Source organism: Pieris napi, chromosome 6 (assembly GCF_905475465.1).
Source record: "Pieris napi chromosome 6, ilPieNapi1.2, whole genome shotgun sequence".
Lineage (NCBI taxonomy): Eukaryota > Metazoa > Arthropoda > Insecta > Lepidoptera > Pieridae > Pieris > Pieris napi.
In genome coordinates, this window is record NC_062239.1 from 9,553,291 (window position 1) to 9,693,544 (window position 140,254).

The 140,254-nt window shown below is 34.3% G+C and overlaps 4 protein-coding genes and 1 long non-coding RNA gene across 5 annotated transcripts; 3 read left to right on the top strand and 2 right to left on the bottom strand.

Moving 5' to 3' along the window:
- Nucleotides 1-8,549: 8,549 nt before the first annotated feature.
- Nucleotides 8,550-76,182, top strand: LOC125050678 (hemicentin-2-like). The gene is made up of 6 exons (XM_047650669.1): nucleotides 8,550-8,717; nucleotides 54,292-54,376; nucleotides 73,178-73,576; nucleotides 74,176-74,475; nucleotides 74,744-74,954; nucleotides 75,661-76,182. The coding sequence occupies exons 2-6, from the start codon at nucleotides 54,319-54,321 to the stop codon at nucleotides 75,692-75,694; spliced, it is 1,002 nt and encodes a 333-aa protein (XP_047506625.1). The 5' UTR covers nucleotides 8,550-8,717; nucleotides 54,292-54,318; the 3' UTR covers nucleotides 75,695-76,182.
- A 5,432-nt stretch (nucleotides 76,183-81,614) lies between these two features.
- LOC125050208 lies at nucleotides 81,615-82,744 on the top strand. Its single transcript, XR_007117110.1, has 2 exons — nucleotides 81,615-82,232; nucleotides 82,422-82,744. It is a non-coding gene; the product is annotated as an uncharacterized LOC125050208 (long non-coding RNA).
- Nucleotides 82,745-82,884: 140 nt separating this feature from the next.
- LOC125050207 (ceramide glucosyltransferase) lies at nucleotides 82,885-85,949 on the top strand. Its single transcript, XM_047649897.1, has one exon. The coding sequence runs from the start codon at nucleotides 83,168-83,170 to the stop codon at nucleotides 84,359-84,361; it is 1,194 nt and encodes a 397-aa protein (XP_047505853.1). The 5' UTR covers nucleotides 82,885-83,167; the 3' UTR covers nucleotides 84,362-85,949.
- A 19,215-nt stretch (nucleotides 85,950-105,164) lies between these two features.
- LOC125050489 (PHAF1 protein CG7083) lies at nucleotides 105,165-122,467 on the bottom strand. The gene is made up of 8 exons (XM_047650378.1): nucleotides 122,239-122,467; nucleotides 112,838-112,920; nucleotides 112,200-112,327; nucleotides 110,465-110,624; nucleotides 109,331-109,902; nucleotides 107,924-108,113; nucleotides 107,104-107,199; nucleotides 105,165-106,010 (listed from the first exon to the last, which is right to left on the bottom strand). Exons 1-7 carry the CDS (start codon nucleotides 122,300-122,302, stop codon nucleotides 107,113-107,115), a joined length of 1,284 nt encoding a protein of 427 aa, XP_047506334.1. The 5' UTR covers nucleotides 122,303-122,467; the 3' UTR covers nucleotides 105,165-106,010; nucleotides 107,104-107,112.
- Nucleotides 122,468-124,542: 2,075 nt separating this feature from the next.
- Nucleotides 124,543-134,532, bottom strand: LOC125050334 (G patch domain-containing protein 1 homolog). Its single transcript, XM_047650090.1, has 10 exons — nucleotides 134,202-134,532; nucleotides 133,910-134,100; nucleotides 133,618-133,756; nucleotides 133,012-133,193; nucleotides 131,969-132,190; nucleotides 131,091-131,240; nucleotides 129,983-130,130; nucleotides 126,252-126,651; nucleotides 125,591-125,797; nucleotides 124,543-125,330 (listed from the first exon to the last, which is right to left on the bottom strand). The coding sequence occupies exons 1-10, from the start codon at nucleotides 134,266-134,268 to the stop codon at nucleotides 124,556-124,558; spliced, it is 2,481 nt and encodes an 826-aa protein (XP_047506046.1). The 5' UTR covers nucleotides 134,269-134,532; the 3' UTR covers nucleotides 124,543-124,555.
- Nucleotides 134,533-140,254: the final 5,722 nt, after the last annotated feature.

The following is a 140,254-nucleotide window of genomic DNA, read 5'->3' on the forward strand; positions in this document are numbered from 1 at the left end:
TATCGGACTGGGGTCATCTAAATCGAGTCCAATGTGACCCCAAGAAGACACAAGTTTTCTGCTAAAAAACCCCCTTTATCGCTACACTTCTCTTCGAAGACACTTGAACTTCGAAGACCTCCTTAAGCTAGCATCGGAATCTTGGACGTTGATATATCGAACGTTCAGTTTCGCGGTCATTTGGAGGGACAGGCTAAATTTGCCTCCATGAGCTTGGTGTGCTATTCTCACCTCTGGGCAGGAGCTCGCTAGTACCAGCTCCTTCCACTTCACCGTATTCAACGAGGAGGGGTTCGAATCGTCGACGACCAATCTCTTTCCGAGCGGCTTGATCCCATGGCGTTGCGTAGAGATGTGGGGTCTCTCTGCATCTTCTACCGTATTTACCATGGGGTGTTCAGAGAGTTGTTCGGATTAATACATGCAGCTGAACTGCTTGCCTGCTTTCATCAACAGACGTCGAGGCAGAATAAGAATTTCCATTTCCGTTTGCCCCCTATTCTTTTAAATGTGTCGTATAAAAATTAACCTTCTTATAAAAATCTGTGATAGAATTATTTTGTCTTCTTCTGATAAAATTAGTTATATTAATGTATTGATAACGTTTAAAGTCGTCTAATCAAACAACAGGCTTCCACTACTTTTAACCAATGCAAATTCTAAAACAAAACAATTACAACACATTTCTCGCCTTAAATGCAAAAGATTTCTTATTTTCAGTAGATAAGCAATGAGCATTTAGCTGTAACTGTATAACGGGCGAATGCCGGCGACGGGGATACAATAAAGATGAGATTGTTGAGTGGAATTATTTTATTTGTTGAACTGACTGAACGCTGACCGCCACGCGCCGCACTGACTTTGTACTGGCATTGTGATTGTCATTCTCGTAGTTTGATGGTTTTATTATAGATGTAATACTAAATCGAACCTCGCATCTGATCAAGTATTAATGGTATAACGAACATGAGAGACATGAGAGAGCAGCGTTGGCCTAGTGGCTTGAGCGTGTGACTCTCATACCTGAGGCCGTAGATTCGATCCCCGGCTGTGCACCAATGGACTTGCTTTCTATGTGCGCATTTAACATTTGCTCGAACGGTGAAGGAAAACATCGTGAGGAAACCGACATGATTAGACGCAAAAAGTCGATGGCGTGTGTCAGGCACTGGAGGCTGATCACCTACTTGCCTATTATATCGAAAAATGATCATGAAACAGATTCAGAAATCTGAGGCCAAGATCTAAAGAGGTTGTAGCGTCACTGATTTATTTATTTATAACGAATATAAGAGTGGATGTGTCAAGCTAAGTCTTGAACTAAAGTTCAAACCGAAAGGTTATGTCTCTGAATACAGGATACTATTATATAGCTGGGCGCCTTATATAATGATTAAGTTAAGAACTATGTGGACTTGGTTGGTATATAAAATACATTCTAATATATAAGGAAAACATCGTGAGAAAACCATCATGCCTTGGGCCAGTTGTTGAGACCAATGTATGTAACTCCACTGTCTTTTTAATGAATGTTTGTTCGGTTATCGTTAATTAATAATTATTTCATAATATTTAATAGCTCGCGTTGTTTTACAACAATTATTAGGATTCAATTTCAACGTGGCTAAAATTTAGCGTGTCAACGTAAACGTAATTTACGTATCAGATTTTATCTATTTAGAATTTTTATTAAATACATGCATTCTACTATTATTGTTAATAATATATGTGTACCTATTATACAGTAATCTTAAAAACAATCCGTATCTCAATAGTAAAATATGCTCAGAATATTCTCAACAAGTTGAACTAAAAAAAACCTGCTGTGGCGGTGTAAGTTTTGAAATTTCCAACTTCCGGCAGAAGCTACTCCAATTGTTTTTTTAAACTACCCCGGAAACTTCTGGTACTGACATCGCCGCTTATTTTGTTAAATAAAATTCCTAGCAATATCAAGGGAGGTGATAGTTTATAATATTCACGAAATAATTAAGATAAAAGGCGTGTTTGCTTAAATTTGTCTCCCGTTTAAAATAATAAAGAATGCAAGAATTAAATATAGAAGTTCCATTGTGTTATTTTGCAGTCGTAGGGTCGATGCCCGGGTGTGCACCAATAGACTTTCTATGAGCGCGATATCGAAATAGACACGGAAATCTAAGGCCCAGATTTGAAAGGTATTGCGCGTCTTGATTTTTATGGTAATCTTTTATGATTAATTATTATATGACTGCAAGTATGGCATGTTATATTTAAAGCATAAACAAAGGTTATATTAAATTATATCTCTTGAGAAAGCTGTAATTCCATATAATTTATGCATAAAAAGATTTCCGAAATAACCTCGGAGACTAAATTTAATTAAACGTCGCCTTATTTCCATACTTGAAACATAAACTACAGGCGAAAATAAAACGGCAAGTCGCGGCTGAATTTTATGAAGACGTAAAATATCGTAAAAGTCTGGGGCGGGGTGGAGGGCGGGAGGGCGGATGGGACCGGACGTCGGCGTATCTCAGAGTGGAGCTTTCTAATCACTCTTATTTATAATTCCCCTTCGCCGAATTTAACTTGAGTGACGAAACCCACGAGTCAACGTACGAGCCGTTAATCCGATGGCGTTTACGTTCTTCGAAGGAAAACAGATTAAATTAACTTTATAAATTTAATATAAGCTTTCGAGTGTAAGCTGATTTAATTGCTTGATGTTCTTTAGAGGTTAAATTCAAATTTAGAATGCGATGATTAAATTATACCATATCCCCCTAATTTATTACACATTAATTAGTCTAATTGCATTTGAAATTACAAATGTCCTTATTTGTTTTCATAACGTCGTGAACAATCATTATTCAGTCATTGGTGCACTGTGATCCAAACTCACGGTATCAGGGATGAGGTTCGCATGCTTAAACCACTAGGCTATCACTGCGCAAGACATAATAGTGCTTTAATTGAAAGAGTGCAATTAGACTAATTAAGTTTTTCATTAACTACCTGTCTACTATATTCCGACATCGAATCATTTTATATTTCGGCCATACAATGCGGAGAATCGATGAGTACTTGGAGAAACTGATCGTAGTTGGTAGACTGGTAGTGTTACGAAGAAGGCAAAAGATCACGCGGGCTTTCACCAACCAGATGGACCAATAAAAAGTCTCATTGTTCTCACAACTGTACTCGTACCAGGTTATAAGAGAGGTGCGAGGAGAAACGGTAGAAGCAGATCGCTCCAGTTGTACCCATGTTGACTACGATTCTACCGACCGAAGAGCTAAATTATAATAAATATAGTTTAAAAAAACTAAAAAACACGCTTTTAAAGCACATCAAACTAAAAAGTGAAAAATAATTCTTAATTTAGGCTAAAAATGGTAATGAACAAAAAATACTGGTATTATTGTGAAAAAGCGTGGGTTGCTCGATAGACGAAAAATATGGCATAGAGCGCGCCTTTATAAGTGTACAAAGTTTGAATTAAATCTGTCCGTTTAATGTGGGTCAAAATCGAGTCCGAAGGAGTCGGTTACATACATACATACATACAGGTGAAGCTAATATAAAGCGTGTAAAAACAATAAAAATTAATTAATAACACAAATCGTATTAGAAATTTACCCTAACAATGAATTTCAAAGTTAACTTAATATACAATTGATTAGTAACATATTATCAAATTATAAATATAATTTGATAAAAGTAATGAGTATGTAACATATAACGTCTTCTTTTTATAGATAATAACTTACGTAATAGCTAATTAAGCGCGGACCGAAACGGGTACCTCCATGCGATAGACGCGAGGTCAAGCAGTAAATCAGGGCAATGCCATGTCCGCGGACATCGAGCGCCCGAGAGCTAATTGGTGGCAGCTGCAGTGGCGCATATAACAACCATTACTTAACCAAATGACGCTGTTTGCCGTGCGACCAGCGTGGGTCAGCATGGACCAAAGGTCTTTGCGAAACCTCAATTGTATGTTAGTAAATCGAACAATGCCACAACGTTACAGCGTTGACACTTTAATTAAACGACCGCATTATTTTTACAGTGAAAACCTTACTGGGGATTTTTTTACAATAAACAATTTTTATAGAGGTGGGTGCTATACAACTAATACGGAAGTTTTAAACTTTAAAGGATATTTAAGTTATATTACCGTTATTTTGCAAAAAAAATAAACTTAAGACATGGGTAGACCTCGTAGAGTAAGAGATGGTTGCAAAATCAGGCTACAAACGGGCAGAGGTTCATCTCATTAAGCGATATCGCCCATGGACACTGTCAATGCCAGAGGGCCCGCGAGGGCGTTGCCGTCCTTATAAGAATTGGTACGCTCTTTTCTTGAAGGAACCTAAGTTGGTTCGGAATACTTCAGTGGGCAGCTGGTGACATAGTGGTGCTGCCAGCAAAAACGCTTAGTTGTGGAACGACGGACGTCGAGGTGATACGGGTGAAATATAAACTTATGAATAACATATAAAAATAGTTAATTGCAGCTTGTAGTAGATTTTCTATTCCCTTTATAAAGCTAATCTAACCAAATGAATTCATTGTTGACTGTTAATAAAACATAATAATTAATGTTGAATATTTAATGATTCGTTACTATAAGCCTATTGGAATGATTGGTGTAATATAATTAAAAGGAGCACTGAACAGACCATTTGCCAACATGCTACTAATTAGCACGTTTTGTTTAATCATTTGTGTTAATTATATTCATTAGCCGATATTGTTTTACCTACATATACGTTTGATATATCTTTATTTTTGATAATTATAAAACGATTCCATTTACGCGACGTTTTCAATAAAATAATATAACTTAAGTAAGTCCTGGTGAAGGCGCGGAGTAAATCCCACATTAACATAAGGCCTTCGCCGACTAAAAGGAAACTCCTTGTATAAATGGAATCCACAAATCCTTACAATATCTGATAGCGTAAAAGAAATGCGCCAAATTAAATTCCGAAGTGTGGCTATTTGTTGGGCCGTGGGACCTCCCGTTACGATCATTATTAAGTTCCCATTGGAAAGATTTAGAACAGACCAGCGATTCTGTAACTCACTTTTCGAACTCACACAGCGGTTTTTGCATAAAGTCATAAAATGACTGCTTCACGACTGATTTGAGAGCGACCGCCGATGCGAAAACCGCTGTGTAAGTTCGAAAAGTGAGTTACAGAATCGCAGGGCAGTTGTATAAGTGAGTTTGGTAATTCTAGCCTTGAAGTCATATATTCAAACCTTTGTGCATTACTCTACGAGCACAATTAACATTTGCTAGCACGGTAAATGATTGCATCGTGAGGAAAACATATCTTAAAAGTTAAAATATATTATTAAAAGGAGTCCCTTTAGGCGAGGTTCCGAAGATACTGGCAGCGTTCCTCCTTTAAATAGCTAGACTAATTCTTTGTCCGAGGTAGCTGCCAGCTCTTCGGTCTCCTGTGATGTCGACTAACCTTTTTGCTATTTCCTTAAAAAGCCTTATAGCGATAGGACCCCACGGACCAAGGGTCTCTTAAAACTTAATTAAGTGTAGGCAGATAATGGTAACGATAACATGTAGTAAACTTATGTATGACCCAGTGATTTTTCATATTTACGAAAAAAACTCGCTGCATGTAATTATATATAAGGCAGTTTTTGCCGCGCACTACTACTATTTGTAACCAGCTACTAAAGTATTTCCGAACCAATTCCACTTAGGGTTCTTCAGGAAAAGAGCGTACCAATTCTTAAAAGGCCGGCAACGCACTCACTGTATCACTTAACATCAGGTGAGCCTCCTGCCCGTTTGCCCGCAGTCCTATAAAAAATCTGATTTTTTTAAAATAAAAGAAGACAGCATTAAGATGGGACCCAACAATCACCGTTCTTCCTAATACTTGGACAAGTATGTTTACGAATCTAGCAACAAAGGCGCTTGTACACAGCTTGTAGCTACAAGTAATGTTGTTCGGGTGTCTGCTATCGTATATAATTAACTACCCTACAATGTTTTCGTATTCAATTATTTCGTACTGATTCTTACCCTTTTTAAGGTTATGCTTCTATTGGCGCGTTAAGGAAAAATGATGAGAGTAAATTTTTACAATGCGTACGCACATCGTCACAAAAAATCCGACACCCGCACAGCGTCACAAAAAACCGACCTCCTGAAGTTAGCATTTTCAGCACATTTTTTTTAAAGGTATATATGTAACATATATACCTTTACCGTCTACTTTCTTTAATTCAATAATTGTATATATCTTTATAATTTAATAAATATTATATTGCGAGACGACTTTTTTTACGCCACGGTGCGCAAGTGACCTGTATCTCTGGTAAGGGGCGTGCGGGGGAGCTCTAAAAGCATACTGGCTGTAATAGCGGGAAGGCTGGATTGGTCTTACGAACTTAATTTATATAAATTGAATATTTAAAGCCAACCTAGTAATATAATATTTAGCACAATATTGTAATTAACTCAATAATAACCATATGGACTTACGATTTTCTGCTTAAATTAAATTATGATCGCCCATTTTCGAAACGAGATGGCGCTTTAAGAAGAAAACTATGTGGAAACATTTAATAAATTACGTTGTGGCATTTTTTCAACTACTCTTTCGTATAATAAAACTTTTCTTACTTAAACATAAACTAGATTGCCTCAAACCCTCTATTTTTATCAAGTGAAGTATTGTCCCAGGGAAGTATAGCATGCTTATTTCCCAGATGTCTGCAACATGACTACTTTAAACATATTATATTCCGCGAACGAGTTAACTTAGCGTAGTAATGTACCGCTCAGTAAATCGTTTGGTATTCCTTTATCCATCGCTTTCCTCGCAAATAGAGCTTAAGAAGAAAATCTCCATCTCATTATACATATATTCGAATATAGCAAATATTTCGAACGGGACTCTACCATGAGTTATCAAGACTATAAAGTTTAGAAACTTTTCACTTAATATACCTTTATTTGCACTAATATGTACCTATATACAGCATATGTTTAGTAGGTACATTTATGGTACAAATTATAGTTAGCATAGTCAGTAATAGCGTGTAAATTATCTGGGATAATGTGGTAAAATTTTGAGTTAGGTATTAAATTATAATTTCACATAATTAAAGATAACATTATGAATTATGATACAACTGCGTCATCACACAGAATAATGATTTCAACAGGCTCTAGAATAGATCTTTAAATGTTTTTGGTACAGGATTTGGTAGAATGTCCTTATTGCCATACAAATATATTTTTCTTAATAATTCAAGATTAATTTTTAGCAAAACCAATTTCTCACGATTACTTCTTACGACAGTAAACTTTGTAACTTAAACAATGAAAAAAATATTTTAGCAATTTTCAAAAATGTAAGGGATTACTAGTTCTATAAAAATCATAAGTTTTCAAATTAAACATTTGCAAGAGATTATAATTTTATCTTTCACAAATCTAAACGTTTATATGGAAAATTATCTGTATACAACGTAATTTCGTGGGCTTTTTACGTGTTTTCTAACTCCAAGATTCGTCAAACATATTATATACTCTTCGGGCGCTTGTTTCTTGTTTTAGCGACGCGTAAGGTTGTAAGACGTACAAAATCGTTTTTAGACGCACCCAAAATCTAGTCACCTGCTAATATCCATACCAAAGGGTAATGTCAGTTGTACTTATCTTTATCTGCTACAACTGCACCATTTCATCACTACAATTTATAATAGATAAACCATTTCCACCAAACCATAATGTGGATATAGAATTGGCAGTTTAAAGTTAATAGCACCAGCGAATATTAAACATTTTAAAAGTAATTGTTCTCTTGCTTGTATAAAAGGTCTTACGCATTATGAATAGACTAATATATTATCTAAATAAATTGTCCCAAACAAATTCAACATAATGAAGCGAATTTCGTTAAAATGGGTTAAAAATAGATGATGAATGCTTTTTGTCAAGAGGTTATCTGACACACAATGAAAAGAATATTCTTGGTGAGCGTAGCAAAATTGAATTTCAATGTCACAATACTGTGGATGTAAAATGGTGAGCTGCGATCGTTTGCGAATCCTGTGCGCGCGCATCCCCCCGCCCGCCTCTTGCATCCCCTTAAGGCGCGCGGGGCGGGGTTGCCGCGTTGTTGATCATCCAGCGGTTTAAACGCTATATAATATAACGTACCCTCGCTTATATAGCGCCGGATTTTCAGATTTAACATACGTAATTTTACTAGCTATTTATAGTGAAATGGTTTGTTAAGACCTACAACTTACAAATTGTAGCCCTTACATGAGTTTTTAAACCTACACCAATGTCATAATTTTACAATAGATAGTTTTATTGGTGTTACCACAATTTCATATAAGCGCTTTTTATAATCGTGATTAAAAAATCATAACGGAGGGGATAATTCTTTTATTTTAAAATTACTAGAGCATGATAATTTAAGAGGTTCAGACGCTTTTTTCAGCGCTTAGCGGCGAATGTGTGAGGGAGTAGGTTGCGTCGCTGCGCGCGCCGGACCGCGTCAGTCCTGGGGGCCGGTCGCTGCGGCTGTACGTGTTTCTGGTGTTCCCGCGCTCGGCAGTGCAGTGCTTGTGACAACGCGCCAAAACGCGCGCCCACTTGAATGTTCTGTTTGTGTACCCTCGGCTTGTTTTGTGATTATCCTGCTATGGGCGCCGCCTGAGGATTTTCTCTCCTTTATGTAAGTTTTCACGTTGTTTCTATCATGTTTTGCTTCAGTGTCGATCGTGATAAGTTTAGGCCTACTACAAGGCTTACAAACACAAATTTCGCGATATAGTAATGTGATATACGTAGCGTAATTAATTTAGGTTTAATTACGCCAACGCCTGAAATTTCATAATGTAATTGGCTCGCTAATGATGCTACAACAAGTGAACATTAATAATGTTACGCGGATCATTTATTATCTGAAACATTTAATTATTTCGCTATTTAATGTGCAATTATACAGAATTGTGATATTATGACTTCATTAAGGTGATAGAGACAGTAATACAAGGCATTACATTGCTTTGCGATTTTGGCACTTAGAAGAAGTTTTGGGTAACCTATAATTGAAGGAAGTAATGATAACATAATTACGGAATAGAATATCTATCAGAATTTATACTGATTTAGATCAATACAATTACACAATTTTTCAATTAACTAAAAGCCTCTACACTAATGAACAAACTTGTATATTATTCCTTAAAACAGAATCACAATCAATGTTATATTAAGTACATAATTTTATATTACCTACATAAAACTGAGATCTTTTTAAAGAATAGCGGCGTTAGTTCTATTCGTTGAAGTACCTATTAAAGACGTTATCAGGCGATATTATATAAAAAGCTTTACCCTCGGTATGCGATGCTTATCTTCATTGCAATAGGATAGAAGGCTAGATCGTCTGGCGTACATATACCTAGTAAGAGACAGTGTTTGTTAAAAATCGGTTAACAAATTTGCATATAGATAATGTTGATGTGAAATATTATTTTCATAACCAATTCGATAAGCTTTTAAAATTTATTTAACGACTCTAAGCTATATTTACGGTAATTCTGTTTTAGTATTAAATAGAGAATGTTATTTAATTACGTTTAGCAAAGCTGTGAGTATGTTTGATGGATATTCAAATTAAATATTAATCGTCATCATAAACAATGTCGGATTTGAAAAAAATCCAAAATCCACTTTTTATCATACCTATTTGGATATTACATTGACTAAATATTACGGCTACATAAAAAAAAATTCGATGTGTTTTAAATTTCAAATTAATCAAGGAATAGTGACGGGTTTGATAGGTACGCTCATAGAAGCATGTGATTTTTCTAGAAAACTGTGTAATTTAATGTTATTATTTTGTTTCAAAACAAACCCTTTTGTTCGCTTGCATGCCAATTTTCATAATTACAGAATATGAATTAAAAAAGTTATGACAAAAAAACGAACGTGATTATATTATTTTGGAATGGATGTCCTGTAAAGTTTACGTTTATTTGTCCTGTAAAGTTTACGTTTAAGTTTATTTGTCAGATCCGTCACTATTCTACGACTATGACGATTTTATCCTATGAATCAAATTACCAACCGCCATTAGTAAAACATAGTTTGCAAAAAAAAATTGACCTAACCGAAAACACTGTATCCTGTTTCTTGATACAACTAAGATATACCTTTACGGACATTTACATATAAGTGTATCGATCTACATAATGTATTGAAATTTAAAAGATATCTTTGGAGACTGTTTAGTCTCTTGGTTTCCATTTTTGTTAATTTTGTCGTGTGTTTGTTATTTTGAATGCGTTATAGTTAAATTTATATTGCTATTATAATTGGATAGTTGGTAGGATATTTGTACGAACCAAGGCTGTACATTTTTCTCGCTCAGGCTTATAATACTAAGAGTATTATAAGCGCGGCGATTTCCTAAATCATTGGAGTTACGCCCCGAGAGTATAGCCAGACGTAGGCACTCTCTTCGACTGTTACATTGCATTCATTCGTCACATAGCAATTCATATTTAGTTATTTCTCTTATATTCCATTGTTGTACGCGAGTGATTAATAGGTATAGAGTAAAACTAAAATCCTCTATTATTTAATGCACCCGACAGGAACCGTACAATATTAATAAATAAACATACACTTCAATGACGTCATATCAACTGCAAAAAGAATTTTCATTACAATTAAATTAAAACAAATCTTAGACAAGTATCCGCCATAGTTAAGTTTAAGTGTGATTACGCGAAGTGCGCAGTAAAACGTAAAAGTTTACTGTTTAAAGCCAGCCCTAGAGCTTGAATAAAACATTCAATTCGCGGGATATCTACTCTACTTGATTAGCTTGCCTTAATCGCTCACTCACATTACAACAACTAACACACTCCGAGATGAAAACTCCGTTCGGATAGTATCAAAGACCCTCAACCATTCAATCTAGTGTGTTATAAGTAATCATTTTTTTTTTATTCATCGTTGACTAATAGAAGGTCTGCCAAGGATAGAGAGACGTGGAAACAATTGGGGGAGGCCTATGTGGACAGACAACCTGACCAAAGTGGTTGCTAATAAATTATTAGTTTCGCTATGTAAATTAGATTTCAGCATACTACTGTTAAATAAGAATAGCATGTAAAGTAAAAAAATCATTTAACCATATATGTAACATAATGTACACTTATGACTCGTCAGTAAAGAAATAAATACATATTAATGCTTCTAATACATTTACTGCTTTTCTCAAATCAAGGGCGTAGAACGGAAGAGAAAAACTGGCAATAAACTCTCCGCCACTCTTTTTAATCGCCTTTTTTTTACACAACGTTTGTAAGGAGCTGCAACCATTACACCATGTTCCACATGACATATCAAGTAATTAATAATATTAACATAAATTAAAAAAAAACAAAGACTTGTCCCCCCCTATCAGCAGGAGGCATGGTGACATAGGAGCACGCACATACATTATCGTGGGAACAAACACATAGTCGAAATAACCAACATCACCGCATATACGAATTCAAGTACGACCAGTCACCACAAGCAGCACCCGTTCACGAGCATGACGCATGGCCAGCCATCGGCATGTAAGTTAAAAAGGTCAGCGAATAAAGGGCTTTTATTATTATTATAGTAGTGAATCTCTTCTTCGTTTGGTTCCTCTCCATTACTGGGGGTTGGCCATCAGTCTCTCAATAGTAAATATAAGAGAATGCAACTGAGCTACTAAATTTTATACTAGATTTTGGTCGATGGCTTTCCTCCTACTCCGATCGCTTACTCACCGCTGAGTGTCGCGATGCCTCCGACCTTGATGCCCTGTTTCCATCTCTGACGATCTCCAACTAGGTGAATATTGTCGCGAGACCTTAGTGCCCAGGTTTGTTGATACCTGGTTGGTCCATAGTGTTGGGACGCATTCCCTTGGTCTCTTTCCCTCAATTTTTCCGTGTATTATAAGTTAATAATATTGTCGTTAGGTATTCGGGCAATGTGGTGGATGGTTTGTAATACATTTCAATGAACGGTTATTTCGACTTAGTTGATAAGTGGAGTTTTATAACATGGCTAGTACTATACACCAGCGACCTACCCTGTTATATACCAATACTTTGGGATTGATGTTCTCCAGTTCAAACAATTTGTATGACAATACTTGGCGATTAAAAAGAGTGGCGGAAAGTTTCTTGCCAGTTCTTCTTACCCGCTCTACGCCCTTGACTTGCGAACTGGTAGTTAATGTAAATTTACAATTAATCTAACTTCTTTCTGACAATTCATAAGTGTAATGTTTACCTACCTGAATAAAGATATTATGAGTTTGAATTATTTCACGTAAGTCTTTTCATTTTCCTGCTTAATACATAGCCTATAATACTCACAAGTTTCGTGGCTATTGGTAAAAGAATTTTCAAAATAAGGTACAGTAGATTCTACAACTACTATCCCCCTAGTATCCCCTACAATCTCAAAAGCTTTTACCTCTTAGATTACCTAAAAGATACAAATAATAGTATAGAAAACCAATAATTGGATAACAATACTATTATTTCGTGTCCTATTTTAAAAAAGCTCGCCTAAGCTCCTATAAGCCATTTGTATTGGATATAAGAAAAATAATTATTAAACAAAATCGTTCTTTTATCGGCGAAGAAAAATAAAACCGAATACCTTAGATAATAATAGGCTTTTATTGCGCTATTTCATTGCGTAATAAATTTTTATAAGCCTTCTCTGTTTTACAATTATTGATAATGACAATATTTATATAATAGATATTTATATAATAAATAGATAATGACGACAAATTAATAAATATTTAGCGACCATGCGAAATGGAATTATTAATGAAGCATAAAATATACATTGGTTGTTATTATGGTCAGAATAAATTAATGGTCAATGTATACCTTTTGTTAAGATTTCTATATCGTGATCATTATTTTTTTCTAAACAGACAAACTTACGTTCAGCCATTTGTGCCTGACACTCGCAGTCGACTTTTAGGGTTTAAAGCCGATTTCCTCTCAATGTTTTGGTTCGTCGGACGAGGGAGTTTTAAATGCGAAAGTCCATTGGTGCACAGACAGTAATCGAACTTACGATTTCAGGAATGAGAGTCGCACGCAGAAACCACAAGGTCAACACTGCTCAGTTTGTTTATATTAAGTTTACGTTGGTGGTACACTTGTTAATAAACACGCATTTTGTACTTTTGACTTACTAATTCTATATGCTACAGTACTTTACATACTAGACCAGGGTCGATAATTCTTGAAACAAAAAAAATAATAGTAGGATGAAAACCATTGGAAAAGAAGGAGAATATTATAAAAATTAAAGGAATAAATTACGGGCGATCTGAGGTCGGAAAGGGGTGAGTTTTTAAAGGTAAAAGCGGTTTATTTCGATTTCCGGCAAAACTAAAAGTCCTATGGAAAAAAGTCAAATGGCAAAGCTAAAAACCGTTAGCCTAGCCAGTATTCGAGATACAGGAGCAATATCTTAATATATATAAATTACGTGTCACGTTGTTTGTCCGCTATGGACTCCTAAACTACCGAACCGATATCAATCAAATTTGCACACCGTGTGTAGTTTGATCCAACTTAAAAGATAGGATAGCTTACATTTCAATTTATACCCGCAATATTATTTTATTGCAAAATATTTGTTTATTATTTGATAGTCACAATTCTAACAGATGGCGCTGTGTTGAAAGTACCAACGTTTTACATAAGCTACAATTTAATGACATAACCACCAAAAAAGCATGGTGGTCCCCATGACTGGTGTTCTCCTACCGTTTCCGGTCGCTTGCTAGTATATTTATAAAAATACACGTGCAGTCTGAGTTAGTTTAAGAGAATTGTGACAAATTTACTGCATTTTTCAAGAGAAGATTTACTGTGTGAATGCTTTTAACCTTTTGAAATATATTTTTTTAATTGAAAGTGATCCTGAAGAGGTCACAGGGCTCTGTTAATGAGCGCTGCAAATTACATAACGTAGCGCGATCCACTCAACACTAAGCTACGCCGTTACACACAGCCTTCGTAGCGTACTACGTAATCGCTAAAAGCTACGACACTCTATGTCAACGTTTCATTCGTTCGTAAAAAATATGTTCTTAAATCAACATGAAAACTTTTTTTTTTAAATCAGTTTTAAATCGCGCAGCCCGGACATACAACGACCACTATTTAAGCCTTGACTTGTTTATGCTATTACGGTATATGTTCAATACTCCTTGTATTTTAACTAGATAATGAGTTATAATAAAACTTTCAATGTATTAAATACTTTTTTTCTATTATTAGAGTAGTTTTTTCTACAAACGTAGAATAAGGCGAAAGATAAAAATTCTTAAAAAGATTTTTATCTTGTTACGCCAAAGAAGTATAACTTCTAACGCGTGTTCATAAGTACACACATAATATATAAATTTTTGTTTTAGTTTTTCGTTTCATAAATATTTGCACCTTTTTGTACATATTATGTATTCCATGTTTGGCTATATGTTTAGTGTAATTGTTTTTTGTTGTATATAATATATGTTAGCTGTAGGATAACGAAATAAATAAATAAATCCATTTCTACAATAGTTAACTCGCGGGATTCTAGACAATTTGACGGGATTGTAATATTTCAGAATGCTTTGAATCTATGCCTACAGCGTATTTAATATTGAGACATAGACAATTTATTTACGTTATAACTCTGTATGACTAAGATTTATTTTCAATAGAAATGTCTTCAAAGAGTGTAAAAGAGAATTTGTTGAGTGAAAATTCCTTGTATAGTTTATAAACCGTCAGGTTTTGAGTAAGGCAATATCATGGGATTCAAACGAAAGGAAATTGCTTTTGCTGTCAAAGGAGTGCCTTGAGACGAAGCAGGGAAACTTTAACTACAGACCGCACCCATGTATTATGATTCTATAAATAAAATTTATTTTATACCATAAACTACAAATTTTCTATAAAAATGTTAAGCGGTAATTTAGTTCGGTGGCGGTTTTTTGTATGGTGAATGGAGATGTTGAAATAAAACTCTTTGTTTGAAGCTTACAACTGACTTTAATGGTTTAAAATATGATCTTATAACTAACACAAAGTTAGGAGTATAGAGGTTGCGACGCTCACAAAAACAAACTTGGCTTATCTAAGGGTTCATAAATCTAAATGACACTTATGTTATTGGACATTATCGGAGACGAGAATGTTAAAATATAATTTATAAATGTGGTAAAAATAAAGGGATCATCATTGGCTTCCATGTTTGTTTGTTTACATTTGGTTTACGCTTGTTACGTAGCCCTATACCATGGAATCTGCATTTCGCAATATATAAAGAATAACACGACCCTAACTTTACATGGTGTCAGCGGAATTTCGTATGTCGCAACTTACAAGAGTCACACGAGCCTCACGTTGCATAGTGTCAGCAATTGGTGCCTCTTCGAACCTTATTGTTTCTATATTTAACGTGCATTCAATTTCCTTACTTCGGGTTGTTTAGCCGTAATTTTAGTTATAATTTAAATTGTAATTTTATTTTAAAATAAATTAGTTTAAAACATTTGGTTTTTTTTAAACCTTCGACTGTAGCCTTCGTAATTCGCTTCTAATTATTACCTAAAATATTTATATGTAACTTACCAAAGGTTACATCATTCGGTTCAAGTGCGGTTTTTTACGCTTGACGTCATATCGCCGACATTCGTTAGATAACGTTAATCTTTCGTTCTCGTATAGAAGTAAAACATAGTAAAGTAACATTTAGCAACGATACATATTTCACATAAATCTATACCTGATTTCAAAGCAGTGCAGTGTTGGCCTAGTCGCAGTGTGCGACTCTCATCCCTAAGGTCGTAGGGTCGATTTCCCCTGTGCGCCAAAAACTTTCAGTGTTCAACACTCGCCCGTATGGTGAAGGCGAGCGAGGAAACCGGCATGCCTTAGACCTCAAAACTCGATGATGTGTCAGACACAGAAGACTGATCTACGTGCCTATTCGTAACAACAAATCTTCGTGATCATTTGTCAGACACATAAATCTGAAGTCCAGACCTAATTTGCACAAAATCAAAGTTTATTATTTATTTCAGTATTTAAATATTACTTTTAAGTAAAGCAAAATGATAAGCTATTCAAATCCGAATGAATAAATAGAACTGATCGTTATGATAAGTAAAGTCCGTAGTCGGCACTCGAGACTTGGCCCGTGCCAGGTTATATTATGATATCACCTACTTTGCTACTCTACCACGTTGCCTAAAGTTATCATACTTTTTGGCTCGAGTTCTGCAAGACATCACGTTATTATTCCCTCTGGAACCGTTTATAATACTTGTAATATTATATTGGATTGTTTGAGATATCGCTTGTAAGAATAGCTGGTGTGCGTGTCCATAAATATCAAAATCGTGTCACAGAATAAAACAATAAAAAACCTGTGTGAAAAGAGTGAGCCTTTACTAATCGCCCAAGCTTATTTTTGGCTCAAATTATTTAGTGGTTTCTAATGATTTATGATCGAAATATCTCATGAATTGTGTATGTTATTATAATACTTACCTTTAGTGAACTTCTCAACGGGGATCCAGCAAATGAAATTGTATAATAAATAACAAAATGTTATTCTTTTCATATAAATCATAATAATTAATCAATATTTTTAATTTAGTTAAAATATGCTTGACCCGAAGAAATTTTTGTTTCACAGAAAATGTCCTTTAAATTTAGGTAATATAGCGATTCAGTCAAGGATACTGGTTTCTTGAAGTCCTATTATATTATATACATAATCTTCTGGAAATGTGTAAGAAGTTAAACTATTTACCTTTAGCCGCAAGTTGCTTATAACGCCTCACTTATACTCTAATCCCCTTAATCAGAAGAACCTGGTACACAGATGAACTGCTACACTGAAATAGGCAGCTTAGTACAACAATAAAGTGTTTTAGATAAAAGTCACTCAACTGAGAAAGCAACTAAACTAAAATCGAAAAGCATTTCTCATTTAATCTGCGTTGTAGTAGTTAGAGTAGTTAGAGTTATTGGTTTAAAAAACTAGACGTTAATTACTTAATAATGTTCACTTTGGAGTAAGAAACTCTTGGGGCCTAGTGTACGAGTGCAAAGCCATTAATCAAAAATTTTATTTGGCGCCTGGTAGATTAGGTTAATATTAGGATCGTCATGCTCGCTTAAATGTCATTGCTTGTGGCGGCGTCCATGCGTCGGGTTGTCTCTCTCCCTAAAATATGGCGAGGGGGCCGATGGCTGGCCATGCGTCATACTCGTGAACGGGTGCTACTTGTGGTGACTGGTCGTACTTGAATTCGTGTATGCGGTGATGTTAATTATTTCGACTATGTGTTTGCGTGTTGTTCCCACGAGAATGTTAGTGCGTGCTCCTATTTCACCATGCCTCCTGCTGATAGGGGACAAGTCTTTGTTTTTATTTATGTTATTATTATTAATTACTTAAAATGTCATGTGGAACATGGTGTAATGGTTGCAGCTCCTTACAAACGTTGTGTAAAAAAAAAAAAAAACATGGCGATTAAAAAGAGTGGCGGAGAGTTTATTGCCAGTTCTTCTCTTCCGTTCTACGCCCTTGATTTGAGAACTGGCAGTAAATGTAAAATTAGAAGCATTAATATTTATTTCTTTAATGACGAATCACAAGTGTACATTGTGTTACCTACGTGAATAAATGATTTTTGAATTTGAATTTGATTGTACCGGTGCCCACAGAACTGGTGCTTTTCTCTATATATATCTATCGAAATACAGCTTGGAAACGCCAGCATTAAAGATACCTCGGGGACCACACTTGTAAAATTTATTTTCGTCTTTTAATTAAGATTCTATTGTAAGCTACTAATTATTATAATGTAGTTATAGTGTCATTATTAATAAATCTATTAATTTTCTGGAAAACGTTGACTATTTACTCTTGCTCTTCACGCCATCCTCATTCTAGATGTGTTTACTCTCATAATATTTACTATACACGCTCGTCTCTCGTGTTCCTTCCTTTTTCACCAAGTTCCTGGATCTTCTGAGTGACACACAGTTTGCCACAACTTCAGAAAGACAAGATCATCAACAGATCAGAATTTCATATTGATAAATTAGAGATGGTGTACTTCGCAAAACGTTTATTGAAAGACAGCTGCTCAGTGCTCAGTGTTGCCAACTTAGTCTACAAAATATCTAACACCTTCCCCCTTAAATGCTAAGCTCTCTTACATAGCTAATTAATTAGTTAATAAACTCTGTGTTCTAAAGATTTTTAAGATATATATCGAATACCTTGGTAAATTCTCAAGTAGGTACGCGTGGGTTCGTATCCCATCCTCGTCGCCACTGATAAATTAAAGATGGTGTACTTCGCAAAACGTTTATTGAAAGACAGCTGCTCAGTGTTGCCAACTTAGTCTACAAAATATCTAACACATATAACACAATGTTAAACAAACGAACATTGAAAAATATTAAATAAACTTATTCACTATAATTAATTAAACAAACTTAGACGTCAAATTTGATAATTGTTAAAACAAAAGTACAACTGTAACATTAATTTAACTGACTGACACTCACTTACCTGGAACATCTTTATTAAACAAGCAAATAAAGGTTAACACATTGGAAGAAAATAACATAAAACCTCATTTTATACGCATTTATCCAAAACACTTGTTTGTCACGAATGTTTGCACCTGTGAGTTGTAAGCACTTTCCCTATGACGTGAACGGGTCTACGGAGAACGGTCACGTCCGGCTGAAGGCAATTCACCTCCGCATATTAGTTTATCGCTTCCCTCGGAAGGGCTAATCCCATTGAACCCTTGCTAAAACGACCCCATCCCTGCCCCAAACGACGCCCGCTGCACCGCTGTCCCAACACGACCGATTCACACTCAATATTGGATTAAAAAGGCACTTCACACTTTTTATTTTCACTTACTCTTAAAATGACGTGATGAATGACTTGGGTAGCGCTTACTTATCTACGTAAAGTTGTTTCTTTGAATATCTTGACTAAATTCTTATCAACGCGTAATTTTTTTTAAGAAACTTTGTATTTCACTAGTGAGTGAATTGTTAAATTGTTTTTATTAAAAATAATAATAATTTGAACGTAGTAAAACTACTCAGAAATTCTCATGAATGGTATAACTAGTATTTTTACTTTTTATAAAGAAATTCAATCTAGTAAAAACTGAATTGAGAAACGATTCGTCTTACGTAATAATATCAGAGAAAAGAAAACGGTTCAGAGCACAAGACGTGTTCCGTAATGGCGGCAATTCCGCGCGGAACTTTTGTAGCTGTTCCGCGCAATAAAGGCAAATACACGGCGAATAACTCGACTCGGAGAAATGCTTGTTACATTACCACTGAATGGATGACTACCTGCTGATTGTAAAGTAAAACAGAACACTATTGCATTTTGTTTAAAAAGGAGGTTGTTCAATTTAAGAGTTGGGTTTTTGAAACCGAATATAGTTTGCATAAACCAGTCAGCAAATGCGGGCCATTAGATACAATAACTAGATCAAAACGCGAAGCAAGCCATCACTAGCATTGCGAGTCGGCTAGAGCTGCATGACGTTATCATTCCGAATGCGCGATTGGATCGTGTCCAAGAATAATATCAACCGAAGAATTGCTAAGAATTTCATTTCGAATTCAAATGTAAGTACAATAGAAAATAACAATTTCCCTAGATCGGCATCCGGCAGCTTAGTTATGGCGGGTCGCGTGCGTGCGCGTAGTGCTCCCGGGAGGCCGCCTGGGCTACTGTTCTCTACTTTATGAACCGATTTAGCACGGTGCGAGTTATGGGTCCATATTGGACCCTATCACAGTATTTTATTCAGAAATTCTACCAACGACTTTTCCATAACCATTCATTTTCATCTATTGGCTTTGGGAGCGTTCAAGTATTACGTAACGCAATTTTTGGAGATTATTGACCCCCCTCCATGTAACTCGCCGTAACGTTATTCAGTACCCAAGTACAGTACTGTACCCAAGTATAGTAAAACGTTTCGTGACCACCTAGTGACTCTTTAGTTAATATTATGTGGTGTAAGTCGAAAAAAATATTAACAATAACGCGTAATTTAATCCCCGCCCCGCATCGTAACGTTTTACAAAAGGACCCCCCCTCCCAAAATACGTTACGTAAAACTTGAACGCTCCCTTTGCACCCCATAAAAAGGCATCCAAGCTTATATTTACGTAATGTGTTTTCCTAAGTTTCTCTGTAAATCGGAGATATATCTGAACAAGTATTATTTGTAGTTAACTTACCCTCGATTCTTTAAGGGTAAGCCATTAAAGGACGTCTCTGTAGTATTTGCTGAAATCTTAGACTATCTGTCTTTAAGAGCTCGTTAAGTTATCCGATTGTCATTCAAATAAAACTCGAGTCATGTTTCTGATTGATTCTAGTTCAGCGAGTACACGCTGGCAGGAAGCGATGGTCCCTAATCTATTAGCCAAGTTGAATTATGGCAAGAATGCTATTACCATAAGCTTGAACCGGTCCTGAATAATTCATTCCAAATTATGTCATTGACAACTCAAATTTGTTCACTAAAATTATAGTTGTGGTTTTGTTCCGACGTAAATTTCGGAACAATTTTCGACGTGATTCGTAGGCCGTGTTCATTATTCCATTTAATAATTATCTATTAATTTATAGTTAGCGTCGGTCGTTTATATTTGAGCTCGTTGTTTGAGAAGTGATCTCGCTTTGGATTTAGCGTTTACGTTGAGCTTTGTGAGCCAAGCTTGTGCTAACAATGAATTATTTGTAGGCTCTTTACACCAGCCACTTTCGTTCACTTCTTAATATTTATAAAGAACACAGTTGGCAAGTTCACAGCAAGAGAAAATCCAGTGGCGCTACAACCCTTTAGTAATGTTGGCCTGAGAATTCATTTGTTTGTTTAATCTGAAGGCTAGTCCGGACAGCCTTTTTTTATGTTACAGGAGGCAGACGGGTAGGAGGCTCACCTGATGTTAAGTGATACCGCCGCCCATGGACACTCGCACTGCCAGAAGGCTCGCAAGTGCGCTGCCGGCTTTTTAAGAATTGGTACGCACTTTTCTTGAAGGACCCTAAGTCGAATAGGTTCGGAAATACTTCAGTGGGCAGCTGGTTCCACATAGTGGTGGTGCGTGGCAGAAATTGCCTTAAGAATAGCTCAGTTGTGGAACAACGGACGTCAAGGTGATACGCCTTCGTTCTGTACTTGAAATATGTAGATTTTTGGGTCTGGGCGCCGGTTTCCTCACGATGTTTACCTTCACTAGGCTAACACTATTCATTAGAAGAACTAGACATACAAATAATATAGTAAGAATAGAGTTAGTATCTTTCAGTAAAACGCCATTTTGTTGATAACAGTCCCCGGTAGACGTAACTGGAATTTAACGAGCATTTGTTTCGTGTTTATCTTGATCCTATCGTTTCCCGCTTTTTCAATATTTCGTAATTGTTACAGAAATGTTTGTTGCCCCATAACTTTAATGCTTTTTAATATTTTATTGCTTTGATGTCGATAAGGATTTTATTTTACCATAAAATTAAAGTTGGTAAAGTTGATAGCTCTGTGCGAGTCTAGGTCAAAGCGAAAGTTTTATAATTATTTCATACTTTTAAAAACTGTAACATTTCTTAACATTTCGCTTTGATGAATTTCTCGTTCCATTAGCTTTGGTGTTTTAGAAGAATTTTGATAGCCTCATCCCAGTTATCTATATATATAATAATAAAACCCGTTTTCCGTTGTCACGACATAACATGAAAACGGCTTGACCGATTTGTCTGATTTTTTGTTTGTTGTGTTTGTAAGTGTCTGGAGAAGGTTCTTATAAAAGAAAAAAAGATAAAAATTGCGCGGAAAATTAGAAAATTTAAGAATACTTAACCACCATACGATTCGAACTTTTTGATGTTACCTTATGGCGTTTGACATAACATTGACAGAATCCGTGCTGCAAATATCGTCAAAGAGGATGTAAGAAAAATGAATATCGTTTAAAATCAATGCTTCGATCGGAGTTATTATATTGATAATATAATAATATGCGAGCCAGAAAAACAAACAAAGAATGTTGTATAACATAAAGCATTAGAATAATAAACACTTTGTTTCTGAAATATTTTTTTAATTAATTATACCAATTTGAAATCAATATTCATAGTTAAGACAGAACAACGTCTGTCGGGTCCGCTAGTGAGTTTATAAAATCGATTGGATATGAATAAACATCTTGGCTACGACTAATAAAATGAAGTGTCAAAGTCAAATCATTTATTTCAATTAGACCATCTAAAATGGCACTTTTGAACGTCAAAAAAAATACAAAGAAGATTCTAGTTGCCCCTTCCAAAAGGTAGTTTCGTGTGGAGAAGAATGGGCAAGAAACTCCACACTTACTCATTTAAAATAGGTTTACAATATTTGTTACATTTGTTAAATAATTATATGTGAAGACAATGTACTCTTAGAATAAACTACTATACTAAAAAAGTTAGTATACATGTTCCTCACATATTTACAAATATCGAAACCGTAGAATATTAACATTACATAGTAATAAAAATATTAAAAAAACACAACAAAACAGTGTGTGACATAAAATAAAATAGTTACATTATAAATAAAAAATAACAAAAATATGTTAAAGCAAAAAATCAGCAACCAATTTGATTTTGTCCAGGCTCTATGATTGTCCTATGGAGCAGGACCAGCATGTTTCCAAGCATTGCAAGCAAGTGAACTGTTTAATAGTGGAAAAATGTGCTAAAGACGTTACAGTAAAGGCTTGAAAGTACTAAACAATTGAAACAAGTATGCGGATTGTGTAACAAACTCTTAGTTCAGCCAACAATGTAGTCTACAATGAGTTGAACATTTTAATTTCCCGGAGCCAGTGACTGTGTGACAATCTCGGTACTAGTCTCGAATACCGGTTCTAGAATCGGGAAACATTTTAATGTATGAAAATTGTTACCACATAAAATTAAACGGGTTTTGTAATAAACAGTACGTAGTAGTACTGTAGTAGTACTGAGAGTACCTTTAAGTAAAAGTTCTTTTCCATTCCTCGAGTTACACTGTTGAGAAAAAATGCAAATAAATGAACCATGCAACTTATCTAATATATATAAAATTCTCGTGTCGCGGTGTTTGTAGTTAAACTCCTCCGAAACGGCTCGACCGATTCTCCTAAAATTTTGTGTGCATATTGGGTATGTCTGAGAATCGGACAACATCTATTTTTAATCCCCCTTAATGTTAAGGGTAGTCCACCTCTAAATTTTTATTTTAATTTTAGATAAATTTTTAGTTTTTTTGTTTGTTATGATACAGCATTACAAAATACATACAACCCCTAATTTTCACCCCTCTAAGATCAACACCTATTTTTTATTATAAATGATATACATGGCAAAATGACGTTTGCCAGGTCAGCTAGTATTATAAGTTTCATATCTGAGATGTTTTCAAAATGTTCTAACAAATCCTGTAAACGATAAAACTATGCTGTACCGAAAGCTCGTACCGGTTTACCGGTTATTTGCAACATTAACATGAAGTGCACATTTGTCTTCGTGACACTTGACGGCTGATAGCAACGTTTCACTTACATCCTGCAACTTAATGCACGGAGCTTTAGGGATCAAGCGCTTTTCTTAAAACTAGACTAAACTGAAATCGCTTTTTAGACGTTTTTAAAAAGACTTATGTACTAAACCGTTTAATATAGAATAGTTTTAACTACTCGAGTATAAAAAAATAATAAATCAGTGGTGCTACAACCTCTTTAGGTCATTTTTAAATCTAATATACCTATTAGATTTAAAAATTAGTAGGTGATCAGCCTCCAGACACGCCGTCGACTTTTTGAGTCGTGTCGGTTTCCTCACGATTTTTTCCTTCACCGTTAGAGCAAATGTTAAATGCGCACATAGAAAGAAAATTGGTGCACAGCCGGGGTTCGAACCTACGATCTCAGGTATGAGAGTCGCACGCTGAAGCCACTAGGCCAACACTGCTCCATCAACTACGATCAGTTTGTCCAATATTTTTGTAATATATATATATATATATATATAACAGTTGCGCGTGTTTTGTTCGTCCGATTTGGTTTCTATAAAATTGTAATTAGGTTATTCACGCACATCACAACCCTTTAAGGCACTTTCTGTCGCATAAACTCTTTGTGGAACCAGTTGCCAGTAGAGGTTTTACCGAACTATTACATCTTAGGGGCCTTCAATAAAAGAACGTAGCCTTACCTCCAGCTATCTAATAAAAAAAATGCGCTCATATAATACATAAATCCTTAAGTGTAAGTTTCATCGCACGGACATATTAATTGGTGTATTATTAAATTAAGGAAATTACACTACGGGAATAGTAATTCTAAGCAAAACAAACATAACTTTCAATACAAATGTAATTACTATACACGTTTTAAACAGTGTGTCGCTTAAGAGTTTAATTTGTTGTACAAGTTTTGTCTTAATAATGTGCAAGTTAATAGAAAGTTAGTGGGTGAATATTAGAATTCCTTAAGCTTGGTCCCAGAGCGACAGAGGACAAAGAAGCCAGGAGTATTGACTCGGGAATTCTGTTTGTTATCTATACTTGATATTTTCTACAGACAATGTAACTAATAATAGACCATTGTTGGCCGAGCGGTTAAAAGTGCGACTCTCATCCCTGAAGTCGTGGGTTCAAATCCGGCTGGCTTCTACGGTCATTTAATTTTATATGATCCAACTATATAAAGCGCAAATTCTGCCCCACATGGAGTACTGCTCTCACCTCTGGGCGGGGGCTCTCCAGTACCAGCTCCTTCCACTTGACCGTATACAACGCAGAGCGGTTCGAATCGTCGACGACCAATCCCTCTTGTTGCGTAGAGATGTGGGGTCACTCTGCATCTTCTACCGCATTTACCATGGAGAGTGTTCTGAGGAGTTGTTCGGATTAATACCTGCAGCTGAATTTCATCATCGGACGTCGAGACAGAATACGAAATTCCACCCGTATCACCTCGACGTCCGCCGTTCCACAACTGAGCGTTTTTCAAGGCAGCACAACCACTATGTGGAACCAGCTGCCTACTGAAGTATTTCCGAACCAATTCGACTTAGGGTCCTTCAAGAAAAGAGCGTACTTATTCTTAAAAGGCCGGCAACGCACTCGCGAGCCCTCTGGCATTGAGAGTGTCCATGGGCGGCGGTATCACTTAACATCAGGTGAGCCTCCTGCCCGTTTGCCCCCCGTTCTATAAAAAAAAAAAATATATGAGCTAATAATGTGCCCTTTTGGCGAGGTATACCCGTCTTAGATTCCAAGAAATACGTCTGTCAATCAAAATATATCAATCTGAAACCAATACCAATAAATAATACTCTGGACGTATCTTAGAGATAATTCACTTTTTATACTCCATATAAAAGGCTTGCTAAATTAATTGAAAGCCTACAAGTTACAACAAAAATACAAAATTAATATTTTGTACCTTCTGTATACCTACACAAAACCAACTACTTTTAAAGGTACCAGTAAGCGAGTGAGGCGCAAACTAGCTTATGTGGTCTCTGGCAGAATGACCAGCGCTGTGGAACATTCTGCTCCTCAGCATAATGCTGAGCCAGGGCCAATTACAGCCACAGCACACAGGCATTACATTCTTGAGACGAACCGAATGGGAAAAGGAAAAAAAATATATATATATCTCATAATATCTTTTTATTTAACTTTTTCTCTTTGATTATTGTTATTTTGTGTCTTTATGTGTATGTGTTTTTGTTTGTAATAAATGATATGTCTAAGCCGGCATTGTATCAGTAACAAGTGCAATAAAATATAAGAATCCGGAGAATGTGAAGCCGCCAGCAAATAGACTGAAAGTTTACAAGCCGCTCACGATAAACTCAGATTGTCACTATTACGTAACCTAACACCTCAACGCATTCCGTTTCGTATTATTGTATAGAAACACAACTCAATATAATGACTAGTAACGGGAAAATAAACATAAATTATAGATGTTCATAGATGGAGTCAAAAGAGTTCGTTCTGGTAACCCAGAGATCTCAAACGCTGCAGTAAACGCCAACCAATTAGCGAACATCGACAGCGTAATTCATGTATTCATGTTCACGTAATCAATGTTACGTTTTATACTATTAAGGATACTACTCAGTCAAATCTATCGTTTTTCGTTGTCAGGACATAACATGAAAACGGCTTAACCGATTTGTCTGATTTTTTTTTTGTTGTGTTTGTAATTGTCAGGAGAAGGTTCTTATAAAAGAAAAAAAGAAGAAAATTGCGCGGAAAATTAGAAAATTTAAGAATACTTAACCACCATATAATTTGAACTTTTTGATGTAACCGTGGCGTGTGACATAACATTGACAGAATGCGTGCTGCAAATATCGTCAAAGAGGATGTAAGAAAAATGAATATCGTTTAAAATAAATGCTTCGATCGGAGTTATTATATTGATAATATAATAATATGCGAGCCAGAAAAACAAACAAAGAATGTTGTATATAACATAATGCATTAGAATAATAAACACTTTGTTCCTGAAATATTTTTTAATTAATTATACCAATTTGAAATCAATATTCATAGTTAAGACAGGACAACGTCTGTCGGGTCCGCTAGTATAAAATAAATATGTTTTAAGACTATACAACATGACCGGCAACCAAGTCCCACACTATAAAACACCTTAACAGTAGAAATAAAAATAAAATATCGAGTCGGCGATGTATTTTTATTTATTCACTGACTAAATATAGGGTCTTGCTTTTTTATTTATTACCTTTATACATAATGGATTCTGACTCTGAAGTTGCAACAGTGAAAGTTCAAAAGTCCTATTTGAAGACACAGATTAAAAATATCAGTTTTAAGTCAGTACAACCGATTTATCTCGACAGATTTCAATGTTACATATTACGAATCTCAAAAAAGTAACAAATAACATTTAAAAAAAAATATGTTTATTATGGAACATAAGATACATATGTATCACTTATTCCACGTCATTAAATTGGAATTTGTAGGCATCCCTACTCATCGGCAAAGAAGACAGAGAGTGTAGGCCGAGAGAAAAAGCCGGCGTAAAAAACTCTCGGTACTCTTTTAAAACAGCAAATCATCAAACAACACTTATTTAAAACAAATATCGCAAATTAATTAGAAGTAGCCTGTCTAGCACTAGTCCCAGGCCCTTTTATCAACTAGATAATCGTTGACTTTATAGTAAGCCTTTTTACACAGCTTTTCTTTAATACATTTCTTAAATTTATAGAATGGAGCATTCTGAGTTTCATTCGCGATGTTCATAATTGTTTTGGGTTATTATGTACAAAAGTGAACTTGCTTTCACGATTAGACATTCGTAAACCTAAAATTTCCTGTTTTAGGTTAACGAATATATATAATAATAACCAAACTATTGATTTAGTTCAAAGCGATCCGGCTTCCAATCAGTAATCAACTCATATGTTTACATATCAACTATGATGTCTGTCTGTATATGTCATAGCTTAGGAAATTGTGAATATATAAGCGCATTATCGTATATGAGACGGCCAAGGGACGCGAGTTGCTCGGAAAGGATTTACGACCGGCTTATACCAGACTAAGTAATTACCAGGCTGTGCCCATTCCATATGAATGTTAACGCAACTGCTTACAGACTGTGTAGTATTATTCTTTATAACTCTAATATATTGAGACTGAGGATAGGTTAAATTTTTATAACTTGGAATCTCTGAGCGTTCGATGAACATCGACTTACTATTTGAAGTAATTAACGGAATTGTGTATTGCCCAGAAATTTTAGAACGTTTATCCATACAAGTTCCTCGGGTCGGGAGTCGTTTATACAATCGAAGATGTTTTCACATCCCACGTTGGTAGAAACTCTCCAATTAGTAGGTTATGTCGCTACCATAATTATATTGCACAGAGTTTTGATATTTTTCATGGTTCTCTGGCCTCAGCTAAGAGTAGAATTAGGATAATTAGATAATTTCTTTTCTTGGTTCAAATATTTTAATTAAATAGTTTCTCTCTAATTAGTGTCTCTAATTAGTAGTTACTTTAATTCTTTTTATAGTTCGTATTTTTAATTTTATCGTTGTTTGTATTAACACTGTTTATTGTGTACAATGAGTTACCTATATGATTAAATTGATTTTGTATCTACTTGATTTCGCTGGTCGTGTCCACATGTTATAGGGACGGCACCGCTTTCTATATTTTTGTATGTACGTCAATTTATATCATGTGTTTGACCTAATTTTGCGGTCAATATAAAATATTCTTATTTAATATATGAAGGTGTGGTTCAGCAGTGTAAGCGTGCAAACAAAACATGAAATTTTCTTTGTGGGTAATTAACACTTGCTTCTAATGTAAAGGAAAAAAATCAGAACAGAATTGTATCAGGTATCGAAGCACTAAAGAATAATTAATGAAACACACGTAGAGTCTGCACAATTTGGTTTAAATGGTTCCGGGATTTCACACACTCGTAGTAGGGAGATTTGTAAAGCTTATAATAAGCACACAGCGATATGTAGGATGTACCTGGGCACATCGAGGCATACAATGTTTATTCTGCTAATTGCTCATTTCGCTATGTTTGCGTTGTTGATTAGCTCAGCTTTTCAAGGATATAATTGCTTTTATTGTTTTCATTCAAATACCGTCAAGTATAGAACATTAAATTAAGAGAACATGCAGCCCATTCCCAGGTTTCTACAAAGCAATTGTTCACCTTAGCTTTTATAATTTTTGTATTGTTCTAATTTAGTTTGTCTTTGACTGGCAAGAATACAAAGAGCGGTTAATCTGTCACCCGAACGAACTAGCTCGCCAACTCACCATTGAACAGTATGAGAAACGACTTAAACGTCACCATATTCTAGAAGATGAGTAGATGCTTACAATGGGAAGTCACTCCACATGACAGCACCACAACAGATTCGCTCATAGCCTAAGGACTGTATGCAAATACCCGCAGAAAAAAAAAGTTTGTCCTTCAGTGGAATTATTGCTTTTTTTAGGGGGCTAACGAGATCGATTCCACAGTTTGCTACATTCTCTAGTAAACAATTTATTAAATTCTAAGCTGCATTTACTGTACATTTAAAAGTAATGATTATTTTTCAATGAAATACGCCCGATGATAATGAAATGTAAGCAAATATGTGGAATCGGCCGTGAGGCACGTCGCGCCACTTGCCGCGACCCTCGACGCCACTCGTGGCAACTTGTGGCGCGACTGCAGTCCTGGCTGCCACTCTGCACTCCACTCAGTAGCATAGATCATCCTTTACCAAGCATTTGAGACGTTATTTTATGTCGTGTCCTATCGTGTTCACGTTAATATTATAACTGAACTTAAACCAATTCATATGTGTGCAAAGCATGTGTTTAAATTGCTTTGCTTCGTCTCATTAGTTTTGTCTCAAGTAATTTTATGTCTTATGTAGTTTTGCACTTCTTACGCTTACCTTATCTTACTTTTTTCTTACAATGGTTGCCTGGAAGAGATACCTGATAAGGCCGCCAGTTGTCCTCCTTATAATATATTATATTATCCTTACTGCAACGAAGTGTAAATGAATAAATAACTATAATATCTATCTTAAAATAAACATGGACAAGATCGTACAAGAAAACATAAATAAAATGTTAATAACGACGGCAATATCTTAGAGCGAAATCAGTTATATTACAAGTTACTGCAGTCACGCTTCGAATAAGAAAAAATAATATTAAAGCATAGAATGCTACGATTGCTACGACCCACTACGTGCTACAAGGTGCTACGTGCTACAAACGGATACGAGCCTCGTAAAGCATATGATTTTAATATCAGAAATAGTGTTTCGGTGTTATTTATTTTCATAACAAAAGCCAAGCGATAATAACATTCAAAGCAAAGCTATTATGTAGTAAAGAATTCAGTTGCTCGAGTTATAGCCTCGCTAATCGGTATTTAATCACGCTACACGGAGCAGTAAAACTACTATTTTAATGTACATCGTCAAAAGTAAATGTATGCTGTCTAGCTTTCCGGCTGGAATTTTCGTATCTTGGCAAAACTATTAAGAGCGCGTGCCAATATTCAAATTTCTAAGTGCTCTAGCGCAGTGTAGCGCAGCGCGGTGAGTGATGAGGCGATCTCGACGTAGCATTTCATATATTTACCTAATGACTTGCAGATATAGCGATGCTGGATTAATGTGTGTGGATCGCTGTCTGACTGTCGGGAGCATGATAATGGCTCAACTATTGTATCTCATAAGTGTTCATAAAAATTCCTTTCCTTCGAGCTAACGATGTATGAAACATTTTCTAGTTCAAGTATTTCTTGTAGTTGTACATTTATCTTATTTATTATATACGTATTTTCTTTTTTTTTATAATAATTTTGTATTTGCTGCCATATAACATTTGAAACAAACATTACGATTACAAATAAGAAGGTATTGGGAGACTGGTTTCCAAGATAGGTAAGAACCTGTGATATGGATAACCAGGCTTCCATTCCACAGCAAAGTCATACTGAGTCATAACAAAAAAAAGTACTATAGACGAGAAAATTTAAAGTTTCTAAAAAAGAAAAAAAAACTAATCAAAACAGTCAACTAGATTCCTACACAAATAAAGTTGTATGGGTGTGTGTGTGTTTGTCTGTGTGAGTGTTGGTGGGTGTGTGTGATATTTGGGAGGGTGTGTGAGGGTTGGTATCAGGCACACGCACTGTATATCGTTTCTAATGATATAAAGCGGATATGAGCTTGCGAAAATCGTTTCTTTGCTCGTAAGCCTGCTCCAATACCTATAGTGACGAAGTAGAGGACATCGCCACAATAATCAAAAAGATTGCTGGAGCCTACGAACAAAGGCTCCACCATCACATGAATGTTGAGGCTACTCACTTCTTGACACCACGGGCTTAGTGAGAAGATTGAAAAGGAAAAAAACCATTTGAATTAGTGAATTAACGTTAGTGACCGCCTTAAGTTCTAAACAGTAGTGAAAAAACAGAACACGAGGACAGAGTGTGTTCCCCGTAATAGAGAGTGTAAGTAGTGTTATTAGACACCTTCTTATGTTTAATATCCTTATTAATATTCATATTCCATGATGTCTCAGTGAAGACGTATTAAAAAAATGTAAGGTGACATTAAACTATAATGAGTTGTATTTACGTCATATAAATAATGTGTATCATTTTTAACATAATAATTCTTATCTATACTAATAGTGTAAAGAGGAAAGATTTTTTTTCAAATTGGCTCAAATGGTACTGGACCGATTTTTTAAATTCTTTTACCATTTTAATGCTACTTTATCACTGATTAATAACCTACTAACTCTACAATAATGTTACCCAAGCTGCAAAAAAATGCCTATAAAATATCTTTCATAGCATGCGCCATCGTTATCAACTATTGATGATAGAACAAACATTTTTTCCTTAATATTAAAGGACATAGATATCAATATCTACAAAAAATGTTTAAAAATAAATGTCCACTCGTGCGAAGCCGGGACGGGCCGCTAGTATCTCATAAAGCATTCTCTTTTGCAGAATAAAAATATCTTATACTATACAAGAAACCTGGGGGAACTCCCGAGAGCGTTGTAGTTGTCATTATTAGTTACTATACTGTCGGCAGCATCAACTTGTGAACTTGAGATTTATTATTTAAGAAAGTTTTTCAACTTAGGAATTTCTTGATATATCCTATTAGTGACAGTGAAAAGACATCGGGAACACTTTTCTATTTGAGTGAATGAGTGAGTGTGTGAATGGGTGTGTAATGTGTATGCGCATGTATTTGAGAGTGTAGCTGAAAGTTTAACATGATAAAATGATAAAAATTTAACATGTTTAAAAGAAATTAGTTTTACAAATTAAGAATGAGTGAATGAGTGAGTGTGTGAATGGGTGTGTATGCGGCATGTATTTGAGAGTGTAGCTGAAAGTTGTTATGATCGTGCACTGTGTTTGTGTTAGTTTTTGAAACCTCAAACTAATACCTAGATACGTAGTAAGTAAGGCCTTTGTAGATTTGAAATCCAATTTGGCTATTGTTATTTCTAGCTATTTAGCTTTTAATATTTATTTTACTTATTTAAGACGTTAGTTTTGTATTTGCATAAGTCTACATTGTTATATATAATTTTATTTTTCTAAATTTAGTTATGCACTTTACCCTTCGTATTATATATATATATACCCTAAGTTAAAATACTTAGGGTCGCCTGGAAGAGATCGCTTGTTAGAGATAAAGCCGCCCGTTGCTTTCTTAATAGTTTTATTCAATTGCAGTATTAAAACAGAAATAAATATTTATTATTCTCGCGAATATAAATTCACAACACAAGAGTAATAAAGGCAAAACAGATAATATCTTATTGAGTGTATGAATACGTGTTTGAATATGTGATACATTATTATTTTAAGGAAAAAGGTATTAGATTATTAAAGCTTTTTCACTATAGCATCGTGTCTTAACCCAGTTTTAACACTTCAGAGGATTATTCATAAAATTAACATAAAAGCACAGATAGTGTCAAACCTTATAAAAATATTTTACGCAACGTTTTGTATGAGTTACAGAACAAATAATATCTATAAAAATAATTCCCGTGAAAGAATAATGTCCATTAATGTCTGAAGTTGTAATTTATCACGAGCCCGTTTGAGCACATTAAGAAAAGCCATCGAACGGGAAATCTCAAAATATCGGTATAAATATTCTGAACACGCTGCTTCACACCAGTTTCATACAGTTACGCCCTCTGAGACGTGTCAATTCATGTTAATGTACATAATTTAAATACCACAACATTTTCATATGACACGTTTATTTCCTATGTTGACGTTTAACAGTTATTAATAAAAATCTAAACCAATCTCTGTTTTAATTTTATTTATTTATTTAAAAAATATATGTGACGGTTTTACAAATTAACTACTTAACTTATTAACTACTTGACTTAATTACTTATTTTAAAATAAACAAACAAAAATAGAAAATATAAACAAGATATGATAATTGGTTTATTAAAGTACTTATTCGTTTTTTTTTATAAATGTTCTCTGCACAAAGACATCATTTAACATTACGATCTAGCCTAACTAAAGACTAATAAGTTATTTAAAACGAACCTAATTTAAAGGATATTTAACATAAGAAAGTGTCTAATAACACTACTTACAGTATAATCAAGGGAAGACACTCCCTTCTTGTTTTCTTAATTTTCTTTACTTACCATTGTTTAGAATTTAAGACTAATTAACTAATTGGACTGGTTTTGTATTTTTCAACCTTCCCACTAGGCCCGTTGTGTCGAATTTGAATAGCCATATTAAACTAAATATATCGGTGCAATATTTAAAACAGCATAATTAAATTTTTTTTTATGAATAATTTACAGTAAAAGCTCTTGAAATTCCATAAAATGTCCAAATCTATAATCCCATCCTTTTTCTCTTTCTAGTCATTTGTATATATGCACTAATCTTAGATTAATTTGTCATAATTGAATAATAGTGTTTGTAATAAAAAGTAATTCCTTCGTATGGGTTAATAACTTAAATTAGTAGTAATAAGACAATTATAATGAAACGCATTTCAATCTGGGATATTAAAAGCCTGAAGAACAGAAATCACATACATAAATGCTCGGTGTTCAGCCATCCGTTTTACTTCGCTCCAAGCCTTTCCAAGTCTTCCAGAAGGAAAGAGTGCACCTTTCAGACCGGAAACTTGTATTCACATACTTGTTCGGTCCCATAAAAAAGAAACAAAAATTAATATATTAAAAATGTAGTAGAGATTATAGATGCGTGAAATGTGCACATTAATAGTTGAAGGGTTTTACTGTAAGCGAAATTGCATTAATAAAATGGCGTGCCGTGTGACGATAACGAAACGACACGACGGCGTTACCGTGACGTGAGGGTTAAGGCCGGTTCACTGATTACTTAATTTTTAATGGAAAGCATAATGAACGCGTCTTAATAAATAATACAAAAATAAATCAGACGCTACAACCTTTTTAGATGGGCCATTTGTTTCAAGATCATTTGTCTAAAAGGTGAGTAGGTGATCAGCCTCGTATGCCTGACACACGCCGTCGACTGTTAAGTATAATATAGTTAATGTATAGAAATTCATACCATAAGAAATAGTAGGGATCAAACCTACGACCTCAGGGATGAGAGTCGCACACTGAAGCCACTACTACTCTAAATAATATAATCACTTAAAACTATACTGTTACCATATCAAATAAATAAGGAAATATAACATTTAGATTGAAAAATACTTATCGGAATATATAGTACTAGAGTACGAATTAAAATAAATTTTATGTTTCATTATTTATTTTTTTTTCATATTTTTATTATTCTTCTTTTTAACTTCGCTAAAATTTTTTTCGAAAAATTCGAAAAATTCGCTCCGCTAAGAAAATTGAAATATTTCGAAATTCGAGTTTTTAACAGATGTTGACGTTTAGAGGTTCTAGGAAGCCTCCCCGAATGTTTCCGCGGTGAAGTCCGTATGGATAAATTTTCATAAAAGTATAACAGCAATAAAAAAATGAAGGAACGTTGGAATTTAATAAATAAATAGCCATAAACCATCTAGGAAAAATTTCGCATCGAATGGTGGTTTAAGCGTGAAAGAGCCTCAAACGAACACCATTTTCTTTTTATATACCTATATAAAGATTTAATTCGCCGGCATGCTCTCGCTCGCACACCACGGGCCTAGTCAGAAGATTGAAAAAGACAAAACCATTCCAATTAGTGAATTAGTTTGAGTGCACGTTATGTTATTGGACACTTTCTTATGTTAAATATAGTTTTTAGTCAATTGGTTTAGTTTTAAATTACTTATTAGTCTTAAATAAGGCTATGTGGTGATTTTAAATGATGTCTACAGAGATAATGTATAAAATAAAACATAAACACATATTGTATTTAATCAATTATATTTTTACGCAACCAGCTTAAGCTTTTAATTAGCACAACTATCTTGAAAACGAAGCTATTGGATTTATAAGCGTTAAGTTTATTTTTACACGCTTTATATTAGCTTCACCTGTATGTATGTACTCCTTCGGACTCGATTTTGACCCAATTTTAACGGACAGATTTAATTCAAACTTTGCGCACCTGTCAAAGATCGATGACAATGCAATAATCCGAAAAAATAATAATTAAAATTTAACTAAAAAATAAATAATAGTGCCATATTTTTCGCACCCAACCCACGCTTTTTCACAATAATACCAGTATTTTTTGTTCATTACCATTTTCAGCCTAAATTAGGAATTATTTTTCACTTTTTAGTTTGATGTGCTTTAAAAGCGTGTGTTCTAGTTTTTTTAAACTATTATTTATTTCATAGAAAACATTGCAATGAAAATTTTAATTAACGTTAAATATATCAGGGCTGAGTCGAGGGTCATGATGAGCAACCCTCAGAGGCTGTTCAACGTCACTTATTTATAGGCGCTTTCATTAAATGGGTATACGTTTTAGCTTGGAAGAATACCATTTCTATTATTCAAACAAATTTCAAATCATTATAGGTAAAATTTTAACTTGTCATGATATCTTAAAACTATGTTTTTACCTTTAAAAACCAAACAACGGGTAGTGTCGCTTGCCTCTGATTGGCTGAGAGATTAATGATAATGGCCGAGAACGGACGTTTCTTTATTTAAAAATGTCTTCTGGTCTCCTAGATACTAATGCCCTGGCATTTATGCAATGTACATAACCAACGTACATAAGAGGGTCATTGGAGTCAAAGTTTATATCCAAAAGTAAAGAGTATATTTCTGTAATCTAATTACTTGTACACACTAAATTTTCTTAGAAGCGCGGAGTTGAACCGTTCTCGATTTATCCGTACAACAAAGTTGTCTTAGTCACCGGTATTGAACGACTCAGCTAACTTTTGATTTGCTTTTCCCTAGATAACATTTTCCAAGTAAGTGTAGTTTAACATCAAATATCTTTATATTTTCCTGAACATTTTACATAATGCGTATCGTTATAAGGACTATTAAAAATTAATTTGTTTGTTTTGACCCGCGGGCCGCTATTTACAGAACAAAACAAACAATTTTCATCGTTTAAAATAATTTCAGAGGGAAAAATGTGAGGCAAATAAGCGGCTGTTCAGTAATAGCAGCTCGTAACGCGCAAACAATCACGCGGCCCCATACACAACACACACCACAGTACATAGCACGGAGAGCACTTCTTTGCGCCACTTCGAACCCAATTCTAACAATCCCGACCCATATATTTTATATACGTTGTTTAATTGAGGACATTATTTATGATGCGATCGTAACAGATATTGTTGAAATAATAACATCGATATATTCCCGCGGCCCCGGTCTCAGCCGGCGCTGACATGTTTAGTCGTCCCCGGGGACGGGGGACAGTCCCGCTGTAGAGTGTTTCTCCCTTCCCCTCAGCTATGACATGTATATGAGTAACGGCGCTCTCCCTCGGGGCATCGGTATTCCGTTTATGCGTACAGGTAATTGGTGACGCAAGTACCTGAATTTGTGTATTATGGTAACGTTTTAACGAAAACTTTCCTCGATATTGAGGAAACATATTGATATCGCTTATTTTACTCATTATTTGTACATTCTCTGAAAACCTACATATGTAAGTTTATTTGTTTTTATTTATTCACAAAAATACATACACTATCCTTACAGTACCTACTAAACCATTACGATAATGTCGTAATTTAAAATTAATAATTAAATATATAATATTAAATACATAAGATACATAATATCGCTACTGTGAACATATAATGTTTATCAACCCCCACAAGCCTTTAGTAGTAGTCACATAACCTAACATCAACTTCCAACTCCTCTTAAATAGTATATAACTCCTCCTCTTAAGGTCTTCGCTAAGTCTAATATTTTGAATTCTGAAATAAAATAAAATATGTTTATTATGGAATATAAGATACAGGCATCACTTATTCCAGGTCATTAAATTTGTATCGGTAGACATCCCTACTCATCGGCAAAGAAGACAGAGGGTGTAGGCCGAGCGAAAATCCGGCGTAAAAAACTCTCGGTACTCCATTAAAATATCAAATCATTATACAAAATGACTATGGCAAACATAGAAAGAACCAGAAGTAGAGCGATGTACGTCCGCTCTTTCTCTCAGTGTTCGATGAGCATCTTAGAAAACATAACGCCACAAAGAAAACAAATCTATGTTGTTTATTCTTAAAAAGTTTTCTGAGAAATAGCTTTAACAAATACCAAGATATCTTAAAGCTGTAAGCTCGTTAAAATAAGTCATTAATAACCGCGAGTTGCGTGACTCGTGAATTCAATTATAGTGACGCGATACCACACTGCCTATGTTTATAAAGGAAATGTTAGAGACATTATAAACTAAATAAATACAACTTATCTCATCAGCCTTGCGATTCTGTAACTCACTTTTCGAACTCACACACTGCTAAGGAGGGAGCTTGTTGTTTATCGTTTATCAGAATGCTAAATCGTAAAATGACTGCTTCACGACTGATTTGGGCGTGACCGCCGCTACGAAAACCGCTGTGTGAGTTACAGAATCGCAAGGCCGGTATCGCTCTAAAAAATGGGTAACTCTTCTTATGTATCTAATATATTATATACTTGCTGCCTACGTTTCAACTTAATATGATTTTTTCCTTTTCATTAGCTACATACCAACATATGGAAAATTTTGCTACGATACCCCATAGAGACGGTTCGCTTTTCCATATTAAAAACCTAAGTACTGAATAAACAAATTTATTTTCGCAATTTCTCTTTCCATGAAAACGTTTCTCAGAGTTCAAGGAATAAATAATAAAAAAGGAATTTAATTACTCAAATTGGTCCAGCCGCGTTTGAGTTTTGCGCTTAGCAATATATTTTGCGATTCATTTTTATTTGTATAGATAATCAGTATTCCCAACCTCCCCCGGGTTATGAGGAAATTATGTATAGTATGAATATTTGCAACATAATAAAATACAAAAAATCAACTCCGGGAGTCGCGTAAATATTTATTCAATTTACAGGTAAAACACTGCATTAGTATAGCAAAATAAATAATTAGTGTACATTCATAATACCTTTGCTTAGTTTCCTACGCTAGTTTTAAAAACAACTAAAATTGTGTTACAAGTTAAACACTATATTAAATAGATTTCACCTAAAACTATTTATATAATAAAATTAACTGATTTAATATCAGTTACCAGTTATCAGTACCTAGAACTTATAACTAGGTAGTAACTCGAAGAAACTAAACGAATTCATAATACACTATTTTACCTACAGCATTTTTAAAGTAGCTAGACAGTATACAAGAAACACTGCATTCGAATGGAATTGTTCAAATCACTGCATATTATTTTCCTGATAAAATATTAAGAAAGCCAAGTCATGCAAGGAGTGATATAACGAGGTCGCGTGTGAGTACGCTTTGTTATTAATTGAGTATTTTTGTTGGGGTGAGTGCGTCCTATCGGTATTAATCATTTATTGAAATAATTATACCGAATGTTACGTGTCGTTTCAATATTAATTATGGTAATCATTTTTAAACAAGCCATTTATTTAATAACATTGAACCCAATATTGACAAAATTAAGACTGTAATCGGTATAAAAATAGCACGGCACATTAGTCAATTTTGCTTTGACGACCATCATTAATTTGCGGCAAGCTTGCGGTGTGATTAGCGCTGCTCTATGAACCGTATCATACTCAAAAATAAAATATGTTTCTTATGGAACATAAGATACAGGTATCACTTATTCCACGTCATCCAGTACATTTGAATCTGTAGGCATCCCTACTCATCGGCAAAGAAGACAGAGGGTGTAGGCCGGCGTAAAAAACTCTCGGTACTCTTTTAAAATAGAAAATCATCAAACAACACTTATTTTAAAACAAATATCGCAAATTTATTAGAAGTAACCTGTGTAGCTCTAGTCCCAGGCCCTTTTATCAACTAGATAAGCGTTAACTTTATAGTAAGCCTTTTTGCACAGCTTTTTATTAATACATTTCTTTAATTTATTAAAAGGCAGAGATAAAAGAGCCTCTGGACTACATCTAGTTAGTCTAGTCATTGCGCTATTTTTACGAAGGGTCAACCGAGACCACAGATACTTGCTACGGTCCTGACATACTTGACATACCGACTTTTATGACATTCACCATGTATGCTCATAGATTATGGGGACTTTTACCTTGTCCCTTCTCTAGTACCTCTGGGATTTGGTGGGATGCCTTGTATAGCCTACTTGTTACCCGCTTCTCATTAGTCTGTTCTACATGTCCAAACCACCTAAGCATTCCCTTTTGTATCCTTGTCATTACGTCCTCTTTTAAACCACACTGCTTACGTATCTCTCTATTACTTATATAAAAATATTCCTGTTATAGAAAAGGATGAGACTATCCTAACGATGATTAGCATCGGTGGGCGCACGAATTTTTAACAATATGCCAGAAACTGTGCTCTGAGGCGCATGAACTGTTTCATGATTTCGTCAAGTATTCGTATATGCCAATACGACAATTTCCGTTTTAGACAGCTCTCACGCTTAACTTTCGAAACAGTTTGTATAGTGTATGCAATATGCATGTACAATATTGCATAGGCTCCTGTTTATTTCTAAATACGCTTCAATCTTTATCATTTTATTGTAGGTTTATTACCAATAGTTAACATTCATACAAAAAAATGTACACACATTTCCGGTCTTTATAAAAGCCCTTAAAAATTTTATTGAACATATTTCCAATTGTAAATACTAAAAAGTTATTAAAAATATCCGTAACGATACTTCAGGGTACCAATTATTACGTTTCGAGTGTAATGCAGCATGCAAACTAATTTAATATTTGTTTATAGTTCAGAAATATTGCGTGTTTATTAACGAACGTTTCAACGGACAGTTATAGCCGTCATCAGAGGCGTCTAATAAAATGTAAAGTTAACTAATAATTATAATATTACATATTTGCCTGATTAGCTAACCAAATGAAAGTAATACCAACTAAAAAGTTAGTCTAGTAATTACATATAATTTTTAGTCTTCGATTAATTATAGATAATTTAGTGGACAGTTCTGAAACTCACGGCTGTTATGTAAACTTTAGAGTATTAATTTTCTTAATATATAATCTACTATATAAAAATAAATCGGGTTTTCCTTCCTGACGCTATAACTCTAGAACGCACGCACCGATTACCACGGTTTTGCATTTGTTGGAAAGGTCTCGGGCTCCGTGAGGTTTATAGCAATAAAATTCAGGAAAAATTTCAACAGAAAAGCGGGAAAATCTCTCAAAAAAAAATTTCTTCATCTTTTAATCACCAAACGAAATGTTACATAAAACGAAGCCATCTGGTGGCGAAACGGAGTTCGCCGGGTTTGCTAGTAAGTAATATAAACTTGAAGTCATAAATGCATGCCTTATGCAAAAAAAATTATCGTATCGGCCTGTGGTTTATTTGGTCGTGATAAATTTTCAATTTAAACTAATAGTTCTTGAAATTAGCGCGTTAGTATTAATTAGAATACTTGGAAGTAATGAAAAACGTAATGTGCCCGGCTATATTTATAGTTTTGGTATATCCAGTCAATAAATAATCATTAAATCAATTAGTTGAATTATTCACCTACGTTTTCGCATGCATACTATCAAATTACAATATTTTGAATTATGACAATGACAGTAATTGACACTGTATAATGGATATTTATGATATTATGAATAATTTGTGGTACATTCGCTGCACACAATATCTACGTCGATTTCATGAAATTAAAAATAATAGTGTTGTGTTTCAAAACTTTTTAGTTGAGTATTATATTTAGCATGTTTATGTTATAAAGTATTTTTTTGGAATACGCTAATTTATTAATTCTAATTAGTAAATTCATAAGTTACTAATAATAAATGTAGACAGCGAAACTTCGGCATAATTTTCAAAAGCCGTCATAAGCTTAGCACGGTAATAAATTTGTTAATAATATACTAAGTGTAGTCTTAATGTTATTTACCGAAGAATACGGACTTAAGAAGGCGTAAAAGAAATATATATCACATATATTTACGTCTAAAATAAAGCGCCATTTGAAATCGTTATTATAATTGCATTTTCCTTGTATGTATTCCGTTAAATGTTTATATTTTCATGTGTTCTTATCTTTTATTAGTTTATATCTGTTTACGTAAGCTGTGCTTTCTACTCTTTAATAACATTTTATCTTACTTGATTGAGACTTTTATATTGCTGGCTGTCTGTTATTTTGGTGAATAAATAAAATAACTCTGTTTAAAATAACGTTTTTTTGAAGTGAAACTTCTTTATCGGGGTTGGAAAAAAATTTTGTGTAACATTTTTTCGTTACGCGTCACATTTTTCCGTTACGCGCCGAAAAATTTACACACATTTGTCACATTTTTCGGTTACGCGGCATCTTTTTCTTGTCCCTACCACGGTTGATCCGAAGAGATTCGAAGCCATTAGTAAAAAAAATATATAATAACGATAACAATGATAGTAATACTAATAATTCTATTACAATTAATGAAATTCTGTAATAATCTTAGTACTACATAGTAGTACAGTAATAAGTTGTCGATGATGTCTATAATAATAAAAGCCTTTTGTTAAACTTTATCTAATTTAACTTTATTTAACCAATTTCTGTAAAGTTGCATATAGTAGATCATTTTTCGAAAAATAAGGTCATAAAGAAGTTTCACTTTTTACGTGTGTACACCTAGTACACGCACACATTTTTTTTATAGAACAGGGGGCAAACGGGCAGGAGGCTCACCAGATGTTAAGTGATACCGCCGCCCATGGACACTCAATGCCAGAGGGCTCGCGATTGCGTTGCCGGACTTTCAAGAATTGGTACGCTCTTTTCTTGAAGGACCCTAAGTCGAATTGGTTCGGAAATACTTCAGTGGGCAGCTGGTTCCACAAAGTGGGGGTGCGCGGCAAAATCTGCCTTGAAAAACGCTCATGTGTGTATAACGTTTGTAACAATGATAGTTTTAAAAAAAATAATCGGAGAACGTGGAAAACGCGGATCATTCGATGGTATAAATCGTGTAGCTTTTGTAATCGTTAAAGAGTTATTCTGTGGAAGTTGATGAATCGTCAGCAGCTCCATTGTCGTGTGGATTGTTTCCGATACCTTTGTTAACTTCGCTAAATGCCTCCGATCAACAAAAATCCCGCTCATTCCCATTGTGTCGGCGATCGCCCAGACGTTTCCACTCGACACCCTCTATTGTTACGTTATTCTATTCAATAGTAATTTTCATCTACCTGTAATACGGTAACTTAGTCAATTAATTAATTCATAGTAGGTATATTGATTATATACTTACCAATTTCCTTTTAAAAGGTTGTACTTTCGCAAAAACCTGTCATAATATATGAGTAGCAGATAGCTCAGCGACCGTAGGTCCGTAATTTTAAGTGATACAAAATTTTGTTTAGTGTTCAGTGCTAAACATATTCTCGCTCGTTGTAGCCTACAGAACCAAGAACGCCGAAGAAGTACGCCGAGAATTCACGCTTGGTATGTACTTAATAAAACTGTTGCATGGTAAGGACGGTAATTCGACAGTACTACAGTGTCTTAGCTTCAATGTGCCTGATGGGTATGTCAGAAGACGACATCGCCCGTCGTTACTTCATGTGCCCACAGCTAGGACTAACCTTCTGAAAAGGGCACATGTGATGAAGTTACATATAACTTGAGTTATCGAATTACATAGGTTAACGAACTTTTTACACTGTCCGTTAAGTGAACTGGCCAAAGATCTATTATTTGTTACTGCCTATAGAAGAATGTTATTTTTTATAATGTAATTTTGTTTTTACGAATTAATTTCTAAAGTTGGTTTTTTGCTTCGTTTGTAAATTTTAATCACTTGCTGTCACTCTCGTCAATTTAGGGTCCCCTGTTAGGACAGGAGTGTTTTACAATAAAATACATATTAAAGTGTTGTCTGCTTAATAGATACATTAAGAAGTGTTATTTCAACATTTCATCTTAGTAAAGAAAATACGCTAATTTTACATAGTAAGTCTCAATAAATGAATCACTTTAACAGTATTGCCTCTCATGTAATAAATTAAATTTTGTGTAGTGGAAGGAAATGATTAGATCTTCAATCAATTCCTTTGCTAAAAATATTCCACAAACAGAATACTTTCAAAGTATACAATAAAAGGATATTGGTGTCAGCGATGACCCGTGAGGCCGGAAGACAGCCGCACACCGACCATCGTTTCCTCGGGAGCGATCGATTGGGCCGCCCCTTTAAACGATTCAAACCTTTTACCTTCCCTGTTCTTTTATAAATATTATATTTTTGATGGAAAAATACTGTAATCTGTATTTAGGTTGGATCACTCGCTTGGTGTCTTCTGAATTGTTCTGTCGAGCCCACGAAGTAACGAAACAATATTTTCGTGAGAATTTCAATAACTCGAAAGCTTTTTTTGATTGCAGGATTTTCGTGAAATTACGTAGATAGAATGGCTGGACATATTTGGATTATTTTGATCTTAAAATGTGGAAGTTCAAGGAATATTTAAACAATTTTTACAAAAAAAAAACAATCATATAATATATTGTTTTGCTGTCATATACGAGTATATTATAGATAAAAGATTTATTTGTAATAGTTGTTTGGTCCATTCGGTGGCGAGACCCTTGGTCCGTGGGGTCCTAGTGCTATAAGGCTTTTTAAGGAAATTGCAAATACGTTAGTTGACATCACAGGAGACCGAAGAGCTGGCGAACGCTGCCAGTATCTTCTTTGCCTAAAGAAGGTTTTAATAAGGTTATTAAGTATTACTTGTGTATCCAGAATTGACTATGATGATAATTATGATTAATATTTGTAATTCCTAAGCCGATATTGATGGTTTAGTTTTACAATTAGATGTTTGTTAGACATGTGTACAGGACAACATCCGTCGGGTCCGCTAGTATAGTACCAGTATATACTTAAGTAGTATACTTTAATATTTTAATTACATAATAAGATGTTAATACAGTGTTTAGTGAATAATGTAAGTGAAGTGCTCAGACCTATTGCAACGACACGTTGACGTACACCTCAGTCATGAATTATGCAATTAGAGCGGCTCTTTATAATTAATTTACTAAAAATGCAGCTATTATCGCATGACGGTAAAACTGTATATTGTATTGTTACGTACGCCGTAGATCGTTTCATGGATTTATTTTTAAATAAATCAATGAGGAACTTTTTCATTGGGTCACATTATGCAAATTACAATTTTCTAATATGTGTTTGACCCTCTCCTGAAATGGTCAGAAACCACTTTTGAGCTTGCTGAAAACGTCTCTAACTGGCGGAAAAATCGAGAAACATTTTAATCAATCTATCTTCGTAACAGTATCAACATTTTTGGAGTTTACTCCTTAAGAAACGATTTTGAGGCCCGGTACGGAAATTTTATGAGGAGTAAAATCAAGTGTAACACGAAAAGTTGAGGCGTTATGTAGAAAGAGACAAATGGATTGAACGTGTAAAAGAATGAGATTATAAAAACATATATTCTTACCACCTTTAGTATGAAAATATGGTCGACAGCCACAGAACAATATCGCCATTTTACCGTTCGTAAGGAATAAACTCCAATCGTGCGTCGTAGCTGCCACACACACACTTTTTCTTTATTAATAAAAAAGAATGTATCGTTAGCTGATGCAAGCTATGTAATACATATCTAATAATTGTGAAATATATACTAATTTGTTTTCTATTACTATTAGGTGATCGCTCACACTGGCTTTAAGCACAGTTTTTCCCCATTTATTATATCATGCACCTATAAACGAAGGCTTACTGTTATTATAATTTAAACAACTATTCATGTAGACCTTTATTATTTTATTTGAAACGTGTAGATACCTATATAAAGTATTTCCCTTTTACATGATTGTTTGAAGTAACAATCATTGTTTTGCTTAGGGCTTTATCGGGATAGGCAACCTAAGTATTTTGTTATTTTTAAGTAAAAGAAAATTGTCCGATATAAAGGCTATTTTTATTTTGTTGTGATGTATGGAATTCGGCGGTGATGGTGTTTGAGAATCACAATTTTGCAAATGTTAAAATGAATTTAAATTTTATGAAAATGTCTCGACTCGACATTTAACACCTCAGTCAACCCGTGATGCTATAAACATCGGCTTCATACTTTTAAATTCAAGTTGTAAATTGTGATTATTAAACCGGCTTAAAACCTTCAAACCCGTGTTTTCTTTTAACATATATATAAGTTAAACTCAAATGTGTTGCAAAAATATTTATTTTTAAGAAACAACATAGAGTTTGCAATTTTTTTACTTTTACCCTATTTCTTTTATAATTAATTAAAAATGTACTCATAACAAACACTTCATATTCAAATTACAAATGACACATACATAGACAAACAAAACTAGTGTCTTTTCCACAGACTAACAAGCAAAACTAAATGAACATTAACAAAAACAAAATAAATAATCTAAATTAAGAAATATAATTATTTCTTTACATATATATTATATATGTTTATTACACGGAGACTTAAATACACAACAATATTTCCGCGATTCCACCCAACTGACTGCAACTTATCCCCCCCCCCCCTCTCCTCTTGTCAGCAAAAGTAAGCAAAGCTCTCAAAAATAATAGTACATTAACGTATTAATTTTTGTAGGGATCCTCGAAAATGCATTTCGTTTTCAAGCATAGACAATGTGTGGATAATAATGTGTAGAAAAGTGAATAATTACTGTTGACATAATCACCAAATAAGAAAATCAAAGACCCCCATGGCCCATACCCCCTACAGTACTTACTTAATAATTGTCAAATATACACCTTAAGTGTATTTAATACATAGAAGTCCTTCTAAGATTAATAGTAGTTAAACTAAGATAATAATGACCATTCAATTGACGCAGGCTGCTATCAATGCAACACGGGCATCTTAAGTGGATCGTTTAATTGCTAATGATACTGTATCAGGCGCCGCCAGTTCACACGCACTGCTCATAATATGGAAATATAGTGAGCAATCGTAGCAATTTCAATAAGCTTATACATCAAAATTATTAATATGACCCAAAAACAGGAATTCTATAGGTAACTTAAAATCGTATGGAAAAGAATACCAATGTCTACTGACATTGGTGACATTGTTACATATATTCGGCGTTGCTGTGGCTAAGATTTTTGTTATATTACATAGTAGTAAACTATACAAGAGAAACGGCAAGAAAACACCAATCCACCATGCTTTTCTAGCGGTAGTATTTTAATAAAAAAATAATAATAAAAGGACGCTTATTGTAACGTAACTATAAAAGATAGAGACATGCTATTGCGACATTTTTTATAGATAATGATGTGTCCTGAAAAATCGTTGTACATCATTTTGTTCTATCATTAATAGTTTTCGCAGCGCACGCGATTGAAGGAAGTTTTTTTGTTTATTTTTTTACACCTTTGGTTAGATTATTCAAGTTTTAGAAAGCATCCCTAATTTTTTTGAAAATGAAACATAGTCTATGTCACTCGGAAATAGTGTAGCTTGCCAACGGTGAAAGAATTTTTGAAATCGGTCCAGTAGTTTCGGAGCCTATTCATTTCAAACAAACAAAAAATCAACCTTTCCTCTTTATAATATTAGTATAGATTTAGATTGCACAAGATTCTGAAAGAGTTCTTACTACATACTTTAATTCTAGACTTAATATCCTATAACCCCTAGATGGGGGAGGGGGCCTCCACAGTGATTCAGTATCGCGTTCGGCATTAAGCCCCGTATTTCACCTAACTCCAAGTCTTTCCGGCTCTCTTTGCCTCATCTGCAACTGCCAGGTTTGCCTGGGACGGCCACGCTTCCGGTTTCCTTGTGGGTTCAAATCAAGCGCCTGCTTGGGAATATGATTGGGAACCCTTCAGAGTACCTATACTTTAATTCTAGGCTCATTTTAGAAACATTCCTACCGATGGGTTGTCAATATATTAGAAATCGTTACGTACGTCACTGTAATATTGTATATTTTCGTCTGTTTTATTATATATTACCGGGGGGCAAGGTGGCAGGAGGCTCACTTGTTAAGTGACCGCCGCCCATAGACACATTGCAAGGGCTCAGTGCAAGTGCGTTGCCGGCTTTTTAAGAAAATTTGGTAGTTATAGCGCGCAGAGTTGCACATTTCAGTTTTTAAGTGATATACGATTTAATTTTTTTTATACAACAATTAAACCATACAAGGGAACGACCTTATAAAAATATTCCAACTCGGATTTGATAGCATAACTGATTTTACTGAGCCCATACATCATGATGAGTGATGGTTGATCTGACACACTTTACATAATTATAACTTTCTAAAAACTCAGATTAAAATATAAACACTCTTTATTGTAATTAATTTCAGCAACGATACGATGGAACTTTCCTCGCCTCGAAATGAGATGATAATAATTACTGTACTTAATAATATTACATGTCGTAAGTTTATAACAAACTTAAATTGGGTGCGGCGCTCGCAATATACATCAAGCGTAGGGCGGGCGGCCCCACGTTAGCGTCAGCACTAACCTGCACCCGGCACCGTACGCCTGATATACACTCACACGTGCTACACTGTACATTATATTGTACACAGCGACGCGATGGACCGTGTAATTGCTGCTCATGTAATTCGCATTGTTATTGCACCCGTCGCCATGTCACCAATGTCACAACTGACATTGTATTAATAGCTATTTTATAGTTGACAGTTAAATACGCGATCCGGAACGATCGAAATAATCGATACGCGAAACAAAGACCTTTATGCAAATCCGATCAATTAAATATTAACAGTGCAGTCAATGTGTAATTAACAAGATAAGTTCACTGACAAAGAACAATAATAACAATACGCGAAACATTTTTCGACACAAATGTACGGAAAAACCTGGCTTTTTGTATGTAATTCTATTAATTGTTACATTATCCAATTTCGTAGCGTTCGTAGCAGTCGTAGCGCAGGTGACGTCACTGGCGTTGCGCTCCACTGTCGTTTCGGGCTTCACTGCATTCGTTTAATTTTGAATTGTTTCTTTATTTTTGCAAAACTAAAATACTTTTGTGTTTTATATTTAATTTGTCAACCTAAAGAATTTCGGGTATTCAGTATTTTATTTCTATGTTTCGTGAAAAGGCCTATCGATTTGTCTACGTATGTTCTTTTCAATTGAGTGGGTTATAAATTCACGATTTATGGAAACCAGAACTTTTATATACAGTAACATTTTGAAATTTTAGGAACAAAAAAAAGCCACTGTCCACATCGTATCAACTTAACTTACATCGTGTTACATATATTGTACGTAAATATATAAAATATGATTAAAAAATGTTTTTGCTTGAACCAACTATTTCGAACCATGAATAAAAAAATGTGTGCGTGTACTGTACACACGTACACACGTAAGAAGTGAAACTTCTTTATGACCTTATTTTTCGAAAAATAATCTACTATATGCAACTTTACAGAAATTGGTTAAATAAAGTTAAATTAGATTAAGTTTAACAAAAGGCTTTTATTATCATAGACATGAATACAAATACAATTATTTCATTTTAAGTTATTACTGTACCTACTACTATGTAGTACTAAGATTATTACAGAATTTCATTAATTGTAATAGAATTATTAGTTTTACTATCATTGTTATCGTTATTACATATTTTTGTTACTAATGGCTTCGAATCTCCTCGGATCAACCGTGGTACGGACAAGAAAAAGATGGCGCGTAACCGAAAAATGTGACAAATGTGTGTAAATTTTTTTCCAACGCCGATAAAGAAGTTTGACTTCAAAAAGCAACATGGCGCGTAACCTGCTACAAAATTTCTCCCATACGTCGATAAAGAAGTTTCACTTCAAAAGATGGCGCGTAACTGAAAAATGTGACGCGTAACGAAAAAATGTTACACTAAATTTTTTTCCAACCCGGATAAAGAAGTTTCACTTCAAAAATTACTATCCTAAACATTAGGGTTAAAACGTGTTAAGCGAATAATCTAGTAGTGTGTAGTGTAGTGTCACAAATAGCGGCAGTTTGTGGAGCTAATTAGAGAGGGCCGGCGGCGACTATGCAGCCAAATGGAAAAACTGCCTTCTTTCAGCAGACTCGTTCGGGCTAATTTCCTTTGAGTTTTTGTCGCTCTTTTTGCCGAATTTGCATTGAGTATTAAGAAAAAAAGCACATACAAATACTAATAAAAGTTTGCGTAGCATCTACTTCATTGATAAAACAGTAATTTCAGTACTCTTTTTACTTGTTGAGGATTCATTATTAAGGACAAAAGCCATATCAAACAAGTTTTTTCTCAATTTGCAGTTCACCTTACGGAATATGAAACATAATAATACACAAAATTTATATTATATCTACTTTAATATAATGTAACCTACTTCCATAAAAATTAGAGATATAAATATCCTCTTATCATTGTGATGATGCCTTATTGTGATTCTGTAAGTATATGAAGCATATTTACTAAAAAATAGTATGATGTGTCTACTTCACTTATAAAGTATATTATTAAAACTGAATCTGTTTTTGTGAAGTTGAAGCAATCAATTCATCTTTAACACTCACTCACTTCGATCTGCGACTCTTGTTGTTTTGACCTCCTAAACAAGAAACGTCCAGCTCCCTGTCTGTGCCAATTTCCGCCATTTGCTGGTTTTAGCTGCAGCAGGTTTTTCCTTACTCTATCGAACCAGCGATACCTGGCCTAGTGGTTAGAGTTTACTAGAGACGTGCTACATGGATCGATCTCAAGTTGCCAAACGTCTTTTTGGATTCTATTCTGAAAATACATGTGCTGCTAAAAATCTATTATTGAAGAATAAATATGGAAATCGCTAGTCCTCTGATGTCAGATTAACTGCGAACTAAAGTGGGCGGACAAGGATAGGTCTATTTGTGTCGCGAGCTATTTTGGTAATTTTAATTGTTACCAACGCTTTCGGAGGAAGCTAAAACTCCTTCAAAACAAATTGTTATTGTACTTACGTAAAAGGAATAAAGACGTCATTACAATTTAGGCGACATTCAAATAAGTACATTTTGCGGAACGTCACTAGTGTCTACGAACACATCGGTTTAGAGGGGAACAACAAAGAAAGATAGTTTCTACTTTGTCGACCTCAAAAGAATGTCATATATATACTTAATGAAGTAATCTTTAATGTATATCATATTTTGTGAAAAAAATGTGGCATCGTTTGTCATTGGCACTTAACTATAGCCAACTATGTATCGTGTCAAATATATTATATTTGTTTTGTAAAAAACAAAAATTGTTTTAGTTTTAAATTGTTGAATGCGGATTTGAAGTGCATTTTTGTTCGAGATGACTTCATAAAGTGAACAATCCGATATTTTGTAAACTTATTGACATTTCGGAAACCTGACTTAGCTATCTTTCAAAATTAGTAAATTTTGAAGTTATACTTCTGTAGGCGCGTTATGGAAAATTGATGAGAGTGAAATTTTACGATGCGCGCGCACCGTGACACAAAATTAACTGAATGAAGTTGCCCACGGAAGATGCTACGGCATTGGACATACTTTAAAAACAACATCCCAATAATAATAGAATTTATGTTACACCTAATGTAAGAGAATAAAAATAAATATTTATTTATTTAATTTTTCAAATGTAAACTGAACTTTATTGACTATAATGACTCCTTTTCCAGTCTTTGATTATTTAATTGTAATAAATTATTTGCATGCAATCAAAACTATTTTTAATAATACCAAAGAAGTATAACTTCTTAGGCGCGTACATAAGTACACGCTCCCTTTTTTTTTATTAAGAATCTTGTAAATACTGTATATTTGTGTGTTACAATTAAATATTATTGCCATTTGTTTAGTTATACTTGTAAATCATGTCTGTAAAAATGTTTGGCATGATTTTTTTTTGTTTAAATGTCTAAACCTCTTTTGTTTTTAAATTACGTTTGTATATTTTGTTTTATACCTAAATTCCCTTTTTGGTTAATCTGTATTGTAATAATTTGTGCTATAAATTAGCTGTAGTACCATGAAATAAGTAACTTTTACTCTAATGCAATTCTATTCATAACCACAATTTTATGTCTATTTTTATACAATTGAAAGGAATAACTTTATGTAGACAATTTAAGCCACCGCATAAATGATGAATAAATTATTTCAATTGAAGCAAAACACTAATCTACAAAGTGGTCGTTAACTGCTTGTTAAGTTAACTGAAATATAGTTACAGTGCGGTATTCGAGTAATAATATAGTAACAGGCCTGCGATGGATCAGTCTAATATGATTAAGGCCGTAACAGTTAATTGTCTTGTTGTTGTATATACTATATCTATACACTAATATTAAGAAGCTAGACAGTTTTTGTTGCTTGAACGTTTATTTTAATATATATAATATTAGAAAGAGGGAAAACTTGATTGTTTGTATTGAATAGGCTCCAAATTAAAAGGCTGGCAATAAATGTAAGATTAGAAGCATTTCATATAAGAATATTTCTTTATTGACGTTCATAAGTGCACATTGATTGTGTTACCTATATGTATAAATGATTTTGAATTTTTTTTTAAATCCAAAACTACTGGACGGATTTTAATAATTCTCTCACCATCAGAACCCTGCATTCTACATGGTGAAGAGGCTGTAGAATGTTTTTAAAAAAGAAGGAATCCGTATGAAATCTTCGATAATGTAACCGAAACTGTAAGAAATATCTTTAAAAAATCCTATATAAATAAATCAGTGGCGCTAAAACCTTTTTAAATCTGGGCCTCAGATTTGTGTATCTGTTTCATGCTCATTTGTGAATTTAATAGACAAGTAGGCGATCAGTCTCCTGTGCCTGACACACGCAGTCGATCTTTTGGGTGTAAGGCAAGCGGGTTTCCTCACAATGTTTTCCTTCACCGTTCGGGCGAATGTTAAACGTCGTGCACATAGACAGAATGTCCATTGGTGCACAGCCGGGGATCGAATCTACGACTTCAGGGATGAGATTCGCACGTTGAAGCCACTAAGCCAACACTACTCACAATTAAAATCCCTATATCGCTGCGTAAACTATTGAATATAGAGTACCGTGATGTACTACAGTTTTATAAAAAACATCAATAACTGCTTCAAAGTAGATACCATATGTTGCCCAAATACCATATGTTTTTACATATTTAATCATATTCCGCGAAGCCGGGACTGAGCGCTACTATAATATATTTATATTATCTTATTGCTTCTTAATGCTTTTTTATTTAATAGACCATTAATCAACGACGGCTACAGCCACGTGGTAAATTAACGTCTGTGAAGGATCACAGTTAATATGTTTTAAGCGTCAAATACTTTTAATTATACACAATATTACGGCCACGAATGGCTGAAAGTTTGTATAAGAGATACCTGGAAGAACCAATTATATAAGTTATTATTATTATTATTAAAGCTTTATTTAATCCATACATACAACAATTGTTAGTTTATATTCCTTAATATTATATTAGTATTAGTTAAGTTAGTAAGTTTTAACAAGATTTATTTTTAATTTTTTATATCTAGTTTCTGTATGGCCCCTTTTAGGGTAAAAGCCTCCTCCATATTTTTCCATTTTTCTTTGTTTTGCGCAACATTCATCCAGTTTTCCCCCGCTAGTTCTACAATGTCATCTGTCCATCTTTTCCTTTGTCGTCCTATACATCTCTTTCCAGCAGGTCCAGTCCATTTCGTTATTTCTAGTGTCCATCTTTTATCCCGCGCTCTAGCAATATGACCTGCCCATTTCCATTATTATTATTATTATATAAGTTACTTCGATACTAAAATAAAACTCCAAGCGAGGCGAGCTAATAAATGAAGTCAAATAGCCTCGTTCTTTATATAGCTAAATTATGATAGGTAATTTATTATTAACCCTAACGGCCGTTATCTGGTCATTAAAGTGATTTGTGCGTTAATAAAATAAATAGTTTCCAAAAAGGCGTCTCTATCGCCGTAATAACGAGTTAATTGTGACGTCACGTGTCAAGAAGCAATGATGGAACGCGTTATGGCCCCACAAATATTATTGACACGATAAGTTAGCCCAATAAGTAGACCATACGATAGCCCACAAACTTTCCTCGGCAGCTAATTTCCATTCATGATTACCGGTTGCGGCCAGTCCACTTTACATATCGTCGGTGTGTTCTTTATTCGGAACTCCAAGTGAAATGTTAATTCTGATTTGAATATTACGTATATACATACCGATAAAATCTTGAAACGAATTTTATGCAATTATTTCTGTATATTTCGCGAGTATTTGTTAATATTTTATTTCGTACAAACGATGGAAATATTGGAATTTGGACCGTATACAATATTTATTTCAGAAAAAATACATTTATATCAAATCGGATTATTCAATACGATATAAAATCGTTTTTACCTACTAAAGTATTCAGGGATTCTGTTAATAGCTTTATGAACTACACATGGTTCAAACATTATTCCAAATACATAATATTTAAATGGGGAATAGGAAGTTAAGTAGGAAAGATTTTTTCAATTGTGATGTATATATTTTTGTTAGTAATAAATGCTATGTCTATATATATGTGTGTTTTAACATGTTAATAGTCTTATTTCCAACAAACAAATATACAGTATTTACAATGTTCCTAACCTACAGTAGTAATAATAAATAATAGTTTTAAAAAAGGTTTGGTGACTGGTCAATGTAGGTGGTACCATTGCTGGCAGCATTTCCTATCTGTATTACGATACTTATTCGTTGAGCGACGAAAGCACCTGCTCTGGGGTTACCGGTACTATCTACCGGGCGCCAACTTAAATCTTCAATTAGCGCCTGTGCACTTGAACCCCACGGCCCAAGAGTCTACTCCAAAGGGAACAAAATCAAAGTTTTATGTGTTATCTTTTCTAAATATTTGTTTGTCTTACAGCGTGACGCGGCGACAGTGGGCCGCGGCATGTGGCGGCGACACGCGCTCACCGCCGCCCTCGTGCTCGCCGCGCATCTTATCAAAGGTGAGATAACCCATTTTCTAACAACTTTAACAGAATCTCGTCGTTATTTTTGAAGTGAAACTTCTTTAGACGCAGATGAGCTACGAAACGAGGGTAAATTTTTTACGGATGAAACGTAATAATAATAATATTCGCGTCACGAAGATGTACAGCGTTTTTGTGGAAGAAAAGGGAGAGAGCGATTGAGAAAGAGTGAGAAGGGAGAATTACCTTATAGAAATTCTATTTTCAAAAATTAAAATTTCGTAAAGAGAATTTTTGAAATATTAGTATTTTATATTTTATGCAAAATAATTTATTGAAATCTCAAATGACGAATTGTACATTTAAATGTCACGTGTTTTTATTATCGAAGAAATAAATTTAAAAAAATATATAATTAGTAATTTTCGACACTTAATATTTTAATGACAATTGAATTCATTAAATTCCTAACATATCTTCTTTATTCCTCTCTCTAAGTCTCGGTAACCTAAAGTTTTAGATTTGTATACTATAATAAATTAGTTTGCCAAAGAAGTTTCACTTTTGACATGTGTACTTTGTACGTACGCACTTTTTTATATTAAATATTTAAAAATAAAAATTAATTTACATACCTACATAAATTTGGTTAATAGTATTAGTTGCTCCGAAAGTAAATCTATATTGCGTAAAAGCCCTATCATAACTACCATCTTCAGTAACACTGACATTTGATTAATGATCAAAAGCAAAATACAAACCACACGATAGATCTGTAGTAGATATCACAAAATACGGGACACCGGGTCTCGAAGTTTTTTGTTCTTATCGTTTCCCATCTCAACGGAGCCCAGGACGGCTCTCAGATTTAATTCGCTTAGGAGCAGAAAACCGAGTTTAAATTCTTTTATCAATACGTAGACTCGGCCAAGCGTTGCTGTGGCTAAGATTTTTGTTATATTACATAGTAGTAAACTATTCAAGAGAAAAGGCAGGAGAACACCAATCCACCATGCTTTTTTGGTGGTTATGCCATTAAATTGTAGCTTATGTGAAACGTTGGTAATTATTTTGATAATGATCAATACCTAGGTACGAATAAAGAGCCTATCTAGCAGTGGTATTTTAATAAAAAGAAATTAATAAAAGGACGCTTATTGTGACGTAACTATAAAAGATAGAGACATGCTGTCGCGACAATTTTTATAGATAGTGATGTATCCTAAAAAATTGTAGTACATCATTTTGTTCTATCATTAATAGTTTTTGCAGCGCACACGATTGAAGGAAGTTTTTGTTTATTTTTTTACACCTTGGGTTAGATTATTCAAGTTTTAGTAAGCATCCCTATGAAAATGAAACATAGCCTGTGTCACTCGGGAAAATGTAGCTTGCCAACGGTGAAAGAATTTTTGAAATCGGTCCAGTAGTTTCGGAGCCTATTCATTTCAAACAAACAAAAAATCAAACCTTTCCTCTTTATAATATTAGTATATATTATTAGTATACAAGTATAGATGTAGGGCGGGTCTGACGACTGGTGAGCCGCATCTGAACGAACGAACGACTGAACGAATTAACCGCGAAACCATTCGTAGCTCATCTCGACTCATATAGACTTGGGAAGGCAGCAATGTTTTGTTCGTGTGCTAAAGCCAAGTCGAGATTTTGCCCCCAGTTGCTTACAAACTTTGTACGCGTTGTTTTATGTTTTAATTAAAATCTGGAATATTCATGAACGCTTCGATTTGTTTTCAAGTTACGGGGTAAAGTTTAGTAAGGGCATTTGTATAATGTACGTGAATTGTACTTTAATGAAGTAAGTTATACGTGAGGGTCGACATGGAGCGATGGACAGATGTCTGACAAGGTCGACATCACCTAGTATGACAGGCTCTTGGATTCATCAATCACGCGGGTATATAATACCGTCTGAATTTTATGATTACGTTTGCCTTTTATACTTCATTCGTGGAAACTCAATAGAGTTATAAGGAACAAATTATATGAAGTATGACTACTATCAGGAGCAATGTTGGCCTAGTGGCTTCAGCGTGCGACTCATACCTGAGGTCGTAGGTTCTATCCCCGTGCACCAATGGACTTTCTTTCGATGTCCGCATTTAACATTTGCTCGAACGGTAAAGGAAAACATCGTGAGGAAACCGACATGTCTTAGACCCAAAAAGTTGACGTGTGTCAGGCACTGGAGGCTGATCACCTACTTGTCTATTAGATTTATAAATAATTATGAAACAGAATCATAAATCTGAGGCCAAGACCTAAAAAGTGGTTGTAGCGCCACTGATTATTATTATGACTACTATCATTTTCCTTTGTTAGTCAAGAACTTTTTGTTAGAACTAACGTTAAAGAAATACTTCGCTTAGCTAAGGATTATTACATTACGGTACAGTAAAAAACTATACATAATTGACTAACTTCTAGGCTCTCGGTTCACATCTAAAGTGCTGTATCACAATTATCATTCCATATTTAAACTAGCTGACCCGGCAAACGTTGTTTTGCCATGTATATTATTTCTAGGGATTTTTTTTAGGTTAAATAAAAATAACTATCTACTATAATAAAAAGTAGGGGTTGATCGTAGAGGGGTGAAAGTTAGGGGTTGTATGTATTTTTTAATGCTGTATCATAAAAAAATAAAAACAGAAAAAAATATCTAAAAAAAAAAAATTAGGGGACTACCCCTAACATTTAGGGGGATGAAAAATAGATGTTGGCCGATTCTCATAGATTCCGGATAAGCACAAAAAATTTCATCAAAATCGGTCAAGCCGTTTCGGAGGAGTATGGCAACGAAAACTGTGACACGAGAATTTTATATATTAGATATAGAAGGCATTCGAATAAAACGAAACCTTATAACGTAGATTTCCATTGATGGCAATGTTAATGTGGGCGGGACTTACATCCGGTGAATAATGTGTCAGCTGTTGTTAATAGTTATAAGCACAGGTGAGGCGACAGTGTCCGCTCACTGAATACATTACTGAACAATACCCACTCCCCGGATAATTGAATTGCAATTAGTTACAGATTGTCTGTCTTGTCAGTCCCTTTGGTATTGTCGTTAATATGCTTCGTAACTTATGTTATGATGTAGCTGAATCTATAGACTATCACGTAGATATAGACTATATGACTGGCTATTATTAATCAGGCAGAAACTGATGTTAGCCTAGTACCTAAGCATGCTATGCTCGACCAAGAAGTCAGATATTGGACCCAGTAATTGTCAACGACAAAGAATATTTCTTTTGATATTAATTTTTTAGTATTGTAAGGAAATTGCTAGTGATAGACGAATCGACGCTTGGGAATGTATTTGTACCATTGAAAGTTTAACTATTTTTATTAATCGATATCGTTATTTTTGATCAATACTTTTATAACACTTGAGGGGTATATTAAAGTTACAACCTAGATAATTACTTCATACAAATTTATCTAATATACATAAAATTCTCGTGTCACAATGTTCGTTCCCATACTCCTCTGAAACGACTCGACCGATTCTTATGAAATTTTTATGCATATACAGTAAGTCTGAAAATCGGCTATATCTTTCAAACCCCTATTGACTTGAACTCTGAGTTTTATATATAGAGAAAAAATTCACTGAAAAACCTAAAAAAATTCATTCCGGAAAACCGAACAGTCTCTGGGGTTGCAAAATGTTGGTATATACTAAAAAAAGTACGCTAAGTAAAATCACATTAAGGAAAAAAGTTCGCGGGGGCAGCTTGTATTAATATCGATTTATTTTAAACATTTAAAATTCTTAGCAAGTTTTTGTGCTTACTTACTTTGTGCTAATTGTTACGACTCTATTTAGATTATTTATGGCTTGTATGAAGAGGCTTCCATTACAGTATATCTTTCTATTGTTAGAACCCCTTCGCAAGCCCTCGTTTGCAGATTGTTTGAGCGCGGCATCATTTCTTGTAATTACCTACACAGTACGGACACCACTCGATTGCGGTGTGATAGGAATGTATGAGATGGGAGGGGGAGGCCAGAGAGGCTGGAGGGGGAGGACAAAGGACGAGCTGTAGACCTGAGCCGACCCTTCTGTCTGTGACGCGCCCTTCAGGGACTCAATATACACTTTACGTATGCATTGAATAAACACGAGATATTAAAAGAAAATACTACCGGAGTACTATACGTTTAATTATCATGGTTTTATTATTGAAGGTGAATTTAAATAACTTGAGGCTGCATTGAATCACGTAGGCTATTTAATAATAACAATAATCCCACTGAATTATTATTAGGTATAATAATATTCCAGTGGTGCTACAACCCTAAATGTGTCTGGTCCTTAGATTGCATTTCTTTCTTTGATAATTTTTGTTTTATAGACAAACTAGCCGTTTCGCGCCCGCTTTGCTGGACGAATTAAAATACATTTTATGTTTCATTATTATTATTTTTTTTCATATTTTTATTATTCTTCTTTTTAACTTCCCGCTAAGAAAATTGAAATATTTCGAAAATCGAGTTTTTAACAGATGTTGACGTTTAGAGGTTCTAGGAAGCCTCCCCGAATGTTTCCGCGGTGAAGTCCGTATGGATAAATTTTCATTAAAGTAAAACAGCAATAAAAAAATGAAGGAACGTTGGAATTTAATAAATAAATATATAAACCATCCCATCTAGGAACAACCATAAACCATCTAGGAATCGCATCGAATGGTGGTAGTTTCATGTCGATACGATCAGTGGTTTAGGCGTGATTGAGCCTCAAACGAAGACCATTTTCATTATATATATATATATAGATTTGGCATTGAGAGTGTCCAGGCATCACTTAACATAAGATGAGCTTCTTGCTAATATGCCCCCTGTTTTATAAAAATGTGATCAACATTCTTCTACTGTGTCTGATCGATTTTTGGATCTAACACATGCCGGTCACCTTACGATACTTTCCTACAAGCTAGTATTAGGTAAACAGAAAGTCTATTGGTACACATCCGAGGATCAAACCTACGACCTCAGGGATGAGAGACGCACGCTGAAGCCACTATGCCAACATACGACGTGTTGTATAATATAAAGTGTTTTAATCTGGTAACTCAGCAGTCTCTTATAAACATACACGGTTAACAGCCGCTTTTAAACATTTCAGTGCACTCCTGAATAATTCAGGACATAAGCAGCGTTGTAATTGCACTTTGACTGCCCCTGGCGTTCGCACACACGATATATTGGCGCTGTATCGTGTAGTGTGCGGTAACACGCGGACCATTGCCGCAATGCATATATGCGTCGAAATAACTCAAACTCAAAATAACTTTATTCATGTAGGTAAACAAGTACATTTATGAACGTCAGAAAAGAAGTTAAATTAATTCAAAATTTACATTTACTACCAGTTCGCAAGTCAAGGGCGTAGAGCGGGCAAGAAGGACTAGCAAGAAACTTTCCGCCACTCTTTTTAATCGCTAAGTTTTGAGTCATACAAATTGTTTGAACTAGAAAAATAATGGACAAAAAATCAGTGGCTTTAGTTTTTATTTGTATATCTGCTATTTCTTTTATTTATATTATCACGCCTATTTCCTGAAGGGCAAAATCCACGATATCCGCTTGCTACGACATACCTGTTCATCTCGCTTCATCCACTTTCATGCCATTCACCATTCTTTCATTTGTTTTTCCCAATACTCTCTTAACTGATGTAAAAGACATTTAAATACTTCGTATCTTAACTAATAAATTTGTATCGCTACGAAGTTTTCTATAGATGCAGTATAATATGTTTGCAATAGTAGTTCCTGTGTATCAATTTTCCGGACATTTTTATATTTAATGAGTGTTTAAGAATCAATTGATTTCAAACTTGCAAAAGATTTTATTATAAAATTCGATCCCTTCCTATTTAATTATTCCGTGATAATTGTATTTACATTTAATTAATTGCTATTTGCTCCCTTTTCCCATTGAGACACGGTTGATTGCAGGTAGTTATGTTGATTTAGAGGTACTTCTTACTGCCACTAAACTACAGCAGACACGCTATAGGTGTCTTACTTTAGTGCGACGTAATGCTCTAATGTAAATTTCTTTTGATATCCCGTTATATGTTTAATTATAGTACTGTTATATACTGTTTATCTCTTAATGATATGGTACAGCATAAAGTAGCCAGTCTAAGATCAGCCTACGGAAGTGTAAAGCCAGGCTAGGTACTTAAAGCATATATTCAGGTTTTATAATGTGTGATACTAGTGTATAAATTATAATATCATTTAAAAGAATATACTTCTTGATAAGACACAGTTCCATTCACAATTATTGATTTTAAATGCAACTATTCACTATGTTGCTACTATTGTTGTACTCAAAATTATATAAATAAAAATTAATCGCAAAATTTGTTGCAAAGCTCAAAACTTAAAGACGCTTGGACCAATTTTGAGTATTTTTATGTATTCCTTGAACTCTGAGGGTTTTTTTATAGACAGAAAAATTGGAAAAAATATTTAAATATTTTATTTGATATAGTCCTTAGTACTAAGGTTTTTTAGTAGTCATAGCGTAGCGGTCTTATTAAGTGTTTATATTAACTTAAGGGTTTAGTTCATAATAAAAAAAATTGATTATAACTTACGTTTAAACGACCGATAGTGTTTTTTATGTAATACCTGTCGTATACTTCAAGTTCCTTTTAAAATATAATCCAAATAGATCAGAAAGCCATGTCCTACCCAGAAGGCAAGTCATTAAAAAACCATAAAATCTAAATATAATCACTATACCGTATCATTAACTAACAATTAAGATCGTGCCTTCCCCACTGGATAAACAATGAGACGGAGGCTTGCAGGAGGGCCGTCCTCAATACTCGACGTCTGTTTCATTATTACTTGTCACTGTGTGCGCACAGACAGACATACAACGATACTGAACTACGGGGAGCTACTTTGTATTATTGTGTTGAGGGGAGACTGGTGCAATCTTGTAGTTATTGTCTGTATAATTGGTATCCATTGTAATTGTTTATAAGGGAGTTCGTATGCACAATATTTATATACGGACGAGACGTGATAATATTTAGTCTAAATTCGAGCCTTAGACTAAACATTTAATTAAAACTGCTATGCCGGAAGGACTTGCCATTAAAAATTAATAAGGGTGAGAATGAGGGTTATATCTTTAAATCATATCGTCAAAAGAAATTAAAATGAAGAATTTTAACAACAATTTAAAAATAAAAATTGAGATAGTCCCTAATCACATACTCCCAGACCTATCGAACATACATGAACTAAGAATAATTTCATTAGAATTTGTCTATACGTTTCAGAGGAAATTGTTTATCAAAACTGTGACGTGAAAATGTTGCGTATCTTTATATATATAATTCTTCTGTGAGTGTGTATGTCACTGAACTTCTCTCAAACGACTGGACCGATTTTGATGATATTTTTAGTGTGTGTTCAAGGGGATCTGGGAATGGTTTAGATTCACAAATCAGCCCGGCAGGTGGCGCTGCAGTCGGTACTTTCATACTTTAATATCCTAATAGCTTGAAATATCATGCAGGACAACGTCTGTGGGGTCCACTAGTATCTATATAATTTTCATTGACTAGCCAACGGTGAATATTGCCATCTAGATTTCAAGAGTGCTAAAAATATGCTAGCTGATTACTGCTTTTCTATTAAGATCTGCTAAAAAGATCAAAAGATTTACTTGCCTTCATGGTGATGAAAAATAATTTGAAAAACATCTTGGACCCAGAATCCACTGATCACCTATTTGTTAAGAACATCAATAAGACAGATGTAGAAATGTGCTTGCTCCATTGTGGAAAATTTAATTCATACAAGTTGAGTTAAGTCTTCTGTAGCACAAATCAATAAGGACGTATTTCATTGTTTGCTTGTGGTTCTCCCCTATTTGGCGCTCGGCGACATCTGGTGAACGCCCGCGAACTTCAGCAACACAAATATTCATAAAACAAACAAACAAGTGGATCCCTTATGTAAATATGGCGCGAGTGTGCGAGTTAGTCGTATGAGATACGTAATTGAATCACACTTGTATTTGAACAGTGATCACTACAGCTATACACTGTAAACTTGGTTTAAGGTAACCTAAATGTTGTGAAAAAAGCAATACTCTATACGTAATGTATAGTACGAAGGTTTTTTTATTTTAAAAAAGTATTTAACTTTCTTTAATAAAACTAGTGGCGGTACCACATCTAGTTCTTGGCCATGGATTTCTAAAACAAAAGGATAAATATAATACAGTCAAACCTGGGTAAGTGAAAATACTCTATAAGTGATAGTAATAGCCGGAACCCGTCATTTTAAGCTCCCAAATCCTCTATTAGCGAGAAACAGAAACCTCTGTAAGAGAGAGTCGCTTCTCCCTCATGGACCTCCGTAAGTGAGACTGCTACTTATCTATACCTCTATAAGCGACAGTTGAGCTTTATTTATTTATATTATTTAGGAGATACTATAGCTACAAAAACAGAAACCCAAACAAAATTGATGGATTTTTTTAAGTGTACATATTTTTTTTTTTTTGGACAATTCACACCAATTGACCTAGTCCCATGCTAAGCTGGTGAAGCTTGTGTTATGGGTATTGGCAACGGATATACATACATATTATAGATAGATAGACATATAAATACATATTTAAACACCCAAGACCTAAACACAACACCAAATGCTCATCACATCAATGTTTGTCTCAGCCGGGGATCGAACCCGGGACCCATGGATTCGCAGTCCGGGGTACTAACCACTAGACCAATGAGTCGTCGTATAAGTTCTAAATAAAATATACATGTACATCATATATGTCGTGCACATTATGCACATAATTTTATCATATGACATATTTACTACATTCGTACTTGCTGTGACTTGTTATTGCTGCGTACCTCTATAAGACAGAATCGTACCATGTACCATTAGCATTAGCGAGAAACTCGGGTTAGTGAGAAACCTCTATAAGCGAGACAGAGATTGTGCTCCCTTGAACTCTCGCTTATCCAGGTTTGACTGTATTTATAATTAAATTGACGCTATGAATTGAAATGCTATGCTTGTAATGCTGAAGAGAGTGCCTGCGTCTGGTTATACCCTCGGGGCGTAACTCCGACGATTCAGGTAAACACCGCGCTTATAAAACTAAGAAAGCCAGCAAAAGTGAGCAAATTTACAGTACTTCATATATTTACAGCTCGTACATGTTTCGTTATATTTTTTTATCTTAAAGCTTTTTAAGTAGATGTTAATCATGACGGTTTCCTGTCCATTTTCTTCGCCGTATGAGCGAGTTAAATGCGAAAATATAAGGAAAATTCCATTGGTGCAATGACTTCAGGGACAAAAGTCGCATGCTCAAGCACCTAGGCCAACACTACTCTACATTTAAATTTCATGAAGGCTACCGAAATGCGTTCTCAATTCTGAAGATTACCAAAATGTTACCCTACACCATTAGACTAGTTATGGCTTCAAATTTGTTTATTATCTCATCATTTATTTTTTCAGTCATACGATCGTCTGAAACAGTAATTCCAAATTTAAAGAACGCCTAAAGTAATTCATTAATCGATTTGAATGGCTTATGTGTAATGATCGAACATTATTTAACAGTTTATTTTACGTTTAGTAATTTAAAATGGTAATCATTACGATGCAACAACAATTTGAATTATTTTTTATACCAAGACAAATATCTTTTTCCGTCATATACAACACTAATCAAGCTTCAACTTATTAAAAATATTACAGTCCGAGACTCTATCCTATAATCCCTTCCAGCTACTTAGTATTAAATGCTCACACAGAACTTTATCATTTAGTTTGATTTTGTTCGGAGTTGTATAGTTCAATTATTGTTGGTTCCAGTTACCTACCGTAGTTTTCTGTCAGTGTTTGCTGTCATTCAGTGCTGCAAAAACTTCGACCATTAACACTTATTTGTTGCAATTCTTAATCACCATAAATATTCAACGAGTTCAGACGCGGAACCAATTTTTTTTTTTTAATATAAAAAGAGCGCTCTATTCAAAGAATAACGTAAGCTTTTAATTAAGGAAATATCGAGTTAAAATGAAGACTGTGTCACGTCATATTCAATCTCTCAACCCGAGAGCGAAGACCTTTGACGTGTGGAACTCTCCGCGTCGGATGTCATTCGAAAAAACTCTTTCCAATTTCAACAAACGCGAGTGGCGCCATTTCGTACATTTGGCGAGTGACTTGAAAAGAGCTCTTGAATTACAAGGATGTTGCCTTTTACGTCCCAAAGAAAGGGAGACGCGGCGGGGTAAGGGGGGATGAACAGGTCACACATCGCGGGACGAAGGTATGGAAGCGAGAGAAAATAAAACGTGGGAATTCGAGCGCCGTGCTGCTTGTAAAACTCTAAACATAATTTGTACGTGGTACATTTTTGCTTCATACTTTATACTTTTTACGCTGAACGCTGCATAAATATAATACATAAAGCTCTTACACAACATTATATGTGCTTTTATGGACACTTCAAAGCTCTTTTATTAAAATGTTATTAATTTATACGAATTTATAATGAGATCGAGGTTTAAAATGTTAAATAATTTTGTGAATAAAAAGTGTTTCGAAGTTGGATTCGCTAGTTCATTATTATTCACAAATAAGCGTAAGTTTATAAATAATTGTGAACATTGAAGAGGTGAATGCGATGTGAGACAACGCTACTTGATGTTAATTCGAATAATTCCCGGCGACTACACGGTCCTCTGCATTGTTTATTCACAAATAACACACATTGGTATAATGCTGTGTTAACACGTTCATAACATCGCTTCACTTTGTGTACTTTATATGTAGTCTAATTTCATATTAATTATTAATGAAGTTGCTTATAAAGTTCGCTTATAGTCCTAGCCTACCCTAGGAGTTGTAGGAGCTTAGGCCATTATTTTAATATATACCTCTAATAATAATGATCATTTGTAAATATAATAGGCAAGTAGGTGATCAGCCTCCTGTGCCTGACGCACGCCGTCGACTTTTCGTGTCTAAGGCATGCCCGTTTCCTCACGATGGTATCCTTCACCGTTCGAGCAAATGTTAAATGCGCACATAGAAATAAAGCCCATTGGTGCACAGCCTAGGATCGAACCTACGACCTCAGGGATGAGAGTCGCACGCCACTAGGCCAACACTGCTCTTATTTATTTGTCATTTAATTAATAACATATTTATATTATAAAGATTGACGAAAAATGTTTTTACCTATCTCTTTTATAGAACAGGGAGCAAACAGGCAGGCTAACCTGATGCTAAGTGCTACCGCCGCCCATGGACACTCAATGCCAGAGGGCTCTCGAGTGCGTTGCCGGCCTTTTAATAATTGGTACCTCTTCTCTTGAAGGACTATAATTTTAATTTGTTCGAAAATACTTCAGTTTGCTGGTCCATATAGTGTTGGTACGCGCCAAAACTGCCTTTAAAAAAGTCGAGGAAATACGATATACGATAAAATAATAAGCTGCAGGTATTTATTCGAAAAACTCCTCTGAACACTCTCAACGGTATATGCGGGAGAAGATGCAGAGATCTACTAAACTATTATAGTTTAACAACCTAGAGGCTAAACTGTTTTCTTTCTTCAATTCTCATACTACTAATGATATTCATGGCCTTCAAACAACTCCAACTTCAAAAACTACTAACTTAAATTACAGGCCAATTGCTGTTTAAAAAATCGAAATAGCGTATATTAGTTTTTCACTGAGCCGCTTTCAGAGTAACAAAAGAGTCAATCTGATTATACTGTTTTATGGTAAATGGCCTATTTAGTGCCGGTGTGATGTTCTCATTACAGCCGTAGGCCACAGTTTCCTTTACTTTATGTTGCAACTTTAAGGAAGTTTGTGCACAAGTAATAAACATTAAACACAGGCTCTAATGGACGGCGTAACCGAAATTGATGTGCTGTTTGGCGTGGGTTTATGAGTCGCGTCTCGATCGCGAGCCAAATTGCTTTCTCTACATTCTTCGTATTTCTGCATCCCAGCCATATGTTTGGTACAGTCGTAGCATTCGTTTTTATTTATTACATTTTACCACATACAACAGTTAGAGAATTATTAACTTAGTAGGCGGATAGCCTTATCCCGGCTGTGCACCAATGTATTTTAACGCAATAACTTTTAACGAGTTCATAATATACTACTCTTACACACACACACACACACTCTCTAATCTTACACACCGTTGTGATCGTAGAACAATGTCGGAATTGAAAAAAATCCAAAATCCAGTTTTTATCATATTTAGACAATACATTGAATAAATATTACGGCAACATTAAAAAATCATGTGTTTATATTTTCAAATTAATCAGTCTATAAAGTGACGGTTTTTTAATAGAAACATGTGATTTTTCTAGAAAACTGTAAATGTTATGATTTTTATTTTGTTTTAAAACCAAACCCTTTTATTTGCTTCTATGCCAATTTTTATAAGATGAGAATATTAATTAAAATAGTTATAACAAAAACTAACATGATTATATTATTTTGAAATGGCTGTCCTGTAAAGTTTACTATTTGTCGGATCCGTCACTATTCTTCGACTATTACGACACTATTTATAAAAGTATGTAGTTTTGGTCTTTTGTAACGCATCGGATTTTTATGATTCAATACATTTTCTTTAAAAGACTTGAAAGGATATTTATAGTCACAACATAGTCGCCTACTACTTGTAGGCTTAGATCCTTACTACAATGCCACCCTGTTTCCATGTGAACAAAGTTGCACAGGCAATAGTTATAAATAAAAGTTACTGAAACAAATGAAAAACAAAAAGTATTTTGAATAGAGCTTTTGACCGTCCGAGCAGACGAAACACAACGTCCCAAAATTTTCAGTTTTATTATAAACCTTTGTCTAGTCAAAGAAATTTTCGTAAAGGTAAGGTCTTGTGAGTTTAGGGTTGGTACCATATAAATTCAAGTTTTATTTAAATAATTACACATTAAAGTCCTTAGTACAATAATATGTCTTCTTATTTATAAGGGAATTTCATATATTAGGTATTTGATTTTACAAATCAAGTCAAGCTAAATCTTTGAGACCTTTAATTGCCCACATCTTTCAGCAGACTAGCTTCAATATAAAAAAAATACTGACGAATTGTAAGCTTAGTTTTTTAAAGTTAAAATGAACACTTTAGTTTTATTATTATGACCACGAAGCTCTCAGGTATGCCACACTGGATTAATTTAATTTCCTCCAATAACAATCGCGTTTTAATTCCATAAAACTGTATTTTCATTTAAACAGTCATTATTTTATAAAGTGTAAAAAGATTTCTGAAGCAAAACATTGCAATATAAACTTCATTAGTGAACATTCCACAGATTCCAAGAGAGCGAAATTAAAGCTAATAGATCATATTACTTCAATAAGAACATTGTCATAAAAGTACCTATAGCATTTCTAATAGTAACATAACATTTTTAAGTAGTATTTTATTGCATACGAAATTCCTATAAGCTGTTTTATTTATCCTTCGAAAATTCAATCAATTAAAAGCTCGGTCATCTGTTTTCTTCACCTTTATAGTAGGTCGCTCGCAGCCTTAATAACGACGTAAATTTTAGGGTCTACGAGCTAGTTTCATGACTATATATGTACCATACAAATCTAATAACGTACATAAAAAGAAAAATCCATTGGGGCAAAGTGAATCACGTCAAATATTGAGAAGATTTAAATTTAACCCTTAGTGAATTTGAAATCGTTTCTGCTTCATTAGCTTCCTCCAAATTTACTTTGCGAACGTAACCATACCATCACACGTTGATATTCTTTACTCTTTTGCAACTGCATAAAGATAATTAAAAGTTTTTGATAATTTTTCGGTTTAAGTAATATCCATTTAATATCTTTATGTAGTTATTTTTCTGGTAACTTTTCCCGCCATATCTGATATTTATTTATACATTTGTTTTATTATTAAAATAATATTTAGGTATAACCTTCAAATTTAGGTTCATAAATATACACAAAGGCTTTTGTATAGGCGCAACTAAGTCTCAGGGTTTTGCTGTCTGCGGTTTGCCGTTTGACCTTCACGATAATCGCATCTTTTCGTGTTAAGTCATCGTACTAACTTTATTTTACTCATTATTTGTACAAGTAAACCTACTTAAGGATCATTTGGCACCCAAAATAATATGCTAATGTTATTAAATATTAGTTAAATATAAAGATTTTAACGTAAAACTATTTTTTACCTCTCATTTAATCTCATAAAATTATATTGTTTTCTGTGACGTAAACTCTACGCGGAACATTATGTACAGCTACTAAACACAATCTAGGAAGTTTATTATAAGTTACTACCATACAGATGTTATTAAAAACTGTCTGTTGTCAATTTTTAATAATTAGTAAACAAGTATAATGCCATTAAAACTCTGTAGTCACTAGTTGTAAGTAAGAGCTACGCCGTAGCGGAAATCGTGGCTGCTACAGCGCATAGAGCTATGTAGTTCGGAATCCACGACGGAAAAATTTAACGGGAAATTATATTTTCACCTCTGATGGCGCATATTCGCTTAAACTTTTAACTATTTTATATTTTGCTGAAGTTATTAAATATTTTCTTATTTGCATTCTTCCGCAGCGGTTTGCTTCGAGTGCACATTACCTAATACTCGTAGTTGCACTCCAGATTCTATGGGTCACAAATACGTAGTATAAAATTCAAAATCAAAAGACCAACCTGTTAATAATTTCTTCACGAAACATCAATAGTATGTTTTTAACGCATTGTTTTAAAATCAAAAGGCTTCTTACAATTTTGTACCTCCGGAAAAGGTGAAATTTTTTTGGAGATTGATTAATGCTTAATTACAAATATAACAAGTCTGGATAACAAGGTATAGAATTCTGGTGTTAATTTTTGGATATTGATTAATGCGTAATTACAAATATAACAAGTCTGGATAACTAGGTTTGGAATTCTGGGTTATTTATACAGGTTATTTGGTTTGGTTTTATAGCCAATGTTCCTTTTTAATTTAATTTCTAACAATCTAATTTCTGAAATAAGATTCGTATTCATATTTACCGGCCTAAATGTCACCTTGAAAAATAAATAGTGGAACACGCGTCGCGCATAATCCATTCTTTAAAAAATTAAATTGTCAACATGTTAAACCAAGCATAAATAATTTATTTCATTACAAACATTGATCGACCTGCAACTGATTGTATTTGAATTTTGTAATTAAGTGCACTACTTCTGGTAAATTTACAGTATGGCTCGATGGAACGGAAGGCCGCGCCCTACCCGCCCTTCTTGGGCAGCTAACTTTAATAAAACTGATCAGAATGTCTCCGATGAGTCCCGGGAATCGTACACCCGTATACCCAGAGAGCGACGCACTGCAGAGCGTTGCATAAGCGGCCACTATAACTAAAAATTGACACAAATTCTATAGAACCATGAATGCGAACACTTTTTAAATCTGCATTTATTTACCGAGTATTTAGAGTGATTCGGGGCCGCGCTGCTTAATATTAATTGCGACTCGGCTTTCGCGTAGATGAGAAAAGTTTAAATTTACTTTTGAGATCTGTATATACGTTTAATAAAATTTAATTAGGCTACTTTTTTAGTAATCCTGTATAGCTGAAAGGAATACTGAATAATTAGAGAATGGTGTGTTCATTTATGCATCCTATATAAATGTACCAAGTTTAAACGTTTGGCTTAGTCAAAGGTAAATAAAGTATTTGCAAGTGTTTAACGAACATTTCTTAACATCTATAGAATGATTAATTTAATTACACATCGATAAGCACTATAACGACGCACTAAACGATTATGATAATTGGAAATAATAAACAAAATATCAACTTTATCGTATTCTTTTGATTGATTTATTATTAATTAGCACTTTAAGCAATTGTCCCATCGTATACAGGGGAGACGGTTTTAACGTATATTAAATTAATTTTAGATTATTTTTCTATATATAAGAGAAATCATCTCAAATGCTCTTGTTTTGCTTCGAAGCGTGTGTTCTAATTAAAAGCACACCACACTATAGAACCCGCTCACTATACTCCCGACTAGTCTTTTTGTCAAAAGTAGGTCGGCCGCGGCGAGCCAAGGCGAGCAACGCCGGGGTCAAGCCCATGTGTAGGTGAACTGGCTTTATACAAATTCTTTTAGAATTCCTATTGTCTCTATCAAATTTGAAGAACACGATTTAGTTAAAGATAGATTACGCATACTTCTATACATTTTGTTTTGCAAACTAGTGGAGAACCCATGGAGATACGACCTCCAAGTATTAAAAAAAGCATACCGCTCACTCGGGCAAGAGAAACCCCGGTAGACCGAGGCTGCGTTGGTACTTGGTGGGATGGTGTTGTCAAGGACCTCGAAACAATAGGGGTTCGCAATTGGACGCGGGAAGCACTAGATAGATTGCGTTGGCGAAGTCTTATTGAGGAGGCTAAAGCCCGCAAGGGGCTGTATGACCATTGATGATGATGATACCGCTCATTTGAAGTCTGGCAACGCACCCACTGAGATAGATGTCCAAGGGTTGCGGTAGTTGCCTTTTATGGCTATGATATATAAAAACAATTGTGGTCAAAAAGTCTACACCGAGACAATTTATATACGCGACAAATCCTGTCGTGTGTCAACGCGTATAAGAGATTCTGTTGACCAATCACAACCGAACGGAGCGCACAATGGTTTGGTCATTTCACACTCTCACATCTCAGTTTTGTTCTGAAAATATAGAACGAGGAGTGATAGTGATTGTGTTGTTATGTATAAAACACTGTTGGTTTTGAAATATATAATATAATTCGACGACTCATTAGTCTAGTGGTTAGTACCCCTGACTGCGAATCCATGGGTCCTGGGTTCGATCCCCGGCTGAGACGAACATCGATGTGATGAACATTTGGTGTTGTGCTTAGGTCTTGGGTGTTTAAATATGTATTTATATGTCTATCTATCTATAATATGTATGTATATCCGTTGCCTAGTACCCATAACACAAGCTTCACCAGCTTAGCATGGGACTAGGTCAATTGGTGTGAATTGTCTTTAAAAAAAAATTGATTAGTATCCATCATGTTTGGTTATTAATTTGCGATTGTGGGTCAAAAGTCAAAATCAAAATTCATATAGGTAACACAATGTACAGTTACGAACGTCAAAAAAATATATATGAAATGCTTCTAATTGTACATTCACTGCCAGTTATCAAATCAAGGACGTAGAACGGAAGAGAAGAACTGGCCATAAACTCTCCGACACTCTTTATAATAAGGTAAAGGTAAGTTCACAGTTATACATGTATGTTTTTGTTTTAACTGGATCATAATGTTGAGCAGGCATAAAAATGCAAAGATTTATTTAAATTCGGGTCGTTTGAAGTCCTGTATAATCTAGCAGTTTTAGAAAATAATTATTTTTAAAGACGCATATAAAAGTGAACATATCGTCATAGTTGTAGAATAGTGACGGATCTGACAAATAGTAAACTTTACAGGGCAGCCATTTCAAAATAATATAATCATGTTAGTTTTTGTCACAACTATTTTAATTCATATTCTGTTATTATGAAAATTGGCATACAAGCAAACAAAAGGGTTCGTTTTGAAAAAATATAAAAATAGTAACATTTAATTACACAGTTTTCTAGAAAAATCACATGTTTCTATCAAATCTGTCACTTTAGCGAATGATTAATTTGAAATATAAAACACTTGGATTTTTTTTAATGTAGCGGTAATATGTAGTCAATGTAGTATCCAAATATGATAAAAAGTGGATTTTGTTTTTTTTTTCTCAAATTCGACATTGTTCATGACGATATCTGTATAGTTTATAATTAGCTTAAACGGTTAAATCTGATCACTTTATTAACTTAAAATAAATAATGACTAAGTTATGCTAAGCATTTGTAACATAGCACAGGCAACGGACTAGTAAGAGTAGGGTACTGCATAATAAAGGTTGCATTTCGTAGCAAGACTCACCGCAAACCGCAAAACCTCACCGAGATTTATTGAAACTGTCTATTGGCCTTCCCTTCTCTTCTCCTTGAACAATTCTCTCGAATAAAGACGCTGAATGAAACTGAAATTATTTCTTATATTAATCGAAACATAAAAGTAAATTTTAAAAGGGTCTTGGAGACTATCGAACTTGTATTTATTATCTTAATAATAAAAGCATAAAAATTTGTCTAAAAAACATTAATAATTTTTGGGTGGACACCCCTTATCACTTAAGGGTTTGAAAGATGGATAGTAGCCGCTTCTCAGACTTATTGAATATGCATAAAAAAATTCATAGGAATCGGTCGATCCGTTTCGTAAGAGTATGGGAACGAACATTGACCAAATTTTATAAATTTGTTTTAGTTTTCTATTTATCCACTATTAATTATTATTATTATGTAGGTCAAGAAAATTGTAAATACTCTATACTTGTGTCTACATATAAGGCAATTTAACTGTAACTTGTTTCATATCATATGTGTTATAACTCGGTTTAATAATGACGGTTACACACAATTAACGACATCTATAACATTAGCATTAACAACTAATATTAATGTAATTCACATACAGAGAGGTGATATTATAGTCAAAAGACAAGGAAGCAATAACGTAGATGAGAACACAGTTCAATCATAAAATTACATGTTAAATAAAATATCCTTACACATATAACTAGGTGTATGATGTACATGAATTGAATATTATTGATATGTATTTCTGATCAATTGCAGTTCTGTCGTGCGGCGAGGCGCGTGGCCCAGGTGGCGCGGGAGGGGCGGGCAGCGCAGGCCGCGCTAGGCGCTATGTGGGGCTGTACACAGGCCCGTACTTTGACCCGGCGGCGCCGAACAATGTGACAGCACAGCTGGGCACGCATGCCTACCTGCCCTGCAAGGTGCGCCAGCTTAGCAACAAATCAGTCTCGTGGATCCGCCGCCGTGACGCACACATCCTCACCGTCGACCGATTCACCTTCATCGCCGATGAGCGCTTCCAGGCCTTCCTCGTCGAGGCCACAGACACATGGACGCTGCAAGTCAAGTACGTGCAGCCGCGCGACGCTGGCCTCTACGAGTGCCAGGTCGGGACCGAGCCAAAGATGAGCCACTTCGTGCAGCTCAACGTTGTGGGTAAGACTCTAATTAATAAGACCTCTAAAAGTAATTTTCTACACGAAACCTTTTAAAATCGGCGCTACGCTCAATTTACATACATCTTTAAAAAGTCTCTTTACGAACACTCAATAAACTCCATCTTGTTTTATATCACCTTGACGGTGTATTCCGTCAGATCAAAACGTAAAATGAGTTTGATATTCAGATTTTCTAGATGAAATGAGCTCATATGAATATTCATAAAAATTTAATATGCTCGAAAATAACTTGGGATGAAATAATTTCTTTTAATACATAATAAAAGCAGTTCGTTCGCATTCGATAAATATATCATATCTTATTCTAATGATATCTAGCACAAACTCATCCGTTTGCCAATTGGCAACAGCACCTACGAATTTCTTTATTCGCCATTATCGCGCGCCTCCAATAAATTCCCATATTTTGTGAATATATCGTCCCATATCTTTGTGTCATTAATATTTTTAGTCATAGCAATCTTATTTAAACCCGAAATAAACAATCTTGGTCTATAGTCTATAAATACTACTATATATAGCTCTCGTAAACGCAAGATATAGTATCTAATATGACTATGTCGTGGTACATTCCAGTGCCTAAGATTGAAATCGCAGGCGAGAGCGAGATCTACGTGAAGGCGGGCAGCACGGTCAGCCTCAAGTGCGTAATCACGCAGGCGCTGGAGGAGCCCGCCTATATATTCTGGTACCACAACGATCAGCGAGTGCTGAACTACCGGCGCGGTCTTCGCGATATCCGGGTAGAGCGGTTGGGACCCGACACCACCGTAGGTCACCTCGTCCTTCACCATCCAGTGCGCGAAGACTCCGGCAACTACTCCTGCGCACCATCCAACCTTGACTCAGCATCCGTCGTACTCCATGTGCTTAGTGGTAAGTAGATCAAGTTGAATTGTATTTGATAGCATTCAATTTGATAAAAATAAAATAAAATATGTTTATTATGGAACATAAGATACATGTATCACTTATTCCACGTCATTAAATTTGAATTTGTCGGCATCCCTACTCATCGGCAAAGAAGACAGAGGGTGTAGGCCGAGAGATAAAGCCGGCGTAAAAAAACTCTCGGTACTCTTTTAAAACAGCAAATCATCAAACAACACATCGCATCGATCACACGCTACTGTTCTGGTTTCAGGTGAGCAACCAGCCGCTATGCAGCACGGCAATGCAGCGCGGCCCGCTGCACCCAATGCCGCACTATTGACTTTAGGTGCACTCACCGCATTGTGGGGTATGTTACTGGGTCCACGAGTTCCATCAAGGGATGATCCAGGCCGGGGTGTAGCAGTATTGCTAGCTCCATTCATTCCGCTTTTCCGTCTGCTCGCCTTCGTGATGTCTACATTGTGAGTATCTTCTTTTATTTTTTACGTTTAAAAAACCTTTTATCCCAACTTTACTTGTCATGAAACAATGTGAGGACAAATTAATTTATGGCCGAAGTCTAATATATGATTAATAATAAATCCTATATCGCTCACGGGCTACACAAATCTTAAAATTATAAATTACGCGTCACGTTATTTGTCCGCTATATACTCCTAAACTACTTAACCGATGTCAATCAAATTTGCACACCGTGTGCAGTTAAATCTAACTTAAAAGATAGGATAGCTTACATATATATATATTATTCTACTCTTAAGAGTTTAAGAGGAGTTCAGTGACATACATTAAATAATTTTTTTTGTATGCGTTTGGGTGGAGCCCTGGATAGTTTAGATTCACAAATCAGCCCGGCAGATGGCGCTGCAGACGGTACTTTCATACTTTGTTTAATATCCTAATCGCTTGAAATATCATGCAGAACAACGTCTGTCGGGTCCGCTAGTTCTATATATTTTGTTGTTTTTTGTATGTATTAAATAAGTTAAAGAAGAGAAGGAGTGTCTGTGTACGCTTAATAGCAGAGTCTGTACCACAAAATGCTTCTTAAAAGCAATAAATTATTTTAATTCAGTCTCCACTAACACAAACTTCGTGACTAAAGAAGCGTTTAAAGCCTATATATAATAGCTTAAAAGTAAACAAACCATCTTACAATTATTCCAGGATCCTGTGCCACGACGAGGATGATCCCCAATAGCGGATGGCGCATTGTCCGGCCGAAGACATAGAATGTTCTCGGCCAATTCGATACTGTCTCTGAATATGAGGAACGTCAGAACGAACACCGACATGTGATGTGTAAATAGTAATTTAATTAAATTTCGAATAATATAATGATCGTCACAGATACGGTACCTACTGAATATAATGTGTTTTATATATTTAAAAATAATGTCTGAACTAATTAGTGTGACCGTCGCGAGCCGGTATATCGATAGTCCACTCGAGCCGTGGCTTGTGAACGTCGCTTTTGTAAACTTGTAAATATTATTGATACATTATATATAATATAAATATTTAATTATTGTTTAAAACAAAAGGCGCGCCATGCAGTCTTGACACTTGATTTACTTACTGTCGACGTCTGACGTCATAATTAAATAGTATAATCACCCATTTCGTTTTATTAATTTTATATGAGTAGAGCTGAAGAGTATGTTTTATAGTCACTTTTCTTGGTTTTGCAGCTCATTTTAGCGATAATACCTACTCTGCTGCAAATTATTAGTCCCAAGTATTCATCCGAACTCCAACATTTTTAGTAGCATTTTATATTAATATAAGTGCTGTTTGTATATAACTATTCAAATGAAAATGTGTTTTGTAAGAAACGATGTAACTATGACGCGTCGCTGGAAATCAATTGGTCGACAGACTTGATCAGAAATGAGACTTAAGCTACGGTTTCCTAGAAAAGCGGTGCGTCTTTACGCTGGCCAAGTTGTGGTTTCCTAAAAAGTAGTGCGACCGTATTGAATGATGAATCGTAGTCACTCAATACTCACTCGAGCGTTAGGTCGTGCACTGGTAAAAAATGGACGATTTGGACAATGGAAAATGGAGTATTTTTGAATGATGAAGTTGCTTCACAAATTTTGCTTCATCTGAGCTTGTCTGTACTCTTTGGATTTGATATAGTACAAAGCTTCATTATTTTTAACAAAATCAATTAATTTTTTTTGTTTATCATTTTCGCTCGTCCAACTCATTGTATTAATTAAATAATGCGCACCGCTACACGCAAAAACGTTGAACTACTGTTTATCACTATGACGGCCGTCATGCAAATGACAGCACCGCCATTTGAAGTTACGGTGACACTCAACGTTCTCTAGAAAACCTACTATGTTATTTATAGACAACGTATGGGTGACGTCACGCAATGTTACATTACGGCCGTTAGATAACGGTACCGCTTTTCTAGGAAACCTTTAGCACTAAGTCTCGTTTCTGGATCTCACGCTTGGAATAAAGCGTCGATTAATTTTCTACGTGTCGGCTAAGCCGATATGAATGACTTAAATTAGAGTGAGCAAGACGTCGTGTGGCGTGTACGTTGTGTAAATATATGGACATTGTATAGGAATGTGGCCCTGCCAGACGCATTTTGTATATTACTTTAAGTATATCTGGTTTTATCGCAGTTTTCAACGTGTTGACCTAGTCCTAAGTGAAACAGAATTCATTTTACTTTACAAAATTCAAGAATCATCAACGACCTCAAAGGACTTTTACTAAAAAGGGAAAAAAACTCCAGAGAATTCTACTTTCATCTATCAAATTGTCACGTTATGTTGCGTTTCTGATTTTTAATATAATTGTGTGCAATACACCATATTTGATTTTCCGCAATATTCCCGGGATACAACGAAGGAAAAGTTTAAATGAGGGCGCTCTTTTGAGGTCATTGAATGAGTTCTCGATATGATCGGGAGAAAGTTATCCCTCGGCGCGTGTAGTTTGAAACTATGAATTCATAAGCGGGCATGTGCGAAACTAATTGTAAATGATTTCTTAACTTACAAGCCCTCAGTCTCCCAAAACAATGTTAATTCTAGAAGTAGGTATATTGCAAGTCTGTCTAAAATGTCTTTTTTATCTTTCTCGTGGGACAAAACAAGTAGGAAAATATATAAATACTGACGTTGGTCAAAGACTCATTCCGCCCATCATATATACATAAACCCATATCTAAAATATTAGATACGTTTTATTTCGTTTGTTTATTTTTTTTTTAATTGTTAACAGTTATTTAAAAAAATAAAGCGTGTATTTAAAAACATACCTTAAGTCATAAATTATGCCTTCGCTTTAATGTTTTGGACGATTTTTTCTCATTTGAAACTGATTTACATTTTAAAATACAGACCACAGTCTAGTGAAACGACATTTTAAAAAAAAATATAGCTATAAATAGCACACATAACTATTCGTAGTTCGTACTTCGATCAACTTATTCAGAAAAAGTTCCCGCCATAAGTATTGTCATCCGTGTCTATGACTATTAATATCAAAAAAGTTATTCTCGTTACCAGGCCATAAAATTATAAAAAAAAAAAGTTATATGTCCACAGACAAAATATTTTAAACAACACGCGTTGGGAAAATTTCCATTATGTCATTGTACATTATAGTTATTTGGTTACAATAATTTTCCACCTATTTATCTCTTGGCACTGGGAGAAAATGGGCGGAAGTTGAATTGTGTAAGTTTGATTCGTTGACACTGTTACTGCCTCACTGTAAATATTATAATATTAATCCGTAAGTACTATAAATAAAGATCGTTGAAATTATGTATGAGTTTTAATACGTCGACTACCAAAAGTAAATTGACAATGCAAAGGGAGCGTTCAAGTATTACGTCACGCAATTTTTGGAGATTATTGACCCCCCCCCCTCATGTAACGCGCCTTAACGTTTTTCTGTACCCAAGTATAGTAAAACATTTCGTGACCACCTAGTGACTCTTTATACCTAAACGTTACCATTATGAATAACGTCGAAAATAATATTAACAATAACGCGTAATTCAATCCGCCCCGTATCGTAACGTTTTACAAAAGGATCCCCCCAATTCATTACGTAATACTTGAACGCACCCAAACCTACAAAACGTAATTAAATATTTCTATAGTTATTCACGTTTTTCTGATGTTGCCCAATTTGAAAAAATTAAACAACTTAATACAATATTTTGAATTATGACATTTAAAAAAAGTAAGGTTCTTTATAGATTCTAAATCCCACCCATGATTATTTATAATAATTATATAATTCAATTATTTTAAAAATAAAAATTATTAATGGAGGTAAGTTTTATACGGAAATTCCCTTCGATTTAATTTTATTTAATAAGATGTAAAAGGCTTCAACCATAATTCCTTGCTCCACATGGCATGCAATCAATTATGATTTAATTGATCAAAATAAAAAACAAACTTTTAGCTACAAACACGTTTATTTTATCAAGAATTCGTATTGGTGAAACCAACAGTTTCAGCTTCTTGTAAGGAACTCGAGCGTGAATTCATATATAAAAAGTAATTTTAGCACCATCTAGTGGAATATTAAAATACTAAGTGTTCATGGTGAACAGACAATGGACAATTTCCGCTAAATGTGACGTGACAATTCATGAGTTAACTGTGAATGTCATTCCCATACAAATTATGACTATTACTTGGTCTCAAGCATAGAGAAGTTATATATAGGTACTGGGAAGTCTCAAGCCCCAGCTATGACCAATCACATTATGTCAACGGCGGATCCAGGGGGGGGTCATGGGGGTCATGACCCCCCCCTGAGCAGGACTTAGCTGGACCACTAATTGAACATAATGATTTTATATATAAATTTGTCACCATACAGATTATATGTAACTACATACCTTCAATATTTAATTAATTTAATATAATATAATAACTTTGTATGATGGCAAACGTTTGGGAACGAACGCATCGAAAAATGAATTTTCCGCGCCACACTTGCGCGCGCTTGTCGACTATGAAATGTCTAGCTAGACCTTACCTCAATCGGAATCGGAACGACTAAACTTCAACATATCATAACATAGTATTATTTTAAATTGTGACATCAATATGTATCCTAATATAGGAAAATTGGATTCACTACCCTGTCAGCGAAGCGACAGCAGAAAGGTCTTTCTCTACGTTGCGCAGAATTAAATCGTGGCTAAGATCTTCAATGGTTGAAGATCGCCTAACCGGACTGGCACTTCTCCACGTTCATAAAAACGTACCCGTTGACGTAAATAACGTAATAACGCGTTTCGGGAAAACACGTTAAAGAAAAGTTGATTTAGTTATTAAAATATATGTATTTTGTCTGTTTCTATTTTGTTTGACGGAATCCCTTGTCGTACCATCTCTTCACTTTTGCGGAGTTTAGCGTAATACCCCTCGACATACCTCTAGCTGTTATGACAAAACATTCACCACGGTTATGTGATATAAATAGGCTGCCTCATTCCGTACGTGATAGTCAGGCGGAGCTAAGCGTCAGGCCGAGCTAAGCTCGCCAAAACAGCCCGAGCTGAGCTGTAAAGGCCCTAAAGGACAACAGCGAGATTCCACTTTAAAAAAAAAACGTGATAGTGTTTCTCTGGATGTCTTCAAGAGAAGATGGTAATATGTACGTGTATACAGAGTGGTCCAACTAGTGACGTCAATAATTTTTTTTTAGATTCCTCACACCTAGGGGCATACGAAAATACCCCATGTATGTTCCGCGATTTTTTGTAGTTTTCGAGTTATACATTTTTTTGTGTTTTTTTAATGTTTTCTGCCAGCGAGGTTTCAAAACTTCATATCTTTTTTTGTTATAGGTATTTTGCAGTTTTTTTTCTGTTAAATGATTGCCTTACATGATGTTCAAGTAAAAAAATCCCAGCTTCTTAAAATTAGTTAAAGCTACTCAAAAAAGGTTTTAAAGTTAGAAGTTAAGTTTTTAGCTGGATTCGGCCAAACATTCGACTTCAATTAAAAAAAAAAAAAAAAAGTTTCCATAGCTTCTGGCTAAGGTTAAAAAATCCACAGGGTTCTAAGCTACCAAAATCATAGAAAAAAAATGGTACTTAATTGGTCTTTTTTTGTTGTAATCGGTGGATTTTTTTTTGGTGGATAGGCTAAAAATGGTTTTTTTTTTCTACTTTTATTATTCTTATGGTAAATTAAACTTTATAATGTGATTTTAATACCCGTAAAAAAAAGTAGCTTTCCTTCGGGTAAACCAGCTCTTTGAAAAATCCCCAAGCCCTGCGGAGTTTCTAAACTTAGCCAGAACCTATGGAAACTTCTTTTTGTATTTTTAAATTGAAGTCGAATGTTTGGACAAATCCAGCTAAAAACTAAACTTCTAACTTTAAAACCTTTTTTGAGTAGCTTTAACTAATTGTAGGAAGCTGAGATTTTTTTTATTTAACCAACATTTAAGACAATCATTTCACAGAAAAAAAACTGCAAAATACCTACAATAAAAAAAAGATAGGAATTTTTGAAACCTCGCTGGCAGAAAACTTTCAAAAAACACAAAAAAAAATTATAACTCGAAAACTACAAAAAATCGCGGAACATACTTGGGGTATTTTCTTGTACTTATAATTTAATCAAAATTAAATTATAAGTTCTTGACTTGACCACGACTATGTGACCCCCTCCTGGCGCCAAAGCTGGATCCGCCCTTGCATTATGTATGGAAATAATAATTGTTGAAATTAAAACAAAAAGCATACTCTGGACTTGCATAAACCAGTGGTTTAAGTTAACTTCAAACCAAATAATAATATTTGACATTAGTTATTGTGATGGAATAAAGACTGAAAAATGAAAATATGAAAAAAATTCAAAAAGACAAGCCCTAAAATTTTACATATATATTATTTATAATTATTTTGAGTATTATTGGGAGTACATTATTCTTAACACTGCCTTGCAAAATATTATGTATGTACTATTATTTCTACACCGAGCTAATGGTTTACCATTTGTTATCTGTTTATGGTGATCCAGAGTGTGTGCTCGAAACGCTAATGTTTATACTCTTTGGCGCAGTAGTCAACGGTCAGAGATTACAGAGGTTTGAAATTTGACATATCGTGGGCAGTGTGACCGTTTTTAGTATATTCAGTACCAAATTGGTATAATTTGGGCTCCGTGTAACTAATTTAGTATTTTTTTGGTATCCTTTTATATTCTGGTATTTTTTGGTACATTTAAACTTTCAACATTTTAAAACACATTTTGATATATTTTTGGGCTGAGCGGGAAACACTCACTTTCATTCGTTCGTATTTCGTTCACATGTTTTTGTCTTTGTCTGATGTTTACCGCAAATGTATCATTTTGTCTCTTTCAAACGGTTAATGCTAACAAATTCGCGAATCGTGCTTTGGCTACGTATTACTATCTACGTTACATGCTGTATTTTTATACATGTGGTCCCTTTTGGGACCATGGATGTTTTAGTTCTTTATTTATTTCTCTCTGTGTGCATGTGTAGTGAAGATAATGAAGCGCAAATACGATCAGAAATATAGATCAGAGTGGGAACAAAATTCTGAATTTTCGTCATGGTTGACCAAAGATAAAAATAATGAGAACGCCTTGTGTAAAACGTGTGGAGCAACATTTTTAAGCAGAATCGCTACAATTAAAAGTCATGCATATTCTGAAAAACATCGATAGAAACTTATACGTTATAGTGGACAATCCAAGGTAAGAAAGCTATGCCCCCATTAACATATTTATAAGATTATTGTGTCCCTTATTTTTTTATGGCACATTAATTAATTGTCCTACTTCTTCAGGATGTCCGATGAATCTTGGATAGTACATGTACAGTTGTACACACATGTATAATTGATTTAAATTCATCAAATTAATCAAATCCTGTTTTATTTTCAGAACGATGATAAATTACTTCAAATGAAAGAACCCATATCTGAAGAAGTAAGAAAAGCAGAGCTTATATTTTATGCAGCGTTGGCAGAATATAACATACCATCTCTGGCCATGGATCATCTCAGCGATTTATTCAGAAAAATGTTTTATGATTCGAAAATCGCAAAGGGCTTTTCCTGCAAACGCACTAAATCTGCTCAGTTAGCTCAGTACAGCGAATACTGACTTAGTATTTGTAATAAAACTTATTGTAAATATTTATTATTATTTGAATATGTCTGTACAATGAAGGAGTGTAATTGGTTAAATTAAAAAGTATCTGATAATAAGTGTTTTAATAAAAAAAATCATCTTTTTCTTTTAGTATATTTTTAGTATAATTCAGCATGTGTTTTGGTATTATTTAGTACTGGCACCTTGTAGTTTTGGTAGATTGCCATTTTTTAAAACGGTCACACTGATCGTGGGTTATCGGGCGGGGAATGTCGGTTTCAGTCGTTTTGAGAATTGCGGTAGAATAAACATTCGTTATTGTTCTTCGTATTTTCCGGCCGTATTGAATAAAAATGTTAGCGCAAAAAAATGCCAAGTGAATACTACTTTCTAGACTACTGTAATATTGATATGGATTTTTTTATTTGCTGATAGACAGTGTATTCAGTGCTATGATACAATCCTAGCGCAGCTCCAACCCTCGAAACTAGTCGATATTATGTGGCCGGGACGCGAAAAAGACATACTTTTAAATTATGATTCCGATGGTGTATACAGTGTATGGTTTTGCGATTTTCTTTATGGTCGCGTGGGTGTGTTTGTGGCTAATTCATATAATGGCCTTTTCCTATTCAAAGTGGAAATTGCATCGGACTGTAGACCGGTCTCCGCCGGAGCAACCACTTCCCGGTGTTTCGATTTTAAAACCACTTACCGGAGTAGATCCAAACCTGTTCTCTAACTTAGAGACGTTTTTCACACTGGACTACCCAACGTATGAAATTCTATTTTGTGTCGAAAACGAGCAGGATCCTGCTTTGATGCTTGTGAACAGTCTTATTCACAAATACCCTCGAGTGGATGCAAGGTATTTCATCGGCGGAACGCGAGTCGGCGTTAACCCTAAGATCAACAATATGCATCCAGCGTATATGGCGGCTAAGCATCCCCTTATATTAGTGAGTGATTCTGGAATTCGAATGAGAGAAGACAGTCTATTGGACATGGTGCAACACATGAAGGAGGACGTGGCGATAGTTCATCAGATGCCATTCACGTGGGATGCGGACGGCTTCGCTGCCGTCTACGAGAAAGTATATTTTGGCACGGCGCAGGCGCGGATGTACTTGGGAGCAGATTTCCTCGGCATCAACTGTCACGTCGGAATGTCGTCTCTTGTACGGCGCTGTGCGCTGGAAGAGGCAGGGGGTCTGGCCGCATTTGGCGAGTATCTGGCTGAGGATTTCTTCATGGCGAAAGCGGTGTTATCACGTGGGTGGCGGTTGCGCGTAGCATCGTTACCGGCGCTTCAAAACTCGGGCTCCAAGTCGATAGGCGGAATGCAGGCGCGGCTTAAGCGGTGGGCGCGTCTCCGGATAGCCATGGTGCCAACTACGGCGCTGCTGGAACCTCTGAGTGAGTGTCTACCGCTAGGCGCGGGTGCCGCTTGGGCCGCTGGACAGCTCTTCGGTGCGGAGCCCTTACCTTTCTTTCTTGTGCACATGCTTGTGTGGTTTCTATCAGACTGGCTCATGCTCCGCTCAGTTCAAAATGGGTCACCTCCATTTACAAAAGTTGAGTTTCTCTTGGCCTGGGTGTGGAGTGAGTGTTGTGCACCATTGGTGTTGGCAACGGCAGTGCTTAACCCAGAGATTGCTTGGCGGGCTCGCAACTACCGGCTGGACTGGGGTGGCCGAGCACATGAGCTCAAACCCAAACTCAAGTTCTGAGCATGATCACTTCAATGAAAGCTTTAATTTGGTTTAAAAAGAAGCAACCTTCAGTGCTACTGTTGATGTGAGTTTATAATGAGTATATTAGTATTAAGTTTTTATTTTAATTGCTATTTATAGTTTGAAATGTATGATGAATACTTGTTATTCTTGTTTTAAAGAGTTTTGTATGTTTATAGATTAAACAAAATATTTCAGCTGCTGTTTCCTACTTTGTGGTTCATTGTTGTGATCTGCCATAAACTTAAGAGCCAGCTTATTTAAATTGATGGATAGGTCATTGTCTACACAAATGCATATTGGCACACTACTCATTGTGATATCAAAAAAATGTATGTATCGATGACACATTCCAATAGATTGCATGTGCTAAGGTCAGTCAAAACAAGATCAACAAATTACAGCTACAACATTCAACACTCAACACTTATTAGTTTATTGTATATTATATTGTAACACAAAAAGTATGTTGTGATATTGTGAATTCTTGTTAAAAGAGGTCTACTTTATTATTTAAATTTTGATAACTATTTAAATTCAAGGTTTGGGCTCTATTTTTATTTTTTACACTTGCCTTAAACATTGCATTCTAAATTAATTAAAAATATACAGGGTTGTACTAAACATTTTTAAATTACATTTTGCTTATTTATTTTATGTACCTTTGGACTGAATGTTCAAACTTCAACCACTTTGGCCTGAAGGGGACCAAAAAAAGAAAATAATTATTTTTCAAATGTAGAATAAAAAGCAGATTCCGTATAAGTTTTGGACAAATTAATTTAATTGAGAATTAAAGACTGGTTAGCCGGCATCCAGAGGTACTTCAGCCTTTTGTTGAGGGTTTATCATTAGAGTGCCATGAATACTTGTATTACATAAATTCTAGTTATTCTGCCTTTGAATACTAATTGAATGACCTAAATTGCAACATGCCTAGGGCTGCCAAGTGCTTCAATTATAAATACATATTCACCCCTTAATACTAAAGAATTTCACATTGAATGGGTTGATATGTTGCTTGAAAGTGACATATTTTCATTCATTTCATTTGACACCTTGTCTCATTATTATTTGTTCTTGAATTAAAAAAAAAAAACTGAGCCATATAGTTTACATTAGAAAAAATATACCCAGTGATAAAAGTTCCCATTAACTTTGTGTGTTTCCTACATTGTTTCGTTGTATGGTGGGTCCCTGAAATATAAGAACTATTTTTATTTTATAACTTTTGTAAAGTACTATTTACGTCAATGTACTTAGAATTGTTGAGTTAATGGCTCATTAAATTGTGATTTATAGCATAAAAAATTCGCATTCCACATGCGTCGTTATAGGTAATGCTTGCACTCCACTCCACTATGGCGTGTTTATGCGCTTAAATAAAAGCTTGTGCAGGTTTTTTGATATTTAAAACATCACAAAGAAATATTTGATAATAAAATTATTCCTGTATATTTCACAAGTTGCAAAACACAAAACCTATGTTTTAAGTCGAGTCCAAGCATAATAACTATTGATTTAATTGTGCAATTGTATGCTTCTAATAAGTATTTTGATGTTTAAGCCTGTCACTTTTAACCCATAAAAACTATTTACTTATGAATGGATTTAATAGGAATGTCATACTTCTGGCCCGGTTGGAAAATTTTACAAACCTCCTGGGTGTACTCATTCTGGACCAATAGCTATCAATACCTAAACCCTATCTTGATGTTATGCAAGTAGCCTCTGCCTATAAGTCTTTTTATCAATGATAAACAAGGGTCGTACTCAATATTGATTGTCGTTGCCAACTTGATTTATAGAACACCACACTCTTATATGTCCTCGCACTGTACTCAACAGGATATTGAAATTTTGCATGGAATATATTAAGTCTTGTACAGATACCGGCAAACTTCTTGAGCATTAAACAATTTAGTGGTGTAGTGTTTGCGCATCGTACACATAAACGTCAACTGATTTACCATTCACGCGATCGACACGTCACTCTCCCGCCGCTCCCCTCCCAGTGATACCTTAAAATCGCTTCTGCGCAAGCAAGGACATTTGTTCAAGATGTTTGCCGGTATCTATAAGATATGTTTTCGTTGGTTTGGTATACATGAACCTTGCAAAAATCAGCAACTTTTTATCCTAATTTAACGAAGACAATATGACGTTAGCATCTTATCATGATATCATTGATTGTTACTAAATTATTTAAAGCTGAACTGATATTGAATGAAAGATAACATACTATTATTTATCACTTGTACGAATCGTGAGGAAACCGGCACGCCGTAGACCCAAAAAGTCGACGGTGTGTCAATCACGAAACAGATACAGAAATCTGAGGCCCAGACCTAAATAGCTTGCACAACTGGTTTTTTTGGTTCGATTTTTAAAAACTTCTAGTAGTAACTTATAAATTTACCTTAGACGTTACATAGATACCACAGAGGCTATTTGCTAATGAGTGATGAAACGTACCTATTTTAAAAGGTTTGTTATCCATTCAATATAACCCTGACGATATCATGATTGTTTAATGGATTATTGTGACAGGCGAGAAGCATTGTTTGTATGGAATAATGTGCTCAAAACTTTTTGTTGTAAATGTACCTAGTTATGAGTACCTGAAGGTTTTGTAGAAAAAGAAACCTTGTTAGTTTGACCTAAGGTCCTATTTCAATGGCAGCGTCGATTGATGCATCTCGCATAATATGAAAGTGAACTAAAGGTATATTTACAAAAAGCGAACGTCTAGAATTTAAAACCAATAACAGCGTTTGTCAATTGTTACGATAATTTGTTATAAAAAATTGTAAAGCGTAACAGACGGTAACTATCTATAAGTTTTCGTTTTTTACAGCTTTTACTGTACTTTAAAAATAATACTGGATGCAAATAATACTTTAATCGTAACAAGGAAACTAATATTGCCCTAAGAAGCAAACCACAAAGCATATACATATATAATAAATATTACATGTTTAAGGGCTGTATCAAACAAGTTTTATCGGTAAATTTCCCGCTTGACCTTGTAGGCTAGACTAGTTACGAACGTTGAACTCTCTCTGTTAAATTTAAATATAAATTAATCAGCAACAAAATCGGAGCCTGCTAATAAAATAATAGTAAAATTTGGCGTGTCGCTATAACTCTTATAAACAAACAAATAAAGGAAATCGATTTTCCCCTTGAAAAGCCTACATTTTATATTCCGTGATAATGATTCATACGAGGTTAGATGAATTATCTGATTATTTGACTTAATAACTCAAAGTTCACCATAGTTAACGTAACAATTCATGTCACGTTATTTGTAATGTACCCTACAATTGTTGTTTACGCATGGTCTATTAAATTTTCATTCATAAAAATCACATATCACATTGTTTTTACGGTTTGAGAAAAACTAACACAATTATACTTTGTTACGAGGACCATATTTTCTTTTATAACCTTGTAATATTGTTAAGAAGTTTTACAATTACCAGGTAATTTATAAATCGATAAGAATGTCAATACGATAGTACTCGAGATACGCAAGTGCGTGAGTACTAAATTTATCGTATCGCGATATATATATACGTCAATATCGGCGCATGATAGAACATATTTTCGAACTTGATTTTTTTTTTTTGTAATATCACCATTTAACCTTAATAAGGTCGCGGTAACAAATGAATCTTTTAAATCAGCTATGGTCAGTAGTAAGATTCGGGAATGGAGAAGTAAAAGAAAGTTAATGCTAAAATATTTTAAGATAATTGTCGTACGGTTTTGATCTAACATTACCGTCAAAATTTGTATCGAGATAAAGCAATTACGATAAGCGTTATCGTTTACGAGGAATTGATTTGATATAATTCGAGAGAATTAAATTCTGATAAGAGCACCTTCTTGTAAACACGTCAACGAAATCTTTTATCCTCTATTGATATCATCACCGGAAAAAACGTTCCGTAAAAGTCACTTCGCCTTAAAAACTGGACTAAGTTTGAGTCATTATCATCCATGTTTTAAATAATAAGGCATTTGTTTGAGAAACTAAAATCGATATAGCAAATACCAGAATGGTGAATGTCAGCATTTCAAAAGTTTTGAGCACATCTTAATTTCCATACATTTTATCTCTGTTCAAAGAACATAGCTAGTTTTCTAACATTATAGCAATAATTTTTAATTAATGTACAAGTTATACAGCGGTCCCAATTTTTAGCGATCAAACATGTATGACACCAATGTAAATTCATATTTTTAAATATAATTATTTTTTTGTAACTTTAGTTATCTTTAAAAATAATGAATTAATTTTTTTTGTATGTAATTACTGTCCGACATCTATGAATAACAACATATTTACGACCTGATGTATATAATATGTAAGTACCACTTTGGGACTAGGCCTATCCATACACTATGTAGCATAATATTTATTTCTGTGATTATTTCGAGCATAAGTTGCGAATGTACAAGTACACAATGCTGCCATGGATGTTATTTCGATGCGCAAATTTTTATTTAATTTTTACGAGGATAATTTTTATTTTTAAAGTACAACATTGGTTGTGATTTAAAGCCGCTCGGTTGCTACAAATGTTATAATTTTCGACTGTATGACCTTGATTATACAATGCCGTTTTTTGTTATTTTCGCTTATTGTAAGGAATCAAACTGCTGAAACGAGGTGTGATCTAAGCTTTATTTACAGCCAATAGTAAGTTCTAGTTTTCTTTATTTCCCAAGTCTTTAGTCTGAAATCAACTCGTAAAGTAAATCTAGACGCTTCACGCTTCACTGCTCTAGACGCTTACGTAAAAATTTAAAAATATTTCATTCATAGTGAATGTAAAACTCTTCTTTATTTCAGTATCAAAAATTGCCATTACTATTCGTACTTCTAAGTATAAAATCAACAAATCTACTTAAGTGCTAAGAAATATAGATCGATCAATGCAAGATCTGCGACGTTAAGTCTGTGATGATAAAATTCTTTTCTAGTTTATTAATATAATATAACATTGTACATTACATAAGTTAGCCAATCATAAATAATTTTAGATAATTTGGCGAACAAGATTAGATTGCACTTCGTTGGTGAAGACTGCTGAATGATTTTCTATTTACTGTTTTATTGGATTATTTGGTTATGTCAAGCGTATTTCCAGAAATCAAAAATTGTAAGACCCAGGCATAGGATATGATTATTCGAGAACCTAACGTGCAATTTATTATATTATAAATTAAAAAAGAAAGCAATCTCAAAACTATGGAAAAAGTACGCATTGCATATTTGGCAATATTTTTGTTACCTGTGCCCGGACTTAATTTTTAAGTCAGTGTAACAAAAAGTGATTCTACCTTACAGATGTAAGAGGCATTGTAAAAGGATAATACCGAAGGAAAAATTTGAAACGAATAAACCACTTAAATTATGTATGTTTTTTATTACAAAACCTGTTTAATAAGGAAACAACAGTCGAGTCGCCACGCCACATACTGCGAATGAACATTGCATTAAGAAAATATTATTTTACTGTTACAAGCATTAAAATATTGAGTGTCAATATTTAGTATTGAAAAAAAAATATATCGTAAAAACTCCAATTACTTTAATCTAACATTAGAATTGAAAATTTAATAATATTTACCGGAGGTTTAATAGGTACCGGAGGTACATTTAATTACGGTGGAATTTTCACAAAAAAACATCCAGCTGCTTCCACCTTTTTTCTTAATATAATCATTATATTTTAGTAGTATAAAAACCCACCCACAAAAGAAATTTAAACTGATTATGATATGACGCACCATAAGCCTTCAACTTCATTCATTGTCAAGGTGACACGAGTGATATAGCTAACTGATATTTTAAATTTCATCCTGCTTCAGAAATATTATCTATGACAAACTGAGTCATACTTTTATCAATTTGATTCATATAACATGTATTTAGACGTGATTCATTCCCTATCATGAGCTGTTCCTATATATGTTCATTCATATCTGTTAGTTTTGCCATAAAATATAAATGCATTATATTACATGCACAAAGGTTTGCGGAGCGTTCAAGTATTACGTAACGCAATTTTTATGTATCTCGCCGTAACGTTTTTCAGTACCCTAGTACAGTACTGTACTCAAGTATAGTAAAACGTTTCGTGACCATCTTGTGTCTCTTTAGTTACTATTATGTGGTGTAAGTGGAAAATAATATTAACAATAACGCGTAATTCAATCCCCGCCCCGCATCGTAACGTTTTACAAAAGGACCCTCCCCCCTTCCAAAACGCGTTACGTAATACTTGAACGCTCCCTTGGCTAATCAAAAGTTTTCAAGACTGTCACGTTTTTCCGATATTTTAGGAACATGCTGAATCTTTACATTAAAAAGAAGAATATATGGAATATTGGCAACAGATTCCCAAATACCATGCCTTACGTAAGGATAAATTAAACCCCATTAGAGCCACACATGAATGATAGGTTATTGCAAGTTTACATATGCAACTTATCTGTTTGGTCGATCTAAAAGTAATTGCTGTTGAAATCGCCGATTTAAAAGCTTTTAACCAAAATGAAAAACTTATTAATGAGCGTTCGATGACGATTTTTTTATATCCTTTACGCGCGCGCATCGTATAAATTTACTCTCATAATTTTTCCCTAACGCGCTAAAAGAAGGATAACGTCAAAAACTGTATTAAGTTTTGACACAAATATATGTAGGTGATACGAAGTTCACCAGTTCATCTAGTAACTTAATAAATAGCTTACGCTGTCAGAGGAAATTGCAATGCATTGTTAATATGGTAGAATATAACGAACATCCTTATGGACCGACATTGACCGTTTATGACATTAAGTCGTATGCGTGACGAAACAGAGCAAATAAAAATGACACGCAAGTTAGGTGTTCACTAAAATGTAGGGCAATTGGAGACTTCGTTTAGTATGCATTAACTATTATGTCAATAAATTATTCTACCAGTATTTGCCTGCGACTCAGCACAAACTTAAAAGAAAATGGTAGGAGCTTACTTGAGTTTCCTTATAATCGCTAAAGATTTCTTTTGTTTTTGTTTAATATAATGTCAGTTTACAGATAAGGATAGGTTATTACTGAGGATGAGATTTTTTTTTATAGAACACGGGGAAACGGGCAGGCTTTTCGATGATAAGTAATACCACCGCCCATGGACACTCAATGCCAGAGGGCTCGTGCGTGTGTTGCCGGCATTTTAAAAATTGGTACGCTCTTTTCTTGAAGGACCTTAAGTCGAATTGGTTCGGAAATACTTCAGTGGTCAGCTGTTTCCTCATAGGGGTGGTGCCTAAAACGCTCAGTTGTGGAACGACGGATGTCGATCTAGACGTCTGATGATGAAACTCAGCTGCAGGCGTTAATCCGAACAACTCTGAACTCTCTCCATGGTAATTGCAGTAGAAGATGCTGGGTAACCCCACATCTCTACACAATCAAGCCGCTATCACAACTACAGGATCAAGCCGCTCGTATAGGTATTGGTCGTCGACGATTCGAACCGATTTTTGTTGAATACGATGAAGTGGAAAGAGCTGGTACTGGGGAGCTCCCCCCCAAAAGTGAGAACAGTAGGTACTGTTTCACTAATCACCTGCAGTGTTGGCTTAGTGGCTTCAGCGTGCCACTCTCCTCCCAGGTATTGGGTTTGAACCCCGGCTGTGCACAAATGGACTTTCTGTATGCCTACTTTGATTTCTTGTTTTTTATCTTATAAACAATTCTTATTCCTACGATTAACGCTCTTAATAGTGTACATTAATTTAAGAGAAAAACCGTTACGAATAAGTCCATATCAGCGCTCTCCGTGAAAACAACATTGAACGCTTTGAAAACCCAACCAAGCCACATAGATAGTGGCAGCCAATATAGAACGTTTATCACACAATACATAAAGTGCAATAGAATTACAGTCGTAGATAAAATTTCAAGTGGTAATTACTGTTAAAACAACATAATCATGTATCAAGATTGGTTGCGGTAATCTATATATATAAAAATGAAACCCGTTTTCCGTTGTCACGACATAACATGAAAACGGCTTGACCGATTTGTCTGATTCTTTTTTTATAATATTCCTTGAAGTACGAGGATGGTTCTTACGGAGAGAAAATTTAAAAAATTGAGTGAAAAAGTCTAAAAACAACACTTTTCTATATTCCCATACATAATATTCGTAATAATACTTAAAAGTCAATTTGAACTTTAATACCATATCATAAAGTTCAAGTGTTAGTGGAGGGGTTCCGGGAAGGTAAATTTTTATTTTTTGACATAATGTATTTGTTGTATCATCAACTTTCTTTTTTTTATCTTACTAGCTAGACCGGTGTAAGTATTAAAAAAAACAAAGAATCGACTGTTAGGCGGTACGATGTTCGCCAGGCCAGCTAGTAATATATATACATATATATATGCTCAATACAGCGCTAGAATACCATTACTGCGTCCCACTGAACTAACTCTGAAAACGCTAAAATAATCGATTAGCCTTCAGTCAAGGTTGTTTAAAACTTTTATGATTATCTACCAACAAAGCTTATCTACAGTCTAGGAAAGTAATAGACGTAATTGCTATTAACATAAAGCTAACTTCTGTTTCTAACTGACTTACTAAGTCGCTGAAACTCGGAAATTAATCTCTATATATAAAATTCTCGTGTCACAATTTTCGTTGCCATACTCCTCCGAAACGGCTCGACCGATTCTTATGACATTTTTCATGCAAATTCAGTAAGTCTGAGAATCGGCTACTATCTATCTTTCTACCCTAAGATAAGGGGTGTCCACCCCAAAAAATGTTTTACAATTTTATTGTATTTATGATACAGCATACAAAAATACAAACAACCCCTAATTATCACCTATGATCAACCTCTATTTTTTATTATACTAAAATTTTTATTGAACTTAAAAATGTTTCCTAGAAATAATATACATGGCAAAACGTTTGCCGGGTCAGCTTTACTAGCTGCTACTAGCTTTATATAAAATTGCCTGTCGTTATATTTAATATGTGTGTCGTCGTTCTAATCGTAAAATATATATTTCTTAATGAAACAGATAAAAAGATGTATTCAGTTTAATTCAAGTCCGTTTTAAATTCAAAATTGTTTTCCTCCCACCTAGAACTATATATGTACAATGTGTGGGCCCCTTTTTAAGTAAATACAAATTACTTGTGCTAGGGGTCCCACCTCTTCCTTAACTTATACGGTAATACGTGTGTGAATGTGATATTAAAATGATGTTTTATTTATTTATTACAGAAATACATACATTATCCTTACAGACTATGCCAATACGATAATGTCGAGAAACAATGAATAAAATACAATAAAGTAGGTACATATATAATATTAAACACATAATACATATACACAATATCGCTACTGTGAATTGACTCTGCGAACATATAAATATGTCGATAGTGTCGGAGACAGCATTCAGTAGGCGCAACGTCTTTGATAACGGGGATCTATGCAACAGACTGGTTATTGCCCTTGGTATCGCAAATAACCTCGGCCTTCGCCGTCACACATATCCCATAGGTACGAAGAGACCCAGTTCTTGGAGTACACTTGGGTTGCACACTACTCCCCTCAAGACTTTCAGTACGTAGTAGGCCAACTGTAAGTCCCGTCTGGTTTCGAATTTATTGTACCCCACCATCCCTAAGACAAATAATGTTGGGTACATTAAAGGATAGTAGGGATAGACGCCATACAGTCTGCTATATAGGTATCGTGTAAATTTGTTCTGTATGCGCTCCAACATAAGGCAGTATTTAGCGTCTTATAATGTATATTGTTATATAATACAGTCATTAGATCCTCCACTTTTATATCACTTAGGTTCTGCAGCCATTGGTACAATTATATTTAAACTATTCACAATTTGATTACTTATGAGCTAACATTGTACTTTATTCTCGCAACTGACCGATATTAAGAAATAGATAAGTCGATATAGAATTCAGTTGATTATTGTGTCTAGACACCGGCCTAAAATCCAACCTTCTTAAGAAGGTCAATTATTTCTTTTAGTTTCCTAAATATAATTAAGTTTATACTTTGTGTCATTATACCTAATTATTAGAAATACTCCGACAAAGCAACTCCGAGCTCATTATACGAGCTTGGGAATTAAGCATTGTAAAGTTTGAGTGGAAAGTCTAGTTATAAATTGTTATTAATGTATTAAACATTTAATTAATTTTATGAAGTTTTTTCCTTGATTTATATCCTCGTAACCATGAATAGTTTAATTGTCTTCCTGTTGATATGCTCATTTCTTCGTAACAATGAAATATATCATTTTAAATTGAATCACATTTTTTTTATAACAATTCCTTAAATGTGTATACTCGTGTAACAATGTTACGTATTCCTTTGGGACTGGTGCCATATATTTTTGTACACTTTCAGCTTGGTTAAGTTAGACTGGTGGAATGCAGCAGCATATAATTGGGAGTGAGTTGACCTCCACTAACCCCTACACTTTCGGGAGCAAGGATTTCCTGAATTTAAAAAAGCTAGTCTAGGCAGTGCTGTCTCTTCATCTCAGTATTCTCATGGCTGTTAATTCTGTGCTGGGTGATTTAATTGAACTGTTAGTACAACAATACAAATACATCTTTAGTTACATCGGAGTTTGTGGCTTGCAGTGCTTTTAAATGTTATATACATTAGGATTTAGGTATATTATGATTTACGTATTATTCCTATCGGAGTTGCTTATTACTTGGTAGGTACACCAAGTAATGGTACCTTTGGAGTACCTTTTTATATTATACTAGCGGACCCGAAAGACGTTGTCTTGCATGATATTTCAAGGGATATTAAACATTATTATTTAAAGTTTGAAAGTACCGACTGCAGCGCCAAACGCATACAAAAAAATCATTTAAATCGGTCCGTTTAAGAGGAGTTCAGTGACATACACACGTATAGGAACATCATATATATATATATATATATGAACTACTGCACACGGTGTGCAAAGTTGATTGAAATCGGTTAAGTAGTTTAGGAGTCCATAGCGGACAAACAACTTGACGCGTAACTTATATTAAGACAATATAGTACAGACCAGAAAATAATAATTATCTAGTGCAAGGTCAAAGGATGTCGTAACCATAGCCGCGTCCTTGCCTAGATAAACCTAATGATGATAAGATAAGGTAAATTTTTTTACAAAAAAATTAAATATGAAACTTGATAATGTAAATCACATACCTGAGATATGCACTCCTAAAATGGTTTCCAAAAGACAATTTACACAAGTCTGCAAAAAAAATGAGAGCTGTTTTGTTTTTTTTGTGAAATTCTTATGATTTTGGGTGTGCTGTATCCGAAAATGACATCATTCATTTTGTCTTAGAAGGTCACGTTTTCTGATAATGTGAGTTATGTTAAACAATTTATTATCTTAAACTAAAAGATAAAAGACTATTTTTTTTTAATTTATAGTTGCGTAACAAAACTTATTTATTATCTAAAATACATTCATTAGTAAGCAATAAACACATATTTTTTACCAGTGTGACTCGGTACATTTTCGCTTGGAAGCATCTGGAATGTGTCTCTGAAGCGTCCATAGTCTGCCATCATTGAGACGCTCCATCTTCTCTGGTATCTTTATTCCATCTCCTTAATATCTCTTAACCTAAAGCTTGAAATGCTTTAACATTTTTTTAACGATTTGTTTGTAGTTAGAGTCTTTGTTATTGCCTAAAAATTCCTCTATGAAGGCATTTAAAGGCAATCCACTCTTTCCTTTAAAGATCCGTCATGGTTGTGATAAATTGAAGATCAGCCATAAGGCGTCTAATATCTGGTTCAACAAAAACACCTTCCTTCAACTTTGCCTCCGAGAGGGCTGGAAACTTTGATATTAAGTATTTGAAGCAACTTCCATCTCTTGGAAGTGACTTTACAAATTGCTTCATCAATCCCAGCTTTATGTGAAACGGTGGTAGAAGAACTTTATGAGGAGGCACCAAAGTTTCATGCATGACGTTCTTTTCGCCAACTTTAAGCTCCCTCTCACTTTTTGGTCCAGTGATTAGTTCGGTCTCTTCTCCCATAGACACAAAGAGCAAAGGAATTTGGTAAAGCAAGATTGTTGTCGAAGCAAAATGCCCAAGATTTTGAAATCACCACACACTTGCCAACCGTGGTTTTTATATTTTAACTAGCAGACCGGCCAAGCATTGCTGTGGCTAAGGTTTTTGTTATATTACATAGTAGTAAACTATTAAAGGGTAACGGTAGGAGAACACCAGTCATGGGGACCACCATGCTTTTATGGTGGTAATGCCATTAAATTGTACCTTATGTGAAACGTTGGTACTTTCAACACAGCGCCATCTGTTAGAATTGTGACTATCAAATAATTAACAAATAATTTGCAATAAATATTGCGGGTATAAATTGAGATGTAAGCTATCCTATCTTTTAAGTTAGTTCAAACCACACACGGTGTGCAAATTTGATTGTAATCGGTTCAGTAGTTTAGGAGTCCATAGCGGACAAACAACGTGACACGTAATTTATATATATTAAGATTTGCAAACAACCGATTCCAAGTTCTTGTAGGTTTCCTTAAGTTGTATAGAATGACCGACAGTAATGGAAGCATAGAAACCGCCATTGTGAAGTAGAACTGCTTTAAGACTTCTTATTGAAGAATCTATGAAAATACGACACTGCTGGCCTGGATGCTGTGTGACTTTAAGTTAGCCCAAAAACACCTTTTTATAATTACATATATATAACCTGAAGTTCTGGATTTTATTATTTTCAGAACACCTAAATACATTAGATGTGTGTAATCATTCCAATTTATGTGACGCTAGAATATACTAAAAATAGTGTAAGATTCTTTAGTATAGATAAGAAAAAATACATTTACGTTTAAATAAAACTAAGCCAATCGGTTAATTTACATTAATTCCAACTTAAAATACCGATATGAATAAGTAAGCCTGTTTGAGTATAAAGTACATACACATTTACATTTTTTAACACGGAGAAAATGTAACATATTATTTTCTTATTACAGTGTATCCTCCGTCACTGGTTCCCGATATGGCCTATAACTCGGAGGTTCTGGGTTTGGTTTCCGGAAGACTTCTCCCGATGAAGCTTCTTCGGGAAATCTTATCGTCTATTTTACTTAAGAAATAATTAACAGACATGTATCTGGCCCAGTTTTACTGATATTCAAACGAGTTAGTTTTTGAAGTTATACTTCTTTAGGCGCGTTATGAAAAATTGATGAAAGTGAAATTTTACGATGCGCGCGCACCGTGACACAAAATTAACAGAATGAAGTTGCCCACGGAAGATGCTACGGCATTGGGCAAAAAACAACATTCGAATAATAATAGAATTTATGTTACAATTAATGTAAGAGAATAATAATAAATATTTATTCATTTAATTTTTCAAATGTAAACTGAACTTTATTGACTATAATGACTCCTTTTCCAGTCTTTGATTATTTAATTGTAATTAATTATTTTCAAATATGGAGTACGAACGAGCCTGCAGATCAATCATAAAAGCTAACTCTCGCAGCCACTGAACATCCTTTAAAGGCCGATTTACATTATCATTAGTGTTTAGGAGAGTGCTTTAGGATAGTACTTTAGTTGAACATGTAAACGCTACTTGCTTTAGTAAACGCTACGCTAAAGAACTTGCCTTTCAAGTTGTACTAAAGCACTCTCCTAAACACTAAGATAATGTAAATCGGCCTTTAAGCGTTGCCGGCCTTTGACAGAGTACCTACCAGAGTGAAATAAAGTATTAAAATATAATATAATAATCAATGACGTGCCTAACCTAAAGGTTTGTTAGTCCTAATTAAATAAATCGGTTGTGTTGAAGGTCTAAAGACATTGAATCAATGTTCTATTGTAATTCGTAACCAAAAACGCAAGCCTATTTGAATTCTATATGTGACTCGGAAGTTACCAACCATTTAAAGCTACCTACTACAATTATTAAACATACCTATTATGATGAATCATGGACATGTTCGTTCAACACGTCTAGATTGGCTAAGTACTTGTTGCAGATACAAAATTAGAGACAATATAGTAAGTTCATTATTTAGTATTTACAATTACATTCGTGGAATAATCTATTTATTTATGAAGTAATGCACTGTGATTTAAATATATACTTGGAAAAGATATGTTGATATCAGAAGGTTTTCTGTCAATTTTGTAAAATACTTAATTGTTTTATGGGCTGTAAATAAATAAATAAATCTAAACCACCTGAAAATTTACATACTAAACATACATTTCTTACCAGCAAACCTGATATTTCATGCTTTTAATTATTTTTTTTAAACATTCAGTGCCTATTTTTGAAATCTTTAAGCACTAATATTTGAATAAGTATAAAGGATTATCTGTACTTTTCACACGAACATTTTCCTTTTAAGATATCTTAAGCCTAGGTACTTCTACTAAAAATAGCTGTTATGAGTCAGTATGCAAAAACAAAATTTTATATGAAGAAATTTATTGCAACTCCTGAAATTTTCAATGTTCATATCAACATGCGTGTTAAAAATAATCAAATAATAGCTTCTACGTGTACTAAACCTAGGTCTAAGGTTAATTATAGTAAATTTAGTTATGCCGCCCGTTTAATTGCTAACGCGAAATAGGTCCCGCTTTGTTAAAAATGCTTTAAGCGGCTAATTTTAAATGTCATGACCGAAAATGGGATGGCAATTACAACTTACGGTCAATCGATTTACAAAGCGATTGCTTTATAATTCAGTGTAAAGTTTTGACCCTATATACAATTCTACAAGTCTCAATATTTATATTTGCCGCGATTTTTATAACAGAAAATTTTCTTTCTAATTATTTTAACTGCTTCAAAGAAAAAAAATTTACTCGGCTTCTACACGCCTCCTGGTTTCTATATCTAATATAAAAAATTCTCGTGTCGCGGTGTTTTGTGTTTAAACTCCTCCGAAACGGCTCGACCGATTCTCATAAAATTTTGTGTGCATATTGGGTATGTCTGAGAATCGGACAACATCTATTTTTCATCCCCCTAAATGTTAAGGGTAGTCCACCCCTAAATATTTATTTTTTATTTTTAGATATTTTTTGTTTTTATTTTTTATGATACAGCATTAAAAAATACATACAACCCCTAACTTTCACCCCTCTACGATCAATTCCTATTTTTTTATTATAAATGATATACATGGCCAAACGACGTTTGCGCCCGGTCAGCTAGTATTAATATAATCGGTCCAATCCCGCTTAAGAAAAATTGGATGTAGGTGAAATAATCTCAGTTTAGCTAAAATAAAATTATAATTTGGAAAATAAAAAAAGGGGTTTTGTATTTACCACAAGAATGTACTTTACAATCTCCAAACAGGCTTTAAACAGATAAGATAAAATAAAGGCTTGAGTAGGGCGTGTTTTTAAATTGACTGTACAAATACCATTTTATCGCGGTGGCATTGAATTCTAAGTTTATTGTACGATACATATTAAGAGATAATGAACACGAAAAACGGCAATGCTATTAAAATAATATAATTTGGTTTTTCCCGTTGTATCCAATTAGCTATCAGAATTTTATTATAAATTAGCATGTCTATCTTAGTTATAGAGAGAAATAAAAGACCAGAATAAATTTTCTTAAAATTTTGCATTAATGTATTCAGATGATTTTCAGAAATACGTTGGCTCAACATAACTTAATTTGACCACAATAGATACATAAACAATCAGTAGAAAAGCATGCTTTAAATCCTAGTTATTAGTTAAATACATAATTTCAACAAAAATAATTGGCAAATCTTAACAATAGTGATACAACAATTTTAATCACAAACATAAATAGTTTAATTATTTCATTCTAATACATATACTATATACTTGATGCAATTCCATGCCATTTACGACACCTTTTATTGACATATAACGAAATAAAAAGAACATGTCTAATTGTTATCGGGCGTATTGTTTTATCATTAGGCGTAACTTTTAACACTGAGCTGTGTAGCTGATAGATTTTACTTGCCATATTTCTAGTCAGATTTTGTTCTAGTCATCAATCTGTAGTTGAAGGAAGGTGCTTGGTGCTTCGTAGGAGCCTCTAACCTGACTGTCACGAAGGCCCCAGTGGCTAAGACCGAGAAGTTAACGTAAAATTGTAAATACCGTTAGATTGTAATCTATCTCGCGAGATTGTAAACTGTCGAAATATTGTGAACCTCAACGGACTGCTTACAATTTAACGTATTATTATTCGGTAGATTGTAATCTATCGTAGTGAAACCGTCAAATTACAATCCTAAAATTGTCAAATTGTTAACTGTCCGAAGGATGTCCCTGATCGGTTGGCTTTATAGTAGACCGTTCTATGTCCATAGAGTTAGGAATGAAACACAGGTATCAGTCAAATAAACTGAATGCACTTGGTGACATATATATCCTTAGCGGAATAACTTTGTTAGCGCGATTCAGGGTGACGTCATAGAAGTAATTGTAGGCTACAAATCGATCCGAACTTTCTAAAATAATTTAAACAGAAAAGTATCAAACTGATAAAATAAAAAATACATGATCTAAATTTTAAACATCGTTTAAGTTCCGCTGAAAATTTTAGTAGTCTTACATGAGACTGGAATATTTTATTTCAAAGGACACATGTCTCAGTTATTACTGTCTCGTGACGCATGTCCCACGCGGTCTTTAAAAAGTTATTTAAAGCATATACTTATAACTCTGATACCATTGTTGTACGTTATTGTTTTCTAGTAAAGCATAATTTATCACGGCATGTTATACCAAAGTTTATTACTATGTTATTTACATAAGCCGTGATAAGACATGTTGTCATTTCTTGCTTTTTTTTTAATTATTTTTCCCGCCATCCGTAAACGAATAATAATCCAGTGGCGCTAGAAATTTATCCCACCTGTGTCTATATTTTTGAAGTTATACTTCTTTAGGCGCGTTATGAAAAATTAATGAGAGTGAAATTTTACGATGCGCGCGCACCGTGACACAAAATTAACAGAATGAAGTTGCCCACGGAAGATGCTACGGCATTGGACATAATTTAAAAACAACATTCGAATAATAATAGAATTTATGTTACACTTAATGTAAGAGAATAATAATAAATATTTATTTATTTAATTTTTCAAATGTAAACTGAACTTTATTGACTATAATGACTCCTTTTCCAGTCTTTGATTATTTAATTGTAATTAATTATTTGCATGCAAGCAAAAACTATTTTAAATAATCCCAAAGAAGTATAACTTCTTACGCGCGTACATAAGTACATGCACCCTTTTTTTAATAAACAAGGAGTTTAACTTTTTTTTAATCTTTATTTTTTATACATTGATTGATTAGTGATAAGACATCTGTGGTAGATGTAAAATATAATTATATTTTTGGTTTCTCCATATTTACTTTTAAATTAGAGATTGGTGCAAGTATTAAACCAAGCGAACTTCATGTTGAATTTGCATCAAGTAATAGAATAAGTAATGTTGTAATCCCTAACATTGGGCCATTTCCTATAATAAGTATAAATACATACTGACCATAAGATAAATCATGACTTCATATAAAAATTTACAATTGGCTGTAAAAAAAATTGAAACTATTAAATTGAGGGCGTCATTTCGTCATAAAGTTTTTGTATTACTAAAGCATAATATAACACGGCTACTTATAAACACTAGAGTTACATTATACGATTATGCCAGCCCTAAGAAAAAACCAGAGAGACAGTGAACTGCCTCTGATTGGTCAATGAGATGAACATCCATAGAGTAACGTCACAATGACAGAAATGTTCGCAATTGAAGTTGAGAAGGCTGACATAATGAATATACAAATAACCTTATGAATTAAGTGACAACGCTGTGGCATTTATAAGCCACAGCAAAATAAGCTAATGAAGACAATAATTATTATTAATCTTGCCAGTGTCTGTACGGTTCGTATTGAACATTCTTTAGAAATATTAAATTATACATATTTAGCCCTGTTACGTTAAAAAAATCTTACTTTTAAGTCATAGAGTTTGACAATGTACTGTTCATGTTAAAAAACATTTAACACACGCGTATAGCACTTTGTCAAACTCATCGCTCGCATATGTCAAAAATATCGGTCAAAACTCTTAAAAAATATTCGACCTCCTTTGAGCCGCTCTACCATATGTATAACATAGCCCGTATCATAGAAATGATTATGTCATTACATGTGTCAGGCCATTTCAAGTAATGGTTGACCTATTCTACCGTCCGGCCACTAGATGTACACAGGGCTAAACAAATTGAATTATTAAAGCAAAAATAGTGAGGTATCTTTTGGTAAATGAGTATTACTAAATAAACAGAGGTGACTCAAAAACCGTACCACACTAACAAGGGTGGCATACGCTACCTTATATTAAATCCTTTTTTTAATGTATTATTTGTCAATTTTTTCTTTTTTTTTATGGCACCACAGCCACTTACAATTAACAATCACACACATTGTGCATTAATAAATAATGTAGCGTTGAAATCCTTAAATACATGGGATCGAATGATATTTTGGAAACATATTTTTCAAATAATTTAATGAAAATATTATTGTCCTTTTGAAATAATTAACGCAACTTTATTGCTAACGAAATGGTTAATGGTTATTGCCTTAAATGAAAATGATTTTCACAACCGTTACATAGATTTTTTGAAGTGTATTTGAGCAATCTAATCAAAGGAGAAATAATCATAATATTATCTATTAATAACTTTATCAATGTATCTATTAACTTACCGGTTATATTATTTGATAACAGATTGTAGTTTCAAAGAGACGTCACGGGCCTTCCCTTGATTTTGAAATAATAATTTAATTTTCTAATATATTTGGTTTACGTCTATTGTTTATGCAACTTTAACCTTTTTGTATCACGTACAAACATTTTAGGAAACATATGATTTCAATAACATCCAAAGCTCCATTCTCGCTACAAATTTTTGCTTCATGCTGTCACAATTTAAGTTTATTAACTAATAGACCCGAAGTAGCAAACTACTTTTTTTGTTACCTTTTTCATAAAAGCCTATTTGACAGTATCAAATAAAGTGTTATTCAAAGTAATCTGTATATAAAATGTCTTTAAACGCATGCAGTAAAACCACTTGTTAATAATAATTAATTTATCAGAAATGCCGTAAATCTTGACGTTTAAGACGTTACAAGCAAAGTATCTACATCACAGGGACCGGTGCGACGCCATCTTGGCTAGCGTTTTGACGAGATGAAATTATGAATGTTTCAATTTGATTTTTTTTAAAGCCCAACGGTTTTTAAATGAAATAAATAAAAGTAACTGTTTTTCAAAATCTAGTATAACTTGAATCTTTGCAAATTTGTAAACAATTTCACCACAGATCCTGAGAATTTTTTACTGCTCAAATAAGGGATTAAATTGCATAGAGAGCTCCGTTCTTTAGAATATTTGATAATTAGTCAATAGATATAATTTTAATTTATTAAGAGAATATATTTAAACCAAATAAAGGTGTCAAAACTTTTCTCATATCTCGATTACCTAGTCATTTGCAGATTACTAGGAGTGCAGCATTAAGTTTTTTCATGATCGACATATCAATGTAATCACAACATGGACATTAATATGAAATTGATAAGATAATTTCTGATGATCTCTCGATATCTTACGATAATCGACTAACAGACCGAGAGCAAAAAATTGATTTGAAACTGAATAAAATTAACGTATAAAAATATTCGTTACGAGTCTGGAGATGCTATAATTACTTGAACAGCGCCCTTAGGCCGCGTGTCGACGAGACGGTTTCTACCCGGCACTTCGTCGGGCCGGTGCCAGTTAATAAAGCTCCATACAAGTCTGTACATGAAACCGGCGCTAGCGACGGTCCTACTTGGAGCCCGACTCGAGTGATTGTTGCTTAGTTTTTTGTTTTTATTTTTTTTGTACATGTACCACGCACAATTTTTTTTGACCCCACAACGTCATATAATTCGATGGAGCCGGCTGCATGCACAAAAAACATGACGCATGCGGCGTTACCTCTAGGGCTTGAAGTGCAAAATTGACATAATTGTATTTATGCGTACAAATAATGTAACTTAATCAATTCAATTGTGATTTCCATTTACCTCCTTCTCTATATCCAAAATATGTATCAAACAAATAAAATTAAAATTTTCTTTTGAAAAAAGCAACCATTCCATCAGTATTTTTTTATGACGTTGTCACGTTCAACTATCGCCAGTAAACCGACTTTACAGACAACCGTTTTTTCATTGAACTCGCCATAATAAACGTTTGTACTTAATAAAAAACGACAGTAGAAACGATAGTAGAAACCGTGCTCGTCGACACATGCCCTTACTCTATAGTAAGGTTTGTATGCAAGTGATGAAGTTCTGTCAATATCCGTAGCGCTGATGAACGTTGGGATCGGGTACAAAAACTGTAGCTAAGTATAGAGTATTGGAAGTGACAGTTATGAAACCCGACTTCATAAAAATCACGTAAAGCGAGAATACTGCAATTTGCAGTATATGGAAAAAATATTCTGTCATTAAAAAACTTTTCCGGTTTTTTTTGACTGACCAAATAATTATGCGATTCCGAACATGCAAATTATGCTGTTGATTATTTGTTTTGACTTTTGTTTCAAATCATATCTTATTGAAAAATAAAGCACTCATCTACTGGAGTGATAAAAATACCAATGTGACGAATATCCATTGATAACAGAATAATTTGAAATTGTATACTATATTTGTGACAATATAGACTATAGACTAATTTTTTTTACTATTGGAATGAATGAAAGGCGATAACTGCCCCACAGATTGTACCTATTAAAAAAATGAGTAATATTTTCATATGCAAAGCTCTTTGAATAATTATGAAACCTACAACTTACTTAAATAAATTCATAGATAAAAATGTTATGGGCACCATAATCAATGATTTTATAATTTTCGAAAAATAAATATAAATGTCTAAATTAAAACTTAATTAAAAATCATTTCCATCTATGACTTTACCTTACAATTAGACCTAAAACATAGTGCATATTACAAAATATTTTTAGCACATTTTTTTTCACAACTCACACCCTAAGTTTTTTTTTTAGAAAAAATACGTCATTTTTTATACATAATTATATCCTTCGATATATACAACAGTCTATTATTATACTTTGGGAATTTGTCAAATTTAAAAACACAATTGACTAAAAATAATGAAACGTCAGATTTGCCGCTCGAACACACGTCACTTGTCAAAAAACAACTGTCAATTTCTGCTAACATTTAAATAAAACATACTATCTTGAGATCGGTCACTCACTTTTTTTTAGTATTTTTCACAGTTTTATCACATTTTTTTTTAAATACTGTTTCCTCTTAGGTTGGTAGTGGATATGTATTATTTCGCCAGAGGTTTGGTTTTATTTTTGATGTGGCAACACCTATAGGCGTCGGCTGTAGACTGTCAAACTGGCATTCAGGTTTTTAATTTTTTACCCTTTTTTTTGTGGCACCTGTAGAAAAATATTTAACTTATTCATTATCATACAATGAAATGGTTTAGGAAATAAGTGTGTAAGTCTAGTATTTTTATATATGACAAACTTAAAAAAATAAGAATTTTATGAACTATATTTTTATACAAATGGGAACACTACAAGATATTGTAATAGAGTCTAGCTAATGAATGAAGATAATTGAATTATTTGAAAACTTTCGGATGGCAACACAGAATGTCATTGAATTTCTTAGGTTAGTATGATGTATTGTCTTGATACTTCATGCAATTACTCATTTTTATTTATATCATATATTTTTTCCGAATAGTTAACAGGTATAATAGCCTAAACTTTATTTTATTTGATACAATATTTCGTTTCTTTCGCAGGATTTGATTATTCCGAATAAAGTTGTGTTTTATAATAAATATAGTTTTAGTTTTCCATGCAATGCTAGTCATTTTAAGTATCAATAGTAAAAGACTAAATACGCATAGTATTTAATTTCATAGAAATACAGTTACTATCAATGTAAAAAATAATGCAATAAAATCAAGTATCAAGTAAGTTTAATCCACAAAATATATCAAACTTTTAGGGATACCATACTAAGTTTTTTTTAATTTGCCGCGCTTTTTCTTTATCTTCTTTCATTAGCCAGACTCTATATACGTATGCTAAGTTTAATACTGTATAATGTGTTGTGTAGAGTGCATAAATAAAATAAAAACTCTTTATAAAACTATAGGTTTTTTACCCTTCCACCTGGAGTCATTATAGGCCTGCATTTTTAGATACGTTGTCCTCCCTACATATTTGCACACACATATTCCCACACTCGAAATACTGAGAAGGATTTAACCGATTAACTGACCCAGGGAAATATAATATAGTGTTAACTCTTATAACGAATTTCAAGGGACTGAGCGTTATTCGTTATAGGGAGAGAGAAATCAATGGGTATTGGGTTATATCGAATAAATTCAACTCATTAAACGTTATAGAGAGTTTTTATTACGATTGACGTTATAAAGAGTGTGTACAGTATTAACAAACCACTGAGGCAGACTATATAATCTAGGTGTATCAAGATGTGAATAATACAGACCTGTGTGTGTCACGCGATAGAGTCAACGGCGTATTGCGGGGTGGCTCCCTCCGGCTGGTATAGGGTTATTGACGCTATGTAGTTATTGGACATCACCTGACAATATATGGTTTATTAAGAACCAGATCGCAGAACAAAAAAACTATGGATCCATGAATGACGTTTTTTTATGAATTTCAATATAATAAATAAATAAACATTGAATGAAATAATTGCACCACAATACTCGATTTTGCCAAAAGATTTCTGTAATTTTTGGTCTAAGGTATTTTCCTTCACCATACGAGCGAGTATTAATAACGTTCATAGAAAATCTAATTGTGTACAGCCGTGATTCGAACACACGACCTCAGGGAGAGGGCCGCAGTCTTACTAGGCCAACACTGGTTATTCAGATATATCTAATGATCATATAGGTGTATCTCAGAAATTATTAATATACAGAACCTATTTAAAAAATAAAATAGGCCTACCTCAAAAAGTATAAATTTAAAGAACTTATTTAGGGGCCTCATAGCCTAGCGGTCTTATTAAGTGGCAGCTAGGTGAGGGGTACGGGGTTCGATTCCCGGTTCGAGGGCAAGTTTTAATTTAATTTAAATTTGTTCTCGGCCTTTGGGAGGGTTGTGTGGTACCCGGGCGAGTGCCTAAAACCGTACATGGAGGACATGGTCGAATTTCTAAGGCAAAAAGCACGAATTATAAAAATCTTATACTTGACGCTGGCTAATGCACAAACCGTGACGGAGCCATAAAAAAAAAGAACTTATTAAAAAATAATTAATTTACACAAATTAATTAAAAAATAAAATAGCCGTACCTCAAAAATGATATCCTGATAACCATAGCAGAAGGTGGAGCCGAACGGGTTAGTTGTGTTCGTTGAGGACGCACGATTGAGAACAACGGGCCGTTCGCACACGCGCAAAGCACGAGACACGCTTTCCCACTTGCTGTACGCCGTTATACAGACGCCGCCGCGGGACTCCACTAGTGCATTGGATTCGGACCTGGAACATTATTATGTGGGATTATTTTTTTATACTGGACTGTCTGGACGACTCATTGGTCTAGTGATTAGTACCCCTGACTACGAATCCATGGGGCCCGGGTTGGATCCCCGGCTGAGACGAACATCGATGTGATGAGCATTGTGTGTTGTGCTTAGGTCTTGGGTGTTTAAATATGTATTTATATGTCTATCTATCTATAATATGTATGTATATCCGTTGCCTAGTACCCATAACACAAGCTTCACCAGCTTAGCATGGGACTAGGTCAATTGGTGTAAATTGTCTTGAAAAAAAAAAAAGCACACTGTTAATGAACATTACCTTAGTTGTAGTATTGTAGAAAATTAGGTCAAAATAATATTTCTTATGAGCCATAATTATTGTATAGGCTAGATTGTAATTCATGTAAAGTCGCACTCTTTTTTTGTGAACTTTATTGTAAAAAAAAGTATAGGGGGGGCGAGCTAAAAGGACAGTCATGGTCGCCCATGGACACTCATTTTAGTGTGTGCGTTGCCGGCTTTTGAGGAGTATACTATTTTTTTAATTGGAGGTCGTATCTCCCAGGGAAAACCCCCACCGGGAATCAATTCTACAGTTCGCTAGTTCGATCATCCGCGTCAGGATGAAACTGTGAATTAACATGGTTGAACTTTTTCTACTTTGGTTGAAGTTATGCGTGGATGAATCAGTACACAGTGTTTATATATACACTAGTTTTAGTTCGCAAGCGTGTATTTTGAAAACCATTTTGGCGATCCCTTTATTGTTACAGCTTAATAATTTTGTTCCTTACTTTATTTCAATTAATTTACATAAAACTATTATAATCGCGCAAAAACCAGTGTTTCCCAACGTGGGGTTCACGCCCCACAGGGTGGCAATTAGATTGTTGAGGGGATTCGAAAATTTATTAAAATTATTTAGAATTTGAGTTTCAGTTTTTCATTATGTTTTCTAGCAATTTTCTAGTCATTTTTCCTAAAACCTATCATCTTCTTAAGTGTACAAGTATATTTTTACTATTGAAATTAAGTATGTTACATAGGCACGGCACAAAAATGGTTGTGAGACACTGACCTAATGTATTAAAAACAGTATAAAAATCGGTAATTTTTGAGTTTATCGTATTCAAACATGAGTACCCAACAGACTTCACTACTATCATCTTAATATAAACATGACTGCATATTGCTAGGTATTCTCATACATACTTGTCAGGATGCACGTGCAGCGTAAACTCGCAGCGATGGTACATATTAAAGTTGTAGTGGCCCGGATAGTTCGTATGCAGCACGAATTTCTTCACCGAGTGCGTACGCGCATCGAACAGCACATCCAGCCCAAGCGTAAAGTAGTTGAAGAAATAGTCCGTGTGCGGCGGGGCCCGACGGCGTGCGGTCGGGCGATGTATACGCATCTTATCATCCGCCTTGTAGTAGAGGCGGGCCGGTGCGGCCAACGCCCGAGAGACCGCCTGACAGCTGTCGCCAAAGCGGATCACGCGTCGGCGGCTGATAGCAGCGCCACCTCTACCGCCCTCCGCTAGCAGATGCAACCGCAACGCCACCGTACTGCTGGCGGAGCGGATGACGTCGCAACGACGTAGATGCAACTGCTGTCGGTAACACGATGGCGGGAGATCCGCTAGCGGTGCGGCCCACCGCCCTCCGCTGTTCGGCTTTGACGCTTGGTGCTGCGATCCGTAGTAGATGGTGGTCCGTGCTACTACCGGCGAACCGCCATTGGGGAATTGAAGCGAGCCCAGGCCGTGAGCGTAGCCCGGCTGGAATATATAGCACTAATGTGAATTGTAAGGCAAAATTAACAGAATATAAGTAATAATCTAATATATAAAATTCTCGTGTCGCGGTGTTTGTAGTTAAACTCCTCCGGAACGGCTTGACCGATTCTCATGAAATTTTGTGTGCATATTGGGTATGTCTGAGAATCGGACAACATCTATTTTCCATCCCCCTAAATTTTAAGGATACCCCTAAAATTTTAATTTTTAATTTTTAGATAAAATTTTAATTTTTAATTATTTATGATACAGCATTAAAAAATACATACAACCCCTATTTTTCACCCCTCTACGATCAACCCCTATTTTTTATTATAAATGATATACCTACATCGCAAAACGACGTTAGCCAGGTCAGCTAGTTTTATATAAGTTTCGACGTTAAATATCAATTAAAACTTAGGAATTGAAATAGAGTTTCGTATTATATTGCTTAGATATAGGGAAAACAATTAGTTTTTTATCCTTATGAATAACACGTTCATGAATATTAAACATTGGTGCGTTAGCAACCTTCTAATTATCTATTATGAGAGTATATTACCTCAAATTTGCTATCAACAGGAAAATAAAAGGTGAGTCCTCTAAAATTGAGCGCGAACAAATGTCGTTGGCTGTCATAGAGGCCGGGATGCGTCGCACCAAAGCAGTGTTCCACTTGCTCGATAGATGGCGTTATTTCAGGTGAATTGAAACACATGCCACTGAAATATTAATACAATCCAATCAATGCACTAACTAAATATTGTAGCTCAGACAATACGTTGGCAACAGTGTTTTATTAGAACTTTTGCTACTAGAATCGAGACATATCAATGATTATAAAACAAAACTTTGGTCATGATAAAAAGTCTACAAACTTCTTCGTGTCGTTTGATACTAAAATTGACAAAAACATCTATATATATATAAAAGAAAGTCGTGTTATTTATAACTCATGAACGGCTGAATCGATTTGGCAATATCAATATCGATATAACAAAACGCAACTGACATACGTAATTTTATCTATGCTTAAGTATGATTGAACAATGATGAATGATTTGACAATTAGAAGATTTGAAGTTAATCGTTTGATGTGTTTATTTCGAGTTTCTATTAGTTTATCGTGCTGAAATTTTCATTAACGACCAAGAATATCGAATCTATCCCGACAAAGCCGTAATGCAATAATTGGGTGGACCGATTTAGTTGTGTGTTAAAGAGAGAATAGTTCAGATTATTTACAATTAGATGTTCTGAAATTTTGCCGGGTCAGCTAGTTTAAAATAAAATCATACAGCTGTAACAATAATAATAAGATAAAACTATCATCACATGCATTTAATTAATGTTTTTAAATGTCATATTGAACTGGAAATCAGTCAAATCGTATATTGGATTGAGTCATACGATATGACCTTAATAAATGAAAGCAATCATATTGCAATTTAAATGCAATACAAATGCATTACAACAAAAAGCATTAGACAAAGTCATGACTAGGTTTTATAAGGCTTGCAAGACAGTAGAAAATAGTTCGCGATAAATCTTGAATCCGAATTTTACCCTTATTTAGGAATGCTTTTATGTTTTTAACTAGCCGTTTCGCGCCCGCTTTGCTGGACGAATTAAAATAAATTTTATGTTTCATAATTTTATTTTTTTTTCATATTTTTATTATTCTTCTTTTTAACTTCCCGCTAAGAAAATTGAAATATTTCGAAAATCGAGTTTTTAACAGATGTTGACGTTTTGCGGTTCTAGGAAGCCTCTTTTGTTTTTATTAGCGGGAAAAATTTTCATAAAAGTAAAACAGAAATAAAAAAATGAAGGAACGTTGGAATTAAAAAAATAAATAGCCATAAACCATCTAGGAAAATTCGCATCGAATGGTGGTAGTTTCATGTCGATACGATCAGTGGTTTAAGCGTGAAAGAGCCTCAAACGAACACCATTTTCTTTTTATATATATAGATATATAGATTATAACTTAATAAAACACTGATTCACCAATTACACAAGAAGCTATCGATCTGTATAATTTTTGGCAATGATATGCCCTGTCTGCCAATTAACCCGAAACAATTGTTTCGCGGGAAATCAGATCTAAATAAGGGAGGATACAAATAAAAAGACATTTTTATGTATCCATCGAAACAAAAAAATATATGTAAGTATTTTTTGTGTATGAAACAATGGAATGTTTTGGCCTAAAGGAAATTCCAATAAATGTCATTGAATCGAATTAAGCATTCTAGTGTATTTTTACGATACTTAGATAAAAACTGTATACATACCTATACCTAAGTTTAATTAATTTCATATTATATATCTCTATGATCTTAAGCCTCTGCGCGACAGGGTCGAATATTAACCGGATCCCGTCTTGGGGCATATTTATCACTAGGTCTACGGAGAGAGGGTTCTGAAAAGTAATAACATATAATGAGCAAGGGTTTTAAAAGTTCTGTAAAGAGTAATGTCTAAAACATATCTTTTTATAGTTAGAGAAGCTATGACACTTTAAGCGAAACTTAACGCTTTTAATATTATTTCGCCAGAATTTAAACAAAGTCAAAATTTGTTCGTTCGTATCTTGTATACATAGAAATAAAGCTATTTGATGAGGTAGATAGGTAGGAAAGTAGGTATTGTAAAGTCGGCCTTTACAATACCTACTTTCCAATTTATTTACTGTCTATCAAACTAAAAATACAGGCTTCAAGCCTGACAAAAAGTCTACAGTAATTTACAATGATTTTGTAAAAATTCCTTCGCTCTAAAATAGCTATTCAATGTTTATTATTACTCTCGTGTGTATATAGATATTCGTGACAAAGCACTGTTCAATCTATTTTAAAACATTAATAAGTATAGAGTTTGTACTTAAATAAAACTATTAATATATTAAAATATTATTATTCTTGTCTATTACCTGATCGCTGTAGAGTACTTGAACACCTCTGATTGTGCCAACTTGACTTTGAATTATAGCAACGGCTTGTGAGAAATGCATTCCTGAAAATAAAAACAAAATCAATACGTCTAGACGTCCCGAAATAAAATCTTAGCTGTAGTACCTGGAGTAGGGAATGATTTATCATAAAGCAAAATTCCCAAATAAACCCTATTGAAATAACCTTTAGGTTGGCTTTTTATCCAATTGTTTTAACTTATAATTTCATTGGCTAACTATAGCTCTATTAAAATGTGTACCTAACTAACAATTGACTTATTAAGTCTGATCCAAATCAAGGAAATACAAAACATTTACGGTCTGGTCTCACATCTCTATATAGTTTCGGGCTCTTTTGTTTTTTTTGGGTACTGTTTGGGGCTAAGGCATGCCGGTTGCATCCCGATATTTTCCTTCATCGCGCGAGTATTAAATGCGCACATACACAACGAGTCCATTGGTGCAGAGCCCGGGTTCGAACCTACGTCATCAGAAATGAGAGTCGCACGCTGAAGCAACTAGGTCCACACTTCATTTAAAGGCCGATTTGCATTATCTTAGTGTTTAGGAGAGTGCTTTAGTACAACTTGAAAGGCAAGTTCTTTAGCGTAGCCTTTACTAAAGCAAGTAGCGTTTACATGTTTCAACTAAAGTACTATCCTAAAGCACTCTCCTAAACACTAAAATAATGTAAATCGGCCTTAACATAGTTTACCATGATTTTGAATCATTTATGGCACACGGGTTGTTCATACAATTTGCTGCCAATGCATTTACTTAATTACTCATAGTACAATGCAAATACCAATTAGATAGAGTATTAAGATAATTGTACGCAAGATCAGAGCATACGACACCTGTGCATTAAAGGACAGCAGCTGCGTTCGAACATATAATTTCCATTAACATTATGTTTATAGAAATCCTAAGCAATGATTGTATTGCGAATATAACATACGACGAACTAGATAAGTTTTTTTTTTAACGGCACACTATCGAAACACATAAAGACACAGCGAACAATACATGTGCATAAATGACACAATAAATAAAGGGAAACATTACAATGATAAAAAATAATAATAATACAATAAAAGCAAACGTTAGTAAACCATATTAAAAAATACATTTTTTTATATATTTCTCCTTTGTAATTATTATCTGTGACGGATAAACAATGGCTGCAGCATCTTACGCCTGAAGATATGGAGATGACACGCATATATAAAATCTAAAACGTTTTTGACATTCCCTTGTCATACTTAGCGCTCGACTAAGCCTGTACTAACTACTAATGTACAAAGAAATAGGACCAGATAAAGTTTTAGAATAACCCAAACAATAACGAGCGAAATATTTTTGCGTCTTATCATTGTACATTGTAGTAGTAGGTAATCCGTCTGTCGAAAATTTTTACCTGGGAATCGAAGTCTTCCAAAGGCGCTAAAAGCGAGAGTTTCCGCAAACTAAAATCCCTCAAATCCAATACTGGTCCTACGCATTCAAGCTAAATAAACCACGAAGCGTAGAGCACACAAAAATTATCGTTTAGTTAATTCATATAGATTCCCTATATGAGATACATACATAATGCATATTACGTATAAAGGAAAATTTTAAAGAAGCTAGCAATAGTGTGTCATTTAACGTTCTTTGTCTGCAGGTATCTATTCAAATGGAGTTGGTGACTTTCATTCGAATTGAATATGACCTACATAATATCGATCGTTCTATTCTTTATGATACTTTGTCTATACATTGTATAATTAACACTCTGTGGCTCAATGGCTCACAGTTCACAGTGGTGTCCTGTTATGTGTTTGATTTCCATCGAAACAAACGCACATCTGTGTTTTTGGGGCTACAGATAGGTATGAAAAATTTAAAAAAAACTAGATAAACATCATGTTAGATTTAAAAAAAAATACAATTTACGACCACAATAAAATATCATACAAACACTAGATATAACACACCATGACGAAGACATTTAATGGGTATAAAATTATCTGCGTGCTCATTTAAAACAAAGGAAACAATTTAAATTAAATAAAAGAAAATAAACATGCACACACTGAGATGCACTAACAACCTCTTTATTTAGATACCGGGTGTTAATGGTTACGTATTGTACATTTCAATCAGTAAGTATATAAAACAATTCAAATAAAATCAAAATCATTTATTCATATAGGTACCTAACACAATGTACAATGAAGAACTGGCAATAAAGTCTCTGCCACTCATTTTAATCGCAAAGTTTTTGTTTTACACAATGTTTGTACGGATCTGCAACCATTACACCGTTTTCGAAATGACATCTTAAGTAATTAATATTTAATTAACAATAATAAAATAAATTAAAAACAAAGATTTGTCCTCTATCAGCATCAGGCATGGTGAAATAGGAGCACGCACTTACATTCTCGTGGGAACAACACTCAATTCAATTAGTGTTCCTAAAATAATCAGTACTAATTAGTCCGTATTAAAACAACCGATTCCTACTTGACAGTACTATTGTATCCACAATACTGTCAAGTAGGAAAATCGAACCTTACACAATTATATATATAAACTAGTGGACCCGACAGACGTTGTCCTGCATGATATTTCAAGCAGTTAGTAAAGCAAAGTATGAAAGTACCGACTGCAGCGCCATCTGGCGGGCTGATTTGTGAATCTAAACCATTCCCAGATCCCCTTGAACACACACAAAAAATTTCATCAAAATCGGTCCAGTCGTTTTAGAGAAGTTCAGTGACATACACACTCACAGAAGAATTATATATATAAAGATGTTATGTTGGTTTGTGTACGCTTCAAAAACTCAAAAAGTTCTGCATCGATCGATCTGAAATTTTAGCAAGATATCTAATTTTAGTGTTAAATTTTGCTGTCATGTTTTGTCTTGTCTTACTTTGTATTGTATTTTTTATTAGTGAAACTTTTTTTGAGGATATGTCCAATGTGTCTATTTATTTTATGTTTTACATTTATTTTATTTTCTGTATAGTGATGTATCTGTCTAGTTTCCAATAAATAAATAAATAAAAAAAATAAAATAAATTCGCATCAAAGATTGTTATCTTTTTTTTTTCATTTCTTTTTCCACGAGTATTGCAAAATTAAACTTATATGAAATGTATTCTTTGTTTTGTTTCTCATTTCTCAACCATTCAATCACAATGTGCCACAGCGAAGCGTGGCAGGGTACAGCTAGTAATTATATATAATTCTTTAAAATTAGGAACAAATGTATCAATAATTCAACTTTGGCCAAAGTGAATTACTAATACCGGCTTAAATCACGACAAAACTATATTTAGTTCAGTAATATGACTGTTTCACGCCCCTTCACCATTACGGGACTAAACACAAACAGTCCGCGACCTCATCATAAGCATGTCTGTGAGATTTTTGGATACGAGCGGCCAATTTTTGTGATTACTTCTAAAATCTGTGGTACCCTTTTTAATTAAACTTTACTTTATTATATGGAAGTATCTATAGGAATGTATGTAGGTGCCAAATAGCTTGGAGAAGATGAAAAAAACTATTCAGTTCATATACTGAACAGTGTTGGCCTTGTGGCTTCAACTTGCGACACTCATCCCTGAGGACGAAGGTTCGATCCCCGGCTATGCACCAATGAACTTTTGAAATCGGCATGCCTTAAGCACAGAAGGCTGACAACTATTACCTATCAGAACGAACAAGATCATGATCAGATACAGAAATCTATACCTAAAAGTTAATAAACAATAATATGTAACGGACGTGACGTCGCCAGTCACATCCTGCCAAGCCAAGCCAAAGCCAAGCTAAAGCCAAGCTAAAGCCAAGCCAAAGCCAAGCCAAAGCCAAGCTAAAGCCAAGCTAAAGCCAAGCCAAAGCCAAGCCAAAGCCAAGCTAAAGCCAAGCTAAAGCCAAGCCAAAGCCAAGCTAAAGCCAAGCTAAAGCCAAGCCAAAGCCAAGCCAAAGCCAAGCTAAAGCCAAGCTAAAGCCAAGCCAAAGCCAAGCTAAAGCCAAGCTAAAGCCAAGCTAAAGCCAAGCTAAAGCCAAGCCAAAGCCAAGCTAAAGCCAAGCCAAAGCCAAGCCAAAGCCAAGCCAAAGCCAAGCTAAAGCCAAGCCAAAGCCAAGCCAAAGCCAAGCCAAAGCCAAGCCAAAGCCAAGCCAAAGCCAAGCTAAAGCCAAGCTAAAGCCAAGCTAAAGCCAAGCTAAAGCCAAGCTAAAGCCAAGCTAAAGCCAAGCTAAAGCCAAGCTAAAGCCAAGCTAAAGCCAAGCTAAAGCCAAGCTAAAGCCAAGCCAAAGCCAAGCCAAAGCCAAGCCAAAGCCAAGCTAAAGCCAAGCCAAAGCCAAGCCAAAGCCAAGCCAAAGCCAAGCTAAAGCCAAAGCCATAGCCAAAGCCATAGCCAATGCCATAGCCAATGCCATAGCCAATGCCAAAGTCAAAGCCAAGCCATGCCATGTTGACCAACCCTTCAGCCAACCGCCATGCCTGCCAACCGCAAATGCCAGCCACTTGGAGGGGATGAGTCTATATAAGCCAAAGCCAGCCATATTAAAACTACTTTTTGGAAGACGTAAAATAAAGAATAAGTGTGCTGTCACTCTGCCATTTTATTTTCACTGTCAATAATTATATTAATTAAAATACTATTATCAATAAAATAATAGGGCAATTATACTCAGAAGTGGGATAAAACGACCTCGACCACAAGTTTTTTCGACCTTCTGACGAATCAATGTCGGAGGAAGATCCTTCACCGCCGGCACTGAAGCTGCTCAAGAATCTGCTAATAAAAAGAAGTAATAAAGGCTCTACGCGATCTTCAAGATGACTGTGTTGATGAAGCTCCAAATAAGTCACAAGTACATCGTGCTGCATTTTTGACTCCGGAATTCGACCTTGACATTGAGGAATATACGATAAACTACGAGGTCAAGCGAAGAAGAGGTACAAGCGCCTGTAGGACTACGATTATACGTGGGAGCAATGGAAAAAGCATCTCTAGCATCAAGATGGCCGACGTTAATCTTTTCATCTGACCGATGTCCTATCCATAGCGAAGAGATAGATAGATAACCTATCAACAGCGAAGTCAACAAAGACAAACTTCCATCTGGCTCTTCTTTCCATCAAGTGCGCGTTCTGGAGAATAAGGTCGGCAACGATGTGGTAACGCCACCTCGACACTACGAGTTTGGTGGTCTACTCTTATCCCTCTACCCTGCTCCGTGGCGAAGATGGTTACATCAAAGTCGTCAACACCGGGTGCGAGGTTATCGTGTGGTCGCCGGAAGAGGTCCTAACAAGGGCTGAAAGCTGCCAGGAATCTCCGTTACAGCCGTATAGTCACTAGTCAGGTAATTTCCTTTGCTGCTTGCCATACTTTTGCCAATTATAATGCCAATAATATAGGTGAACCCGTAACTACTGATTTATGACTGACGCGTGTAAATTGGGAATAGCCGGTATATTTCTATAAAAGCAGACTGACGGTACGTTGCGCCCCGTTATATATTTTACTAGAGCATGTATCATAGTTATGAGTTTGAGACTCTGGCAGTCGGTGGAATCTTTGCGTCGTTTTCGCGTATACATTGTCGGGAAAAAGGTTAAGATTGTGCAGCAGTCCGCGCTACGCTTACTAAACGCGACATTATACCACATATCGCGAAGGTGGTGGCTTTATAAACAAGATTACGATATAAGTGTCGAGTATAGGCCGGGAGAACATATGAAACATGTAGATGCGCTTAGTAGACATCCGGTTGAAGCTATGAACATGAATCGTCTAGAAGTGGCGGATTAGTTTTATACGGTGCAATTTCAGGACGATAGTTGAGCGCAATCGTTAGTCAATTAAAAGATAATACCGGCGGATATAAAATAATTTCGAAATTATTGATGATAGGCTCTATCGTAAAACCTTGAACGACAATAGGTTAAACTATTCGAGTACTACAAAGGATATTTCGTTTATTTTCCTTCTCTGATCACATAGTCACCGATCACGGAAAGGCGTTCACGAGTAACTTTAAGAAGTTTTCGAACGATAAACAATTAAGACATACTCTCGCTTGTCCGCGTTCTATCGGTCAAGTAGAACGTACAAATAAGACAATATTGGATGCATTACGAGCCACAGACCCCAGTGAAGCCTCTAGCAATTGGGCTAACTCTTTCCCCGACATAATTTGGGGAATTAACAACACAATTGATAACACCACCATTTACAAACCTTACGATTTGATGTTTGCTCGGGCCGGTAGATCAGTATGTGATGTTGCGGTTCCCGGTCGTGTTTCTGAACCAGTAGAGTCGCGTCGAAAGAAAGCATCTGATAGGATACTAAAAGCGAGTACTACAATGAAACGTTACTTGACAAAAAAACGAGAATCTGCTCACATCTATAAGCAGGGTGATTTCTAGGATAGGGTCCTATGGCGACAAACACCGACTTGTAGCGCATCCAAAGTTAACACTAAACTTGACGACATGTATTCCGGTCCTTATGTCGTAACTAAGGTAGTGGGCAATGATATATACCAAATGAGAAGTACAAGGGTTTACGTGGATATAAGAGTTTTACTGGATTACTATCTGCCGATTCGTTAAGACCCTATAAAAGCATTAATACTGTATCTGATAGTGCCAGCAGTTCAGATGAGCAACTTGAAACCGAAGATCTGATTGATTTATTAGAGAGCTAATTGTAGTTGTTGTTCCCACGGGAACAACTGTTTCAGGATGGCCGAGTGTAACGGACGTGACGTCGCCAGTCACATCCTGCCAAGCCAAGCCAAAGCCAAGCCAAAGCCAAGCCAAAGCCAAGCTAAAGCCAAGCTAAAGCCAAGCTAAAGCCAAGCTAAAGCCAAGCTAAAGCCAAGCTAAAGCCAAGCTAAAGCCAAGCTAAAGCCAAGCTAAAGCCAAGCTAAAGCCAAGCCAAAGCCAAGCCAAAGCCAAGCCAAAGCCAAGCTAAAGCCAAGCCAAAGCCAAGCCAAAGCCAAGCCAAAGCCAAGCTAAAGCCAAAGCCATAGCCAAAGCCATAGCCAATGCCATAGCCAATGCCATAGCCAATGCCAAAGTCAAAGCCAAGCCATGCCATGTTGACCAACCCTTCAGCCAACCGCCATGCCTGCCAACCGCAAATGCCAGCCACTTGGAGGGGATGAGTCTATATAAGCCAAAGCCAGCCATATTAAAACTACTTTTTGGAAGACGTAAAATAAAGAATAAGTGTGCTGTCACTCTGCCATTTTATTTTCACTGTCAATAATTATATTAATTAAAATACTATTATCAATAAAATAATAGGGCAATTATAAATACTTAAATATTTTCCACATACATTCTTCACAGACAAACATAAATAATACAGTACAATAACAATATAAAACCTACAGAAGTTGATACAATGATTACCTACTATTTATACACACTTATTTGCCTTGTAATTGTCCGATAAGGCGTAAAAAGTGCGTTGACATTACTAATCGCGTTATATCATCAATAATAATTGCTGTAACATTTAAGAGTTGCAATCTTTTGTGAATTTTAATATTGAAATACAAGTATATTTTACACCGCTTTTTACAAAACAATAATTTTCGAATAATGAAAGTAAGAAAGTATACCTTTTTGAAGCCGATTATCAAATAATGTAATTTGAATTACATATGTTGTTTTTAGACAATAAAGAACACTGATTATTATTAAGGTCTCCTCAGTCTTAACATATTTCAAACTCGGATTTTACTCTATTATCATTTAATAATTAAATTTAATAATATGAATTAAACACACAATATTGTGATGTTGTTTGGGCATTTTGTAAAATAACCAGATTTTACAAACAATATATTATTATTGTTCCATGAATAACAATGTAATTTGTATACAAATGCTTTTAAATGTCAAATTAACATATGTACACAGATTTTTGTTTCTTTCTTTTTTTCAATGATAAACTAATAATCTACTGATAGTTTGCAGTCAAATTTTCTTATTTAACTCAAATAAAAGTGAAGTACCTCACATAGCTTTTACGGGGAAAATGATAAGCTTTTTAAAGGCAAGGTGCCTTTATAATGTGGGAGAGGTTTTTGATATCTTAGCATAGATTATCATAACATTTGCATACCTATTTTGATGAAATGATATTATTTGATTGAGAGAAAATGCCTAAAGGCTTATTCATAAACATGCAGGCACTGTGCATTATTCCCTATATTTTTTTACATCCTAACTATGAACGTAAAGTTAAGTTGAACTTGAAAAAAGTTAGATTTTGTTGTTCAAATAAAATGGAATTATCTTGTACTTATTTGTCAGAAAATAATTAAGATCTTAAACTTCATTAAGGTACAGTCATTTTTAATTAAACATACTCATGGTTACTTATATATATACTTTAACACCATATATTTATAAAATAATTTCATATTAAAGATAAAGAACTTGCAAAATCATCTAATATATATATGAGATAATTGCATTATAAAAACAATTTGAAAAAGTATAAAAATAATTATGGAAGTGCATAATATTCACTGAAAAATGCCACAACTAACAATAAAATATTTAAATTTAGAGTTGTTTACTAACTATTTCAAGGACACTTCTGTGGTGATATGAAAAATAATTTGATATGCTGATAAAATGTAGGTGATAATTGTTTGTTTTTCTGTTAGAAATCATTATATATATTAATATATTTGTGTCTTGGAACTGAATAAAAAATAATTATTATATCTGGGATACAGTTTTACTCGAGTAAACTTACTTAACTTAAAAAGTAAGGTATGGGTGGAGAATTTGTATAAAAAGAAATTGGCATTTATACATAAGTAGACATTTATTTTAATATGAAATAAAAAGCAAATGTTTCAACCTAGAGTAAGGTAATTCGAGAGTACCTATCAAATAAGGCTTTGTGAAACTATTATGCCATTCTGTAAGAGTGGTAACACTCTCATAAAATACGGTATATATAAACACTTTCATATTTAAAAAAAAATTTAATTAGGTAACATTTAAGATTAAATACGGTGTATCATGAGCCCCTAATATGATTTGTTATAATATAGAAATTATGACAATTGCTTGTTTAAAATCATTTGAAAATGGTAATTATTAATCATCAAAACAACTGACCGTTTTCATGGTCAAGTGTAAAAAAAAATAAACATTCGAAGTACGAACAAAGACGCGCCCGACCTATTAAAAAATCAATGTTGCTTTATCGAGAAATGTAATGCATTCGAAATAACATTCAAACCTTTCGTATATAAACAAAGTATTGCGTAAGACGTATCCCTTGGAAATACAACGCAAATTCTTGACGTAAATTAAAAACATATGAATAGCTTACCTAGGACAAATTCCCAGGCCTCACAACCCAAGGAACGTTCTGGAACGATTTCTAGATCCAACATTTTGCACTATACACACTATACACTTAAAATTAATTAACTTTCACTGAAAAAAGTTATTTTTTCGCATTAAAAAGCAATATTACGCTGCCTTTCTTTGTTTGCCAACTTTAGTCTTCAACCATTTTGTATTTGTCAGGGGAACTGTCATTACAAACAGCTGATTGTATTGTGCCAGAGCAGTATTGCAATGTTATTTATTACATGTTATGCATTTTTAATGCAAATTGTTTAAAAGTATATTCCACGAGTTATATAAGTAATATAGCAAGTAGTTTTAGGTTTAGACCATTATTCCAATTTAGTTTGAAATAAAAGTTTCATTTTTACTTTAAATGTAAATAACTTTTAGTTAATTAATTTACATAGATACTCAAATCAAAATTCTCGAACTTAAATGTGTAATTATTAGTATAACCAAAACATGGTAAAATTATGCTTTAAAAGCTAATCAACGTTTTAGCTATTGCTAACAAGTGTTTTTATATAGTTCAGACTTCATTTTTTTCATGTTGATTCATAATACTTAAAACATATCTTACTCGTTATTAAAATAATTATTTTAGTAATCGTCAAAACGTTTTTTTTATATATATAAATAATTTAAATTTTAAACACCGGCCCTGGCTAGAGTTTGTGACGCATGCGTACCAATTACGACTAAAATTAATATTGCAGCACTGTTTTATATCTATCTCCTTCGGCCACACTTAAAAGTAGATATGTACAGCTCTTTCAAACCACAGTTTATGTTTTTTCTTGTTTTGTCACATGTATACATATATCTTGCCTCTCTTTTCCACATAAATGTTATTGACAAATGAGTCAGGCTAGAACAAAACGTTAGCACTTTTATAATGTTGGCAATGCACTAGCGATAACGGAGTACAAATTACGAAAGTATTTTATTCAAAAGATTGAAGATTAATCATTAAGCATCTAGGCATTTTCTAGTAAAAAGAAAAGCATTTTGTTGGATCGTGTTTTAGTTTGAATTTAAATATAATGAAAATGATTTATACATTCCGCAAAGAAGAACAAAGAAATCATTTTCCACTCTCCTACAAATTATTCCCGCCATTTGGCAATGAGTAACCTTGAAACCGTCACCACCTACACAATTTTCAACGCAATATTATTGTGTAATATGTTAGTGATTTCGCCTAATAATAACGTTATAACGTAATACTACGCATCATTTACGTGTTTTTGTAAACAATGTTGTTTTTAAAAATATATTTACGCAGACGCAGTGAGCCGATATTCGCGCGTTTTTTGAAAGTAAAACAATTGCTTCGCTCAAGGCTTTCCACTGATCTTTTGCTATTGTTTCTTATTTTAATTAAATATAACAGTTCTAATCATCATACTATATCTACTGTATAACCATTATTAATTTATAGTTTGACTCTGAAAAAAAAATTCTGTACCAAGTTTATTCAATAAACGCAATTTTTTAAGACCAAGTTTTTGAGACTGCTCTATTGACTATTTCATTCATTTTATTTATCCCCGCATGTCTTTATACTCACCTGTCTACTGTAAGCAAAAGTGAAATAACAATATAAAGGCTACTATATAATAAATGGAAAATTTAATTTATGAAAATGTACTTCAGACATGATATAATTTCACATTATAAAATCTTAGTGGACTAGTAGTAGTAGACTATTGAATTTACTGACATTATTTACCAATTATTTATATATTTACTAAGGTTGCAGAATTCTTGCAATTCAGTCCAGAGATATTAGCATTATAGCCTAACCAAACGCAATGTTTTCGTTCATATTGAATTTGGTACACGTTGCCGCAACACAAATACGAAACCTCTTCGCTGCTCCAAACACCAACACCCCTAACAGGATTATTTTGGATTACATTGTTACTCTTTACACTTATTGGTAATTGAATTGCTGACTTTTATTGTTTGAGGAAATGAATATTTCATCTGACATTTGTTTTTAGTAAAACCTGTCAACCTACCATGTGAGGAATGTTTTCGTGATTATCGAAAACACTACTAGGTAGACGGAGTACCTAGTCTGAATAACGAAAAATATTTCTGTCAAATATTACTCATGTTTTCTGCTCTTAATAATAAATAACCGAAGAAATATTGTTTAGTAGATATAAATCGTAATATCTAAAAATCAAATTGCTTGTCATATAGGAATTGTGATTCAATCTATGTAAAGTATATTACTGAAAATGTGCCAAAAGAATAATAATACTAACTAACATATCAACAACAATTTATTTATCCTTTTTCTTATTTTTTGACTTTTTGTGTTTCATTTTATGTTTTTTGCTCTTTTTCTTATGCTTCTTTGATTTAACTTCTTTTGCATCAACCCACGAATCTGAACTGGAAGACTCATCTCTTTCATCTTTACTTCTAAATTTAGGTTTAAAGTTTGTATCTGTTGATGTATTTAGTTGTAAATTGTCCGGGATTTTAGGACCATACATGTTTAACTCAACATCGTTTGTTTTATCTATTTCACTTTTTTCATCATCTACTTTGGTATCTATGCTCGCTTCGGTTTTTGAATTGTCTTTGTCCTTTTGAGACCTTTTCCAAGAGTTGATTTCATCGAAGTTTATATTTGCGAAGATACCACGGGGTGGGGAGTCATTTCTTTCAACATTTTTGGGTGCTTCATAGAAGTTTGTGGATGTAGTTTCATCTTCGGGTTCGCTATCGCTTAAGAATATTGCTTTGTAAAGATCTATTTTGTCGAATTTTTCAATAGTTTCAGTCACTTCTTGGCCTGTGTCTTTGGTCTTTTCGGATTCTTTTAAGAATAATTCCGCTACTGTCATTCTCTTGTTGGGTTGTTCTTGAACTTTTGTTGTGACTTCTTGTGTTTTAGGAATTTCTGTCACTTTTTTTTCCGTATTGATGGATTTTGAGCCACTAAATTTGCTTTGTTCCTTCGTAAAGCTTTCTTTATTATGCACAGACGTCTCCATATACGAAAAAATTGAGTATGATACTTTTGGCTTGTCTTCTTTCCTCTGTTCTTGTCTGAAATTAAATAGTTAAAATTAAACTATAATATTAATATGTGTTTCTAAGCATCTGAAGTCGTAAAATTAAGGTATTAAAAAATCAATATTTTTCAAACAAAATTTTTTTACTACTTTAAACTAAGGATGTTCTGTTTTCGTAAAATATATTTAAATCTTATAACGCCTGGTTAAACGTCCTTATTAATTTCAGAACAAACCAAGAGGTTTGGTATAAAGTGTGATTTTAATTTAAAAATTAACAAATTTACTACATACCTGCCTCCACCGATTTCTGGAACATTAAATCTTTTGCAAACTAGAGACTCCGGGCGCCAGTCAACTGTTCGCCTTGTCATAACACCAAAAGCACCTTTTTTAGCCGCCTCTACCATCTCTTCACTTGCTAAGCCATAATTGATAGAACTCTTCGCGACAGCACACATCGGGTTAAGGGCATCATCCGGTTGGGATGCGTGTGTGAATCTGTTAAATATACACTAAATAAATAATAATTTAAAGTAGCATATATATAATATAGAAAATAAGGGATTTTTTTACTGTTACTCTTGAACTAAGTGACGAATAGTAATAAATAATCCAGTAGCGTTACACCTCTAAATAGGTCTTGCATCCGTATCTTCGACCATTTATTATTTTACAAGTAGGTGATTAGGTGATCAGCCATCTGTGTCTGACAGGTGTCATCAATATTTGGGTTTCAGACATGCCTCACGATGTTTTCCTTCACCGTAGGAGCAAGTGCTAATTGCGCACATAGAAATAAAATTCCATTGGTTCACACTTCACAGCCTTGATTCGAACGTACGACCCCACGGATGAAGCTCCCACGCTTAATACACTAGGTCAATACTACTCATAATCGCGAATAGCAATGCTATTAAATAAATTAAGCAATCAAGTTATTTAAAATACAGACCTATCGCCCATAACACCACTGAGCGGCCGATACAACTTGGCCGCTTGCTCAAACTCCAACATCTCTCTATCCCTCTCCCACGCACTGACATTGTCCATATCGCTATCCCTTACCAGCTTATTTTCCAAAAACCGTTCGTATCGCGATTGTTTAGATGGATCACTGGCGAATGGTTTAAATGTTTTAAGGTCAGCCCCAGAGCTCTTTATCGATATGAAATCTTCGCTCTTCTCTGTTACGAAATTAATATTCTTTCCAAATAATTTTTCCATGGTTGTTTCCGATTTGTTGGGCGCGTTTGTTGTTACCTCTGTTTGAGGCTTTGGTAGCTCTATTTTCACTTGTGCTTCTCCTAGAAGAGCACCTCTCGCTTCCGCTGTTAATTCGTGACGACCGAGGCCTGTTAAAAAATAAGTTTTTTTTAAAAGTCTATATAAATAAAAATGTATCGCATAATATGTTGCTACATGTCAAACTAGGAGAGGGCTGGACCAATTCGAGTCATTTCTTTAATTTCTTTGAACTCTGAGTGAGGGTTTTATGGAGAAAAATACATTTAAAAAAAATAGTTTTATATAGTACTTAGGTTTACAGTAAAAACGAACTGACTCTATTGGGTAGCTTAGCAAAATGTTCCCTATGTTGTTATGTAGCTACTAAAAAGGTCGGCTAAGTAAAAACCATATTAAGTTAACTTTTTTTGACGGCTCATTGATCTAGTGGTTAGTACCCCTGACTGCGAATCCATGGGTCCCGGGTTCGATCCCCGGCTGAGACAAACATCGATGTGATGAGCATTTGGTGTTGTGCTTAGGTCTTGGATGTTAAAATATGTATTTATATGTCTATCTATCTATAATATGTATGTTTATCCGTTGCCTAGTACCCATAACACAAGCTTCACCAGCTTAGCATGGGACTAGGTCAATTGGTGTGAATTGTCCAATCATATTATTATTATATTATATTATATTATTGTAAAAGTCGAACTAACCGCTTAGGATTTTATGAAATTCAACGATTAATTCTTCGACCGCTCATTTTCTCTTATTTGCAAGAAATACATTCTAGCAACACTACAATACAACATTCAAATTGAAAACATCAAAATTGTTTATTTTATACCATATAGCAACTAAATTAGACATGTTGACTTAAGTAAATACAACTTAAATTATAAATAATTAAATACGTGTTATGTGCAAATGGCGGACTATGTGTGCGTCTGTTTGTCTGTGTGTGAATAAATAAGGGTGCGCGTATGTGTGTGCGTGACACTTTATATCATAAAAAATGTATTTAAATTGGCATGGCAAGGTTACATATTTTCCTCTAGCCAACCTGATTTTTTCTATAATTTTTTTAATAATGGTGTACGTTAATGCAACAAGCATACAAGAAAGAAAGAAAGAAAAAACTTTATTATGCACAATATACAAGATATTTAGATAAAGTAAAGTGCACTGGCCCCCACACTAGGATTCCCTGTGTTGTGGGCAGCCAGTCTCTTCCTTTTGACATGAAATCAGTATTTTCTAAGTTATATTAATTATTTCTACACATTTATATTAAAACTATTTTTGTACAATAAGAATATTTTCAGTATCAGAATACGACAGGTTAACAAGATATCGTTTGAGATGTTTAGTAAATGTATGTAGTGTGATTTTTGAAATGTTAGTGATAATTTTGTTTTTAATGAAGTGGTTAAAGATGAAAGGGCCTCGGAAGGAGAAAAAACGTTGGGCGAAGAAAGTGCGAGTTTTGGGTTGCTTAAATATGAGTTTGCGTTTTGTTTGATGCGGTGCGGTGGGTGTTTGTTTCCAAAAAAGTCTGCATATTGCTATTAAATATAATTGTCTCACAGTTAAAAGTTTTGTTTCATTGTACAATTTTGAAGTTGAGTAGCGGAAAGGTTTCTTATATGAGATCTTAAGAATGGCACGTTGGGTGCGCTCAATTTTCAGCATTGAAGACAATGCCGCTCCACCCCAAACCGATATGCAGTAAGATAATATCGACTGGCATAATGCAGTGTACACTATCTTGATTGTATGTGGATCAGCAGGCTTTCTAAGGCGTTTGAAAACATTTATAAGTTTGCGAACTCGAGAACATAGGTAGTTTATTTGAGGGCCCCAACAAAGCCTTGAGTCAATAATTAATCCCAGGTATTTGGTTGTTTTAGTGGGTTCCAGGAGAGGACAGTTGCAGTTGCTGTGAAGGTTCAAACATGAGTGTAATTTAATAGGCGGAACAGGGTTTGGTTTGCTGGATTTCGATATGTGAAAACATATGTATTTGGTCTTAGACGTATTTAAGGATAGGAGATTATCTAAAAGCCATTGAGAGATTTGGCGAAGACCTAAATGAGCTAACCGTGTGGCTTGTTCCCAAGAGTGTGAGTAGAAGACTATAGCTGTGTCATCAGCGAATGAAAAGAGCTTAGCATTAGTGAGTGCGAGTGAACATAAATCGTTAATGTACACTAAAAAAAGCGTTGGACTAAGAACACTTCCCTGGGGCAAACCACATGAAACGTTTTCCAGTTGACTGCTATACCCATCAACTCGAACCCTCTGCTTTCTATTGAGTAGGTAGGACTTAAACCAACAGAGGATATTTCCACGAATTCCTTGTCTTTCTAATTTTTCGATTAGCAGTGGTCTGGATACAGTGTCAAAAGCTTTGGCTAGATCAAGAAAAACACCAATACACCTTTGTCCTTCATCTAATTTGGAACTTATGGTCTCAACCAATCCAGCGGTTGCATCCTCTGTAGATCTATTATGTCTGAATCCGAATTGATTGTTCGCAAGGATAGATTCTTTTTCCAAATAATTCAGTAATCTGACGTTGATGATTTTTTCTGTAATTTTAGCGAGTGTTGGGAGTAGAGAAATGGGACGGTAGTTTGAAATTTCCATTTTATTGCCTGATTTATGGATGGGTGTGATATTGGCTATCTTCCATGATTCAGGGAAGATACCTTGTTCAATACTGAGATTGCAGATATAAGAAATTGGTTCTGCAATAATGTTTTTTAGTGAAATTACCACTCGGTTACTAATATTATCATCACCTGGGGCAGAATTAGGCTTAAGAGAGCTAATAATTTTTGTAACTTCTCGCTTGTCACAAGGAAGGAATAGAAAAGAATTCGAGTTAGCGGTAATCGAAACTTTATGGCAAAGTTCTCGTTCAGTCTGATTTGTCTTAGACAATATATCGGAAGCCAGTTTATTACCCACCGAACTGAAATAACCGTTAACAATATCGAGAGATTTTTCAGGGTTCTCTTGTAGATCAAGAAGTTTATTAGAATTGGATTTAGTTGGGTTTAAGTTGCATATATTTTTGATAGATTTCCATAATTTTTTACTATTATCTTTATTCTTAAGGATGGTGTCAGTCTCATGTAAATTTTTAAGGTTTTTAAGGATGTTATTACAGAAGTTTCGATATTGCGTGTATTCCTTTAGGAGTGGTTCGTTGTTAGGCTGTTTTCTTGATAAGATATGCAGATAATCTCTTCGTCTAACACAACGTAGCAACCCAGGAGTTATCCATGGCTTTCTAATACTTTTAGAATTTATTTTATGTATGATTTTTGTGTTGGTATTAATTGCACTTGAAATTGTGCTTGTAAAAGCATCAACTGTTTCGTTTATATAATAAGATAAGTTATATTAAATAAAATAAAATAAATAAATAAATATATTTAAACTTACCTTGATCTCTTTGTGGCTTGTCGGTGGGTTCGAATCTTGTTTTTCTTTGAGCGGCTGGTTGCGGTCGATAGTCTCTTGGCAAAGTAGGCGCCGGGTATGAGGGCACTGCTGGTAATGGCTTATTCGATTTAACAAAACCTTCTAGAACCTGAAAACAAATGGCTTCAGTATAGTTTGGCCTTTTACTTTCTCTTTGTCGACAACGTTTGAATGTATTTGTGTATGTAAATAAATGGTATTTAATTTATTTATTCTAAAAAACTCGAAGAATTAAAGTTTACGAAAAAAAAATGGCGATTAAAAAGAGTGGCGGAGAGTTTGCCAGTTCTTCTCTTCCGTTTTACGCCCTTGATTTGAGAACTGGCAGTAAATGTATTTCTTTACTGACAAGTCATAAGTGTACATTATGTTACCTACATGATTAAATGTTTTTGACGTGATAACGTCTTTAAAATCGTTTTAGTCGGGTGACATGTTCAGAAACTTGTGTCACACCAAAACCTCACGAGCGCGATCGCAGGTATAACGAGAGAGAGACGGACCGATCTCCCGTCTCATCTCACTCTAGCGGCATACAAACGAATGGCGATTTTCTCGTGCGGTTAAGTTTTCGTTGAATGTTTAACAGTGAAACAAAATGTGAAGTGCAAGTGAAGTGTTACAACAATTGCAACAAAAAAAGGTGAATAAAATAAAATAGCCTACTTACTAACAATTAACATTCTTGAATAAACTTGTAAAAGTAATGAAAGATGGAAAAAAGACACGTGTAAACAAACGAAATTTAGAGGTTATGTTATGATAAAAAACTTATATCACCAATAAGACGTTATCACGTAAACATCTCGATCGTAAACCTACTTTACAAACAACCAATACAAGTTTTTTTTTTTTTTACTTTTACTTTTTACTTTTGAAGGGTCACTTTTTTTACAAAGAACCATTTTTTTTTAAACTATTACTTTACTTTACAAAGGACCAGGGCATTTAATTTGATTTAGTAAAGAATCTACTCATTTCAAACAGAAATATGACTTTTGCCTCCTAGATGAGTTATACAATTCCAAATGATAATTTACTTAACTTTCCCATCCACTATTTTACTTACATTCTTCTCTCTCTGTACTGTTTTTTTGTTAATTTGTTTTTCTGGTCCAGCCAAAGTAAAGTCATAATGTGACATATCCTCTGTTGCATATATATCTTCATCGTCAGCTTCAAAAGCGCCTACACCAAACGCCTGGCCTCTTATTGATACCTAAATTCAATCAAGAAACATTTTTAAAAATAAAGTAAATAAAGTAAAAATAAATTCTTAGTATATAAAATAAAATTTATATACTAAGAATCTGTTATCACAACACCTAAGCAATTGAATCTTAAATTGTTTATTATAGTATTATGCCTTCTTTGACTGCAATATATTTGCTTCTAGTGATAAAATAAAGACTTAATTTTCATTAATATCTCTATAAGAAAAAGTACAATTTCTATCACAGTAACATGTTTTCTGGAGCATTCAATAATATTTCAAAACAAAAACTAATCGAGTAATTTCTGTTTAATAACCTACGAAATTAAAACCAACACTTTATATAATATCTTATTATAATATTGAAGTTATACTTTTTTAGGCGTGTTATGAAAAATTGATGAGAGTGAAATTTTACGATGCGCGCGCACCGTGACACAAAATTAACAGAATGAAGTTGCCCACGGAAGATACTACGGCATTGGACATAATTTAAAAACAACATTCGAATAATAATATAATTTATGTAGATGTAACAGAATAATGATAAATATTTATTTATTTAATTTTTCAAATGTAAACTGAACATTATTGACTATAATGACTCCTTTTCCAGTCTTTGATTATTTAATTGTAATTAATTATTTGCATGCAATCAAAAACTATTTTCAATAATGCCAAAAAAGTATAACTTCTTACGCGCGTACATAAGTACACGCACCCTTTCTTCTTACCTTTTTTCCCTTTTCTTTCATAACAAGTCTACTCCTCCTATCGCCACTTCCATACTCTCCCACAAGGTTACCAAGAACAGAATGCCTGCTTAGACCGCTATATCCTAACCCAAACCGATCATTCTTACGTAGAAGGATATATGGCTCATAATCATCTGGCGCAAATAGTGTCTCATATTCAAACTCAGAATCAGAACTTTCATCTGCACTGCCTTGTTTTTCCTGGAAATAGAAATTAATAATTATAATAGTATATTTCATTACGAGTGCGGAAAGCTTGTCATTGCAAAGAGTTCCGACAAATGTCTACCCGAGCCGAGGCGCAGCCGAAGGTGAGGGTTGACAGTCGGAACAAGTTGCAATGATGGTTCCGCACGTGTACTGAACGACTATTTTTAATACAGTTGCGAAAAAATTAAGCAATTTAATAAAATATTAAAACACAATAACCTCAACTAACTAATCATTTATTTCTTATAAAAGTTATAATTCATATATATATATATATACATTGAAATTGGTACAATTTTTATACTAACTGGAGAAGTTTTAGATTGCATATTTATTTACTGTTTGAGACAAACTATTATTAATTTCGTATGGTTGTTCATCTATATTTAATATATAATATAACAAACAACTAAACTAGCAAAGAACATTTTTGGAAAATGGCGCCAACTGTAAAAGAATATAAGCAGAGATTTTTTATTTCTTCTTTTTTACCCATTCTGGGTAGGCAAAGGGAACTATGCCCATACAGCCAAGTCAGTTGGGAAAAGAAAACGCACTAGTTCGGAAAAGGTAAAGAAAAAGCACGAGTGTGTAATAGCCCACATCCCGAACGCTATACGTCCCTGCAATACGCCACTTTTTGAGCAACTGTATTAAAAAAATATTTAATATTCAATAAATAGTATAAAAATACAAGTTATATTTATTTAGCCTCTTTGTTTTTAAAAAAAAACTTCAGCTGCATCCTTGCTTCTACTTTCTACAGTACACCTAGTAAACTTTCAATTTAATTTTCAAAACCAGAATATTACCTGCCTTACTTCTGGTGGCATATAGCATCCGTATACTTTGTGTTGCTGTTTGGCCTTTTTCCTTTCAGTCTTTGTTAACCTCTCACCAGTGCCTTGTCCATCTCTCCATCCCATAGCTCGCAACATACGTACAGCAGCCGATTCATGCACAGGTCGTAATATTTGCTCCAATACTGGTACTCCTAAACATTAATTAATGGTAACTTATTGTATTGTGTGACACATTTTATTACAAACTGACAGTGTCTGCTACTGCTGCTTTGAATATAAACAATATGTATTTAACCATAAAATTATAAAAAAATTGATTTAATATTTTTTAATCAACATGTAAAAGTATTTTGTTGTAATAGTAGAAATTATTAATGTTTCCATATACATAGTTCTAAAAATTTATGATAATAAGCTGCATAAAAATAAATTGTACACTGAAAATCACAGTAATTGGGAACCAAGTATGTTTGTGCCTTGGGACCAGATGCAAAATCTTGCTGGAAAATCCAAGACACACACTATCGAATTTTAGGGCCTAAGTGCATTAGTAAGTGTTGAAAGCACTAGGCCAACACTGCTCATAAATGTATTAAAGTAAATCAAATAAAATACCTGGTATTGGTCCATCATGGAACCTATTACTTTTAGCCCTCTTTTGTCCAGAGAACTCGCCCTGAGTCTGCACTTGCATGGGAGCAATACCAAACTCACTTCTGTCTTCTTCATCCATATAGTCTTCAGGCTTTTGACTCTAAAATACAACAAAGTAACAATTTCATATTAGCCTATAGTTTGCTTTAAAATATGTAGATTAAAATACTTTTAATTAAATTGTACTTATACTTTAAGTTCCTTAACACATATCTGTAATTAATAGTACTTGATTATAAAAATGTATACCCACAGACAACAGTGCTTTTTCCGAACGAGAGCTCTTAAAAGTTGCTGGAGTCCAACCTTCCTGAGTGCCAACAGTATTGCCAAAGCCAGCTGAGAAACCTCCAGTAAATGCTCCATGGAAACGACGTCTGCCATTAGCGTCAACTGCATATTGATCTGATGGTTGTTGAAACTTACGCTTGGTTGGTATTTCATCTGAAATTTAAAAATAAAATGCTAATTATGATAGTAGTTGGAGATTGTTTATAATGTTACGAAAACAACCTCAACACATACAGGTATATAAAATGAATTACCTTCTTCAAACGGTTCCAGCGGTGTTCCATAGCGAATCACGTTTTCATCGTCACTTTCTGAACTCATTATTAATGTTTAAAAAATGATTGAAAGTAACTCAAAACTTATTTAGCAGTGAAAGATCCACTAACCAATTAAATTAAGTTCTTCTATAAGAGTTTATGTACATTTAGAAAGAGTCCCTTTATATAGGGTCTAAGGTCTAGGATAATTTATATCTTATTAAAATTTAAAATGTATGAGTATAATATATACATGAAATTTTAAATCTCCCATACATTTTTACGTGTTTCAGTTTTCACGAATTCCCATTTCCCACAGCCTATATTATTCCATCTTTCTTGACAGATGACATTTCCACAGCCCTTTTTTGTATAGCATAGTACCACAAAAAGATCTCGTTCATAAGCCAATCTATTTATTAGTAGGGGAGCCCAAGAGGAGATTTCGTGATTTACTACAGCAGCGTGGCAGTCCCCTCTCCTCGTTTGTATTCCTCAGTTCCTCACTCCTCTATTACTAACTCCGTAACCACCTGGTTTCTGTTGCCATCGTCACAGGCAGCTGATCACACGGCTCGATCGTGGCATGATATTATTCCCAATGTTTGTATAACATTTTGGCTAATATTTAAATATAACTTAGTGAATTCAAGTTTAAAAATATTAACTATGTTATCTATGAGTAATATTAACATAAAGTTTGTATTTTGCGTTGTAACTTCTTTGCAAAAATCAATAAAATTTACATTAGAAAAATGTATAAGTAAATATTATGTATTTTAGAATATCGCCGAAGCAAACCGGTTCCTCCGGTTCATGATTTTTAAGCATTTTTTTAAAATAATTATATATTAAATAAAAGTTTTACTTGAACAACATACACTTTTTGCTATTTCCTGAGCTTATTAATCAATAAGTTAAATGATTAAATTTTTTTTATAATATCAGATTAGGGCGAATCCCTCCAGATAATCGTCAGATTATGAGTCGGTCTAGGACATATAGGTATGAGTATCTTAATCTGATGATTATCTGGAGGGATTCGCCCTAATCTGATATTATAAAAAAAATCGTATTTTAAAATAGCGAATTTTTATTGCACATTCTATTAATTGCCGCGAGTTTGCGTCACATCGCCAAATCGTCGGATTTTTAGATGAGACCTTTTTTGTAGGTTCACTTAACATCCCCTTTGAAAATCGGACGCGCTCGATATTTTTTTTTTTTCATTTTCAACCATTCCTTACGACCACGTCCACCATGCAAACAATCAGAATTCAGATTAACAAACGTACATTATTAAAAATACGTAGGACATGGATGCTATCAATTACTGACGCCCTCGAGTACCTAGTTATACAGTCACAAGACATATTTCCTAATCTTTAAACAGAAACGCCCACGCGTGTTCTCACGGAATATGCTGACGGACTGTCTAGCTCCCAGTCTCGATTATTCGATATTAAGTTTATAAGTTAGTCTTAAGCTAATCACCAATGTAACCGGTTGATTAAATATTAATTAAAAATAAAATTTTATTCTTTTTAAAAACGCTCCAGCGCGACCTCGCGTTTTGACTGGCGCAGCCGGTAGGATTTTCACATCCCGCGAGTATATAACTAAATTGAAAATACTCAAATCGATTTTCATAGTTCTTGAAATACCGTGGACTGTCTAATAGCAGAGTGAAAATCCGCGAATCAAATAAATAAGTCAAATAGAAGAGCATTAAAATAATATCCGGTGCAGTGTGTGATTAGTGACTCAGGAAGAATGGAATTGGGCTGGCGGTGAGTAAACCTTTTCACTTCCCGCTAAAAATTTCATTTTATTCCACATATTATATATTATTACATTATCTGATTTTGTTTCGTAACAAATCTACGAATAAAATTGTACTCAGAGTGTAATTAGATTAGGAACTGTAGTTTTAAAATTATATTGCACAAGAATAGGCAATATAATATAGATTAAATATATAGATAGATAAAAAAATTATATTGCACAAGAATAGGCAATATAATATAGATTAAATATAGAGATAGATAAAAAAATATATTATTAATTAGTACGGATTTATTGCAAATTCAAAATTATACAAGTAATTTAAAGAAGTGTTAGTGATTATATTGTATTCTTATATATAAAAATTAAAGACTAAAAATGTCAATGGAAACATTTAAATTTGTACCAAGGGAGGTTTTGTCCTTGATTCCCAAATATGATGGGACAGAAAACTTACTAAATTTATTTATTGCAAAAAGTGAATATGTGATAAAAGAATTTAGAGTCGAAGGTAATGCCGCCCAAAATTTATACTTATTTCATGCAATAACTAGTCGCTTAGTGGGTAAAGCGGCAACGCTATTAAGTGAAAATCAAAATATTACATCATGGGATCATTTTAAAGATATATTGACTCAACATTTCGGCGACCCGCGTTCAGAAGAATGTATAGCAATAGAATTAGAATCATTAAAAATTAAATCTGGAGAATCATATATAGAGTTCTGTCAAAGAATACAAAGTGTTAAAAGTTCCCTAACCTCAAAGGTTAATAGGTTAACCGATGAGAGTATTAAAGCAGCCAAATTAATAATTTATAATAATACGGCTCTTAATGTATTCCTTTATAATTTATCTGAAGATCTTTTACGTATTGTTCGCCTAAAGGGCTGTACTAATTTAGAGAATGCATTAAGTGTTGTTACTGAAGAGGTTAATTTTCATTATCAATATTCTATTAAAAATAAATTGTGGAAGAATAGTGTATCCCCTCAACAAAATAATTTTAAACCTGGTATTCCTTCTCAAAATAGTTTTAAACCTGGCATTTCCTCTCAAAATAATTTAGCATCAAATGTGCCTCCACAGAATAACTTTAATTACGGGATTCCCCCACAAAATAATTTAAAATTCGGAATGCCCCCACAAAATCACGTTAAGTTTGGAATGCCCACACAAAATAACTTTAAATTCGGGATACCACCACATAACAACTTTAAATTCGGGATACCACCACAGAATAACTTTAAATTTGGAATGCCCCCGCAAAATAATTATCGGTTTGGAATTTCACCTCAAAGTAATAGTCGATTCGGTATACCTCAACAAAATTATAAATTTGGTTACCAGCCACAGCAGGGTCCTAGGTTCGATATACCACATCAAAAAGAGAATCCACAACCAGTTAACACAGACGTTTCTATGCGAACCGCACCGATAAGACAAAATATGATTAATGACTCTGAATATTATTACGAACCATACTATTATAACGACTATAGCGATTATGATAACTATGAATCAAGCGAAACAACCGTGTGTGAAAATTTTAATTTGTTAGAAAATCAAGAAAATTCTAAAGATAACAAGGAAATAGATTCGCAGCAAGTAAATTTTCAGGGAGAAGCCTCGAATCATATACCGAAATAATAAATCTTAACTATTGTGATAGCATTTTAAAATTACCACACATATTAATTCCGGAACTAAACGCAAAATTTCTTATAGACACTGGTAGTAGTCGTTCGTTTATCAGTCCTTCTAAAGTAAATGAATTTCTTAATGAATATAAAAGCTATGAACCATTTACAGTGGTTAGCACTCATGCTCGAAGTACACATAACGAAGTAGTATACATCCCTTTGCCGTATATTTTTAATAGCCCTTTAATGCATAAATTTTATGTATATGATGTAGATGCTAGATATCATGGTTTAATTGGCTCAGATTTATTAAAGGAATTAGAAGCTAGCATTGATATGAAAAATCAAATACTGTATACAACTGGTTCTGCCATACCTATATTATATAGTCCTCCATACGAAGCTATAATTGAACCCAGAACAGAATCAATAATTAAAACCCCTACTAACCTACAAAATGGAGCTGACATAGTAGAACAGGACAATTACAGTAATGGCGTTCGTATGCCAAATGCTATCGTTACATGTGAAAACTTCTTTGCAACCACCGTAATACAAAATACACCCGAGAAACCATTTAAAATTACTTTGAAAGAACCTAATAAAGTCTCAGTTTTAAAAAATTATGAAATTTGTAAAAGTAATTTTATAAATGAAACTTTAACAAATGATAATGTTTTAAAAGAAAATTTGTCCAAGCTTCGTTTAGATCATATGAATAGTGAGGAACGTAACATAATGTCTAAACAATGTTACGAGTTTCGTGATAATATATTTTATTCTGATAAAATTCCCTTATCATTCACCAATCAGATTAAACACAAAATTAGAACAGTTAACGAAGACCCCATTTATATTAGACCATATAGACATCCTGCTTCTCAAAACCAAGAGATAGAAAAACAGATAAATAAACTCTTAAAAGATAACGTCATAAAAAAATCATTTTTCCCTTATAGTGCAACTGTTCATTTGGTACCAAAAATAAAACATTTCCGATCTTATTTATATGGTATAAAGAAATCAAATACTAAACTAACACGTTGGAAATTTCAAAAATGGAAAGAAAAATTCAAACGCAGACTCATCATCTAGAAAAAGAGTTAACACGCGACGTAGTAAGGATAAGGCTCGTTATCATAAAAGCTCGAGTATCGGGTTCAATTCATAGAAACGTTGTTCCAACGATAACTCTTAAACGAAAAATTAAGTTACATACTAAAGATTTGAAACGCCCTTCACAGGTTGTTACTCCTGCTGGTACATCTGATCCCAAGCCAGGCCCTTCTACTGCAAAAGATCAATAGAAACCCAGGCCTCCTACCCATTAAAGAAGGTCAAGCAGTAGTAGCTTACGACAGATGGACCGTGATAAAGATTTTAGATTTTAAAGCTATCAACAACGAACTAAAACTAAATATAAATAACTTCTTAACACTTAAAACCGAAGTCCAAAATTGTTTCGACACTAGCCTATTCAATTCGCATTTCCAAGAAGTACAGTTACAAACTAGTTTCATAATAAATATAACAGTGAAAAAATATAAACAATTAGTTCCGACTTCAAAATCTAAACGTGGTTTATTGAATCCTATTGGAACATTCATTAAAGCAATAACTGGCAATCTTGATAATGAAGACGCTATCAGATATGAAGATTTAATTAATAAATTAAAAACTAGACAGGACGCTATTAGTAATAAAATAACCATAGTTTCCGAAATGATGAGTACTGTAACAAAAATTATTAATGTAACACGGAATAATTTCATTCAAATTAATGAACGTTTTGAGGACATAGATCTCAGGTTAAACAATTCTAAAATGTTACAAATGAGCAATGAAATTATTCATTTTTATAATATTTTTACCCATAACTTTCAAACTATTTACTCAAGACTAAATGAAATTGAAACAGCTCTCGCTTTTGCTAGGATTAAAATATTACATCAATCTATTATTGATACTAAGGAATTACTGTCAATTTTAAAAGAAATAGAATCTATGTATAATTTAGTATTTCCAGTGAATATTGAAAATATTGTAAAAATTGAACTGAATATTGAGATGGAAGCGTATATCAAACAAAATCAGATAAAGTTTATTATGCACATACCCTTAATTAAAAATGAACTATATAATTATTATAAATTAATACCTTTACCAGTGCATAGTAATAGTAATAATATATCTAACATTATCCTTCCTAAGTATCCCTATGTCCTAGTGAAAGGGTTGAAAGTCGAGCCGCTCTCACAACCATGCCAAGAAATAGACGAAAACCGATTTTTATGTCCTGAATTTGAAACTGCACCGGTATTGAAGGACGAATGTATTACTACACTAATGAATTTTTCCCCCAACACATCTTCATGTCGTCCTGTGCCCGTTCTAATCGAAGATGTCAAGATTTATTTAGTACAACAAAATCATTGGATAATATTTTCTAGAATAGAAACCATTATATCTAAAATGTGTGACAACGACGTTTCACATGAGCCATTAATGGGCACTTACCTGTTAACCCTAGATGATGATTGTTCGATAAGGATCAAGGATTTCAACTTGAAAAGAAACGAACACCAGGGAAACGATATCGCGTTTACCCGATTCCCAATTGTA

Coding starts and splice junctions, on each gene's coding strand:
- LOC125050678 (XM_047650669.1), top strand. CDS start 54,319: ATGTGGCGGCGACACGCGCTCACCGCCGCCCTCGTGCTCGCCGCGCAT. Junction 54,377..73,177: donor CGCCGCGCATCTTATCAAAG/GTGAGATAACCC, acceptor GATCAATTGCAG/TTCTGTCGTGCGGCGAGGCG. Junction 74,476..74,743: donor CGTACTCCATGTGCTTAGTG/GTAAGTAGATCA, acceptor TTCTGGTTTCAG/GTGAGCAACCAGCCGCTATG.
- LOC125050207 (XM_047649897.1), top strand. CDS start 83,168: ATGATTCCGATGGTGTATACAGTGTATGGTTTTGCGATTTTCTTTATG.
- LOC125050489 (XM_047650378.1), bottom strand. CDS start 122,302: ATGTTGGATCTAGAAATCGTTCCAGAACGTTCCTTGGGTTGTGAGGCC. Junction 110,625..112,199: donor TTAATTAAACTTAGGTATAG/GTATGTATACAG, acceptor TTAATATTTCAG/TGGCATGTGTTTCAATTCAC. Junction 107,200..107,923: donor ATCAGGATATCATTTTTGAG/GTACGGCTATTT, acceptor ATATATTGTCAG/GTGATGTCCAATAACTACAT.
- LOC125050334 (XM_047650090.1), bottom strand. CDS start 134,268: ATGAGTTCAGAAAGTGACGATGAAAACGTGATTCGCTATGGAACACCG. Junction 132,191..133,011: donor TGCCACCAGAAGTAAGGCAG/GTAATATTCTGG, acceptor TTCTATTTCCAG/GAAAAACAAGGCAGTGCAGA. Junction 131,241..131,968: donor TGAAAGAAAAGGGAAAAAAG/GTAAGAAGAAAG, acceptor GATTGAATTTAG/GTATCAATAAGAGGCCAGGC.